This window comes from Episyrphus balteatus, chromosome 2 (genome assembly GCF_945859705.1).
Source record: "Episyrphus balteatus chromosome 2, idEpiBalt1.1, whole genome shotgun sequence".
Taxonomy (NCBI): domain Eukaryota; kingdom Metazoa; phylum Arthropoda; class Insecta; order Diptera; family Syrphidae; genus Episyrphus; species Episyrphus balteatus.
In genome coordinates, this window is record NC_079135.1 from 96,138,309 (window position 1) to 96,282,487 (window position 144,179).

Below are 144,179 nucleotides of genomic sequence, written 5' to 3' on the forward strand. Positions count from 1 at the left end.
CGGTGTGCACAGGACATTGGCCGATAGGGGAACATGCAGCAAAGTTGGGTATACCGCACAATACTTACTGTCGCAGCTGCTTGGACCAGCAAGAAAAAGAAACGGTCTTCCATTTCCTATGTCAATGTCCCGCCCTTGCTAGAAATAGAGCACTCTCTCTGGGGAGTGAATTCTTTAATGTCATAGATAACATCTCAGAATCAAAGACTTGATCTCGTTCCTAAATGCAACAAAGTGGATTTAGGACTGCCTAACACTTGTTTTTCCCTTTTTTAAAACCAATTAAAAAATGTATTTCAAATAAATCCAATTATTACTCACAGGTTTCATAAGTTTTGGTATCAAAACGGCGAATCCTGCGCTAATTGGGTCAATCAAACATGGTTTGTTTTGACCGCCATCTCTACCTACCTACCTTGAAAATTTGCAATAATATCGCCCATGTTCTGCATTTCACTTAAATATTTCATATGTCTCGCAAAATGTGACTTCTTATTTTTTCTTTTAAATTCTGCTTTTTTCCAATAAAGTTGCCAATAAAACTGCATCCATGTTCAAATTAGCAGTAATTTAACTTTAGAAACAAAATAAAAATGGATGATCCTTCAGTTTTGACAGTTCGAAGCATTTTCGAAATCGATCGAAGATCAATTTCACGTGAAATTGAAAAGTGATGCCAGTTCACTTTCGGTCGAATTGCGGAAATATGGGCATTTATACCGAAAAAAATGATGAGTATAGCTCAAAAACTAGACGTGATAGGAATAAATCTGTAAACAGTTTTGAATTCAGCACATGAAAAAGTTCGAACGAAAAAGTGTTTTTTTTTTTAAAGATTACTAAACACCTTGCTGTTTGTGTAAAATGTTTGGGATACAAGAACAGTAAAATGCTACTATACGACTTTCAGTACCGCAGCACAGCGCTTTTCTCTCGATCAAAGATGAATAAAAAAAGAGACAAATTTGTAGTACATTTACCTTGTCAAAAATTTTTGAAAAATTTTTCAGCCCCCCCCACAAATTTTGTTCTGGATACGCCACTGGCCCAGTCCAATTAAGGTTCAACCTCGTAATGAATGCCTACTATCACAATTTTGATTTCTTGATAAACCGCGGCGTTTCGAAGTTATTAAGATATAAATTTTAATTTGTTCTCATTTTTTTCCAATTTTTGGACGAAATTATTACGTTTTTTCGATTTTTTTTGTATTTTTAGTTTTTTTTTTTTGGTTTCACAGATCATTTTATTTAACTGTTGAATTCCTAATATTATCGTATTAGAATTTTTCAGCAAATTCAAGTTATTTTTTTCAACTTTTTTTTTTTATTTTATAAAGAGCAAAATTAAATGCATATAAGCAAGTCTTACAAATTTTTTCATAAAAAAGAAATCATATTGCATATAAAAATATTATAAAAATGTTTTGCATTTAAAATAAAATGTAATATTGCCGAAAATAAATATTTTGAATTTAAAATGAAATTTCAATGCAAAATTTATCCATTGAATATTTTTTCCTTATTATTCGAATTTTTTTCGAATTTGACAATTTTACTTTCAATCATTTAACCTACAAAAATATTTTTGGATTAAACAAAAAAACATTTTTTTTTTGAAAACGGATTTTTCGTTTAAACATGTTTTTTTTTATATATCGATTAGTATTTCGTTTTCAGTGGTAACCCAAATTTTTATATACACAAACACACGTATATACATATGTATATATTTTTTTTTTTTAAGAAAACTGCTCCAAAATTAAAATTCTAAAAATTCTTTGTTATACAAGAAATATTCGGCCTTATCATGAATTCCATTCGTATAGGAAATTTTCTACGATTCTCGAAAAAAAAAAAAACAATCACAAAATCCGTTCGTAGTGACAATTTGTAAAAAAAAAAAATTCAATACGAATGGATTCCGTGATTGTTTTTTCGGGAAAACTATATTATGCGAATTATGGCTTACATCGTTTGGTCAAAACTACTAATACCAAAAATTTTATGATATAAAAATATTTTTTTAGTATTTTTAAAATTTTTTACAAGTTTCATATAAAATTAAATTCAAAATATTTTTTTTTTATGAATTTTTAAAAACTTAAATATTTAAAGCAACTTCTAATAATCCATTGTCTCTTAATAAGTAAAAAATAAACCAATAAACCATTTTGTGGGGAGGAACAAAGCCTTAAAATATTTTCCAACTCTTTCTCATAAATAACACACCGTTTAAGATTTATAATCGAAACAACGCCACATATGAATATTTTTTTTTAGCATCTATCGGTCGATAAGAAAATTTTAATTTTGAATAATAAATTAGTTTCTGTCTTAGTTGGAATACCTTTATGTTGTTCTTTTTTGAAGTGAAAACTTCTTTAGTATCGTAGTGATTTGAAACAAGATGAAACGAAAAAGCGACACGAAAAATCAATTGATTATAACTTTTTTTTTACAATAAACTATAATTGGACAAAATTTCAATTAACTTCATATTCAAAGTTCTGACGTTATATCTTTTGATCTAGAGCACATATAAACTTGATTTAACGTCGATACACATGCCGATAATACTACCTTTCATTTGATATATCACACATAACGTTACGTGTTCTACAAGTTACACAATCTTAAATTGAAAAACTTGAAAAGTTCATCAATACACCTGTGGAGATCTGTTGCCGATGACCAGTCACCAGTGTAGGAAGTAGGTACCGTAATCTCAATTTGAAAATTTCGACATGGTTGACTTTAAAAAATTCTTCCTTTTTTTGTATGCATCATAGAAATATGATTAAAGCGTCATTTAAAAGATGAAATAATAAAATTGATGGTATAAAATTTATTATATTTTGTCATTTAAAAAAATGGATTTATTGGTGTTAGAAGAGAAAAAAGAATGATTTTTTTTTTTGCTTTTTTTGAGAAAAAAACTGATTGGGTTCAAAAAATTCTAGCTCTTTTTATAGAAGCTGTATACAGACATGGTCAGTATAAATATTTCGTTCCGAAACAATAAGCCTTCGGATGATATAAAATTTATTGTAAAAAATGAATTTAAAGGTGATAAAAAAAAGTCAAATATTTTCAGTTTTTTTTTCAAGAAAAATGAGTTTTTAAGGTTTCACTTCTACCGCGTGTGAATTGCACACATGTTTTTTTTTTTTTTATTTTAACTAGACAGTGCATTTCAAAATATGAAAACTCCAGTTCAACTAAGGGGGTACCTACCTAATTTATTTTTTTCACACGTTTTTTTTGTTTTTAAAAATTCATGAGAATAAAACAATAATCATATTAAATATTTCAATTGCCAATAAGACAACAACAAAACATCTAATTTCACCATAATTTTTTTCTCAGTAAACAATAATTTTCAGTTATAAACACTAGTAATTTGATAATTTATTGCTTAACAGCTGGCAATTGGCAATATGAAAACCTATATTTTTGTCTATGATCGATAAACTGAATGACCTTTTGATAAAGCGCTATAATGTATTCAACTTAAAGAGTGTCTTTATAGAACCTATTTATAATAAGACTGATTTAGCAAACAAGAAACGATATGTGCGGGCAAAATATGTATCAGTTCCAGTCTTTAAACAAAGAACCTAATTGTTTCTTGTTTCTAATGTGTGTATCAGAGGAAAAGGCAAAGATCAAGAGAGATAGGTTTATCCCCTCATCAATCCATTAACGGTCTTTTATAGAACACATTATTTGTTCTTCAAACAGCCTTTCTCGGTTTTTGTTCCTATATAAGCAGACTTGAAATCTGATCTAATCATAATAATAAAAATAGGGTATATCAGCCTCCTTAAACACACAAACACATACAAACGTATATGAACATCCTTTTCATTTCTCATTGCCTTCGCCTGTATTTTATACGTTTTATCCTATTTTCATCTTTTGCACAAGGTGACGACAAAGCAGACGAACAAACAGTTCCCGAATGTTGTTCTATTGTCTTGGGAAAAACTTCCTTCAGAGCGCGCACCGATTGTTCCAGACCGGGCCCATTGTATTTCCGCTTGTCTAACCTGGCAATTCACACCTGCTGACATTTTTGTGATAACCGAAGCGAGAGCGAAAATGGATAGAAACAAAAGGAAATGAACACAAGAAGAAGAAGGTGAATATATGGAGCGGAAGATTTGTTTTGTTGGAGATGGTTCCGTTAAATGGGAAAACATCTTGAATTACCTTTACCTTCTTATACCTTATAGCTCTATAAGCTTCAGCTGCTGGTTGGTCTTAGTGTGATTGTGCTCTTTTACTGCTGCTTAGTCACTTTCCTTCAAACGGTATATTTCACTATAGGAAGTGAGAAAGTAAAATTAAGTGACGACAACAAAACCAACTGCTTTACCTTTCCTACCTATAGGCCAGTCATTATATACATTTGGAAATGCAAAATGACCGAGAAAGCTAAATTTTGGATATGTTGTAGAGGATGCTTAAAAAAGCTTAACTTGAAGTTTTCGACCAAGATTTCCTATGAGCTTTTTCCGCCATTTTGAAAAAAAGGGTAAAATTGGTTTTTTGACAATAACTCGGCTATCTGACGAGATGCGAAAATTTTACAAGGAGCTTTTTTGTAGCTTTTTACGACTTCTATAATTCATGCATACACATTTTTTGTGTATAATGAACCGTTTTCGAGATATCGATTAAAAAAGTCAAAAATTTAGGACATGCCATTTGTTTTTTGACATAATCTATTTTTGGGTGATGAATATCGAAAAAATTATTAACATAAAATTTGTAGACCACATTCAGACCTACAATGTCGTATTTTTATATTTTTTCTTGGACAAAAATTACGACTTCCAGCCGGCAGCAAAGTCGTTTAGTCCGCTCCAACCGCCAAGCAAGCCGCCCGTTCGGTTGTAAAAAAAAACAATTATTCATGTTTTTTTTTTAATGTTTATATTATTATATCAGTAACACATACATACAAATGTATGTATTTATTTAATAAATAATGAGAAGAAGATGGCAATGGGTTTTTTTGTTACCCCAATTTTATTAACCCAAATTTTGTAAATACAGTATACCGGCTTTTTGTGTTGATTGTGCATTTTGTAATTAGCTTCAATCTCTATATTATTTAGTTCATCAAAATTGCAATTAGATCAGTGCCAATAATTTTTGAAAATAAAAAAATTATTAGCAGCATATGGGTGGTTGGAAAATTTAGGATAAATGGTATATGAAAGCGGAAAAATAAATTAAAACTAATTGGTGGAAAAGGGTGGGTGGGAGAAAAAGTGTTGGTGTCGAAAATCTTGTTTTTTACGATTTCTGTCAAAAGTAGACCTCCTATCAAAAAAAGTTAAATGCAAATGTTGTGGGTAATAAAAGTGTCATAACTTTTACTAAAACCATTTTATTTATATAATCTCAAAAATATTGAAAAAATGCAAAAAATACGATTTTTTTATTTTTTATTTTTATCTTTTACCAAAATGGTTTGATTTTAACAAATCTTGGTTAAAAATTACTTTGTTATGTTTTCTATGTATTTTAAATGTTTTTTGAGCAAAAAGTTAATTTTTGGATTTTTGACGAATTTAATTTGATAAAATAGCCTATTTGTCAATCCAAAAAGTTTTTGATTTTTGAAAAGCTTGGAATGCAGTTACTCAGATTAAAACCTTTTATTTAAGATTGTATGGAAAAACTATACTTTTGATTTAGAAAATATTGAGAAAAATTGAAAAAAAAAAAACAAAAAAACGATTTTTAAGATCGATTTTTTCGTAACTGACATAATATTATTGGCGAGAAATAATTTTCCATAGAAACCAAATTATACTTTTCTAATGGCCTTTGACCTTCTTAAATTCAATCTAGCATTAGAATAGCTCTAACGTGCAAAGTTTTTGAGATATTGAATTTTGAACGTTCGAAACACTATTTTTGTGATGTATTGGCATGGTTATATCTCAACGTGATAGAATTTTTCTGACTAAAGATTCGAGCTCAGCATACAAAAAATCATTAGAAAAATATACTTTGATTTCTATAAAAAAAAAACTTTTTGACTAGTGAAATCGAACAAGGCATTCACCCGCCCCCTTTCCACCAATTACTTTGTGGGCAATTTATTTTTCCGCTTTCATATACCATTTATCCTAAATGCTGCTAATAATTTTTTTATTTTCAAAAATTATTGGCACTGATCTAATTGCAATTTTGATGAACTAAATAATATTGAGATTGAAGCTAATTACAAAATGCACAATCAACACAAAAAGCCGGTATACTGTATTTACAAAATTTGGGTTAATAAAATTGGGGTAGCAAAAAAACCCATTACCATCTTCTTCTCATTATTTATTAAATAAATACATACATTTGTATGTATGTGTTACTGATATAATGATATAAACATTTAAAAAAAACATGAATTATTGTTTTTTTTTTTACAACCGAACGGGCGGCTTGCTTGGCGGTGGGAGCGGACTAAACGACTTTGCGGCCGGCTGGAAGTCGTAATTTTTGTCCAAAAAAAAATATAAAAATATGCTAATAATTTTTTCGATATTCATCACTCAAAAATAGATTATGTCAAAAAACAAATGGCATGTCCTAAATTTTTGACTTTCTTAATCGATATCTCGAAAACGGTTCATGATACACAAAAAATGTGCATGCATGAATTGTAGAACTCGTAAAAAGCTACAAAAAAGCTCCTTGTAAAATGTTCGCATCTCGTCAGATAGCCGAGTTATTGTCAAAAAACCCTTTTTTTCAAAATGGCGGAAAAAGCTCATAGGAAATCTTGGTCGAAAACTTCAAGTTAAGCTTTTTTAAGCATCCTCTACAACATATCCAAAATTTAGCTTTCTCGGTCATTTTGCATTTCTAAGCCGTTTTTTCCGACATAATGACTGGCCTACTACTTTGACTGCTCGCAAGGTTATTACGTTTTTGTTGTTGTTGTTGTTGTTGGTTTTGCTCTCTCTCATTGTTGCCTTTGCTGGCTGATGCCTAAAGGCCTTTAATGGAATTGAAGTGGATTTTCTTTTATTACTTCTGAACTGTTTTGCATATATGCAAGTTATTTTGATTGCTTTACTCTTTAATCTCCATTTTCTCCACTTCACTCTGCACTTTTCCTTAAGCGTGCGCGTTCGTTCGAGTGGCGCCCGACGGAAGTATATTGTTTTAAATTAAAAGTCGAGGTCGTATACTATATACAATGGGAAAAAATGGTGATGGCAGCAATGGCTGCGATGCTTGAAAATATAAAGAAAAATATTTAAATAAGATTTTAATGTAATTGTCGACCCGAGGCTCGTAAAATTTAAGGATTAAGTAAAGTAAATGATATAGCTATACGTTTTTTTATACATAAAAAAGAGAACCTGAAGCATTTTCTCATTTTCATTCTCATTTTCATTATGGGCGTTAAAATCTGATAATTTGAAATTCAAAAGAGTGTAAAGAAGAACTATTTCTTATCACACTTCGTGTGGCATAAGGACATTGAGATTGAGATGAATAATTTAACGAAATTTTAAGAAAAATAAATAGATATTTGTGGAAAATTGATATGTAAACTAGAATATAAAAATGTTTATATTTAAGAAAATAAAATGATAAATTTTGGATAAAAAATATTTTTTAAGACCGTTATTACGGTAAGGTACCTGCCATAGAACCATTTTTTAATTTCTAAATTTCTCGTAAATAATATAGCCGATTTCAACAAAAATAGGCATTTTAGTAATTCGTAAAATCAAAACTCAAATCAAATGTCCACTTTCATAAACAAACACTAAAAGCACTTTTATCAAAAATCTTTTTTTAATTTTATCAGACTCATAAATCTTTTTGCACTGAACCAAATCCTTACGTAAATACAACAAAAAAAAAATCATGTGTGCAATGCACACGTGGTAGAAGTGAAACCTTAAAAAATCATTTTTCTTGAAAAAAAAATAGACCATTAAAAAGCTTACAATGTTTTCTAAAGAATTAAGCCATACTTAAATGTTTACAATGCAAAAAGAGTATGAAAATAATTTATTGAAAACAATCATTTTTATCAAAAAAAGCGAAAAAACACGTAATTTTATCTTCTCACGCTATTAAATGCATTTTTTCCCTAACAACCTATAAAAATGTTACACCATCTGAAAGCTTATTGTCTTAGCTCAAAATATATATATCGATCAGGTCTATGAGACATCTACAAAAAGAACTAGAATTTTTTGAACTCGATCAATTTCCATAAAAAAAAGCGAAAAAACACGTATTTTTATCTTCTCACACTATTAAATCCATTTTTTTCCCTAACAACCTATACAAATTTTTACACCATCTGAAAGATTATTGTCTTAGCTCAAAATATATATATCGATAAGGTGTATGAGACATCTACAAAAAGAGCTAGAATTATTTGAACTCGATGAAATGTCATCAAAAAAAGCAAAAAAACATTTATTTTTATGTTCTCATGCTATTAAATGAATTTTTTCCCTAACAACCTATAAAAAATTTTATACCATGTGAAAGCTTATTGTTTCACCTTTCAAATGACGTATCAATCTCATTTCAAAGTTGCCTACACGAGCAGTTAGAATTTAAAGTTATAACCTGTTGAATTCTAAAATTTTATTTTACCGTTATATCAAAATTGTGTTTACAAAATGATTGAAATTTCGCACACATATAGTCGTGGTCATGGTCTATCATTACTCCATATATATTATTACTCTATCTATTAAAGAAAAATAGATAAAAATAAAAAACAATGAAAATTGGTTAAAAACGGCAAAAAAAACCTGTTTTTTTAAAACTTATTTTTCTCCGTATTCAGTCAAAACTCTTTTAACGATTCCAATTTTTTGCACATGTATGCGCATTGATCAGCCCTACATATCCTATATAATTTGAGATTTTTCAAAAATTCATATTTCGAAACTCAGAGTGTTGGAAAAAAAATCCGTATCAGACGCCTAATTTTTTTTTCCTTCATCTTTCACCTGGCATCTTTAGAACTGTCAAAAAAAATTTCCCCTTCCCATAATCAACATTTTGTCATACCCACAACACCTGATCAACGTTCAAACAAAACGTAATAGCGGAGTTCCAAAATTTTTTAAAATTTTTTCTTAAATCCTTAAATCAGTCTCCCCTATCTATGGAAAAAAGAATCAACTCTCTACGACCACGCGTTTAGATTTTAGCCCTAATTTCATCTTTCCGTTTTACCCCTGTTTACCCTATTAAATGACGGAATTTTTAAAAATCCTTCATTTAGATTAAGCTATAGGTTATTATCTTTCAAGTAAGCTAAAGAAGATTTTTGTATCTCTAATAGTTTATTTTTAATTTTGAATTTAAATTTTTTGCCGCACTGCGAAAGTGCGAGAGTGGGACGTTAGAAAATGGCGCCACTTTTTTGTGGTAGCTGCCATGGTTCATCGATTTATAAGACGTTATCACCTCAAAAAAAAAAAATTAATAAAGTTGGTTTTTCTTTTCTTTAATGTAAAAATGAATGCTGAAAACAAAAAAAAAAAAAATAGAAATGACGACCTAACAAAAACTCAACAAATGATCCACTGATGCTTTTGGAAAGTCAACATAATTTTTAGTAGCAATATCATCACAATAGCTGAATTTATTCCTGTGAACCCGGAATACACTTTCACCGCAAATTACTTTATATTTTACATATATTTTGCTAAAAAGCAAACCATTGAAATATAAGGTATTAAAAATATGTGATGCAAAGAAATTTGTTTGTTTTATTTTGTATATCAAAAAATTAAATTGTTTCAAAACGAAAATAAATATAATAAAAATAATAATAATATTCAATTCTTTAGTGCATCTGACATTTTAATGACACTTTTAAGATTTAATGAGCCAAAAATGGGCATTTAGTTTACAAGGGTGTTTAAAACCTTGTTAATTTTAAAGTGCTATTTGAAACCAAAAAATCCCATTTAAAGGTTTAAAAGCCTGTTAAATGTTGAGAAGTCCTTTGTGAAACCGGCCATAAATAATTAAAAAAAATATTTTTGACTTTTAAAAATAAGTTTACTTTTTTGAAAAAAATCATTGTATTGAAAACGGGCAATTCTTGGAAATGTCATACCATTTTTTTTTGAAACTTTATTAAAAATTATATAAAAAATTATTTTTATGAAAAACCGCTCTAAAAATTTTGATTTTTCTTTCTAAAAAATGGCTTTTCATACAAAAAATCAAATGGCATACTCGTTTTGTGGTGAGTATCATTCAGAACGGTGTTTAAGTAAATAAAAAAAAAAAAAAAAAACATTTTTTTTTACCTCTTTACATTTCCTATTAAATTCTTTAAAAAATAAAATTAAATTTGTCCTTAACTTTTTTCAACAAAAATCTTTAGCAATCGAGTTACTTTAACGATTAGAGAAAATAAGTGCGAAATAGTCTTGCATTAAATTTCTTAAATTTAACCACGTTATTTGTAAAAATAAACATGTAGAAAGTATATATGTACGTGATTTAAAGAAACCATTAGGATTTTGAATAGAACGATTTTTTTCGTTAAGTTTACAATAATTTTATAATGTCTTACTTATTTTATTTTACGTTAAATTTTTGAAATTTTTTACATTATGGTTAACACCAAAATTTGTTTAAGAAATTGTTTTGTAGCGATTTTTCGAAATTGTTTTCTCAGCACAAAGGATACAAAAATAAATAAATACAAACAAAATTAGCTATTCCCTTGTTTTTTCTATTACCTGTAAGATGGTCTTATAGACTAGATAAGAAGAAGGGTTTCGGTTTGAAATCAATGAGAGTCGTTTTTAAGGTAACTTCGCTGATAAAAGTCTCATGTAAAATTTTACTTATGGTTAATATCTTCTACAATTTGTGTGTCACGTAGGTATGTTGGATATCATCAAGTCCCAATTATATTAAGGTTTTTTTTCCTTGAACACTTGTTTAATATTCATAACCAGATACATACATATATGAGCTTTGTTCATCGAAATGTGTTAAATTAACCCTTTAATTTAATTCCCAATAGTTGAAATGGTCATACTTAAAAAATAATTTGTTAATGGCTTTATGCCTTCAAAAGGCTGCCATAAACAATTAAACGTGACAACACATAAACCATAGCCAGCTGACAATAAAAAAGCTTTTAGGATATCAATTTTCTTCAAATTACAACAATTAGTAAACAAAAATTATGAGGAAACAGGTGAACATAATATATATTTAGTATATCTCACTTTCTTATCTTTCATTCATGAAGGCTTCAATGAGTACTTTAGGGCATAAAAATCAAAACGAAAAATCTAACAACACAAAAATTATTATTTTTTTTCAAAACTAACGCAGATATTCGATGCCTGTTTTTAATTATTTCACATTTTCTTAATTACTCTTAATTAATCCCTACATAAACCAAAAACAATTATTTAATCAAGCGTGAAAAAATATCATTAAATCGTTCATTGACCAAGCTTCAATTCACAATTTGAATTTAAATCACAAATCACGATCCATTCCAAAACCATAATACACGAGTAGGAATATCCCAAACAAAATCCATTAACAAATTTTGATAGCTGACTCCACTATTTTGACTTATTCCATCTAATTGCCACTAATTGATCACATATATAGAAAAAACAGTTATTAAACTATAATTAAATTTCACATATTTGAAACTAATTGACGACATCGCATGACAAAACAGATAAATGAAAAAATATGAATAAAACAGAAACAAAAATAATGCGTCACAAAGTTTTTTTCTTAGAATTCATTATAACAAAAAAAAAAAAAAAAAACATTAAACCACCAGAAGTGAAAAGTAAATACAAAAAAAAAAAATGGATATGTTTTTATATAATATAGCTTCATACCCATTTTATCAATATTTTTCACTTTCAAATCTTCTTTTGGAGAAAAATTATATAATTTAGAAAGTAATAAAACGTTTTATGGTATGAAAACAGAAATTTAATTAATTTTGTATTTTTTTTTCTTCATTCTTTCCTTTATAATTCACACTTTTATATGCAAATCAAAATAACCCACTTAGATGCGCTATTTCCTCTGTCTGTTAGTTATTAAATATTTCCTTCATCAATTATCTAGAATTAACAACTTTATGGGTCAAAAACCTTTATAGTTTATTTGTATCATTAAAAAAAAAAAAAACAAGTATACGCCACAGTGTCCGTCGGTGTTTAAAATAACCGTCCATTGAAATAACCAACACAAAACTAATTAGTTAGACAAAGCTCACACCTACCATCTAATTAAACACTGTTAGTGCAGAACCTTACCCCCTTTATTACCCCTCAGCCTAACTTTACGGTTCACCGAGAGCCAGGCAAACAAACAAATATCTCTCCCAATAGATTGCATTTACAGTTTATTTACCCTAAACACCGTTATCAAAAGATCCAATCAAGCGGGCGTGCAATAAAAATCAACTGCTATCTGTCAACAATGTCATGATGATGGGCAACCGGTATGCGAGTTGCGTGTTTTGTGTTCAAGAGTGTAGTTGTGTGTGTTGCTATAAGTTGCAGATAGACATAAATAACGGTTTCATAGATGATTCACTTTATGTGTTTAATGCTGTTTCAATGTTCATGTCCATTGAGTTTGAGTACCTTATAGTACCTCTGCGCACACCTTTATATTGTCTGTCTGTCTGTCATGCTGGTAGAGTGCAGCAGTTGTTATAGTTTCTAAACTTCTCTCTGTCCGTTCTGTTTGATTGCTCATTCTGTTTATTTAGTGGTTTTGTTGTCTGCCGGTATTTGGTGGACATAACTAGCTACTAGCTGAGTTGTTTTTGTTGTTATTGTTGTCGTCGTCGTCGGCGTTGATGTTGGCGTCGGGCAATGACCTAACACATATAGCATTTGTGTGATATTAATCAATAAATCGATAGTTGCTATATTGTGTTTGTGCTTGAATACATCAATAACATTGGTTTCCGGAGCTGTGTCGGGCTAGGCTTAATGGCTTATTGTAGATAGTGTGACCATGTAATGGTTTTTCTTATTAATTCATATTATCATACAATACAGAAATAAAAGTCGGAACAACGGGGTGCCAGGTATCTTCAAAAGAAAAAATTAAATACAATAATTAGGGAAAACCCCGATTATACTTACTGAATATTTGTTAAATTAGAGCATTTGTTAATTTTAACACGATGACGAATTAGTAAAAACAGAGGTACCTGCAAAAATAAGAAAAAATAAAAAAAAAATGAATACAAAAAATTAAGAAAGCCATTGGTTGAAACTTTAACATTTACGAGATATGTGGATCTTTTGAGCTTTCGCTTGTTTTTTCCTTTTATTTTTGTTTTCCTTTTAAAAACTAAAAAAAAATGTTTTAAACTCAATTTTTCTTTTCTTTCAGGTACCTAAATAAATTTTTTCTTTGATTTAATTGCTTATAAAATTATTTGGAAGCTGTAAAAAGTAAGTTTGTTCATTTGTTCATTTTTAAACGAAAAAAAAAACAAATCAATAAAGGCCCATTTGCTGAAACGAAACTTAAATAGTTAAGTAAAACCTAAAGAGCTAAGTTTCACATAACGGTTTGCTCGAATTTCAAACTATGTCATAAACGATCCTAAGTTTAACATAACTTAGGGGGAAGAAATTGTAGAACATAAGCAGTTAATGTTCTACTTAAGCATTTTTATTAAACAAAAAAGAAAAGAATGCGGCTTAAGAAATGGATGTATGTAGTCAAAAATTACATCAATTATCAATTTAAAAGAAATTTACTCACTTTTATTAGCATTTACTTTCAACACAAATTTTTGAAACACTGTTTACTTTTTGTTATCATAATTTTCATTCTTAGTTTTGTCAAACGCACACATTTAAAAATTAAATTCTTTCAAATGAATATTTTTCAAAATTAAATTTAACATATATTTTTGGTCACTTTCACTATTGAATCTTTTTTTTTTTCTATAATAAAAAGACACAAACTTTTCTTAACAACAAATTTGTTGCATTCTAACTGCTTAATTTTCTCAAAAACAATTCGAATTTTTTGACTTTTCTATCGATTTGACATTTAGATTTGAAGTTCTCAGCGATTTATATCATGAAAGTAAATCATTGCTGAGTTCTATATAAATATTTTTTAGCAACGTAGAATAAAATGAGAAGAACTTTAGAACTATATTTGACCTAGTTAGGATTCAAATTTATGACCCGTATGAGCAAATGGGCCTAAGTCAAATTCAAAAAAATAAATTTCCTAGTAAAATAATTGATAAAACACTTAGGCCCATTTGCTGAAACGAGTCTTAAATATTTATGTGAAACATAAATCCTTAAGTTCTACATAGTGGTTTGCACGAACTTCAAATTGTGTCATAAATTCCTCTAAGTTCAACATAACTTAGGGGGAAGAAATAGTAGATCTTAAGGATTTTATGTTTTTTGCGAAATGGTAACGGAGTTACGAATAACAGAGTTACGCGCGACAGAGTTACGGCTGTCAAAGTTACGCGAAACCGAAGTTACGAAAAACTAGAGTTACGAATTCTAAAGTTATGTTAAGCTATGACATGTGATTTTTGGGTTGGCAACAATTGCAACAACAGTTCACCACACCAAAATAACGTCTGTAAAAAAAGGGGTAGTTTGGTTATTATTTTAATATAAATAATAACAAAGTGGGTATTACAAAATACGCTATGAATAATTATATTAATTAATAGAAAAAAAAATACGTATTTGCAATATTAGTTGGACAAATAAGAAGTTTTTTTTTTTTTTTTTTTTTTAGTTTTAGTTCTGACCAATGAGAAAAATGTTAATCCCTTGTTTGTATTTCCATAATTGCATGTCGTTCCTCGCAATTGTTGCCAACCCAAAAATCACATGTCATAGCTTAACATAACTTTAGAATTCGTAACTCTAGTTTTTCGTAACTTCGGTTTCGCGTAACTTTGACGCTCGTAACTCTGTCGCCCGTAACTCTGATATTCGTAACTTCGTCGGTTTCCCGTTTTTTGCTTAAAGTATTTTATTGACCAAAACAGAATGAACCCGGCTTCAAAAATTGATGTATGTGGTAAAAAAGGAAATAAATTATCAATTTAATTTATAATTTGCTCACTTTCATTAGCATTAACCATCTATACCGATGGTAAAATTCACAACACACATTTTTGGAACACTGTTCATTTTTTGTTTTTATATTGGTCACATTAATTTTTGACAAACAAAAATTTTAACAAAACAAATTCTGTCAAATGAATATTTTTTTTTTATTAAATTTAACACACTTTTATAGCCACTTTCACTATTTTACACTTTTTTTCTGCAATTAAAATTGCCAAAATAATAAATTTGTTAAATTCGGTAAATTGCTCAAAAAAAGTTCAAATTAACTGACGTTTGTGTCGTTTGACATTTTAATTTGAAGTTCTCAGCGATTTATCGCATGAAAGTACATAAATCGTTGCTAGGTTGAATATAAATATTTTTTAGAAACTTAGAATAAACTAAGTTAAACATAGGACTTATGTTCGACCTATCTAAGATTAGAATTTATGACTAGTATGAGCAAATTTGCCTTAGAGCCTAGAAATTTAAAATAAATTTGTAAGTCGTAAAAAAAATTAACGGTAAATATTTTTTTTTTTTTTTTTTTCAAAAATTAAACTTCTTAAATTTCTTTTAAAAAAATATCTACACAAATCGGTTGTAGGTTGGTTAAAAAAAGATCTTTGGAAAATAGAAAGGATTTCAAATTTTTGAATTTGATAATTTAATCAATAATTTTTGATTTGAAATCTATTTGTTTAAACATTTATAAATTCCGGTCTATACTTTTTGAAATAGAGTCTTTTACAAAAGCAACAAACTAGCCGATCTGATGTATAGCGTTGGAAATTACGACAGATTTTCTGTTTTAAAAACATTTAATTTTTTGCTCAAAAGTGCAAAAAAAACATCAGAAGTTTTAGTTTTTTTCCCTTTAAGAAAAGTTTGCAGTTTTTTCCTAGGAAAAAAGCCAGAATTTCATATGAAAAAAAAGACCGTAAAGTAGGTCTTTTTTTTTTCAAAATAAAAAAAATTTGTCGTATTTTCATTCAGCTTAGTTTCCAGAAGGCCTGAGATATTTTCTTGAACCTGAAACAAACAAAAAAAAAAAAAATGAAATAAAATTAGCCCTCGAGGTAATCTGTTATAAAAAAAATACCGATCTTTGTAAATGTGTGGGAAAATGATTTCTGTTTAAATTTCCTTGTTTTAAAAGTTGACGAATTCAGCTTATTTTCTACAAATTAATATTGCTACTCAAATACCTACATACATGTATCTATAAATTATTCTGCTAATTTGATTTAAAGCTAGCAGAGCAACTACCAAAATCATGTTCAGCTAAAATTTAGGAGCTGTTTTAATCCAATTAAAATAAAATCCACGACTGAGTAGCACGAACTTGCTCTTATAGTTCAAGTTGCCCAAATTTTTAAGACTTTTTATATAGAAATTTGGGAAATGTATGGATGTTCCTATTATAAAAACAAACTAAAATTTTAAAAAAATATTAAATTCGTTTTTCAAAGCAATAAAACAACATCTAAAATGAAATTACCCTCTAAAATAAGTATGCAGTTTTATTTGCTGTAATAAAATGCATTTTTAGAAAAATAAAAATTCAAAATGGTTAGGTAGAGTCATTCTTTAAAAAACTAATTTTGGAAACAAAACCAAAATCAAAAAAATTCAATGCAACGTTTTCAAAAACTTGATTTTTCGTAAAAAAAAAATTTAAATCCAAAAATTATGTTATTCAAAATTTTATTTTTGATTTATAATGAAATTATATAAATGCTTTTTATAAAAAATTTCTTTGAAATACAATTAGCAGTTTGGCAAAAAATCGGATTTGAAAAAATCGGTTTTATGGCAGGTACCCTTAATAATGATTTTCAAAAACAAAAAAAAAAAAAAATCGTCAAAAAAATAATTCCAAAAGCCCCTCTGGAGAGCCGCAAAAAAATACTACATACCTACCAAGTTTGAAGCCAAACGGTCCATCCGTTTGGGCTGTAGCTCCTTACACGGACAAACAGACAGACTTTCGGAACCCACTTTTTTTGGCATTCTCTATCATCGTAATATCATGGAAAATTGTTATCTCAACTTTTTTCTTTTTGTACGAATGCATAACTTCTATATCGCAAGTAAAAATCCAAGAAAACATTTTTTTCTTAAAAAAAAAAAAGAAATTGTTAATATTCGATTTTTTTTGTACAACTACCTTGAATAAATTAAATGGTCGACTTATTTAGATAAGTACCTACTCTATTTTTTAAACGTTTTTCTAAAATTCCCTAAAAAATCATTTTTTATATATTTCATAAGAATCCATCTTCTCATAACATGGGTTTTGCTTTTCTCAGAAATTTCAACTTAAAAAAAAAAAAAAAAAGAATTTTAAAGAAGCGGAAAATTGTCATAGGTACAACGTTATTTTTTAAGTAGTGAAGCACTCAATTTAGTTTTGGGAGCCCTAAATTAGATATAAAAGATTCAAACAGAACTTATGTTCAGCTAACTTTGGTTTGCTAAGTTGAAAGAAAAAGTATTATACTTTTGATAAGAAACAAATTTTGAAATTAATCATATCGCCGTTAATTTTGAACCATTTTTATTTTAGTTGATGATATGTATTTTGAAAAGCAAATCATCATATTTTTACGATAGAGATAAAATATAGTGCTGGCTAAGTTGTAAAAACGTGTAATTGATTTTAATTCATATCGTTAACAACAAATTATTCAAAAACAACAAAAAAAAACTCACTTGAATAACAATTTGTTATTAGCAATTTAAAATATCAAACAAGTGCATATAAAATATAATGCTTTGGCAATTTGACAGGTTATTTATAACTCATGTATCTTTTGAAATAAAACAAAACTTTTCTGTAATAATGCAACAAAAGCAAATTGAAAGCTGTTAAAAGCATGTAAATATTGTCAATGAAATGCCACCCACCACTTTGGACAAAAAACAAAAAAAACTATATCGACAAAATACATAAGTGCAAAAATTAGGATGTCAATTTTAAACAAAACTAAGCCATTTACCTATATAAAACATGAGACGAATAGTATCAGTTCTTCATAATATTGCAGAATCCATGGTCACACTGGTCTGTCGAGCGTGTTGATACAGGACTGATGAGTTACTCATAGAATAAATATTTCTGTGGTGCATTTTTTAATCGATTCCTTTGAATTTAGAATGACATTTTTTTTTTTTTTGTGATGTCAAACGAGTATTTGTGAAGGTGGTTAGGGTAAGGGAGTAGACTTCAATAAGTTCAGCTATAGCATATTGAAGTTTTGAATTGAATTAATCCCCGAGGAGGTGAGCTTACTCGTTTGTATTTTTGTTTCAAAAACAATATACGAGTAGGAAACTAAACATTATTTGAGTTTTATTTTTTTTTATCTTTGACTTTTTTGTTTGTGTTGATTTGTGTCATCATATTTGTTCAGAATTTTTTTTAAAAGGCCAGGCACGTATCTATATGGCAGAGCATACAAATAAAAAAAAAAATCAAATAAAATTGCTTTTTTTTACATCTTTCATTTTGTTTTTTTTTTTTTTGTTCTACTCCTTCTGACGTGTTCAGCCAATGCCACTCATGGAGTGGAATTTCAATACCTTGGCAATATAGATTTAGATATGGGCTTGTAAAAACTATAGCTTTGCTAGCAGCACCTATATAAATAAGCGGATTTAGGTTGACAACTTGCAAACTTGCTTCGGGTGACAAAAAACCCATGAAAACAAAAATATATTTAACGAAAATTTTTTTGTTTGCCTTGTCTAAATGCCACGTACATATTTATGTAGGGTTAGGATTTTGGGAAGTCTTCTATCTACATAAACACTCTAAATCAATATAATAGAGACATCTTCTTTTTCTTGGAAATTTGTCTAGCAACTGTTAAGGAAAATTGCCAATACATATTTTTGTCTTTGAATATTTAAAAACCTAAATTTTTCTCATAATCTTTTGCCTTTTATTTTTCAATTTAGATAAGATTTTATAGAAACTTAAATTAAAGTACCTAATCAATTGACCATGAATGTTTTGCAAATTCTATGAGTGGGAATATTAAAAAAAAAAAACCAAACAAATTCATTTGTTTTGGGAACGTCATCAACGTCGTCGTTGTTATTTGGGAAGAACTAGCGATTTAGTACGAAACCAGCAATTTTTTTTTTCTTGCCTAACTCGGTTATCTCTGATTGGATTAATTTTTTTTTTGTGCTGCTACCTATTTTTTTTTTATTTAATGGAATAATTATACCTACTTGAAAATATGGTGTCAGCGATAAGAGATATTATATTAACAGTGTTATTGGTCAGGGTTAATCATAACTATCTTCTCTTATAACATTGAGTAAAATCTCACAAAATATTGCAGACAAAAAAAAAAAAAAAAATCTGACAGCTTTTATCACTTGGGTGAGTTTTTGGCTAAATTGATTTTTTTTTTTTTTGTATTAATTATATATTATGTCTTTTTTCGGTTTTTACTGTGGGAAAAGAAAATTTCATTGAATTTTTATGAATTCAATTATTTCATAGTTACTCTGTGGGTTTTCCGTCTCATAATTTTTAACTTGAAACAATAGTTAATTGGGTTAGGGAAAAGTACATAGAAATTGATATTTCACCATTTTTAGCACCTTGTAATAATGTTTTTAACAAAAGAGAAAAAAAAGTTTTATCATGGTTAAAGCTTAATTATTCAGTTTATAAATAATAAAATTTATTGTCATGGTGACTGAACATTTTACCGAATATAGGGACGGAGTTATGTAGGTACACGTGTGAAATTTTTCTTCATTTATCCAATATTTTAACTCATTATCAAGACCTAAATAAATGTTAAATGTAATGCGGGAAAAATAACTTAAAATCAACGAAAACCACGTTGATTTGATTTTTGGGAACGAAATCAAAGTAGAACAGCGTTAGTTTAAAGTGGTTTGCAGTTATGTACCTACTTAAATTAAAGTCGAGTCGTTTCAACTTTGAAAAAAAATCGTCAATTCAAATAAAAAATAAAATAAAAAATTGGCAGCCCCTGGGTATTAATCCTCATTGTTACCGCAGCCAAAATTTTTTTTGAGTCCCCCAGGGCAAAAAAAAGAGTCCTTTTGAAAATAAATGTGTCCCTTTCAAAAAGTCCGCTTGTTAAAGTTAAGCCTTAACTAGATTGGCCACTTTTTGCAAAAGTACAAAAGAATTTTTTTTCGCTAGCGCAGTTAGGTTGCAAAAAAGAGGCCACTTTTAGCAAAAAGTCGAAAAGTAAAAATTTTCAAACTAATTTTTTGACAGTTTCTCCGACCACAAAATTAAAAATAATGATGCAGAAAGCTTTGTTAAAAACAATTTTTTTTGTAGTTTTTCCAAAAACAAATTGTAAATTTCCCACTTTTTCACTTTTTCAGTCATTGTAGTTAAGGCTTTTATCAATTATTTAATTTCATTAAACAAAAACATTAGTAGTTCACACGATATTATGTCCGACTAAATACCTACTTGTTTATTTGAACCAAATAAATATTTCAAGAAATTTTTTAGTGAGTATAATAAATTATACGAAATCAAATTCAATTACATATTTCATTTTCGTTTAATGTTCTTTAAAAAAAACTCATCATTCTTTGAGTTAAAATGATTGTGGAAAAAAAGGATCCCTTTTCAAAAATATGTATCCCCGAATCCCATTGGGAAAAAATAATCCGAGGGGACATTGTATTCTCTGTGAATCCTACAACTTCTGGGTTACAAGGCGAATGCTTCAATAATAACATATTATGTCACTGGTGGAAATTAAGGTGATAAAATGCAACAAAAGCTAAAGTCGCACAAAAATTTAACGTACGACTGGGTCATTCTTGTAGTAAAATATATATAAAGCTAAACAGTGGCGTATCCAGAAAAAAATTTGGGGGGGGGGGGGGGGGCTGAAAAATTTTTCAAAAATTTTTGATAAAGTAAATGTACTACAAATTTGTTTTTTTTTTTTTTATTCATCTTTGATCGAGAGAAAAGCGCTGTGCTGCGATACTGAAAGTCGTATAGTAGCATTTTACTCCTCCCGACAACTTCGTACTTTTTTTATCCTTTCACATTCAAAGTAGCTATTTTTCCAAGTTCTTGTGTTTAGTAATCTTAAAAAAAAAAAAAACACTTTTTCGTTCGAACTTTTTCATGTGCTGAATTCAATACTGTTTACAGATTTATTCCTATCACGTCTAGTTTTTGAGCTTGACTCATCACTTTTTTCGGTATAAATGCCCATATTTCCGCAATTCGACCGAAAGTGAACTGGCATCACTTTTCAATTTCACGTGAATTTGATCTTCGATCGATTTCGAAAACATCGAAAATGCTTGGAACTGTCAAAACTGAAGGATCATCCATTTTTATTTTGTTTCCAATGTTGAATTACGGCTACTTTGAACATGGATGCAATTTTATTGGCAACTTTATTGGAAAAAAGCAGAATTTACAAGATCCCCCTGAGCCCCTCCCCTCAATACGCCACTGAAGCTAAAGTTAAACGAATTGAAGCATGCCATTGTAGGTATCGTGATATATTGTAGGTATCAAAACGATAATTGAAAATCGTAAGACCCGTTTTTCAAAAATATTTTTTTTTTATGTACTTATAAATTTTTTTTTAAATAATTGGTATGCTTTATAGGCTATTGATTATGTCGAAAAACATGGCAATAAGGAACTAAGATGTTCACGGGTAAACTTAATTAATATTAAGTTTATAATTCTAGCTTTTGAAAAAAGTTTCAATCAAAACTGTAAGTGTTGCCGTTGTTTTTTAATAATTTTTTCTTATTTTAAGTATTTTTTTTAGAAAATTGTCCCTCCCGCCAAAACGGGGGGAACTAGAACCCCCTCTCATAGTAAGCAATGATTGTATTTAAACCCTCTACAATATCTCATTATCAGTTCTTGGTGCTTAAGTTATCGTACTTTCCCCTCAAATGTTTCTGTTTTACTGAGTAAAACTAGAAATGCGAAAAAAGATAGATTAAAATGGCCATACTTCATTTAATTTTCAATGAAAAAATTTGGTGAGTACAGCATTTTGAAGGAAATTTAATCTTATTTTTTTCCTTGGAGCAATGTTTATGTCTATCTCAACCCACAAAAAATGTACAGCTAAAAAAGCAAAAAAACTCAAAAAATCGATTTTTTTGATATATTTTTTTTATGATTTTTAAAAAAACATTATTCCAATAGGAAATTCAATTCTCTACAAAAAGTTGTATGTGCAATATATAAAAATTTTGCTTGGTTTACGAGGTATATTGAAAAAACCAAAAAGGGGGCTTTTGCAACCCTATCTTCAGTTTCCACCCTCTCATTTAATAGCACTCCGCGGTTTTATCTTCTCTTATAACCCATTCAACGATTCCTGCAATAAAAACCCGTGAACGTCTTAGTTCCTTTCTAAACTACATAATCAATAGCCTAATAGGCGAAATTTCGTGAAAACTCAAAATAACGATTTAAAAAAAATTGTTGTGAGGAATTTTTTTAATACCTAATCAAAAATTTTTTTTTTTTAAATTTTGAAACTTCAGCGTGAAGCTGTATGAAAAATTTCGTCGTCTGCGAGAAATTCTGATTTTTTCATAATTCTTTCCTATGAATGTGACCATTTTTGACCATCTATTTACCTACTTCTTTTTACCAATCACATTTTGAAAAAAAAAAAATTTAATTTGGAATCTAAAGCGCTTAGTGTTTTTTTTTTTAATTTTATTGCTGTGTTTAAATGGTCCTATTTGTACATCATTTGACTTTTTTTGTTTCAATTTCTGTTGGTAGTAATGCGAAGGTGTCTAGGCAAAAATAAATATTTTATATCTCAAGTTCGACTCTATAAAGTGACTACCAACAAAGATAGAGGCAAAAAATGTTTCCAGTAGTCAATTTTGCATGCTTTAACTTTGTTGACATTCATCTATTTTGTTATTCACTTAATGGATTCAGACATAAAATATTTAAAACAAACATTTAAAAATTTAAAGAGCATAACTTGAAATCATTTTTAAAAGGGTAAGATGGGTTTTCTAATGCAGAGGGGAATAAAAATTATTAAATTTTGTCATCTTTACAACATTTTAGTTAAAGTTTAATGTTTTGATTATGATTAGATTACATCTTTAATCTTAAAAAATGAAATTTCAGGAGCTTTGGCACCTTCTACTTTTTTAGTTTTTTTTTTTTTTTTAACTACCTCAGAAAATTATGGATGCGGTGATTGTCACTTTGTTTGAAAGTTTTATCGTGTGAGCCGTTTGAGTGAAAACTCAACTAACTAAAAATCATTAATTTGGACGTTTCCATAATTTAAAAGATTTTAAAAATTATAAAAAAACACCAAACACTTCCGTATCAAGCTTTGAAATTCAAGCAAATTTAATTTCTTATCTAGGTTGCATGGAAAAAATAGTATGGAAAAAATTATTCAATTCCTTTGAAAATGAAAATTCATTGAGCTATAAACACCTTTGTCGAAAATCAGAACTACTTTATTAGACACGCATGGTCTTCTTCTACAAAATCGACAAGTTTACCAGACTATTTATCGAATGAGTATTTATAATGTGATTTCTTCCTTTCAAAATTCATTTCACACAAAAAACTCATTTCACTTAAAAAAACACCAATAACCAAAAGATTTATTCATATCTTCTCGGAAAAAAAAATTCAATCTTCATTTTCATTATTATCTTCCTCTATAGAATCTAATTATCCAACTACACGACATCGGGTAACGTATAATGTTACAAATAAAATTAAGAAAAAAACAAACTCACACTAAACCTCCTCCTCCTACACACATAATGCCACACCATCAATTTTCACATTTAAGTGGCATGAAAAAAAGAAGAAAAAAAAAAATCTACCCACTTAACCCGTACACACATCAGTTTATCTTAATTATATGAGTGCGGGAAGAAAAAAAAAAATAAAGTGGGAGGGTATATAATCTTGACACCCCATTATCGGTTTCTTATCAGAATTCATAGCTCATAGCACTTTTTTACAAAACAATCAATCTCCCCTCTAGTATGTGTTTTTCTCGAGATATTTAAATAGAAAACTAAAACAAAAATATGCATATAAATATTCTGGTTATACGGAAAAGAATTATGGAAGCAAACTTAACCCCTATAAAAAGCCACCTAGAGGTAAGGTATCATCATCATCATCTATCTACAAAAAAAACTTTAACCATCAACCTAACCAAACCAACCAACAAACAGTAGCACAATCTTGAAACCGGAAAAGTTATACCTATTCACATCGATTCTCCATATAACCGCAGCGCAGTGCAATTCATCTTCACCAAAAGACCACATAAAGTCGATTCTGTGTGCTGTGACTGCGAGCGTCTCTGTGACACGGTTGAACCATCGCAGCTCATCTCATCTCTTTAATTTCAACTTCAGAGCTAAATATATGTAAGGCAAAGGCAAAAAAAAAATAGATAAAAAACACAAGATACAAAACAAATGCTTTAGGAATTAGAGGATGTTGCACACTTAATGGGGGATGCCAACGAGTAGTCACAGAAGCGGAGCAAAAGGTCAACAATCTTCCACCAACATCAACATCACCATCATCAGCAATAGATCACGTTTGCACTTTTAATTTTTTTTTCTTTTTCTCTATTTTGTTCCATACAGAGTAGCCAGATGAGAGTTGAAAAATTATTAACCCTTAACTATAGTGGTGGGTCCAGGGGACCCACATCTACTTTTAAAAAGTTAATAAAAACCGTTGAAAATTAATTTTCTCTTTTTTTTTTTTTTTTGTTTCTTCTTCTAAAATTGTTATCTTTTAATGCTTAAAAAAAAAATTTATAAAAAAATTCAATTTTGTATTTTATTTTATCATTTCAAAACACTACAAATTTTCACCACTATAGTTAAGGGTTAAAAGTATTTGTTTGGGTTTAAAAAATTGGAGAATTATAAATAATACACATTAGGGTGATGCGTTTTAGTGGTTTAAGCGACAAAACCAATGCACATTTGCTACAAAATGTTCGAGCTATCTCAATAAAATCAACAAAGTGTTTCGGAAAAATCTGCGGATCACTCAAAAACAACAACTGATTGGTCTGGTAAAATCAATAATTTATTCAGGTAAAATCAACCAGTTGATATGGTGAAGTTAACCAGTAGATATGGTTAAATCAACAAGAAGCTTAAGACTTTATGTTTGATGTTCACAGCACCAACAACAACAACTGGTTGTCCTGGTAATCAATAATTTTATCAGGTAAAATCAACCAGTTGATATGGTAAATGTAACGAGTATATATGGTTAAATCAACAAGTGGCTCTTTGTTTAAGACCTTATGGTTGGTGATCAATTTTACCTGAAGTGAAAATATTCATTCACTAGTTTTCGAAATATTGATTTAACAATTAAAAAAAATCCCATGTTTTTTTATGTTTCCAAAATTTTAACTATTTTAAACCCACAAAAATGGTTGTATATACAAAAGATTTCCTTCATTCGGTTTGAATCACATACAAAACTGACGGACCAACTCTGTTCATACTCTCTATCATCTTAACGCCAATGCTATGAATATCTCAAATTCGATAAGGATATTATTTGCAGTTGGAGAAACAACAAACTTTTTCAATAAAAAATACGAACTGCTTTAAGAAAATCAAAAAGATTTTTTTTCCGAAAGTTTGAAGATCACTCGGATATATCAACTGGTTGTCTTGGTAAAATCAACAATGTCATCAGGTAAAATTAACCAGTTGATATGGTAAAGTTAACCAGTAGGCATGGTTAAATCAACAAATAGCTTTTGGTATAAGACGTTATAAATGGCTGTTGATTACTATTCTTTTTTTAAGACAAAATATCTTCCCATCTGCTGTTTTATTATTTCCTCAACTTAAAACTGATTTTTCAAAAAACTCTGTTTTACTCTGGCAATACTTTTGTGGCACTCCAAGGAATTTGTGAGCGTTATTATCTTCAGCAAAGCGAATGATTTCAGAGTTTTTCCAAAGAATCCATTTTATTTTTCTTTTGCTCAAAGGGAAATAAAGTTTTTGCATGGTCGCTGGACCTGGACAGCTTGCTGCTGGTTCTGGTACTTATTGCTGTTCAGCGCAATAGTCATCGTCTTCGTCGTGGTCGTCGTATATTTTGTGGGTACACTTTTCTGTATAGTTCAAAAATGTCATATGTATGGTTCTTTTGTTGACACCATAAGAGCACTGTATACTACCGGGCACACTAGGGTACAATTCATCATGGCGATGGTGCTGGAATCTTGACATTTCCCAGCGCACAACACAGCAACATAGCACCAACAAAGAAAATACAACCATGCAAAAGGTTGTATACGAGTTTATTTGCGAATTTTCTGCTGCTTTCGTTTCGTTTCTGCAGTTGTTTATGGCAAAAAGAACTGATACCTTGATGCTGGGGCTGGATCTACACCATTTTAAGTATAAGTCAACTTTAGCCACGAAGTTGGAACTGGGGACTTTCAGTTCTTTTTTTTTTTTTTGCTGTAAATGTAAATCGTCTGTGCGCTATAATGTGCCATGACCACCCGTTGTAATGGATTAATAGTAGATTTTTCATTTCAATCCTGTATTTTTGTTTTGTATTTTTTTTTGGGTGTGTTTTCATAAAATTCAAATCAATCTTTTAGCTCTAATGCAAACGGATTTCCTGTTTTGTCATATTGTAATGTCAATGAGATATTAAGCAAAAGCCGTATTGAATAATAAATATCCACGTGGGGAGATTGTAATCTCTTTGTTCGGCGCTCAAAATTAAAATTGAATGGAGAATGATTACTGCAGAGTATCTATGACATTTTAGCTTTTAGAAGAGACCTTTCAACGATATTGTTTTTTTTTTTTCGAATGATGTAAATTTATAGGAACTGAAATACTAATACAAAATTTTATCGCTGTGTACCTATTTCTTCAAAATAGATTTCACGTAACACAAAAGGATTTATTAACTTTTAACATTCTAGTGCTTTATATTTTTTATGATTTTGTCGTCAAAAGTTCACTTTTTAAATTAACAGAAAACAAAACAATGAAAAGGGTTCGAAAAATGTTAAAAAGCGTGTGATTTATAACATTATCCCAAACCCTTTATTAATTTTTTGTAGAATTTTGTGAAACAGAATAATGAAAAGCAGAATTTTGTAAACCACTATTTTTAAAAAAAGTTTTGACCCCAACCCTTTTGTTGACAGGATTTTGGAATACAGAATTTTGAATTTAAAGAATTTTTAAAGAAATAATTTTTGGATTCCGAATTTTGGCACATACAAAATTTCGACCACAATAACCCAATTTTAATTAATATTAATATTAAGATTACAGACACTTCCTAACCCTCTGTAGACACACCTTTTTTTTTGCGAATTTGGTTTATACTTTTTCATGTCGCTAGAACTTTTTTCGGTCTCCTTATATTATAGAGAATCATATACGAAATTGATGTAGAATATTCCTAGGAATTCGAATATTGTATTCGCAATTCAAGAAAATGTATTTTCATCCTTATAAAGACACTTTTTTGTGACCACTTTTAATTTTTGTCCTGCCAAATTCGCACCCGTGTGCCGACAGAGGGCTAATACTAATTCACAAAAGTTTTCATTGATATCGGTTAAGGTCTTTTACGAAAAAGTCAAAAATAAAAAAAAAATGACGTTCTATGGCAGTAAATGTTAATAACGCCTCAAAAATGTTTGTTTTTATAAAAAAAGCAAAATTACACAGCCATACAAAAAAAAAATCTGACCTGGGGTTGCGACCATGTTTTTCATATAGTTTTTTGGATCGCTGAAACCGAATCTAAAGTCCGTTTTGCCGCCATCACGTCTGATCTGGGTGTGCGAATATGTTAATCATAAAGTTTTTGAGCCGGTTAATCCAGATTCGAAGTCACTTTTCTATATCACGTCAGGTTTTCGAGATATCCTCAAAAAATGTCAAAAACAAAAAAAAAAAAAAATCGTTCTTATCTGGTGGTGCAAACATGTTAGCGGTATGTTTTTTGGGTCGCTTAAACCGAATTCGAAGTCTATTTTGCCGTATCACTTCAGGTTTTTGAGATATTCTCAAAAAATGTCAAAACTCAAGATAAGAACTTTTTTTTTGTTTTTACATTTTTTGAGGATATCTCAAAAACCTGACGTGATACGGCAACCCCAGGTCAGACCTTTTTTTTTGTGTGGCTGTGTTATATTTATGTACTCGTATTTCCTACAGAATTGTCAATTTAACCAAAATCGTTTGAGTGTTTTTTCAAAAAAATAAATATATACCTAATTGATTATGGTTTTTAGGATAAAATTTCAATTTCCTTTTTACAAAATCTCCCAAAACATAGAACACCCTTTAGTACACTGTTAAAATTTTATAATAATGGTGATACCTATAATAACATCTTTTATTTTTTTTTTCACAAAGTAGGTATGTGAAATAAAATCTGATTGCCGAACAAATTTTGTCAGAAATTCATACCTTTTACTTCGAAAAAACACAAAGCGCCTTCAAAAATGAGTGCAAATTCAGATTTTTATTATTTAATTTTTTCAAAAAAGGTTAGCAAATGTAGACACAAAAAAATTGTATTTCTATTTTAAAATGGCTTCCATTTTCGTTTAGGTTTTTAGTACAGTTTGATTAAAAAATCTAAAAAACTTTAGTTAGTTCCTTTTGTATGTTTTGAAAAAAGAAAGAAAATACTTAAAATAATAAAAAAGAAAAAGAAAAAAATAGGTTTCATTATAATACACTAAAACGTAAAATCTAGTCAACATTAATATTTTAATTGTCAAAGTGAAATTTTCACTATCCACTTAAACTTAAAAAAATGTCAAAATGATTTTTTAACTGTCAAAGTGAAATTTTTACTATCGACCTAAATTTAAAAAATTTAAAAATGATATGATAAAATATCAAAATTAATATTTTAATTGTTGGACGACTTTTGTCACTGAAAAATGTTAATTTGATAGCTGTTATTATCAAATTTTTTTCTCGGTGTATAATAAGTAACTATCTGGTTACGAGTTAGTGCTCAACTTTTTAACGAACTAAAATTCAGAAGGATTGCTGGAGGAATCCCAAAATTAAAAAGAGTGATGCTTGCTATTTATCATGATAAAGGCGTTCGTGTTTTTGTTTTCGAGAAGGCTAATGAATCTTTGTTTGGAGACATCACCCACAATTATTTTAAAGTTAAAAACTTGTTTTTATCATTTTCTGACCTCCAGCACACTTCCGAACGATTGGATTCTATCCATGCATCGGGTTGTCATTTCCCATTGTTATCACATCGCAATTCTCATATCTGCCTCACATTGTCTATAATCTCAGCGAGGGCCGTTTTGCTTTATGCGTTACAATTTACCAACACAAATTGCACGTGCATACATTAAATCCATTGTGGTTAAAAACACGAGTCCTTTTGTCCCCGAGGCTTGTGTTTCATCATTTTTTTATATTTGTTGAATTTTTTTTGTATTTTAAATTTATATCCTTCGGAAGGATGGTAGAATCCTGCCATCACACACATTTGCAACAGTCTTTTCATGTGCACCAAGTGTTATCCTATTAGAAAATGTCCTTTTCCATTGTCCTCCCAAATCTTTTTGGCTCTTAGTTTTACTCCCTCATATTGGCCTAGTATTGTGTCGGCGAAAGTCCAAAGTAATTTTTGGGATTGTTGATGACATAAATATCCAAAATAGATATACACAAACAACAAAAGTAAGAAAGAGACGAAAGATACAAAATCTGATTTTCCACATATAGACTAGGTTAGGTACGGAGTTGTAGTTATAACCCCTATAGCGATTTGTGTAGAGAAAGAGATTTTTGCGGTACGATGTACACCGAGAGGCCCTTATTCGTCTCTCTTTCATGGTGCTCTGGACATAAATTTAACGTCCTTTCAAATGGCGACCGTTTTCGAAATTCGATTTCTGGTCAAAGTGGGTGGGCAATAATTTGAAGATTTATCTACAGCAAATGGCACGTCCTCGCATGTTGGAAATTGTTGGTCGTTGGTGCGGTGAATGAGTGTGTTTTACAAACTACATTGCTTCAAAATGGCTATTTTAAGAATTAAGTGGGCGGACTACGACTATACACCAGCTACAGCAACTAGCAGTAGTTGGTGTATAGCTGGAAAACGCCACCGAAGCTGAACCAAAGGGACAAACGAAGAGTTTTTGGGAAAATTTATTACAGTAAAATGTTAAGGGCGGCCGCATCACTAAGAGTGTGTTTGTGTGTTTTTTTTGGGTTTTTGTTTGATGGCATTTGGTTTATCCGGCCGCTTAAAATTGACCCATAAAACGAATAGAGGCATTTTAGACTGAAAGGGTTTTGTTTATAACACCAGTTTTGTGAGTTTAACTCGCCATCCCTTTGGATTTAAAATTTATGATCTTCTCTCTCTTCGAAGAACGAAAAGTTGTGTATTTTTTGTGTCTTGTTGTTGTTTTTTAAATTTTATGCTGACAAGCATATTGAAGTATTCTCTTATTTGACAGATTGAGTTCGACGCATAGAAACAACTCAATATTGAGAGCAATTAGTAGTCAATGATTAACGAGCGTTTTGAGGAAATAATAATAAAAAAATGCTTTTTCCATTTCTTTCTTTAGAAAACGAAAACAATTCGAGTGGAAATGAATAAAATCTATAGAAAAGAGATGGGGTGATTTTTTTTTTAATTTTTAATTCTATGGCTTCTTCTATGAAGAAAAATTAATTGATTGGCATGAAGCTACTTCAGTTTTTTTCCCTTGATGTGGTAATTAAGTGAAAATTATAATTATCTTCTATAAGGGGTTTCCTTTCTTTAAGAAAATTGAAATAAAAATATCTAATAACTTAAATCAGAGTTGAGTAGATTCTGTACTGGTAAATGTTTCCAAATATTAGAATGATGACGTAGAGAGTGGTCCACGCTTGAATGGGAAAAATAAAATTTTCAAATAAACGTTTGGCCACCCCTATTTTGGCTCCACATACTATTGATATCATACTGTTGAATTTTCAGTCTCATATCTTATATAGAAGGGGTGCTCATCGATATTGAAAAAATTTATTTTGTTGGAAAAAAGTAAAACATTTTTTTTTTTAGTTAAAAATTGCTTGAAAGTTGTGGTTGTTGTACTTATTCTGAAAAAAAATATCGAAATAATTATTTTTTGGGGGCACTTCCAAGTAAATTTCGTCAACAGGTAGTATACAGACCTTTTTTTTTTGCACATTTTGCTTATTATTTAATATTTTTAATTATTTCTCAATTTTTTTTTTTCGAAAAAATATTTTACATGTTTTATAAAGACAAGTAAAACATAAATAAAATATTTAAAAAAAAAATGAAAAAGAAATCAAGATTACCTACAAAAACTAAAAAATTGAACTGTTACTAGCACCCTCTTGCGCTTAAGATAGCGAAGAGAATTGAAATTTCTCAACGTTAATGTTTTTTTGGACCAAACTAATGATGAGTTTCTAATTTATTAAATATTTTTAGAAGTAAACGATCGGGTCACATGTAGATTTGCTTTAAGGTTAAAAATGCTTAGAATATTTTATGTGAAAATTCATAAAGAATTCCTTTAAATATAATTTGAAGATGAATTGCCAAAAATTGTATAAAGTTTGTCTTCAAAATACAAAAAAAAAAAATTATTTAAATAGTTTCGGCGAAGTAGGTTTTGCAAATAAATTTATTTAACGTCAAAGATACAAATTTAAAAATGGTTACACTGATTTTTTTAAACAATATTTTTGTATTTTTAAAAATTTTCAAAAAAAAAAGTTTGGGAGGTATACAATAGTAATTATTCGACAAATAGTAGGAGGAGTTTTAAAAATATTGACCCCTTTCAAATAGTTGGATTTTTTTTTACAAAATCCGAAAATGTGATTTTCGAGTATTGTAATAATTTTTAATTTGACGGTAACATATGTAATGTAGGTACCTATGTTTGTTATAATATGTGTTTGTATAATGGAAATACTTACTGTTTAAGCCTGGTACGCTGTTCGCGCTAAATTTTAGCCGAGATAAAATTCCCATACAAGTTATCGATAATTTGTATGGGACTCATTTTGTCTCGGCTTAAAATTTTCGATAATTTGTATGGGAGCTAAAATTTAGGGCGAGCAGCGTACCAGGCTTTAAATAAAACGTTTTTCTGTATTGTGAAACTACGACAGTAAAAACAAAAATTTTAATCAAAATTGATAGAGCATTTTGGCAAAATATGTTTTTCATTTTGGTCAAAACAAAATATCAAAAATACAAAATTAAAATTAATAACAATTTTTTTTAAACTTGGTACCTCTGAGTTTTGGTAGGTAACCTACCTGTCATTTAACGAAAATAGAAAAGTAACTTTTTTTCAAATGGATCTAAAAATTTTGATTAAAAATGTTGTGTTTAATGCAACAAATAATGCAGTATATTTGTGATAAAAAATTAGGGATCGGGTCAAAATTCTGGCTTCAAAATTCTGCTTTTCAAAATTCTGCTTTTTCAGCGAAAATTCTGTTTTTCAAAATTCTGCTTTTTTTCTATTCTGTTTTTCAAAATTCTGCTTTTTAAAATTCTGCTTTTCAAAATTCTGCCAGCATTATATTTGAACAAAAAAATTCTGCTAATTCTGTTTTTTTTTTATAGCATATGCGCTGGCTAAAGAAAAATACACCTCATTAATGTAATTCAACGTTGGTACTTTAAGTGTTAAGTGTCGCAAATATTTTTTGAAATGCATAGGTATACTGACTTTCTTTCAAATAAAATATGTATACTAATTGGAACCGATGTTGTATATTCCTTTTCTTATTCAAATTTTTGAATATTCATCTTTATTTGATAAATTAATAAATTTTTAGTTATTTTCGGAAATGTTTAATATTAAAAACCTTTTCTTAATATTTTCAAATTTATTCATTTATAAAACAAAAATTAATTCGCATTTAAAAAATGACAAATTATGTAGGTAAGTAATCAAATAAGCAGATAATTTTTCAAAAAGATGATTTTACAGAATTCTGCAAAAAATTAAAAAAGGGTTTGGAAAATGTTAAAAAGCGCGCGCTTTTTAACATTTTCCAAACCCTTTTTTAATTTTTTGCAGAATTTTGAAAAGCAGAATAATGAAAAGCAGAATTTTGAAAAACAGAATTTTGAAAAACAGAATTTTGAAAAGCAGAATTTTGAAAGCAGAATTTTGTAAAGCAGAATTTTGAAAGCAGAATTTTGACAAAAGAATTTTGACCCCGGCAGAATTTTGACCCCAACCCAAAAAATTAACTATTTTTAACGGTACCTGCGATTAAAAAAAAGGTTCAATTCATTTTCTGAAAAATCAGAAAAAGGGGTGATGAAATATTTGTTTTTATGTGTTGACTTTTTTGACAAATGTTTTAAAGTGTTTTTATACAAAAATTTAAAAAATGTTTTAGAAATCATAAAAATAAATATTATATTTGATTAAAATTCTTTTGAAATTATTCCATTTGATTCATAAACAATTTTGAAAAAAAAACTAAAAAAAAACATTTTATTAAAAAAAACCGCTCTCACGAGTCACGATTTTAAAAAAGACAAACAAAACAAAATACTTCAAAACTGTTTAACAATTGTTTGTATGTATGGAATTCTAAGCTTTCGTTAAATTAATTTGTTTTAGAAAAGCAGATTATTTTTTTTTTCATTACATATACATAATTTCTTATAATAACTTTTCTTTTTCTGCACAAAATAAAAAAAAAATTTCTGAACTGAAAAAATTCTGTATTTCAAAATTTTGTAAAGAAAAGCAAATATTTTTTTGATTTTTGAACAGGCCATTATTTTGTATTTAAAAGTTCTGCATGCACAAAACAATTTTTGGAATGGATTCACAGAATTTTGAAGGATTTACAGAATTTTAAAATAAAACAGAATTATGAATTTATCCCGACTTATAGTAGAGTGAGCCTTAAATCAAATCTTCGAATAATACTTAATTCTGCTCTTTGAACTAAATAAAATTTCGTGTGTAATTTTACTCGCTTTTGACACGTTCTAAGAATCGCTAAAGGTTTTTGATTTTTTACACTTTTTTGCACAATGGAAATGGACACCGGGCTTACTTTCTAACGTAAAAATGACATCAAAATTTGTTATGAAATATTCCATGACTATGAACAATATAGTGATGTCCAGAATTATTAGTCAAGCTATTTCAATTTTGCGTTTTTTTGTTTCTTCAATATTATTTGTTATGATTTCGTTTCTGAAAAATGAAAAAAAAAAAAAAAAATATAAAAATTGAAAAATCTAATGCACTTATTTACCAAAGCACCAATCCATTTGATCCAAACCTTGTTGATCCAAATTTGTGTCCCGATAAAAAGTTCCTTCAAAGAGTTGGTACTTATTTTTTTCCCTGAAATTATTTCTTTAACCTCAACTTAAATAAATGAACTATATATAATAGAAAAAATGTACAATTACAAAAACAAAATTACTTGAATTAAATACCTTAAATCAGTACCTCTCAAGTAGCACAAAAGTCTAAGATACACCAAAATATTTGGTGTATTTTTTGCACTTTCGTGATATGCATTTTGAACATAAAAAATACACCATTTTCTCGTATAAAATAAACTCCGGTGGTTAAAAAAATAAACCGATTTTGGTGTATAAATGGCACTAGTGGTATATTAAATGATCTGTTTTTGGTGAAAATTATCCCTTTGAAATTGAAAAATACACAATAAATCTATTGATAAAATACACCATTTAAATTATTCTGATTTAAAATTTGAACCAAAGTTTATTTTTTATCTCAAACAGTTTGATGAATTGTAATTCACACCATTTCTTTATTTCTTATGAAATAAATGAAAATGAATTTTTATTCACTTTCATAATATTGCCATAAGAAACCAATGGTTAAATATGATTTTGTTTGCCAAATTTTAAAACGAAACACATTCTATCTACTAATTTTAGATGCTACCCCCTCTAAAAATCGAGCGCCTCAAAAATGTCAGTGAATTAATGATTTTTTTTTCGATTTTAAGAATCCATTTTTCAAAAATTATAATTTTTATGTTGTTTTACATTTTTTTAAGAAAAGTTATTTTATAATGAATCGAAAAAACTAAGAATGCGGGACTATTAGGTCGATAAATATACTATTTTAATAAAATAATTAATCGCTGTCTTCTATTTTTAAATGGCGTCCATTGAAAAATATGGCGTCTCCCACATATGCATTTTGGTGAATTTTATGTCCACAGGGTGTGCTTCCTACACCAAACAGAGTGTACAAAATAAACCGTTTTGGTTGATTTCAGAATCAAATAATTTTATGCACCATTAATGGTATATTATAAAAACAACTGAATATCGGTGTATTTTTTGCACGGAATCTTAAAAAAATGTTGAAATTTTGTACAGAAAAGACAGTGGTATAATTTTTATACCACTAATTTTGAGAAATACACCATATTTTTTCAATTTTCTCAATTTTACACCAAAATTAATGAATTTACACCAATTTATACACAAGTGTGCTATTACACAAAAATAATTAGATAATTAATTTTAAAAGCTTTTAAAATTAATTATCTAATTATTTTTGTTTTCCTTTTCATTTCAGGTAACAACGGTAAGAGATATTTAATTAAAAAAATTAAAGTATCTTCCGACTGTGTTACCCCCTACAACCATGTTGTCTTAAGAGGTTTGTCTACCTATATTGACTTTTTTTAATACAATCCAGTTAAAATCTAACTGACTAAAGTTTTTTTTCTTAATCGCTTTAAGTTTTTAACGAAAAGTTAATGAAACTATTATGTCTTTTTTAACTTTCGTAAGTAGAAAGGTGAGTGAGGTTAAACTTTTCCAAAACTTTACACATTAATGAACTTTAGATTAGATAAGGATGAATTTGGGTATATGATTAGAGTCAACATCAATATTTAATCTGTTAACTCAATAAATCCATTAAGACTAAAGAAGAAGAGTATTAAAAGGAAATTGGAAAGGGTAATTTAGAAGTTTAAGTTCTGTGGATAAAGGATTCAAGAGTACATAAGAAGTTGTAAATTACATCTCCTTATTTTCTATTGAATTTCGAACAAAAATTATCCAATCCCAATGAAGTTTTGGGTATATTATATTTTTATAAAATATTTATGTATTTATAAAAGAGTAGTGCCAGCTGTTTTGAGTGCTCCGGAAGATGAAAGGTTTTTGAGTTAAAATTAGAAAAAAAAAAAAAAAATAAGCACAGCCTCCCTAGTGAAGAAATAGAGAATATTTTTATCTCAAAGATATTTTCAAAAACTCATCAGAAAAGAATGGTATGAAGAAATAAAATAAATATTTTTGAAAAATTACTTTTAAATATCTACAAAAATTGAACTATCTAGGTAATTGTTAAAACTGGAGCTGCAGAGATAAATGACAGCAGTTTACATTTAATATTACTTACTTATACTGGCGTACCACAAGGTTGCGTTGTCGTGCCTGCTCTTTTTACCTATTTTAAATGATTAGACAGTTACCAAAATTTTTAGCTAAAATTAAAAGCGCTTTTATGCTAAGTATATGGAATGCACGACTGGGGTCACACGTCCTTAGTCTTATAGTACAAATTCTATAATATTAAACCTTTTTATTAAACAAAATTACGGAAAATTTGATACTTTCAAAAGTAGTGATAAAAAAAAATAAAATCTGTTTTTATAATTGATTAAACATCGTTTTAAAATCGTTAGAGCCGTTTTATTTTTAATAGTTTTTTATATAGGTACCTATAAAAACTTTCTAACATTTTTCGAAAAAAAAGTTGCTACCTATGCCATTTTAAAGAAATAATTAATTTACAGACAAAAACGAAAATTCAAAATGTTTCACCAACCATAGTATTCAAAAAATTGATTTTTCAAAAAAAAAAATTTGAAATATTTTTCAAAAATCCAAAAATGTGTTTTTTGAAAAATTTCTAAAATTTTAATTTTACCTTTACCTTAACGCTTTTTTATAAAAATTTTCCTTGAAATCGGGTTTATCTTGTACGAGATATTCAGAAACCAAAAAAAAAAAACCTTCTATGGCAGGTACCGTTAATAATAATGGTACATAAAAAAAAAATTTTATTTTAAAAATTGGATCTAATGTTTAATACTACTCACAAAAATTCTAACCAAAATCGTTTTAGCTGTTTTTGAAAAAAAAAAACTTTTCTATTTCCGTTATATGGCAGTACCTATAGATATCGCAAGTAAAAATGAGAACCAAACCATGTCTCGTAAGCTTTGCGTCAAAAAGTCCAACTAACTCGAAACCTAAGGCAAGAGCATTTCAATAAACTTATTTATCTTCTAATATTTGTTCTCACACTGATAAGCAGTTGAAATTTCCTCTAAAACTCAAAAATATAATTCAAGCTATTCTGTGTTTTTTTGGAAATTATGCATTCACAAAAGCTCATCACGCATAGTTTCATATACATTTGCATACCTTTTTCAGGGATTTATTACGAGCTGAAATGCAATTTCCTTCAATTAATTTGCATAAACCCTCCATTTATGTGAACTTAACCCAAAAATAAATTCCACGCCGAAAATTATTATCTTGGGCCTTACGTCAGCTTAACTTCAACTTCAACTCGCAGATATGTACGTCGCTATTCGCGACGTTAGTTATTGGTACCTACACACGTTACCATACCAACAGTTATCCGCCGCCAAATGATGGCTAGCAAAATTTCTCATTAAAACAAAAATGTGCACCAACATGCCATTTTGCCAAAACAAACTGAACTTCATACGTTACGTACATATGTATGTAAACGTACACATAACGTTCCGGTTCCGGTTCCTACGAATTTATATCTCTTGTTGGCCATGCTTGAAGGCAAACTTCAAAGTGCAATTAATCTTCAACCCTCAGCTTCATTCAGGCGTTAAAATCACACCTGTTTACTCCTTCTCTGTGCTCAAGCTCATTGCTAGCTAGCTGCCTGCCTGCAACTATAATTGTATGTATATGCGCTGGTGCTGTCATGTTGCACGCCAGTGAACACAATCTTTCTGCAGGGCGGAAGCGCAGCTCCAAGCCCCAGACTCTCTCACTGTTTCGAAACATCACAGCATGCAGAAGCCTACTTATAACTTGATTTTTGCATCGCATCTATTATGCCAGACATGCGAACATACAAACCCACTACTTTGAGCGGACATAACTACGGAATGCGTTCCATTTCATGCCCCTCTGGATTCTGGGTGGTGTATAATAGTGGGTGTGCGATGGCGCTGGCAGTGGTTGGAGCCTCTAGCAAGCATACCAGAAGTAGCAAAAGCAGCAGCAGCAGCTTCTGATGTTGATTGAGACGTGAAGCAAATACGAATCGCATGATGACCGCAATGGCCATGAAATGGCAACTTTACACACTCCAACCGTTATATATAGGTACCGAGGTGCATTATTGCATCTAGGAAAACTATATACATTCATCAGAAAGCTTGAGCTCCAATCAAGCTGAAAGTACATATATTCACAATGGACGTCACCATTAAATGCGGACGGAATACAGTTTACCAGTTTTGAATGTGAGTTATTTAATGAAACTCACTTTGGTGACAACTTGGTGATATATTGTGGTTTACAATTGACAGTAGTTGGTATTATAATAGTTGTGATAGTCGGGAACTCGGGATATTATAATATTCACAAGACTGTCCAGGAATACCTAGAACGCATTTATCTTGTACGGAAACGGAACTTTCATTATGTCAGTGGACTAAACATTTGACAGATGGTGATTAATTCAACAAATTGTTTTGGGATTTATATACAATGCTTTCAAGCCGTTCGTCGTATTGTTGAGAAGAACAATTTTCAGGACTTTGTGTTTTGTGTTGTTCTATAGTGTCATCTGTCATATGGATGTCATTAAATACAAAAGCGACACTTGGCAGATGTCTCATCCCTTGAATTAAGTTTTGGGGCAGTTATTAATTACATTTTGATCAGTTAGATGTTTTTGAAATATGACACCTAATTTCCCTTTGAGGAAAAGCATCCATCACATTCATTTAAATGATTTCAACATAATCTTCTGTTTGTGAAAAAAAGTAAAGTATTGTTCAAGTGTCATAAAAGTTTTTTTGAAATCAAAAATGACAAAGCGAGTAAGACCGTTATGTAAACCGGGTTAAGGTTATGTTCCACCCATGAATACTTTACCAATTTCAATGGAACGCAAATTTAATCAATCATCAATCAAATGTTATTCCGCATCTAATAGAGTAACAGAGCATTGTGCAGAAGGAAACTCTGCACTATCTCCAACAAAGATATTTTTTAAAAGTTATCTCTGCTCAAAAAACTTATGTGGCTTGGCTTGTGACACTGAAAAATATTGTTTGTTTGAAAAATAATAACTCCTCCTGAATTTTTTTAAGATATCGTATGCCTGGCTTTGATACTATGATATGCAATTTTATCACTCGTTATAAGGAATGCCAAATGCGAACAGACAAAACAATTTTAGCTATAGAAGAAGATGCTTTTACATATACAAATTCAAGCGTTTCGAACATACAAATTTTACTGCCCAAAAAGGCACCAGACAATCACTTCTTAAAATTATTCTGGGAAGAATTTTGAAATTTGTTTTCTTCTAAAGTTTATCACAAGCGAATTGAATCTCACAAATTTATGAATTTGCTTAAATATTTTCAGAAACACATTCAAATGGTGGACGAGGTCAAAACTATGCTCAACAACATTTAATGTTAGATAAGGTACATCAAGTTCCTTGCATTTAGGGCGTGTAACATACTCTCTGCGATACATTGGACTTAACCGAAAAATTTTCGTATCATTACTTGACAACACAAATTCTTCCGAAATGCATTTCCGCGGTAGTAAAACATGGTGTTGGGTCAATTTATGTTTTTGGGATGATTTTCTTGTAATGGAGTTGGACTAATTCATAGTGTTGAGAGTTACCTGAACCAAGAAAAATATACGTTCGCATTTTGAAAATCATTGTGGTCATTTCAACAATAAATGACCCAAAGCATACCCCGCGAAACTTTGAAAAGCATTCTATGCAATTAATGGCCTTCATCAAGTCCTGATCTTAATTTCGTCAAACATCTATTGAATGACGTAAAAATTAATATCATCTTGCAAAAAATTTCAAGTTTCGATATTTGGTTCGAAAACAAAAAGAAAGTTTGGTGTTTGGTTCCTGTGAAGATATACCAAGATTGATCAAGTATATGCAAAACCGATGTGGGCAGCATTGAAGCAGCAAAGATTGCCAACCAAATTAAGGAATGTAAAACCTGAGTTTGAATATTTTTTGTACTTTTTTCTTGATTTCTAATTACTTACCTCAATGAAACACTATTTTAATAGGTTAAGAAAATAATTTAAAAAAAAAAAGATTAATTAATCTTTTATTAGTACACAACGTCGCACACTGGGGCAGCTCCATAAAGATCAGTGCGCAAAAGGTCACTTTGAAATGTTGTCGAAAGAAGAAAAAACTTTTTCTTTCCTGAAAGTATACGCTATTTTTAATATGAAAAATGCATTTTTTTTTATTTTCATGCCTTGCACTATGTTAGACACGCGATCAAATTTGACAAGTTCGTTGTGAAATTTGCAATTGGGAAATAGTACAGAAACAAGTTCCTTTTGTTGTTTTTTAATAACTTTGTTATTTATTGTGCCATTTAAAATATAAAATACACTCCTCGCCACTTGAATAGGACACCCTTTTTGTTTTTAATAAAGTGGATATAACTCCAGTCTCTTAATAGTTAGCTGTTCAATATTTTACTATTTTGTGTGTCCCCTTATGCACTCTCTCTGTGAGCAAGATCATTCATTTTCAATGCCCCGTTAGTTAAATTTTGAAATTTTTTGCGGAACAACTGTGAAAAAATTGCCCCTATTTTTGTTCACTTGAATAGGACACCCCCTTTTTAATTGGTTTTCGGGTGCAAATCAAAGAAGGTGGAAATGCAAAAATGTTTTCCAATGTCTTTTAGTAATTTTTAGCTAATTTCAATTTAAATGGGTCGCGCGAAGTTATTGGCAGAGGAAGAAATAGCGAAAATCTAGAGTGTCACCCGATTTTTAACCAAAAAGGTAAAAAAAACGCATCAAAGCCGAAAAATTTTTTCATTTTTTTTTACGAAACGAGTCCAACTGTCGAAAAAATATGAAAGGCTTAACAATGAGTGCCGTTACTGCAGCTGACAGAAGAGCGATTCAACGACTCGCATAAAATTTACATGACTTTGCCGCCGAAAAGAACGAAAAAGTGGTTAAAAAGCAAGTGCATCCGTAGTGAAGCGAGTGATTTCGAAGGCCAAAGACTTGAGGCGATTGCAGCTTAAGAAAAAAAGATGGGTTAACACCTGCAGTAAAGAACAACGCCTTAGTTTCGGTCTGCTTTATGACATAAAGTAAAGCATGTTTTCTCCAATGCGAAAAAAAATTAATTTAGAGGGCCCCGTTGGCCTCAAATATTATTTTTATGAAATAATGGATAGTCCTTCCTTCGCAAAATATGAAAGAAAAAATTTAAAGCCAACGGGACCCCCAAATTAATTTTTTTTCTCATTGGAGAAAACATGCTTTACTTCATGTCATAAAGCAGACCGAAACTAAGGCGTTGTTCTTTACTGCAGGTGTTAACCCATGGTTTTTTCTTAAGCTGCAATCGCCTCAAGTCTTTGGCCTTCGAAATCACTCGCTTCACTACGGATGCACTTGCTTTTTAACCACTTTTTCGTTCTTTTCGGCGGCAAAGTCATGTAAATTTTATGCGAGTCGTTGAATCGCTCTTCTGTCAGCTGCAGTAACGGCACTCATTGTTAAGCCTTTCATATTTTTTCGACAGTTGGACTCGTTTCGTAAAAAAAAATGAAAAAATTTTTCGGCTTTGATGCGTTTTTTTACCTTTTTGGTTAAAAATCGGGTGACACTCTAGATTTTCGCTATTTCTTCCTCTGCCAATAATTTCGCGCGACCCATTTAAATTGAAATTAGCTAAAAATTACTAAAAGACATTGGAAAACATTTTTGCATTTCCACCTTCTTTGATTTGCACCCGAAAACCAATTAAAAAGGGGGTGTCCTATTCAAGTGAACAAAAATAGGGGCAATTTTTTCACAGTTGTTCCGCAAAAAATTTCAAAATTTAACTAACGGGGCATTGAAAATGAATGATCTTGCTCATAGAGAGAGTGCATAAGGGGACACACAAAATAGTAAAATATTGAACAGCTAACTATTAAGAGACTGGAGTTATATCCACTTTATTAAAAACAAAAAGGGTGTCCTATTCAAGTGGCGAGGAGTGTATGTCCATAGAAGGTAAAGATGTGAAGATTTATTTTTTTATTTTAAAAATGAAAAAAAAAAAATTTTTAGAAAAATAGTGTTCGCGATGGAGAAAATTGAAAATTAAAAAACTACCTTTTTATCAGATTTGTATTTTATAGCTGTTTTCGTGTTTACATAAACATAATGTTTGCAAGCAATATGCCATCCAGCAACCCCCCTACTTAGGCTCACTATTATAGTATTTCGGGTGGGTGCGATTTTGGGTGTAGGCAAATTTTCTTTAAAATTTAAGTTTTTCGAATCCAAAAGAAACTTCGTACGTGTACCCTACCTTGCCCCCACCCCAAATCATATATTGTGCCCAAGCAGGGGGGTTGCAGGGGGATAGCATGCGGGACAAAAAGGGTCCCAAAAAGTGAGTTAAGTCAAAAAGGTGTTAATTTAGCGAAAATAGCCAAGAAAATGAAAATCTGATACAAAGGTAATTTTCTTATTTTCAATTTTCTCGGAAACTAGAAGGCATTGAAGCATATGGTTTTCAGTATTCGATAAAAAATTAGTTGAGGGAGTTTATTCCATCGATTTATTTCATATTTAAAGTCACAGTCTTGATAAAAACATTATTCAATTTGTTTTTTTAATTTTTTTTTATCACAATTTTTGACTTTGAAATCGATTATTTCAAAAAGAATTGATTGAAATAACTTGATTTTAAAACTCAAATTAAGTGTACAGTTCCTGCTTTTAAAAAAGGTATCATTTATACCTGTAAGTGTTGCCGTTGTTTTTTAATATTTTTTTTTTATTTTTCGTCATATTTTAGAAAATTTTGCCCCTCCCGCCTAAACGGGGGGAGATAGACCCCCCCCTCCATCCCATAGTAAAAAATAATTGTATTGAACTCTTCTATTAAATACTGTTATCAATTCTTTTCCCCTAAGTTATCGTACTCGAGCCCATTTTTCCTGTGTAAACACGGAAGTTTATGTTTAAGCAACTTTGTCTTTTCTTAGTAAAAATTAAATTTGAGCTCATATTTACTATTTTACATAACTATTAAACACAAAAAGTCACTTTAGACTCCTCAAAATAATTTGTCGCACAAAACCACTACTTTTGCCCCACTGTGCGTCGGTTCTAATTAGCTGTCAATGGCTGTTCATAACATTGCGGTCCATTGCATAGACCCTTTATAAGGAACAAATTCGTTCAAGAGTTTTTATTGTTGAATAATGATTCCTATTAACATATAATTTTAAAATGGTTCGAAGATACTCTTTTCGTAAAATATTCAATTCCTAAAAAAATTAATTTTGGGAAACGAAAAAGCGACATTAAAAATCAATTGACTATAACTTTTTTGTTTTAATAGATAGATGAATGAAATTAGTACTGTTGATAGATTTTTTGATTGATTGATTTTTTTGCTTTTTTGATGAAAAGTGATTGGGTTCAAAAAATTCTAGATCTTTTTGTAGATGTTGTATAGACATGGTCGATATAAATATTTTGAGCTGAAACAATAAGCTTTTAGATGGTATAAAATTTTTTAAAGGTTGTCATATAAAAAACATGAATTTAAAGGTGATAGAATAAAAAGAAGGTAGAAATAAAATACCAGAAACAGCAGCATTAAGGTAATGTATTTAATTGTTTTAACACAAAAATAAAAAAAAAAAAAGAAATTATGCAAACACCAATCTCGAAAAAGCCACACTAAATACGTATATTCCTACATTTACATTCTAATATCTACTCCAATCACAACCGATCACACAATATTGCCAATTTCTAGATCAATTTGATGCCTGACCTTGATTGAAACAAGTAAATTTTGTTATAAAACGTTCATTTAAATGCAAATTGCGTATAGAAATATCCACAAATGCCAGTGTCATACCCATAAAGACCCCTGAGTCACATATGATTTACATGTGACTTTGTCAATTAACTTTACATATCATGGAATTTGCACTAGTATCATGTTTTTTTGTATGGCACAATTCTTAAACATAAGAGAATGGCCATTTGCCAAAGAGAAAATAAAATGTAAAAAAAATATAGGTATAGCGTATAGGTAGTTTTGAAAGTAAAAGTCATCTCTGCGTAGATTTAAAGGGCCGAGTCCCCTGTATAATGGAATGATATCAAGACAAGAAAATCCAATTTCTTTAATGTAATACTTTCAAGGTCTTTAATTTTGGTCAATAAAAAAAATTTATAAGAGTATGTTAGTAAATATCAAAATGATTTTTACTGTCTTAAGTTTTTATTGTTTTATTCACTTCGAAGAAAAAAAAAAAAAAAAACATTCCGTCTTATAATTGCTTGCTATAGAGACCAAAACAAATGTGATAGTAAATTTTTATTTATATGACGTAAATTGTTAAAAAAAAAGAAAAAAACATTATAAATAAAGTTAAATGTATACTTGGCAACCTTTTTCTTCAAAAAAGAGGTCAATAGGGGAATTCTATGTAATACATTCTGACAAGTCAATGTCATAATTCAAAAACAAAATAATAAGGGTAGAAATGTTTTTTTTTTTTTCTTGTTCATATTTGTAGGTTTTTTTTCGTAATCGATACAGTTACCTTTTAAGAAAACCCTTGTTTTCTATACATGATATATGGTTTATATATAGAATTAGTACAAGGATAACCCAGGACCAAGGCATTTATTGAATACCAATATGGAAAGGAATTGAGAAATTTATATATGATAAACTAAAATAAGGGAAGTTATCAAGGGTAGGTTCGTTTTTTTGCAATTAATTTTGACATTCTCGATTCTAAGATCAGTTTTTGGTGTTCTTAAAAGTCTAACAACAAAATATGGTACTTGATTTTTTAAAAGAAAAACTTTACTCACAGAAAAGTAAAAATTGAATTTAAATTAAAACACCTAATTAAACAATAATAAAGTCATAATATTCAGCTTATGAATATAAAATTTATTTATATCGCTGTTAGAATATTCAAATTAATATCTTCTTACGTTCAACTTCTGTTAAAAAATATTAAATTCCATTGTTTTCCTTTTCTAAAAATATCATCTCTTTATTGACATTGTTTGAAAAGTACCTACGTACCTACTTTATTTATTTTCTAAACAAACCGAAAAATTCAATTCAAAATTCAAAAATTCATTTTGTATTATATTTCTCTTAAAATGCTTACATAATTAAATGTATTGGTCGATTTAACTTGCACGGTCACGGTCGTAAGTGCTGATGTCAATGAAATTTCATACAAAAAAACATAAACAATAAAACATTGCTTAGTAAATGAGAATTTTCTTGTAAATTAGACAATGTTGTTGTCATTAATTTTAAATTTCCAACTAAAATATCGAAACTCTAATTTCGTAGAACTACTATACAAATCCCAATAAAGTGTCACATTAATAAGTGTTTTTTTTTTTTTGTTTTTGTTGTTTTTGTTGTCTTTTCTAATTTTGTGTATTTATTAGGTTTGTCATCTGCTATTTGTTTGCTTGGCTAGGTATTATCGCGTCGTTTGATATTAAAATTTATTTATTTTTGGATTTTATTTGTCAGGGATTTCATCGTGATAGTTTATAGAAAAAAAAATAGATTAGCTGAATTCCGATAGTAATAATGTGCTTCGATGAATGTAATTCGATTTGGAGGTGGAACTTTGCATTTTTTTTTAGTTCTTCGATGTTTAAAGCAAAAAATATTTAAAATTGGCGAATTCGTCAATCGATAAATTATCTTATCCCTTTTTTGAAATACTCTACATTTAAGACCATCAAGTTTGACTTTAGTAGTAAGAAGTCAAAAATAAACAAGAAACAGCATGATATAAAAAATATTATTGCGCTGACACTTTATTTTAAGCGAAAAGAGATATTATCTTGGGTAAAAGAACTTTGAGAGTCTACTATTAGTTGTTAGTTGAACTTAACACATAAACTAAGAAAAAACATCCTTTTCATATTTATTTTTGCAAAATAAAGACATTTTTGACATATTCGACTTTTTCCTTTGAATTAACCATTTTTGATTTATTTTCTGCTAAAACGGTTAAAGGTTGACCTTTACCATTTATTTTTTTTTTTTTTTTTTGTAAAAATCTCAACCTTTGAGATATATTTTTAAAAATAACAAACAAATCTCAACCGATAACCTTTATTTTTGTATTTTAAAACGATAGTTTTGTCATTTGTCATTTTTTTATACTATAGTTTTGTCATTAAAATAGTTTTTTTTATTTGATAGTATTTTCTTTTGAACATTATTCTTATTCGATAGTTTTTTCATTTGAATAGTCTCTTTATACGATAGTTTTTATTCGATAGTTAATTCGATAGTTTGTTCGATAGTTTATTCGATAGTTTTTATTCAATAGTTTTATTCGATAGTTTTTATTGGAATGAATAAATGAATGAAGTATTCGATAGTTCATATCATTCAGTTACTAACTATCGATAGTTCAAATCATTCGATAGTTCCCATCACTACTTCATAGATAGTATACAAGCTTTAACTTATCCTCTGCATAATAATATAGTAAATCATTTTTCTTACGGAAAATATTATTTTACATATAATGCAAAATTTATAAGTTCATACAAATAATTTTTTGTACTGGTACATTTTTTTTTCAATTAAACGGAATAAAAGTAGTAGAAATAAGTTTAAAACTTATGTCGTTTTCGATTGGCTCTCCGCGGAAGCCTCCGGAATAATTCAGAAGCCTTCTGAAAGCGTTTTATTCGCACGAATATGACAGGCAGAACGCTTCTCAGAAGAGAAATTCTCTTCTCGATTTAAAATCGGAATTCACTCGAGAAGCACTAATACACGAATATTTAAAAGTCAAATTAATCACTCAATCAATATTTTCTTTATTTTTTGAAATATATTAATTTTTTTCCGAAATAAATTTTTTAATTAATTTTCAAACTTGCTTAAAATATTTTGGAAACCAATTTCACTGTTAATTTCTTGAACATTACCAATTTTAAAAAATTTAGAACATTTCATTTGAAAGAAAAATAAATTAATATAAATATTTGACATTTGAAATTTAAAAGAAAATACACAAACACAGAAAAAAACAGAATTGAGTGGAAGCGATTTGACCTGTTCCATTCGATTTCAGAATAAGTGAATCCTTGAGTGAAACCAATCGAAAACGACATTAATAAAATGTTTCTCGAAATATAATTTTCCAAAAAAACGGTAGGGTAAGGCGAGGAGGTCTCGACATGTAGGAGGTTTCATCAAACTCAAATTTCTCCCTTCCTTTACATTTGATTGAAACGATTACTACCTATATTTAACGCTTCGAAGTATACCATTTTATTTTCCTTTATTCTGTTCAATTACTGTAATTGCGGAACAAATTATTTCGTATTTTGTTTTTTGTGAAGTGCAGATGTAATTTTTCTTGGTGAGTTCTTAAGCGATACTTTTTTTTGTTTTAAGTTTTTGAATGCGATTTGTTGATAAATAAATTAGGTAAATAATAGTGTTCTAATAATTGTAATCATTTAACGTGAATATCAATGTGTAAATTTTCTAAATAAATTTATTAATTGTCTTGTGTTGAAGGAGGTTTCGGCATGTTTTGCGTAGTTTGATGAACCATTAAAAAGATACAAAATTCTAAACACAAATACACAATCTTTCCCATACAAATCGTATGGGAAATAGAAAATTGCGATGCGGCGGTACTAAATGTTAACATTAAGGGCTGAAACTTTTACAGTATTTTTTTTTCGTCATTTCCAACAATATTTTCAACAATGCTTTGAACAAAAGAAAAAAAAATTTTTTTGAATCAGTCTACTGTATAACCTTTCAGTGAAAATAACACAAAAATAAAAAAGTAGGTATCCTTATCCTGAGAAGACATTTGATAAGTTAGCCATGCTAGAAGCAGAGGCTACGTTTAGCTGCTGGGGTCCCGGAGCAAAACTAAATTTGGGCCCCTTTGCTCTTTATTTTTCTTTGTAAGAAAATGTAAGTTTCCTTTCATTTTTGTTTACCTTAGGTATTCAACATTTTGTACCTTGTTTCGGCCAGTTTTTATTTCAATTTAAAGTTTAATAAGTGCACTTCTGGTTCGATTTACCAATGAAGAAAGATTTAAAACTGACTTTGTGGAGCGTTTTTTTCACCGGAGCCCCTTTTTTTACTTGAATATTTTAAAAAACGTTCAAATGACAAAGCAAATTAGAAAAAGATATTTTTTTTTAATTTCTCAATTGGCTTAAGCAAACTTAAAGAGCACTTTTTTAATTTAAAATTGGAACAAAAATTTACTCGTAGGAGTAAAAAATTAATTTTTGCACAGCAAATGAGCATAACTAGCTAGAGTTCTTGAGATTGAATTTTTCAGACTCCTCATTCATTTTTTTTAGAACCCAATAAAGGTTACGAGTTCCCACCTATTGTATGGTTAGCCAAAGAGACCCCTAATTTTAATTTCTTATGTTCCTGGTGATTCGTCGATAAGTAATTTTTCGAACTGACGGAACCTCGTATGGCATGATGAAACCTCCTACTTAAAAGTCGGAACCTCCTACAAGGTAGGATGTTTCGTCACTTTTTCTTTATTTACTAATTTACAATAAACTTTGATATGGGTAGTAATTTACTTACTAAAACTTGTTTTTGAATGAGCTTAAAGCTTAATAAAAAGCATTTTATGTAAAAAGATGGCTATTTATAAAAGGAAGTTCTTAATTTTTAACAATATCCGTTAACGTGTCAAAACCTCCTCGCCCTACCCTACTAATAATTTTCTTGTGGGTGTTCTAGTTCCAAAGATATCTCTAGAAAACAGTTCACACTTTTATTTCACACCAACTTCCTATACAAATGAAAACAAAAATTTTGTTTTGCCCAAAATGCACAAGGTTTGTTGAAAAATTTTTTTTAAAGAAAGTGATTTTTAATTTTTGTTTCAAAAACGGGACATTGAATATTTCTAGAATTTCGGTTAAAGGTGTTGATTAATACTAAGTCTTTTTCTAAAATTGTTAATCTTTTGCACGTAAGGTATGCCTTGTGGTCGAAAATCTTATTTTACTTGCGATAAGTGTACTACAAGGCAGTTTTAAAATTTGTAATAAAATTAGTGAAAAAATGTTGGTCCCGAAATTCTACATGTCTGTGTATTTTTTTGTTAAAAATTTCGGAGTTAAATTTTACGAAAAATAAAAAAAAATATATTTGGAATAGAATTAATAAATGTTTTTTTTTTCATTTGAATAAAAATAGTTTGAATTTGCCGGGATTTATTACAGCACACTGATTTAATATTGTTGTAAGGTACTGTATATGAGCTCTGTCAATTCAATAGTTAAGGAATGGGGATGCTCCTTGATTTTATTTTTGCTAAAAATGCCTAAACTCTAATGTTTGGAAATTGTCCAATACCAACAAAGTTCATGCATAATAGGTTAGAAATAGATAATCCTTCTGTTCAAGGCAGGACTTCTCGGTAAATAAAGTAACTACCTACCTGAAAAATCAATGACTAAGCTTCATGCAAAGAAAAACATCTTCGGTGATTTTCTAATATTTTTTTAATAATCGAGTAGATAATACTTAGAATATTGCATTCAAAATTTTAAATTAAAATTAATTACCTAAATATTTAAAAATATTTTAAATCTTAAATGTACTATGCTGGTTATGAATAGTTAAGAAGATAACATTACTCAATAAGACAAGCTTAATAGTTATGGTTTTATTTTTTGTTCTGAACTTCCTTGTACTTAAATCTTTTAGAAATTAAAGTCTTTTTTAGCTATCTAAGCTTAAAAACGTTGAAATATCTCATACAATTTTTAAAGCCTTTAAGGTAAAATTATTTCATTATATACAGGGTGTCCCAAAATATTGAACCCAAATGGAATTTGGTGAAAGACTATTGTATGGGCTCTTAGAATTTGTCTATCCTGGTTCCTTGCGGTTTTCAACTACAAAAAAATATGGACAGATTAAGGAAATTTCACAAGATGCATACAAAATGATAAAACTCTGATAGTCCTTAATTTGGTCTGTCTAAATATTCCGTTTTGACCGTTATTTTTGTGACTACTTGTATAACTGGACAGAGATTTAAAAAAATTAATACCTAGTCAAAATTTTTTAAGATTAATTTAAATTTTTGAATATACTCAAGAAAATAAATTATGTATTTTTACGACAGATAAAGAGGGGTATGCATTCAAAACCCAAAAACCATTGCTACTAATTAAACAGTAAAATTATCTTCACTAAGCTCCATCTGGCTTATATGTTAAGAAACCTATAAATCAAATTTCTAATTAAATACTCACCCAACCCACTAATAAAGACTTCTTCTTCTCTTCCCTAGTTTTATCTTTTGCAAACAAAATCTCACTAAGAAAACATAAAACCTTTTTTAAACCTTAGAGCTTAACCATTTCTCATAAATCCATTAAATCCATGTCGATTATTTTGCCAACAAAAACAAAAACCAAAAAAAAAAACACAAATACCTACCTAAAATGAACTTTAAAACTAAATTGCATCACTTTCTAAACCGCACATTTAATTTCAATAGCCCCCAATTAAATGGAAAATTCCCTTTTCTCATTATTAACCATTTCTTCCGGTTCTGTTTCTTTGATTGCAGATGACAAGATAACCCAAACACCAAAGCTATAAAAAAAAAAGGAACCACACCATCACCATCATCGCAAACACCACTAATACCAATCATAAAAACGGGCGAATCCTCCACCAGACAAAAAAAAAAAGGACGAAGACGACGAAGACCAACTAAGACGTCCGATAGACCAAAATACAACGATAACGTTGAAATAAAGAAGAACAAGACTTTGGAGTTAACCCGCCAATTTTGCTAAAAAAAAAAGAAAGACATTTCATCCCAAAGTAAACAAAGGACGAAAAATCAATAAACTCAAGAAAAAAAAAAAAAAACTAAATCTATCCAGACGGACAAAAGAAAACCTTCCCCGCCACCTTCTCTCTGGAGGCCTCAACTGGAATTACAAACAAAACGAAGAAGAAGAAGGAAGAAAAAAAAATGAATAAACTACTCGCACAATCAAGAAATTGGTTCTTCCTGGCTGAATAAAAAAATCATTAAAACCGTTATCCCTGTGTCCGTCCATCAGCACAAATATTTACGAAGAATCAACTTCAGCAAAAATTCCCTGTGCTTTTCCATCCATCCAGCTTATATTTTTTTTTTCTTCTGTTTGTCCGAACAAGGATCATCCGAAGAATCCTTTTTTTTTGGCCGAACTACAACGACAACACCAAAAGAAAAAAAAATTACCCCAACCCGAATTAAATTGGACTTGATAGAGATTGCGAAACAGGAAGAGTTCATCTTCTGCTTGACCTGCGACAATAAAGTTGTTTTAACAAAAAGGACATATTTCATTCACCTTTCTTATCTCATCTTAGAGAGAGAAAACTAAAAAAAGGATTACAGGAACCAAGGCATTATTATAATAATATAAAAAAAAAGAGAAAGAAAGAGTGTGAAAGAGTGTGAAAGAGAGAGAGATAAAATGAGACTTCCGTATCGAAATAAGAAGGCAACCCTATGGGTTATGTTCGGGATAGTTGTTGTCACAATGTTTGTGTTCAAATTTACGGAGCTGCGTCCGACGTGTTTGTTCAAGGATGACCAAGAGTCTGTCATGGTCAGAGAAGAGGTGAGTAAATTTCCATTTTCATTTTCATTTTGAATTTTTGCATTTTGAAGTTTTCTCTATCTTCTTTTTTTTTCATAGTCATCCTTGTCGTCGTCGTCCTTGTCAGGATGATAATAATTTTTTTATCCTCTCTTGCTGCTGTTTGTCTCTTTTCTTTTGTAGGTGTATACAGCTATTCCCTTTGCTTGTTTCAATGTTATTTTTCGGAGGAGAGTTTTCTTCATTTCCTTGTTTGCAAAATGGTAATTGAAAATGTGTCAAGTTGAGGGAATTTTTTTTTTGTATCTTTCCTTGTTTGTTGTTGTTTTTCGTTTTCATTTCTTTTCACCTTCGGTAAGTGTTTCTGTCGGATTGAGTATTTTTGGAGAAAAAAAAAGAAGAAACTCCTGACAGTTTTATTCCTTTAGAAAAGAAAACAAAGGAAACCAAGCGTGCAAATTTGATAGACAGCAAATTTTGTGATCAAATCTTTTCGTTTTCGTGTACCTCAGATAACTGAGTAACTTAAATTGCCAATTTAAGAGATTATTATAAGGATTTTTGTCCTTATATTTATTTTAAGTGATATCTTTTCTAATAAATAATTTAATTCCAATTAAAATTGTTAGCTTCGAAGAAAAAAATCATCATCATCAGGACTTTGAAAGATTTATAGAAAAACTTTTTGTCGATTTTTTTTTTTGTTGGAGAACAGCTGTCATGTTAAATATAGGACAGGAGGTTTTTTTCCTCTGACCAAAATTTTTTTTTATCTCTGAACAAATATCAAAAAAGAAATGGGTAGATATAATTGATTTTTATTGTCTCTTGTGGTCAAGGAAGAGGTCGTTTTGGTAAGCTAACCTTTCTCATTGCGGTTTAAAAATAAAATACTGATTTTGGGTTAAGCTTTTTTCAAGGAAATTAACCTTTTTTTGAAAAAAGTCTATTTTTTAGTTGTTCTCTAGAGTGTTTAGTTAATTGACAGAAATATTTCTTGTATAGTTTTTAACTTTGAACACAGGTGTTTTTACTTTTGGTTGTTTGGGTCGAATAGATTATTTTGGCAGTTAGTGCTTTAATATTCTCTCTGTCACCTCAATTTTGTTACCTGGATGAATGCCTTGATGAAAAATATGGTCACTGTGGCGTATGCGTGTTGTTTTTATTAATGAATATTTTTAAGTTGCAAATTATGAGACAAGATAAGGAAATGAAAAAAAAATTAAAAAAAAAAAAATTAACAACTGTAATACCTAAGCAAATATTAAAAATAAAATAAATTAAAATTAAAAATTTAGTAATTATTTTATAAACAATTTAAAAATATTTCTTATAATCGTTTTCCAACATTAAAAGTGAAGACTTGATTGTGTCAAAAAATCTCATCTTTAAAGTGGTCTTAAGGTCATACCTTTTGCTTTGTGAAGACCTTATTCGTCAAAAAGACTTTTACCTTTTATAAATTCGCATCCTTAAAAGAGGTTCTAAGGTAAAAAATTTTGCTTCATGGAGTACTGTTTCGACATGAAGACTTTTTTCATTCATAAATTCGAACTATACGTCTTGAAGACTATTTTCTTTTATAAATTCGCATCTTAAAAGAGGTTTAAAGGTCTTAATTTTTGGTTTGGTAACTCCTAATTCGTCATGAAGATATTTATATCACAACAAAAACATTACTGTTAAAAAAAGAGCCAAGTTATCCTATGTTGAAATTATGCTGGCACAAAAAGTATTGAGATATAAAAGGGTACCAAGTTCGAACGCTTGGGTTCAAATTCGTATCAATAAAATTTTGATTGCTTACTTGACAATTTTTGTTTTAAATACCGATTTTTAAAGTTATTTCAAAAATTTGCCAAGTAAACAATCAAAATTTTATTGATACGAATTTGAACCCAAGCTTTAGAACTTGGTACACTTTTATATCTCAATACTTTTTGTGCCAGCATAATTTCAACATAGGATAACTTGGCTCTTTTTTTAACAGTAATGTTTTTGTTGTGATTTCACTACTTTTTGCAAATTATGGCTGTTAATTGAAAATCTCTATATTTGATGAAAATTCAGTGAAAATGGGCGGTTGCCACGCCCCCTGGCTGAAATTCTCAAATTTTAATTTTTTTCCTTTGTATAAACTGCCATCTCTACCATTCTACCAAATTTCAAGATACTCTGATAATCAGAAGGGCTCTAAAATATTTAATGAAAATTCAGCGAAAATGGGCGGTTGCCACGCCCCCTGGCTAAAATTCTCAAAGTTTAAATTTTTTCCTTTGTATAAATTACCAGCTCTACCATTCTACCAAATTTCAAGATTCTACGATAATCAGAAGTGCTGAAAATTCTCAGTGTGGTTAAAATTCTCAAATTCTAAATTTTTTCCTTTGTATAAGCTACTTGCTCTACCATTCTACCAAATTTCAAGATTCTACGATAATCAGAAGTGCTCTATAATATTTGATGAAAATTCAGTGAAAATGGGCGGTTGCCACGCCCCCTGGCTAAAATTCTCAAATTTTAAATTTTTTCCTTTGTATAAACTATCAGCTCTACCATTCTACCAAATTTCAAGATTCTACGATAATCAGAAGTGCTCTATAATAATTGATGAAAATTCGGCGAAAATGGGCGGTTACCACGCCCCCTGAATTGAAAATCTCAAATTTTCGATTTTTTCCTTTGTATACACCACAAGTCCTATCACCATGTAAAATTTCAAGTTTCTACGATAGCGGGAAGATCTCCATAATTTTGATGATCTGTCAGTGAGTCAGTGAGTCAGTTACGGTTTTCGCGATTTTTGAAGTCCTTTATCTCAGAAACTACTCATCGTAAGAAGCTGAAATTTTGTGAGGAATTTGGGTTCGGCGAACTCAACAAATGTAGCGAGTTTGAAATTTCTGGCATCTTTGGTGTGGAAGTTAGAGGGGGGTCGAAAATGGCCTGAGCTGTTTCCTGTAAATAAGGGTGTAGTGCCAAAGTTGCTAGAGAACTTGGCTGGGCACTACCGTGCCCCTTGATTTCACAAATTCGCATCTTTAAAGAGGTTTTAAAATCTTAAGTTTCGGTCCGTGAACTATTAATTCGTCATGAAGACTTTTTTCTTTCGTTAATTTGCATCTTTTAAAAAATTGTAAGGTCTTAATTTTTGGTCTGTGAACTCCTAACTCGGCATGAAGACTTTATTCTTTTATAAATTCCCATCTTAAAAGAGGTTTTAAGTTCTTACGTTTTGGATCGTGAACTCATAATTTGTCATGAAGACTTAAATATTTCATAAATTCGCATGTTAAAAGAGGTTTTAAGGTCTAAGGTTTTGGATCGTGAAGACTTTTTTCTTTCACAAATTCGCATCTTTAAAGAGGTAACGTTCTGGTTCGTGAACTATTAATTAGTCATGAAGACTTTTTTCTTTCATAAATTCGCTTACTTTATGAAGCCTTAAAGTCTTCCTTTTTACTTCATGAAGTCCCGATTCCACACAAAGACTTTTTTCTTTTATAAATTCGCATCTTAAAAGTGGTCTTAAGGTCATACTCTTTTTTTCGTGAAGTAAAACAGGCTTTGAGTCCTTAATTTTTGGTTTGCTAGCTCCTTATTTTTCATGAAGATTTTTTTCATTCCTAAATTGGCATCTATAAATAAGTTTTAAGGTCATACTTTTTGCTTTATGAATCCTGATTCGACATGAAGACTTTTTTCTTTCATTAATTCTTTCATAAATACGCATCTGTGAAGTTCTAATTCGTCATGAAGACTTTTCTCTTTCATAAATTAACATCTTAAAAGTGATCTTAAGGTCATAAATTTTTGTACGTTAAGTATTTATGCGTAATGAAGACTTTTTCTTTCATATATTCATTCCTAATTCATCATGAAGACTGTTTTCTTTCATAAGTTCGCATAATTAGATCTATTTTCATACTTTTTGGAATCTTACATAATCCTTAACTACAAAGTTTGAAGCAAATCGCATCAGTAGTTTTGACTTAGGTGTAGCTTGAGGTAGAGACCCTCCTTTTTCATATTTTCCACCACCGTTATGTCCTGTCTTACTGTTATCTCATGTTGCATATTTTTAACAAGTCCTTAATTATTGCTTAGTAAAATATTTTCCGTAACTTAATATAGCTTTAAGTTATCTTTAATTAATAAACCATCTCAAAAGACTAATAGAAAAAAAGTTGGTCACTATGGTGTATACGTATTTTTTTTGTACCTAATACATTTTTATTTTATTTACATTTTGGTTTTCGTAAAAAGTGCAATACTTAAGCAATTCTAAAGTAAATAAAAAAGGTAAAAACTTATTGCACCCTACCCCTATTCATGAGTTACTTCTGCCTGAAAAATGCTTACAATATTAAAAATTAAATTCTTGCATTTTTTAAAATTTTGTATGTTGTTTATTTAGAAACAATATTGTACAAATAAAATTCAGTATAATCTAAGTTAAATTTCTTTCTCGATATAAATTTACTGAACTCATACAAAAAAAGTTCTCCAAATCTACAACTGGTCATCAATTAATTTTCAAGTAGCTCTATAACACTCAGTAACCAAAAATATACAAACGAAACTAACATACCTAAAGCAAATCTTTATTTGAACTTTTCCTTAATAAGATTTCACACTGATTGTGGCACAATCTTTATTTGTTTGTATGTAAACTTGTTTTGGTGTCAATATACAAAATCTTAACAATTGTTATCTTTGGAAAATCGATTTGCTTTCATAAACATTCATTATTTGTCTTCAACTTCAATTCTGTGTAGCCTACATATATAATTTCTATTTCCAATCTTTCTATTTTGTCTGTAGCAATAAGAAATGATTACAAAACCACAAAGGACATGACAATTTAACTGCTTGAGTGTTATTTCTCCAATAGAATTTTCTGCTTCTGATTCTACTTCTTGTTATTGTTATTGCTTCCTTCCTGTCTGTTACCATATCCTCTCTTGATGGTCAAAATCCACTTGAACTTTCTTCTTAACACAATTGCCTTTTTCCTTCAAAGACCTTTCAAAGTCACATTTGCTTATGTGAGGAAGAAAAAAACTTTCATATATTTATAGATCGCCCCCACACAGAATAACTTTTTCTTCCTCTTATATCCTACTTTTACCCTCAAGATCTCTACACTTTGCACTAATTTCTTAATCAAATTTTCCACACTTGGCCAAGTTTTCTCTTCATGTCTGTCCTGTCACATACATTCTTTTTCCAGAACAGATTAACAGGAGAATAGGAAGTGAGGAAGTGCGAGGGGAGAAAAAAAAATTGAGGAAATCCTATCAAACAATTACTGTAATTGCCAATACCTGACAATGGTTACAGTCTTTATACGCAACAGAAAACTCTCTGCGTGTTATTTTCTCCCTCTCTTTCTCCAACTCTGTAAGTCTTAAACGAAAAGTGACTTTGAAGAGATTGTGTGTGTTTTTTTTTGGGTTTTAGTTTCAGAACAATGAAATGTCCACCAAGAACTTTTCTTCCATGCCAAAAATAAAAGGACTTTTTCACTGTCCAGATCCCACTTGAAAAGTTCAGTAAATCTTCTGTGTTAGTATAACTTTCACAGAGTAACCTGAAGTTGGCTTCCCTGACTCTGACTGAACTCAATCTGTGCTAAAAACATTCATCTTCCCGAGTTTCACACAAAACCAACCACACTGGAAATTAAAGGATGGGTGAAAGGATAGGAATGTTTTGCGGTACGTATAGGTACCTCAGCTACCTACAACTTTTTGTGGTCAGTTTGAGATGTGATGTTGCAGATTTATTACATTTTTCCATTTTTTGGACAAGTTTACTTTGAACTTAGAAAAAGAAAGAGAGAGAAACGAAGATGTAATTTATTTCATAAATACCTTGGCATGATGACTTTGAATATGCTCATACCTCCAAGAGGTCCTTTTTCTGCTTTTACACGTTTTCTGGAAGCTTATAGGTATTGTATGACCAGGGTTGTTAAAATATCAATAAAATAAAAACGCATTTGAAATTTTACAAAATATATATTTATTGCAAATAAACAAAATTACATTAACCCATTTCTGGCTAACGTTGCGTTTTCGCAACGTCATGTTTGAAGACTTCTGGAACATAACTGATTATATTTTTAAATAAACTAAAAAATTATTTGGAAAGATAGTCAAATTATCTAATCGACCTGTTTTTGGATTTTTTTGTAAAAAAGTTTTTTCGAGCTTTTTTGGGGCTATGAAAATTCGAGTTTTTCAAAATTTTGAGGTAAAATTTTTGAACTTTTGAAAAATATAGTCAAAATTATAATTTTTCTAAATAGCCTCAACTACAGGTAAATAAGAGTTCAAATTATATTCTAAAATAGTGCTGAAGTAATTTATTTGAGTTGCCTGCTTGTCAGGTAAGATGAAAGCATTACGTTGCGTTTTCGCAACGTTAGCCGAAAGGGGTGTCAAAATTTTTGAAATAATTTTTTTTTACATTGAGTATGAATTAATTTTATTTGAGTATTTTTATGAAGAAATTAACCAAATAAAGATACACTGGGTAATGAAAGATTGTTGAAAATAAAATAACAAAATTTGTTATAAGTTATACATTACAATTTGGTAATTTTATGCTTTCAAAGAATGGGATTTTGTGCGGTATTCATGGAAGTATTTTTGATGAATCGGGATATAACATTTCTTGGAGGAAAAGCAGTTTGGCTAGAACACTTACAACGTCGCAATGGAGCACTTCATTGGGATTTCCTTCCCTTTTGATGTCTGGGTTATTGTTTGTTTCTGATCGCAACAGGGAATCTACAACAAATATTCTAAATTCTAGTTTTGGCATTGGTGTTTCCTTACCAAACTTTTTGCAAATGCCATATATTTTCAATACTTTTAGGAACGCTTCATCCAGCGCATTTGATAGTCAAATATAATTGATCAGTTCGAATCCGATAATTTGCTTGTAGCGTTATCATATAAATCAATTCCATCCATCGTTATGATGTTTTCACGAATTGAATTTGGCATTGGAATGTTGACAAGTTTTCCCTTTATTCGATCAAACTGTTTTGCCTAATATATTGGTGGATCCTTAAAAAATGATTTGATAAGACTGTTACAATTGTTGTTCCAGCGAACAGGTGCAATTTCAGTATCGTTATCGAATGCAAAATCAATGAAACCATTACTTATTCTCATTTGTTTGAGTTCGGTCAGCTCTGATTTACCACTTCTATTCTCACGAACTATGAATGTAAATACAACACAAGAGTTGGTTTTTTGCTCTGCATTGAGAATAAATCAAATTACCTGTAAAAAGACGGTATTCTAGTTTGTGAGACTTAAAAAAAATTGTCGATTGTTGGCGGGTGCTGATTTGGTTTATCGATTTTTGAAAGGAATCAATTCAGAGAAGTTATCACTAAGTAATTGCACTACGATAAGAATTGAATGAAGTAGTAACTTTTATCATTTTTTTGACAACATCAAACATACTGTCACCAAAACGATGTCGCAAGTGTTTCAGACAATACGTTTTTTTCTGCAAGAAATGTAATATCTTGATTCATATCCAAAATGCATCGATGAGTACCTCACAAAAAACCTTTCTTAGTAAGCATAAAATATCAAAATATAATGTTTAACTTATTAGAAATTTTGTTATTTTATTTTCAACAACCATTTATTACCCAGTATACCTTTATTTGGTTAATTTATTCATAAAAATACTCAAATAAAATTGATTCATACTCCATGTAAAAATAAATTATTTCAAAAATGTTGATACCCCTTTCGGCTAACGTTGCGAAAACGCAACGTGAATTTTCTGGAAAACCAAAAGCTTTTCCAAAAATTTTTTTTCAGATTTCCTCTAATTGGGCCAAAAACAGATAGTGTGTAAAATTTCAAGTTTCTAAGTCAACTGGAACTGGTAGCCGCCGGAAATGGGTTAAGAAAATATTTATTATTATTACACTGTGTTCGAAAATGGAACTTTTTTTTCCGACAGAGGGCTCTCATATCTACTAAAGATAATTAGAGTATGCTGAACACGATGGCGTTCTTAGTTTTTCTGGATTAGGTCAAATAAGAAAGATTTTTGCTTTTGAAATTTTGCACATGCCAAACCTGAGGGTATAAAACACCATATATTTTCAAATTTTTGATTTTTTATCGGTGAAAAATGATGGGAAATCTATTTTTTTTGAAGTATTATTCGTAAAAGAAGTTATTTGAAAAAAAAAAATCTGTCGAATAACTATTTAAATCATTATTTTATGGCAAAAAACGTCGACTTTTCTTTCACTTTTTGTTACATTTTTTAATTATAAAGGTACAAATGTATGCGAAAAATCAACATTGTTTTATACACACCTTTTATGTGTTAGTACTCTGGAATATTATACATTATGTAGATGTAGATATTAATTTAAAAAATCAGGCATGGTATCAATATTTTTATTTAATTTTTTTTAAGTTCAAAAAATCATTTTTCTTCCAATTTGTTTTAAAATTAAAACATATTTACTATTACTTCCATCTGCATTATATGAGCTTACATACACAACACATAATATATTTGTCACAGTCCATCTTTAACTTAAGGGGGTTTTCACTTAAACGAACCCCGTTTAACTGAAGAAAATATTCAAAGATCAGAAAAGTGTTTCAGATAAGCGGGTTTTTCTCTTAAGAGGGTTTCTCTTAAGCGGGTTTTTATGCTACTTGAGCCTATGGGCGTTTTGCCCCCTTCCAATCTTACCTGATATTCTAGAATATGTTTTTTCTTAAGGTTCAAACCTTTAAAATTCATTCTTTCACAAGAAAATACTCTTGAATATCCAACTTTCATTATAAAGAATAAGTTAAAAACTTTAACTATCTCACGGTTAAATGTGCAACTTACTTTTAACATAAACGGTTACTATTTGTTGAAAAATCACAAAAGTTTCGGCGTTTCAACCAAACATGCTCATACTTTCAGACATGGTCGATCATACCAAAAGCCACTTTTTCATATTGCAAGTTTTGCCAGTTTTATTATTTTTTTTTTTTTTCATACAGCATAGTAAGAAAACGATTTTGCCCCCACTTCCCCTACATATGTATTGCATTTAAACTTTTTGTAATTTTTTTATTTTATAAGCTAAAAAATTAAAAAAAAAAAAAAAACAGTGTTTTACTGCTACTTTTTCACTCTTAAGCTTAACCAATATTGTAGATAGGTAGGTAGGTACTGCCTATTCGTATTTGTCAACAAAGCCATCTTCTATCCTGAAATACAAGATCAAATCGTTGCCACCGAGTGCTGCATTTTAATTTAAATAATACGAAAAATATTAGAAAAATTGAAGAAAAATCGACGTTTTTGCCATAAAATAATGATTTAAAATGTCATTCGACAGATTTTTTTTCAAATAACTTCTTGTACGAATAAAACTTGAGAAAAATAGATTTTCCATCATTTTTCATCGATAAAAAATCAAAAATTGGAAAATATATGGTGTTTTACACCCTCAGTTTTGGCATGTGCAGACAAAATATCAAACGCAAAAATCTTTCTTATTTGACCTAATCCAGAAAAACTAAGAACGCCATCGTGTTCAGCATACTCGAATTATCTTTAGTAGACATAAGAGCCCTCTGTCGGTTTTTTGAACTATCACAGTGTTATTATTATAAATTTTTATTGCAACAGAAAAATATTTGTATTGAAAATAAAATTTTATAGCAAATAAAAATATTTTGCTTTAAAAAAAAATTATTGCAAATAATGAATTTTCTGCATTAAAAAAATTCAATTCAAAATGTGTGCATTAAATATTTAATTGTGCATTGATTTTTTTTTCCAATGCAGAAAATTTATTATTTACAATAAAATTTTTTTTATTTGCAATACAAAATTTGCTTAAAATTTACTTTAAATTTATTTTAAATTTATTTTTATATTTTTCAGTTGCAATAAAATAATATTTTTAATGCAATTTTTTTCAGTTAATAAATATTTTTTTTTATGTAGGTACCTACCTAATTTTTTTTTATTTGCAGTAAATATTTTTTTATTTGTAATAGAAAACAAATTATAAAAATTATTTTCTGACAACCTTGTGTATGTCCTACCTTAAGCAAATGCGCTTTGTTCTAGATTCTTAAAGGTTTCAGGTTTTCATTTTAAATCATTTTCACTAAAATTCCTAAAATCCTTTTTTAATTGTTTCTATTTTTTTCTAATTTTCAAATTTTCAAATTTCCTCTTTTAAAAAATTTATTTTTCCTTTTCAGAAATATGTGATGAGCGAAGACCAAAAAGTCTACTCCTATAACAGAGAAATGCCATTAATTTTCATTGGTGGTGTGCCCAGATCAGGAACAACATTAATGCGGGCCATGCTCGATGCACATCCAGATGTTAGGTAAGTAGTAGAGTAGAGTTCTACACACAAGTCCTCCTCCATACAAATAACATATTATTGGCTACCTTCCCATTTCTAAACCATAATTGCAATATTTGTTCTCAATTCAAGTGGAATCATCAGTTTTTTTTTTTTTCGGAGAACATGCAGTGATTTTGGAAAATATAGTAGTTTTCCTCTTTAACATTAGTTCAAGTTAGGGTATCGGTATACTATATCGGTAGATTCGGTGGTTATATACAAAAGTCGTGTTATAGTTTTGGTCAATGACGATGCTTTTTCGTGTGTTCATTGTTTAAAATAAGGATTGAAGTTGCATGTCCGCTTCGGAGATTTTTCCTAAAGGGGTTTTTGAAAAAGTTTAGAGAAAAACGTATTGTCATTAAAAATTACACATGTCTTGAAACATGTCAATTTATTACTGTAACAACAGTTTTTCGAAGTTTTAATTTTTTTTAATTTGAGGTTTGTTGAGTCTGACAATACTTAATGAAGAGTTTTTATTTTAATTTTTGTTTTTTTTTTTTTTTAATTTTTAATATAAAAATTTGTATGATTTTGGAAACCCTTAATATTCATAACTTTTCAAATATTTACAAGTACCTACTTTATGGGTGCTAATTTTATACTTGAGCTTCAATACTTCATTAGGTTTATTTGCTTATTTTTTTTTTACTATAAATTGAATAATTGTGGCAACCCTGTAATTTTGTTGATTTTTTCTTTCAAAAATGGAATAAAACCGATTATGATACGTATTTACAGTCTTGCTCTTTCCACTGTGTCACACCCGCAGTTACATAATTTTTTGTTCCTGAGTTGTGTACTCCTCAATAAATAAAGTATTTAATAATAAATTGTTAATAGATGTTTAAAATAACATTTTTTTAACTTTTCTTTAAACGTCACAAGTCTTTAACATTAGATGTAACAGGTCGGTGTGACGTTAGAAAATCGATTCAGCAAACTTCGGTGACCTTAAGATACATATATTGTAGATTTTTGAATGTAAATTCGTGGATATCGTATTCAATATGAAAGGATATTTAATTATCTACGTTTCCAGTTAGCATATATTTTAATGAAGTTAATAAAAGTTATGTGTTTTTATAGCAATTACAAAATGTAACAGGTGTGACATATTTTTGTAACGGGTGTGACACGGTAAAATTTTTTTTAAATTTATATAAAATTAAAAAAAAAAATTAATTGCTTCAATTTCAAATATTTAAGCACTATTTACACAGTAAATAAGTTATTAGGGTTAGAATCTCAGTATATGTACATCAGAATAATTGACTTGAAATTTTTTTGAGCAAATTGTTTCAATTCTGTATAAAAATGCGCGTTTTCCATCAATAAGTCTATTCTAGGGTTATGTTAATTTTTCCTATCTTTTTTTACAAAATTTCAAATTTTTTTTATATTGAGGTAGGTATGTAAAAAAATTAAATTAATGTGAAATTATTAAAGTTAAATGTATAAGTATTTAATAGTAGATATCATTAAGATTTTTATATTTCCACTTTCATTTTTTGCCTATTTTTACTTTGATGACAGCAGGCAGCTGTTGTGAGGTTAAATAGTCAACATTTTTTTTAAGGAAGTTGACGAATATTTGATAGACACAATTTGATTTAAATTTTAATTTTAAATTTGCAATAACGATTTTCTTAATGCAAAACATTTTTAACCTTAATTGCATGATTTTATTTTTTGTATTTTGCACTAAGAAAATGTTATGTAAATAAAAAAAAAATCTAAATAAGAAAAACTCAGTACTTTTTAGATCATTTATTTATTTACTACTTTATCTCAAAGGACTTAACCTTTTTTCAATGGTTTTTTTTAATCAAAAACCAATAGTAATTAATACTTTTTTTTTTGTATGTGTTTCACGTTTCACCACGTTTTCAATAACTTTTTTCCAAAGTGCCAAATAGCTAATTGCTTTCAAAGTTTTGAAAAAAAAAATAAAAAAAAAACAATTTTGTTCAACATCAATAAATTTGACATAATAAACCTATCTCTCTATTTTTTATTTCAAATAAATAAAACCAAAAATAATCTAACATGCAATTCAGTTGTGAATAATAATGATTTTTATTTTCAAGCGGAAATACCCAACCCATATTTTTCTATGTGGTATAGCCGCACCTGATTTGAAGATAAATATAGAAAATTCAGGAAAAGCACCCATATACACTGTTGGCATTCACAAATAATTGTTTGGTTTTCGTTAAGGCCAAAATGCACGGACATGGTAGTGGGTTATATAGATAGTTTATATGCCAGGATGCACCAACCCAGAACCAGCATAGGTAGTCATGATGATGATCTAACAAATAACCACATTTTTGTGAACTCGGAGGAATATATTGCGTTGTTGGCAAAAATTCAAAGCTTGTTCAGGATTTATTTGATAACCTGCTTTTTGGAAATATTTCTCAACCGGAAATATCAACTATTTGTTTAAAAATTAGTTTTTCGAATAAAGTTTTTTTTTTGTGGTTTAGTTTTGGGTTTTTGTTTTGATTTGATTTGTGTTTTCTAAATAAATGTGTGCATGATGTCATGCCAAAAAACTAAAATAGTAGTGTGTTCAATAGGCACGTTCCATAAGGACTTTTATGTTGAATAAAATATTGTTTGTTTGATAAGGGTCGACAAAAAAAACTATACCTACCTTTGATTGGTTATTGAAAAGTAGTTTCTGTTTACTTTTTTTTTAAACAATTTAGGTTGTATGAAAAGAGGGAACATTTTTACAAAATGTTTTTAATTTTTCGTACTCAATTGGGTCAAATTTTTTTAGTTTTAATAGTTAGTTTTTTGACAGTTTTATCGGGAAATTTAAAGAAGAGTTTTGAAATTGTCAGTATTCATAGAATTTGAAGTGTTTTTTTTTTCGATAGTTTACTTTATCATATGTTTTCTGTTTTTTAACTGTATATAAATTCCTATCGATTGTAAAACAAAAGTATATCGATGAATGAATGTTTATTTTTTGGGATAATTGATGGTTGGTGGTGGTATGGTGTATCTTATAGAAAAATTGAAAAATATAGGTAAGGAAAGTGTAGGCAAGACCGCCCAGTAAAAATCACGTTTTTTGAGTTTTATAACGACAATATTTCAAAAACTAAGGCCAATACACTTTTCTGACTTCGGATTCAAAATCAGCACCCCAAAAATAGTCAGAAAAGTATATTTTGGTTCTTCTGCCAAAAAAAGTTGAATTTTTTTGAGCAGTGTATTATCATTGTAGCCAACCAAAATATTGAATTCGTCACGTTATAACTGAAATAATTTTGGACTTATTTATCTTTATAGGCTTAATATACCTACCAAAATGTAGGAAATTTAGAGTTGTATCAATGTTATAATTAGAACTTTTTCGATCAGATGAACCTAAACTGAAAAAAAAAAAAAATTAAAAACTTACGATCATCTCCAAAAATTTTACATGTTTTTGTCTATAACTTTTTGTAGGGCAACATTAAAAAAAAAATCATTTAATAAAAAAATTTTAGAATACGTTTTTCTACAAAACAAGGCAAACAAATCCGTTCAACAGGAGCCGAGAAAATCACAAAAACGCATTTTTCAAAATGGTGGCCAAACCACATGTTTTTGGGACAAAAAAAATATTTTTTTATGTTCGTCTCAATGCACCTCTTTATATGAAATATCAAATTCAAATCCTTTCCAAAAATTCTCAGATAATTCCCTAATGCCTGTAGTATAAGCTTTTTGAAAAAGTTAGGTAAAGGTGACCTTCTATTTTTTAGCTAACAGAGATTCCATTTTTATATCTGATGTTCTGCATTATTTTTTTTTTTTTTTAATTTATCTTTATGACTCCCTCTTTCACAGAAAATACTTTTGAATATTCACTTTCTATTGTTAAAAAAGGAAAACTTAAAAATTTTAATTTTTTAAGTACCTATATTAAAAATATAACTGACTTTTCACATGAACGATAACAATTTGAAGAAAAATCACAAAATTTACCGTTACTCTTCGATGACTCACCTGAACTTGATAAAACTTACAGACGTGATCGATCATTTCAAAAGGCACCTTTTTTAAATTGCAAGTGCTGCCAATTTTACTTCTATTCATACAACATAGTAGAAAAATGGTCTTGCTCCCATAGGCGGTCTTGGCCCCACTTTCCCTATATATATTTTTTTTTATATATTAACACTTGCTTTATAAGTCTTTCAAATGCGAAAATGGTTTTTATTTTTAAGATCTTTAAGCTTTTTGAAGGTTTTGAATGAACAACAACAACTTGTGTGTTTTACCACCAAGCTTTCAAATATACAGTTGAAACTCGATTAACCGGGATGGTCGGGACCGAGCCCATTACGGATAATCGAAAATCCCGGATAATAGAATTTTTTTCAAGAAAAAATTTATATGTTTTTAAGTTTTTATTAAAAAATTTATTAAAAAAAAAAAAGAAAACAATTAAAAAATTATTCCATAAACCTAAAAATTCATATTTTTGTTTGAACATACATTACAATATCACGAGATTAATTACGAGTGTTATGAACTTTAAGGAAAATTAAAAAATTGTTGCATGTTTAGGTTTTTTTTTATTGCCACCGGGCTTAACTGGACAAAAAAAGCGCAGTCAGGGCTAAGCAATTTACATGTTAAATGCAGCAACACCTTAGCTCCTTGGGTCTAGTTGTTAAGCCCGATGATATCCCTGGGCTTAAAGGTAGAACTATAATTGACTGAAGCGTCCGATTCAACGGAGGGGAACAGCGCTTCCAACCGCACTCGACGGATGAAAACTTAAAATTCAAAGAAAACAACAACAAAAACGTAGGATTTGACATAAGCTTCCGACTGCTTCCTCCAATTATAATTCTGGGTTAACTTTTTAAACAGTTTTAAGTTTGTGGTACTAAACTAATTTTTTCATAAATTGTTTAGAATTGGTTTACAAACGGGAAAACTGACGTTTGAAATGACGAAATTTATTTAACTAGTTTTGCTAGCATACATTTTTGTGGGAAACCGACGAAGTTACGAATACCAGAGTTACGGGCGACAGAGTTACGAGCGTCAAAGTTACGCGAAACCGAAGTTACGAAAAACTAGAGTTACGAATTCTAAAGTTATGTTAAGCTATGACATGTGATTTTTGGGTTGGCAACAATTGCGAGGAACGATATGGAATTATGGAAATACAAACAAGAGATTAACATTTTTCTCATTGGTCAGAACTAAATGAGTAAATCGAAAATGGGTGTTATTTATTCTTGTAAAATGTTGATTGGATAGGTATAGATATACATATATGGTTTTGTTTTTGTGAGAAGATCGCAAAAACGTTGAAATAGAAAAAAAACATAAGTATACTTATGTAAGTTTGGGGGACATAATTGAAATTAACTTCTTATTTGTCCAACTAATATTGCACCTACGTATCAATGTTCTCTTATTTATGTTTCCATAATTCCATATCGTTCCTCGTAATTGTTGCCAACCCAAAAATCACATGTCATAGCTTAACATAACTTTAGAATTCGTAAATCTAGTTTTTCGTAACTTCGGTTTCGCGTAACTTTGACGCTCGTAACTCTGTCGCCCGTAACTCTGTTATTCGTAACTCCGTTACCATTTCCATTTTTCTATCTCTTTGTAAAACATACAAGAAAAATACAAGAAAACCCGAAAGCGATAAATATGAAAACTCTAAATTTTCTTTGTGTCTGCTGATTTCGGAACATTCAATAAGCAGTGCTGCCAAGATTTCCGGTTAAGCCCCGAGGCGTTTGTTTTCGTCCAGCTAAGCCCGGTGGTAATAAAAAACACACCTATTGTGTGACAGGGGATTTTACCCGTTGCTTTTCTTCAATTGAATTAATGTGAATGCGGTCAACTAGCAGTAAATCCTGATATGATGTCCAGAATAATTCTACTTTTCAAAAAAAAAAAAAAAAAAAAAATAAGAAAATAAGACTCTCTACAAAAAAAATTTAAAATATTTTCTTTATTTTTGAGTTCTGATTTTGTATTTTTTAGTTAAATTTTCTTCTTTCCTGTTCTCATATTACGGATAGTAGAGGTAGAGTTTATTACGGATAATAGAGTTTAAATAAATAAATTTTGTTTATTGTCGAGAAAGAATTTCAAATATTTTCATCACGGATAATAGAGCGTCCCGCTTAATCGAATCCCGGATAATCGAGTTTCAACTGTATTTGACGCACAACACTTACATGTACAGCAAAAAAAATTTTCTCTTTCAACTTCAAGTTAAGGAAGAAATAAGAACATGAAATTGAAAAAAATCGATATAAATTGTATTTCAGTGATGGTATTTTTTTTTTATTTATCGGTTTTGTATAAGTACTTAAAAGTGTTGATTTATGATTTTATATAAGTTAAGCAGCTATTAGTTTTAAATTTTTTTTTTTTTTATTAACTTCTCATAAAACCTTTTTTTAATGTGATTTTCTCAAAAATAATTGAAACGATTTACTTTATTTTAACAACATTTTGTAAACAAAACCATTTATAGGTATAGTTTTTATAAAAATCTAAAATAAAATTTTGAAAAACCTAATTTTCGAATTTAAAAAAAAAATTGATATTTTATTTTGAAAAAATCAAATTGAATTAAATTGTTTTTGTGTTTTGAAATTTTGATTTATTAATAGCTACAAAATAGCATACCAACTTTATTTAACAAATTTTTTACCAAAACAAAAATTAGTTTTTTTAAAAAAACATCTCAAACGATTTTGAATTTTTTTTTTCTAATAAAAGGAGTCAAATTGTAAATTTCTTTTTCGACCTCAAATTCATAAACACCAAATTTTTTTTATTTATTTTTTTTTTTTTTAATTCATATACAATTACCAGATTGGTATAAAAAGGTAACTTGAACTCTTAGAAGGATAGTGACTTTCATGTAAATTATACTTTTTTCTACATCGAATTTGATCTCGAAACACTATTTTGTATTAAAAATCCTTTTCAACAAAGATATCCATTCAATTCTAAAAAAAAGAGATCACACTCAGACAGAACTTGTCAGGTAACATTTTAATATAGGTATGTATAAACCTCCGATTTTCATATTCGCCTTTGCACAAAAATTTCTCTCCGCCTATAAAGATAAATAAACTCCAATTAAATTTATACCCCATTTTATTCTGTTAATAAAAGTTATTACCACTAAGAGAATCTGATCAAAAAATATCATAAAATATTTCTGATGGTTGGCTACTGAAAACCACCATTCACTTAAAGGTACATATGTAATTAAAAAATAAAATTGCCCTAACTACAGGATATTGCAGCTTAAGTAGCTAAAGTGGTGTAATTTAAAATTCATATATACCAATTTAAAAAAATACCTCATTATTTATTAAGTTTTTCAAAAAAAAAAAAAACAGTTTGCGGTTAACATTTTACAACGAAAAACCATTAAAATTGTATAATTTTCTACAAGTGAATCAACAAAAATTAAAAAAAAAGAGGTTATTTAATTTTATATATATTTTGAACATCCGATTGCTTACATCCTCATAACTCATTGTTTGACAGTCCGTAAAAACATTGCTAAAACGAAGCAAAAAAAAAAAAAACATCCTTCATAAATGATAGATAGGTACATCTTTATCTATACTAAATCTATATCTATATATACTATTTAATTATAACGTAGTGGAAATTTCATTTCCTGTACAAACTATACACCGGATCCAGATTAATGAAATAACTTTTTACATCCGGCAGCCGAATTGAACAAAAATAAACAACTTTCCACCTTCTCTCGCACCCTGTATCAATCTCCAACATTATTTTGGTACACGAAAAAAACCTTTATAGGTAAAGGACATTGGTACCTATATCACAAAAATAAAAATACAATACCTACATATCATTCCCAATACACAATCTCACACCAGTCCGAATATACTAGCATCCCTAACTATAACCACTGAAAGTCATCATAGCCAGAGCATCAAAATAAATATATGGTCCTTTTCATCGAAATGTCCTGACAAAGTTGGATAACAATCGGTCACGCCAGGTGGGCGAGCATCATAAATTTATATGTTTTGTTGTTTTGTGTATGATGACAAAGGACCTCCCTTTCGTCCATCCACTCACACCCACATCCACAATAGGCTGTCAATCGAGATCACATACTCTTCGGTACACCTATGTATATATAAGGTATCAGCAGGCCAAAACCAATGCCACCGCACACGCAGTTTATACCCACAAAGCTAACGCAAGCGGCCACAGGACATCAGAGGCCACCAAAAATGAAATATCAGCGCACTCACAAGTCACAACCACATCATTATTCTCTGGAAAAATTGCAAATAATTTTTTCATGTTTTTTTTTTTTTTTTTGAAAAAAAAAAACAAAATTTTGAAATGTAGCTTTGTCATTCAGGGGCCAGTGAGAGAGTAGATAGAAATTATTATCCTTGCTATATGAAATGGAATTTGGTATAATTTTCTATGAAAAAACCACCTTCATATCGAAATAAAAAAAAATTAGATTAGTTTTTTTGTGTGTTTGATATATTTCGAAACAATGAAGAGTTGTTGAAAAGGTGGTAGTGGTGTAGTTGTTGATTGCTTTTTGTGCATTTGAATTTTTCGATTTGATTTTTTGGCTTTGGTCAAAAATATGTCAGTCAAATGTTTCAGAGTGACCGCAATTGAAAATTGAAATATTTTTATCGTGGTTGCATGTGTGGAATTGATATCAAACGTTTCATCCATCTGATGCAACTTAATTAATACAAGAATTTAAGAAATTTAATATTGAATATAATGCAGGACCTAAGGAATTTTTATTGGAAAAAAGTATACCTAGGTATATCAATATTCTTCGAAAATACAGAAAACTTTTTATTTTGCTTAAAATATATATTTTTTATTAAAAATTGAGCAATAAATATTAATTAAGAAAAAAATCAGTTGTTCATTTAAAAGTCAATATGTAAGTGAAGTTGAAAATCAATCATAATTGAAAATAAAAAAAAATATAAAATAATATTTTAAATTGATCTTCTTAAATTCACATTATCAAATGCAAATTTAAATTTTAATATATTTTATTTTGGGTTTTAAATATGGGTACTGCCAAGTTCTCAAACTACATTGCCACTACACCTTTATTTACATGAATTACTTCAGGCCATTTTCGACCCCTCTTTTTATAATAATAACGACATCGATTTTTCAATGAAATACATAAATCAATTTGTAGGTATACTGTTTTTGGGCATCAATTTAATTTGAGAAGTTGTTTTTCTAAAAAAAATATACAAAAGTATCCTTTTAAAGTAGAAAATAAAGTTTAGAAAACTTGTATGAAAAATAAAGCTTTTGTTTTAAAATTACATCTTTAGATCTCCAAACGCATCAGTATGTCATTTAATTAGTTGTACCTTTACCAAAGAGTTTTTAGATTTTTTTTCAATTGTTACAGTCGTTTTTTTAAATAACAGCATTTAAAAAAAAAATATATATATACAAATACACTTTACCGGCACATAATAATATAAAATGCACGACTGGGTCGCACGAACTTGCTCTTAGAGTTAAAGTTGCTTAAATTTTTAAGACTTTTTATATAGAAATTTGAAAAATGTACTATATAGGTAAAAAAAATTAAATTTAATTCGTTTTTTTTAAAAATAAAATAAACTCTGAAAAGAAATTGCCATCCAAAACAATTATGCAGTTTTGATTGACATATTAAGATGCATTTTTAGAAAAAAAATTTTCAAAATCGTTAGAGCCGTTTTTTAAAAAACTAATTTTTTATAAATAAATTTTTTGGAAAAAAAGTTTTAAGATAAAATTGGTACGCCATTTTGTAGAAATCACTAATCAACATCTAAACACAAAATTTCAAAAACTTGACTTTTCAAAAAAAAAAAAAAAAAAAAATTTTAAATTTAATTTTGGGCTTATATTGAAATTATATTAATGCTTCTTCACAAAAAGTTTCGTTGAAATCGAATAAGCAGTTTCGGAGATAATCGGATTTGAAAAAAAAGGTTCTATGGCAGGTACCGTTAATAATGATTTTCAAAAAAAAATTTGTTTATTAGAAGTTAGACCTTGTCTTTAAACTTATATTTGAATTTTTTAAACAAAATCGTTGGAGCCGTTTTTGAGCAATTTCAATTTTACTAAAATCGGTATATGACAAGTACCATTATTTTTGGTCCAAAAAAATTAATTCCAAAAACCCCTCTGTAGAGTCGCCAAATAATGCTACATACCAAGTTTGACATCAATCGGTTCATCCGTTTAGGCTGTAGCTTTGTTTACAGACAGACAGACGGACAGACTGACAGACGGACTTCCGGGACCCACTTTTTTGGCATTCTCTACCATATTGTAATGTCATGGAAAAATGCTATTTCAAATTTTTTTTTTTGTACGTTTCAAATAAAAATTCATGGACCTGTTTTCAAAAAATTAATTTTTCAAAAATAAAAAGTTGAAATAATTTAAAAAAATTTAAAAAATTTTAACACATACTTAAACGCTTCTGTATAAAAATTATCGTTGAAATTAGTTTTGTCATTTTGCTGAAAGTTAGAAATCAAGAGAAAAGTTTTCTGACAGGTACTTAATAATGGTAAAATAATATAATTTAGATAATATTTTCCCATACAAATGTTTAGTTTGTAAAGGGATTTAAGTACTTAGAAAATCCAAAATGACGTTTGAAAAATTTTAAGTTTTGTAAAATCGGGGTAGACTCCTCAAATAAATTAAAAATCAGTTATACCAAGACCATTTTTATAGCGTATTTAATATACCTACTTTCTGTGCTGCAAAAATGCGTCGATTGTGATCCAAGAAAGTATGAAAGTATAAAGTATGAAAGTAAACTTTTTCATTGTTCTGTCACATTCTTTTCGCGGTTTTCATAATTTGCTTCGAAAGCAAAGAACCGAGTTTTAACTAACTCGATTTTTTTTATATAACACTGATGGAAAAAATGCCTTAAAATTAAAAATTTTTCAAAGAAATAAAAACTTTAATTCATTTTGAATTTATCTACTGAATTTTTTTTTGTAAAATACCTACCTAGTTAGAGCTTTTTTTTATTTAGGTAACATAAAAATGTTCAAATATATTTCTAAAAAAATTTTGACATTTATGTTAAGAAAAATAAAATTCCAGAATTCATTTTGGAAAATGTTGCCGAATTTTGGTACAACGATTACTATATAACGCTTTTAAATTAAGAAATCGGTTATATAAGAGGTACCGTTCCTTTCAGCTCAAAAATATATTTTGGTTCAAAGATATGACAATATTGGCAGAATTATCGTAGGTAAATATCTTTATCGAAATGTTAGTTTTTCCAACCTAAAAAAAAATCAAATTCCGATCTAAGGAATCACCAAAAACCCAAAGCTACCAATTCAAAGTTGTTGTCAAAAACAAATGTTCCTGAACTAAAATCTCTATTACCAACTTATTATTAGTCCATATAAAAATTTAATTCCCAGAAAAAAAAAACTATACGAACTTTTTTCTATTTCTTCAGAACCTGTTGAAAATTTCCCAACAATTTTACAAACTCCTAATTTAAAATCCACAAACTTCGAAAAAAGTTTAAAGAAAACTTGCAAAAAAAAAACAACAAATCCACAACACAACTAATGTCTGTTTCTGAAAGTTTATATATTTTTGTTTCTCCATAAAAATTTTTCCTTCGTCCGAAATGCGTTCATATCCAATTTATTTATCCAAAAAATCTTGTTTAATTATCCTTTGGATAAGGAACCCATTGAGCAATTGGTTCAGTGTAAGCTCCTTGACCGCCATAACCTGAAGATGATGGAGAGCATGGAACTGGAGCTAATTGAGGTTGGCAACTAAACAAATAGCTCTTTGGGCATGGAGGAAGATGTACTGGAGCTGCAGCTGGTGCACCACCTCCATACGACCTGGCTGCCTTTCGAATTCTCAATGAATCCAAATTGTCAGCAGCTGCTGATGCTTCACCAGCAACTTGTTGCTCAACATTTTGTGGTTCTAATTCACTTACAGCTGCACTGACAACAACTCCTGCTGAACAAACAGCAACGACCAGAACTAATCCAACAAAGAATTTCATATTTTTTTTGTTTTTGTTTTTATGAAGAAACGTGAACGTTGGCTAATAGCAAACTGATGTTGACCAACTGTTCTAGTGGCATATTTATTTGTGTTGCAAAAGTGCATTATCAACATTTCTCAGTAAAAAAAATATAAAAAAAAAATAATTCTTGTTTCAGCAAAATTTCAAAAACACCCGGAAAGTTCTTAATCAAATCGGTGTCAGTGGGTCTAGGCATGTAACCTTTGTCAACACAAAAAAATGATTATTGTTTTCGTTTTGGGAATTGGAATTCCAATTTGGGGCCGGGTAATAGTCATCCGGTCAGTAAGAATGTGTGAAACAAATGACCCCAATTAGTAGGCAATGGACTTTTCTTGTACGTTTTAACTTAATTCTCTCGGACCAATATGCTTCCACTTCCGACTATACCCACACAATTAATTGCAAAGATTAGTTAGAACTGCATTATTAATTCAATTATGTTCACTTTGGGCTGAGGGGGGGGGGGGGGGGGGGGGGGATTTATATAATTTAAGGGATACCATTAAGGGTTGTTAATAGGAGCTGTCAGTGTCAGTTGCTGAGGATTAACTATTCTCATGTCTTAATCATAGTTAAGTTCCAGACAAATTGAATTAATTAATATTGAAACTTGTGCCTGCTGGGGCATAAACATACAAATACAAAAATATACTCCCACTAGCAAGGAATGCGGAAGGGATGAAAAAGCTTAAAGGGTTTAAGTTTTTTTTTTTTTTTTCTATCAAAATAATGGCGGTGGTTGTGTTTTTGTTTGTTGTTTTGTTTATTGGAAATCAAAAAATCTATAATCAAGCAAATATTAACTCAAAAATACTGCAAATTTAATTTTGTTTGAGTTATTATAACTTTGGAATCTCATTTGCATTTCAATGACAGAGACTTTTTCATTTGCATTTGTTTTTCTCTTTTTGTTTTTTTGTTTTTTTTTTTGTTTCATTTTGAATTGATTTGTGTTATTAAGTGGGAGCTGGGAGGACAACAGGAATAAAAAGTATTTTTTTTTTTTGGTTGATGGGAAGAAGCAAATTAGTCCTTGTTTTGTTTGGTTACTTGTTTTTTATTTATGAATTTGTGTGGGAGGTTTTGAATAATTTATTCATTTTAAACAAGTTTAATAAATTATAGAATTTTGTCATTGTTTTTTGGTCTTAAATTTATTTTGTTAGACTCGTCTAAGGATTCTTAGAGGTCAATAAGTTGTTTATGTCTGTAGGCAGCACAATTGTCAATTTCGTTTTTTTTTTTTTTTGTCATCCGAGGAAATTCTGCCCACCCACACAATTTGTATGTTTGGTTATGGCTTAAAAATATTATCTATGTAGTAGATTTAATTATCGGGAAAAAATAGCTGCGGGGGTAAGATTATCCATTTTTTTTATGGAATTTTATGCGCTAGTTAAATTATAAAAGCTTTAAATATTGTGAAGGAGTAAGGATTGCGTCAGACCAACAAATATTTAATGAGGATAATCTAATATGGAAATATCTTTCAGCGTTTAAAATATTGGAATTTCTATTTTAGAGCATCAAGCCATACCTACCAATACATTTTTTCAACACATTTTTTTTTTTAATAAATCTTATTTTCGGCTATTTTTTTAAGTCGAGCGAGTCGACCGTATTTGGTATGCCATCTTGAAGGAATTATTTTTCCACATATTCAAACTAAATTTCAAGTAAATTCATTGATCCGTTTTAAAATACGTAATTTTTTTTTAATTTTTTTTTTTTTAATTTTTAAAATACTGAAACGTTTTCGTACAAAAATTTTCATTTCAATATCCTCAGTGATTTGCGAGAGAGTCAGAAATCAAGCAAACGGTTCTATTGCAGGTAACTAGGTATCGTTTAAAACGGTCTAAAAAATATTTTTTTTTATCAAAAGTGGCACCTTTTATACCACACCGTACGTAGGTACCTACATTAAGGTGAGTCGTTTTTGGGTTTTTTTCGAATTTCAAATCGTAATAGAGCGGAAAAGTTGTGAATGGTGGAGACTAAGAAGGGGTTAGAAAAAAATCAAAATCGGTTAATATCTTCAATCCGCGCTTTAAAGCTTGAAAAAATATTAAAAAAATGGTATTTTTACAAAGAAAATTTTAACACCCTAACATCTTTTTTTTTATAAAATAGCTTTAGACAACCTTTATATTAGCTAAATATTAAGTAGAAAAAAAAATTGTTCAAATTGGGTAAGAACTTCCGGTCGCAAATGCGGTTTTGAAATATGTCGAAATATGGCAAAATTCCTATTCGTACCAAAGCACAGTGGTACCGGTTTCTAAGAAGGGCGGCCATAGTTGATTATGGTTAGGAAAGCAACAAAATATACTTGAATATGTGTGAGAATATATTTTTTTAGCAATAAAAAATGAATTAATTTAAAAACAATTGTTTTATAAAGAAATCTTGTATATATTTAATAACAAAATGTAAAAAGAAGCCTTGAATCTACATACAAACAAATCATAAGTTATTTTTTAAAATTATTTATTTGGTTTTTTTTTTTTTCAATTTCAGTCATAATTTTTATGTTACATTTCAGATTTAAAGCTTGCTTGATATCATATATTTTTATAAAAATATGTGCAAAAACTTAAGGAAAACATAAAAACTTAAAAAAAAAAAAAATTTTTTTGAAAAAGTTTTAAATATGAGAAATATGGGTAAAATTGAAACAATGAGTGTGAAAGAGTCAGTCGTAGCCCGTCGCACTTATTCGCAGACAGATTAAATTGTTTAAGAAACTACACGTGCTAGAGAAAATTTATGTATATGAATCATGTATTTATATTGATGACAACATAGTTAAAAGTTTCAGTAAAGTGAGAAGAAAAACAAAAGTATGGAATTTGAACCTGTCTTTTTATAGTCTGTTTTTTATTGAAAATTTTAAATAAAATAGAATTGTAAACTCTTTAAATAAAGTACATACCTTCAACTTTAAGTTCCATAACAAAAAAAAAAACTTTAAAAATAATTTTAACCGAAAAATACACTTAAAAGTTTAAGTTGATTCGGGACCAAAAATGAAGCATTGAAATCAGACTTTTTTCGACAACTTTTCATGGTCGATATGAAAAGTTCCGTTATTTTCTCAAAATGTCTGTTATGCTATCTTAAAGAATAGGCTTTTTATAACAAATATAACTAAAAATGACGTCATTATATTGACATCGATATTTCGGCCTATGGCCTACTACGGAACCACTGTGCAAAGTAGTAAAAAACACTATTATACCCTTCTTATGCTATTTCTTGGATTTTTTGATTAAATTAGCACATTTTGTACATATTTCATATTTATTTTTACATAAAGTTGATTATTTTGGCGTTTATATTTGGCAATTATGTTTTTATGAAAATAAATATGAAATATGTAAAATATGTGCTAATTTAATCAAAAAATCCAAGAAATAGCATAAAAATTGTATAAAAGTGTTTTTTACTACTTTGCTACATTTTGGTCTTTGTTTTAATTTTGTTTTTCATTGAATATGTACAGTTCTAAATAAATCCAAGAGCGTACATCTTTTTGACACCAATTTAGCTAAATTTCTAGCTTATATTCAGTTTTGTAAAAGAAAATTCTATAAACGCTTATTCTGTCCGCCATTTTGGAACCACCATTTTGAAAAAATAAAAGTTGGAAGATTTTTCGTATTTCTCATACTAATATGCTTCAGTGTCCCAAATTTCATGACTTTTCGTCAATAAATGGCTGTGTAAATGATTTTTGACGCCATAAAGCACCACTGTGCGACGAGGAGAATGAAACATAGTCAAATCCCTCTTGACCAACAGATTTTCAAATCTTTAACGAATTCATAGCATTCACTGATTGTGTCAACTTCATTTTTATTTCAAATTTGGTAAAAATAATAATTTACCAAATATTCTAAAATATTAAAAAAAATCGTAAAAATAGGAATTTTGGCATATTTCGACATATTTCATAACCGCATTTGCGACCGGAAGTCCTTACCCAATTTGAACAATTTTTTTTCCTACTTAATATTTAGCTAATATAAAGGTTGTCCAAAGCTATTTTATAAAAAAAAGATGTTAGGGTGTTTAAATTTTTTTTGTAAAAATACCATTTTTTTAAATATTTTTTCAAGCTTTAGAGCCGATGCGCGGATTGAAGATATTAACCGATTTTGATTATATTTTAACCCCTTCTTAGTATTCACCATTCACAACTTTTTCGCGCTATTACGATTTGAAATTCGAAAAAAACCCAAAAACGACCCACCTTAACCTACATGTATTTTTTTAATCAAAATCTCTAGAGCCGTTTCCATTTTGTCACATGACAACTACAGTTATTTTGGTCCTAAAAATAAAATTTCAGTTTCAACTCTATTGAATAGATAGTATAGGCTAGGCTGTAAACCAATATATACAGACAGACAGAATTGCGGAACTCACTTTTCTCAAATTCTCTTGTCAGACTGTTATCTCGAGTTCGATTTTTCTTACGCATCCTAAACTAGTCCTATTGTATTTATACCGCAAGTAAAAAATAATAATATTCTATAAAACTAAAAATTTATTTTTTCGATAAACCAAATTATACTTTTTTAGTAGATTTTAATATTTTAAATTCGAATCCGAAGTCATATAAAATCTATGATTTGTCATTTAGCCCAGGGAAATTAGTAATTTAAATCGCATTTTTCGCGGGACAAAATTTTTTTCATGGAATGTGTTCGGGTGGTTGTCCTTATCATAAAAGTCAATTTGTTGGGAAAATTGGAGGTTGGGAACAGCCGCCATCTTGGAAAAGAGATTGGTAGCGTTTTTATTGAATAGCTCCATTGTTATTCATTTTAACAGAAAATGACAAAGGTAGGACTTATTAACAATAAAATTATCTAAACAATGATATACAAAACAATTCCGTGAGTTGATTAAATAAAATTTTATAGTTGGTCAAAGTGCGGGTTTGTATCGCAAGGTTGGGACAAAATGACATTTTTTCATATATCTGACGAACTTTTGATTTGTTTGGATAATTCTTCAAGAATGAATTATAGTACTTATAATTACCTATAAAATGAGCCCACAATCGTTATTGTCACCATCGTATTGTAGAAGTAATCTAACTCCGAAACTCTCCATGTACTAGTCAAAAGTGAGAAAAAAGCTAGTTTTTTGCTAGTAGGCCGAGAAAATTTTGGGAGTAGAGGTATAACCAAAATATAAGTACGCAGTTTTGCTGCCATACTCGTGTTAATGTCGATTTCAAAGGTCTGACAACTCTAATTTTGGGCTTTATACGGTTTTTGGGGGGTTAAATAACGTAAGTTTTCCAGCTAACGTGAATGGGCTAAATTTATACTATTTGAAATTATAAATATAAAAGCTGATGCTCTATTATTTTTCCTAAATCTGGACACCTTAATCTCGGCTATGGGGTTAATAGAACTCACGATATAAGCTTTTTTAACTAACCATATCAGGCTTTTCAATTCAAATAAACAAACAAAAATCGAAACAAAAAAGCCTCTAAAACATAATCGTATAAACGGCTTATATCTTGAGTTCTATTGGTCACATCCTCAAGATTGGGGTGTCTAGATTTAGGAAAAATAATAGGGAATCAGCTTGTATATTTATAATTTCAAATAGTATAAATTTAGCCCATTCACGTTAACTGGAAAACTTACGTTATTTAACCCCCCAAAACCCGTATAAAGCCCAAAATTAGAGTTGTCAGACCTTTGAAATCGACATTAACACGAGTATGGCAGCAAAACTGCGTACTTATATTTTGGTTATACCTCTACTCCCAAAATTTTCTCGGCCTACTAGCAAAAAACTAGCTTTTTTCTCACTTTTGACTAGTACATGGAGAGTTTCGGAGTTAGATTACTTCTACAATACGATGGTGACAATAACGATTGTGGGCTCATTTTATAGGTAATTATAAGTACTATAATTCATTCTTGAAGAATTATCCAAACAAATCAAAAGTTCGTCAGATATATGAAAAAATGTCATTTTGTCCCAACCTTGCGATACAAACCCGCACTTTGACCAACTATAAAATTTTATTTAATCAACTCACGGAATTGTTTTGTATATCATTGTTTAGATAATTTTATTGTTAATAAGTCCTACCTTTGTCATTTTCTGTTAAAATAAATAACAATGGAGCTATTCAATAAAAACGCTACCAATCTCTTTTCCAAGATGGCGGCTGTTCCCAACCTCCAATTTTCCCAACAAATTGACTTTTATGATAAGGACAACCACCCGAACACATTCCATGAAAAAAATTTTGTCCCGCGAAAAATGCGATTTCATGCCCATATTTTGACTAATTGCCCTGAGCTAATTAAGCATATTAGTAGAGTAACTAAAGCAAATTATTCGGGAACCCGGCCGAACAGCTCTGATTTTGAAGATTTTTTTTTCAAACGTTGGTAATTAAAAATACTTTAAAGTCTATAGATTAAAAATTGCCGGTGTTGCCGTATTGTTTTTTTTTAAATTAAAATTAATTTTTTTTTAACAAAACCATTTTTTTTTGCTTAAATTTCATAAAACAAATTATAGCAAAAGATTCTCTAGGTAATTTAATTAAAATATATAAAAGGCAGTAAGGGACAATCTTCCATCGTTTAAGCTTTATATGCAATTTTATCACAATCTGACTTCAAACACAAAAAAAATATCTTGAAAACAACAGCAACACCTACAATATTTTAAAATACATTTTTAAAAAGCCAGAAGCTCATTCTTAACTCTTAAATTTAAATCCACTAAATTTAATCAAGACTTTTTGAAAAAATGGTCCTCAAACTCAGAATTAAAAAAATATGTTATTAGAAAAATTTAAAATGACTTTTTTCCAAACTTTTTCTAATAAAATATGAATTTATTTAAAAAAAATTTTTGGCCATAAATATTATCAGTTGAATTTCGAAGCAAAAAAGGTAAAATATATCACACTTTTCACAAAAAAATGAAAAATTACTTCAATTTCAATGGTTTTTTTTATTAAAACTGAATTTTTGCATTGAATAATTAATTTTCTCAAAGCCTGTGGTAAATAGGAACTTTAAATTTTTGCTATATAACTTTCAACAGTAAGGGTTATTATTAAATGAATAAAAAATAATTTTATGTTTAGATGTTGAACTTTAAAAAAAAAATAAGTTACATTTTTTTTCAAAACTTTTATTAAAAAAAGTTCTTCGAAAATGAAATACTTTTTAATTTTTTTCATAAAATTTAATACATATTGACAATTCCTTTTATAATTTGAAATCATAATAAATGCGGCCAAAAACAAATATTACGACCAAGTTTAAAAAACGACATGTTAAAATTTTTTCAATAATTTTTTTTTCAAAAATCTGAGTTCAATTACCATTCTTTTAAAAGCCGTTCATTCAATTAACTTAATTTTAATTTTACATATATGACTAAGCTTCTAGCTTTTAAAAAATGTATATTTGAATATTGTAGGTGTTGCCGTTGTGTTCAAATATTTTTTTTTGTGTTTGAAGTCAATTAATAAGAAAATTGCATCTATCGCTTGAACTATGGAAGATTGTTCCTCACTCCCATATATTTTTTTTCCTTGAATTTTCCAGACAATCTTTTGGCATCAATTAATTTATGAAATTTAAGAAAAATTTTTGAAAAAAATTTGTTTTTGTTCACAAAAATCTTCAATTAAATTTAAAAAATCAAAACGGCAACACCGGCAATTTTTAATCTATAGACTTTAAAGTATTTTTAATTACCGACGTTTGAAAAAAAAGATCATCAAAATCTAAGCTGTTCGGCCGGGTTCCCTAATATTGCCAATTTTTGAGCTTTAGTTACTCCACTATATATAATGTACATATAAAAATGTTTTAGTTATACCAAATCTGGTTATTTGTATCAAAGGCACGAGGCTCAGAAATGAATTAAAAAAAATATGTAACGTTTAATTCCTCACTAACAATAAATAGTTAAGTCAAATCGAATTTTTTGTCTTAAACATATAATAACTCTTACTCGGCCAGAGGCGTACGCTGAGCTGCCAGGACCCCGTGGCAAGTATTTAATTTCGGGCCCTTTTGGAGACTCTCGAAAAGTACTTGTTTTTCTATCAACATATTGTATTTATAGCCCAGTCATTTTAGTCATTTTTAAGCCCAATCTGCGGAATAATTCCTACTGGGCTGAATTTTGGTATACAGCTTAATGACGGCTTTGTTATGAAGATGTGAAAAATCGACATTGATATCGTGTCCGCGTTAAGAGTTATAGGGGTCAAAAGGTCACAAAAACTGGTTTTCCACGATTTTCAGCAAAACGGTAAGTCTTATCAAAAGTTTTCAATGCAAGAATTGTAGACCAGATTATTATATATAAAAAGTGTCATGACACTTTTTTTCCTAAGACCCACCGTTTCTTAGGTATAACGATTCAAAAAGTTGAAGTTTAGTTATAATCGTCATAATCCTATTCGTGAAAAAAACTCCTAACTGAAAAGTTCCTGAAATTTCATTAATTTTTTTAACTTGAATTTCGTTCCTCAACTGTTAAGAATATGGGGAAACCAAAAAAAATGGAAATTTTCGCCATTTTTCCGATTGGGGCCCTTCTCCCGAAACCATTTCCCTGGGAATTTTTGTTTAGAGTATGTCTGAAAATATACAGGGTGTGCAATAGAGAATAGACAACCCTAAAACGGCTTATAGCTACACTTATGATTGTTCTAAAAACAGATAGAAAAAAGTTCTATCGCAACCAATTCATAAGATATGGACTTTTTTTCGTTCAGTGTATTTTAAATTTTATCATCTTATGTTTTCGTTCACTACAACCACGAATGAATGAATTTTATTTATTTCTTTTTTTTATAATTTTCTACAATAATTGGATGAGTTCATAAACACTTTGAAAATTTCATAGCTATTGCACATTTTCGTAAAAAAAAATTTGAAATCTGTTTTTTGATGCAAAATGTAAAAAAAGTATTTTATGAAAAATTTTAAACACCTGTGGTATAAAATAAATCTATAGAAACCTAATTGGCCAACTTTCTTAAAAATATTCTCGTCTAAGGAGAATATTTTTAAGAAAGATGGCCACCTAGGTTTCTATAGATTTATTTTATACCACAGGTGTTTAAAAATTTTCATAAAATACTTTTTTTACATTTTGCATCAAAAAACAGATTTCAAATTTTTTTTTACGAAAATGTGCAATAGCTATGAAATTTTCAAAGTGTTTATGAACTCATCCAATTATTGTAGAAAATTATAAAAAAAAGAAATAAATAAAATTCATTCATTCGTGGTTGTAGTGAACGAAAACATAAGATGATAAAATTTAAAATACACTGAACGAAAAAAAGTCCATATCTTATGAATTGGTTGCGATAGAACTTTTTTCTATCTGTTTTTAGAACAATCATAAGTGTAGCTATAAGCCGTTTTAGGGTTGTCTATTCTCTATTGCACACCCTGTATATTTTCAGACATACTCTAAACAAAAATTCCCAGGGAAATGGTTTCGGGAGAAGGGCCCCAATCGGAAAAATGGCGAAAATTTCCATTTTTTTTGGTTTCCCCATATTCTTAACAGTTGAGGAACGAAATTCAAGTTAAAAAAATTAATGAAATTTCAGGAACTTTTCAGTTAGGAGTTTTTTTCACGAATAGGATTATGACGATTATAACTAAACTTCAACTTTTTGAATCGTTATACCTAAGAAACGGTGGGTCTTAGGAAAAAAAGTGTCATGACACTTTTTATATATAATAATCTGGTCTACAATTCTTGCATTGAAAACTTTTGATAAGACTTACCGTTTTGCTGAAAATCGTGGAAAACCAGTTTTTGTGACCTTTTGACCCCTATAACTCTTAACGCGGACACGATATCAATGTCGATTTTTCACATCTTCATAACAAAGCCGTCATTAAGCTGTATACCAAAATTCAGCCCAGTAGGAATTTTTCCGCAGATAAAACCTAAAATTACTGGACTATTATTTTTTTAACTCCTAAACAAAAAAAATCTGTTTGTCTAAAAAAATTTATTTATTTTTTTGGGACCCCTATTTGTTTGGTTTTGAAAATGATTTAAGGTTCATAATTCTACTTTATATTTCGCATTTAAGAAATTCATTTAAATTTTCTGTGGCAAAAATTAATTTTTATTCAGGGGTCTTATAATGGTATGAGGCTCCCAGTAATTAAACTTTTAAAGTAGATCATATGGCAAAGATCTTTAAGAGGATATTCATCCCATGGTATCATTTATTCATTTATGCTGACCCTGGGTGAGCTCGTTGTTAGAGCTTTTACTAATGGTAAAACATTTTTTCCCAGAAAGTTAGATTAGGTATTTAGAAGAACTAAGATGAACGTCATTGAAATATAGGTATAGAAGTGAAGACAAAGAAATTATTTTTATTTTTTATAAAGTTTGTTTTAAGTTTTACATCAGATTCTCACCTAAATAACCTCGTTCTAACTGGAGTCAAACAATAATTTTTTTTAATTCCGCAGAGAAATATTTGTTAACATTTTTACACTTTTTTTCACAAGAGCTCAAGACCCCATAAAAGACTCCATATAAATACTTACATAAAGTAGAAATATGATAAGATTTCGACTAAACACTAAAGAAATAAATTTTCATCAAAACATCTGTTGTTAACCTTTGAAAAGTTAAAAATTCAAGGAATTTTTGTTCTTACTTTATGTTTTACTGCCATATTTTCGTATAGCAAAAGCATACCAATTTATCATCACAAAAAAGAGAATTCCAAATCTTTTGAATTGGAAAACATTTAAAGGAACCAAGTCAAAAAAAATTCCACAAAATAACTTAATCGCACAGAAAACACAAACACACACTACTCATTGTCTGCAATTCGGTTCATGACCTTAATCGATTGATATCATTTCAAAAATATTACTGCCACAACTTCATTTGTTCTCACTTTCCTCTGTCATATAGCTTTTCTTTTGCCTCTTGTCTCTTATTTAAAAAAAAAAAAAAGTTTAAAAAAAACTCCAGAGACAACACCAAAAGAATTGCATTCAATCCACCAGAGTGTATTCAGAAAAAGGAAAATGACAGAAGTATTCAATACAATCAGACAACCAGCAACATGAGCATAAGGAAAGGACGAGCGAGGACGAGAAAGGATTTCAAGCTATGTGCTATGACACAGCGAGAGAAACGTCGGATAAGTCGAACAAAGGAATGAAAATCGTAGTTTTATATCGTTTTTTGTTCCGTGTTTTCCGTTTTTATGGCTGTTTTTTTTTTTTACTCTGGAGTGTCGAACAATGAAACAACCAAAATCAGAACTCCAGCCGGACTATCGTCTCCATGACTTTGATGTATTTTTTTTTTATTTTGTTTCTTCTAAAAAAACTCGCCAACATAGTGGACATATGTTCACATGCATCCTTTACATTGAAACCACCATCCGTCGGCCATCGCCGCCGACAGCCACCATTGTCCTATTGTGAAAGTTCCGTTTCCAGACATGGCAGGATTTTCAAAGTGATTTTGAATTTGAAAATTGAAGAAAAACCAGTTCGCCAAAATGCTTTATTCCGCTGCTTGTTTCTTTTTTCCGCTTCTCTTACTTTGCCATTTTTATAGATAGAAAAAGAAAAGGTGGAAACGAATGTTTTTTCTTTTTCGACAAAAAAATAGAAAAGAAAAGTAGGATAACGATGATTTGGAAGTTTTTTTTTTGCTTCTATTTTCACACTATAGACCATGACACAGAGTTCTAGAAATAGCAAAAAAAACTGGACAAAAAAAAAAACAACAGAAATACATTGAATGAAAGAAAAGGACTGTCCTTTTGTAAATAGCCCCCGGAGGTTGACACGACACAAAAAAAAATGTATATTAAAGATCCAAAATAAACTACGGTTGTATAAATGACCGAAGAAGGTTTTCTAGTTGATCATCCAAAAGGGACGTTAATTTTTTGTTTCTTTCCTTTTTTTGTTGTGGATCCAAATAGATAGTCACCCTAATGACTTGGTATTGTCCTTTTGGTGTTTGATAAACGGCTAAGGCTTTCGCATTTTGCTACAAGAAAAATTAAGGCGAATATAAGGAAAAGAATGTTTATGCTTTTTTCTTTGATTGTCCGGATATCATTAGGGAACGTGTGTGCGATTTGAGATTTTGTTTGTGACCTTTTATAGTGACATGTATGTAAGTTGTTTGTTGTTGTATATTTTGTTTGTTTCATAAAAAAAGGCATCTTAAGGTACCTTATATAACCGTTATTTTTTGTTCAGATGTTTTTTTTTTCCAAGAAACTGGGTATACTGGGGCTTTCACAATGTAAAACTTTGGTATCTATTTCTAAAAATATAACGTTTATGTTATCAATTAAGGATGAGATAGTTTCAAAGGTCAAAGTTCAAAGCATTATTGACATTTATATAGTAAAATTTAATAAAGTATACCAATTTAAAGTATCATACAGCAGTTTTAAATCTAACGCAATATGAATTATAAGAGATTCAATATCATCTACAGTGCTGATCGACTGAATTTAAATGTTGGCCGTGCTGGTCTTAGAAATAGGATACCAATTTTTATTTTGTTTAGTAGATCTATCTAAAGGTTAATTTTTACAAAACTTTTTTGTACACTCCTTAAAGAGCTGAAGATATTTGCAAAATTTCAAAATTTCAAAATTTGCTATCAACTTTTACAGTTTTACCGAATTTTTAAGTAAATCACTTCAAAAGTATCCGTAGTTTATCGATATTTTGTAGGGAAACATTAAAAATTAAGTTGCATCGGGTAAGCATAAAAATAGGGACTTGAAACTTGGAGAACATTTTTAGGTAGGTACTTTATAGGGCAAGTTTCCCTAGAAGAGAAATTGAAATTTAATTTTTAAGACCAAAACTAACGGTACCTACCTGTCATATAACAACGGAAATAGAAAAGTAACTTTTTTTTCGAAAACGGCTTTTACCATAAGAGTCAACTTTTCAAATACAAAAAATATGTTTTTATTACCCTTCTTATTAACGGTACCTGCGATAGAACGATTTTTTAGGTTTCTAAATACCTCGTAAATGATTTATCAAATTTCAACCAAAATTTGTATACAAAAGCTTTTAAATAACCGTAATATTAAAATTTTACATAATTTGTTTTTTTAGAAATTTTTATATACCTACAAAATTATTTTTTTTAAAACAGCTCTAACGATTTTCAAATTTTTTTTTCTTAAAATTCCTTTTCATACAAAAAATCAGATGACATACTTTATTTTGTGATTAAAATCATTAAAAACGGTGTTTTGTTAATTAAAAAAAAAAAAAACAGATTTTATAAATTTTTTACATTACTGGTGAAATTCCTTTATTAAATTAAAGTTTAATTTTTTCTCTTTTTTCCTAGAAAGCTTTAAAATAGGAGCTATTTTTAAAATAAGACCAAGTACGTTCAACCGAGTCGTGCATTTTATTTTGTATTTATTTTGCATTAAAACTCGTTAATATTTAAAATAAGGGACATTCTTATGTAAGAGTAGGAAATATTTTTTTAATAGAATACAAAGTATTTCGTTTTTCTAGAGTTTGCCCGATGCTTGCCTTTTTTAACCTTATTAAAAAAAATTTAAATCTTATAAAATAAGTAATATGCACTTTGATTCACTTATAACTTCAAAATGAATCAATTAAATAAAGTGGTTGATGGTTTATTTAATAGATAATATTATTTTCTCTTAATTTCAAATTGTTATTTCAAAAACTCGTATATAAATCATTAATTAAAAAGTCAATAAAAATTCCGAATTTTGATATCTTTAAATTTATCCTTCTACTTTTAATATGAATGATAGTAACAAAAAAAGTCCTACTATATTGCATTGTATGTATTAAATTATAAGAAAATATTAAATTAGACAATTTTTCTTACTTCCAGCTTAAAGGAAAAATGTTGTGATTTCTTTTTCTCATAAATAGAAAATTGCTGATTATCAAAAAAAAAACATGATTTTCATTCACAAAATAATAATCCAGATCAAAATTGATACCCCTACACTAAAAATTCAAATAAAACGTGTTCAAAAGAAATATTTCGATAAAGTTAACCAACAAAGAATAAAATTTATTATTAAACTTCACAACACGATGACAGGAAGGACATTTTCCAAAGTCCTTTTTTATTTTCCATTATAGGTTTCTATTTTGTTTTTTTTTCTATTTTCTCCTCGATATAATGTAGGTAGAAAATGTTGATCGAAATTCTTTAAAATAAAAAAAAATCATTATTGTTGGATGCTTCTGATTCACCAAGTCTATGATGTTGTCTATCTCCACAGATTCAAGGACTTTGAGTAAAAAATTTCATCATAAACTGATAACTTGATAACTTTTCTGTTTCATGATGATTTTTTTTTTTTTTTTTTCGTTTTTTGCATCATCAAATAGCATCGTTCTATTTTTGTATAAATGCTTCCGGGGGGATGGATTTTCACCACACTTTTAACATCTAATCGAATTGACCTCAAACATCGAATATTTGTCCTCGACGGTTGATGGCACGGAAGAAGAAAGATAATAACGAAAAATAAAAAAAATAAAAAACGACTTGGACTAACGAAGGCGGAACTCTGCAGGATGAGAAGGAGTCACAAGGACTATATAGTCAATGGAATATTATTACCCAGGAATATTGAAATATACATACAAATATTCGTTGTATATGTCTTATTTTCTTATTCCAAAGATAGAACTCTGCTGATTTCATATTCGCGTATCTTTCTTCGTTATGAAACAAAAATAAAATCTCAAAGGTTCAAACAAGAAACACAGACAAAAAAAGAAAATATAAGGATTCTATAAATTTTCATCTCGCTGAACTCAACTGGAACTGCATCCTCACCAGAAGACGCGAAGAGTGGAAATCGCCCCAAAACCAAAAAATAGAGGGATACAATTTTCTTCTAGGACATCGATTGCTTCCTGATCTAATAAAATGATGTCGTGATGTCTCGTTTTTATGTATTTAAGCTATTTACACTCATATTCCGAGGGAGAAATATTATTTTCAGAAATTTTTGTTGGAGCTATATAAATGGAGGGTCTTTAGCAAAAATGCTACTACTACCGACTTCAAGAGGAATTCTTAATTAATTTTTTTTTTTTTTTTTCTTTTATATTTGTTTTCTGTTTAAACAGAAGGAATTTCTATTTGAAAGGATATGATTGAAGGAAATGTTTTCAAGTGGCAGTTTGAGTTAAGTTTATAGTTGGATGAGTTATTATTGATTTTATTGCATTATAGTACTCTGTTTGCATGGAAATGGGGGAAAAATTGAAATTTTTAAAATTTTATGTCGTTTTCAGTTTAGTTCAAAATGATAATTTTATGATTAAACTTTCTAAAGGAGTAGGAGGAGGATTGAGAGGGATAATTTTTAAATGAGGACGAAATTATTTGCTTTTTTTTCTTATTATGGGAACAGATTTATGAAACATTTGCATTTTACGGTTTTTTAAATAAGTGGGGTAATTTTATTTGTGTTATATACCTACAAATATTTCAATAAATATTAAATCGAAAAATTCATTTTGAAAAGATAAATAAGAAAAAAAAAACAACTGAAAGTTTTGGTTCCTTGATATAATTATGTTTTAATTTAAAACAACAAGTGTTTGAAGACTTTAAAAATAAAATATAATGAAAATAGGATTTTGTGCAATTTTTTCACTTTCTGTTTTTCTCAACTTTTAAATCTGCATTGTAATCCTTAATAAGATAGAGAGCAACACAATTCAGTTACTTGAAAAATTTAAATGTAGTTTTATGATATGCATCAAAAAATTTAAATTTTCTAACATACCAGCAACTAACCATTTTCATTATACATACTATTTTTTACGTCTTTGAAACTATTGTTCAAGTTCCTTAAAATTTGGTACGTACATAAATCAAAATATAATAAATTCATTTTCAAAGAAAAACAAAAAAAAAAAAAATTGAAAAAAGGTCTCACGATGATATGCATAGTTCTATACAGGGTGTCCTAAAAGTAATGGCCCAAAAGAAATGTGTTAAAATACCAAGGGTCATAACAATTTGGTGACAAGTTCATTTTAATATTTCATTACAAATTTTTACGGTTTTCGATTAAATGCAGTTCTTGTAAAATTTGAACTAGGCTTGTATTGAACACCTCTATAAAACATGTTTTCTAGTTTTTGAGAAAATTGAAAAATAGGAAAATTGCTTTTTTATCAAATTTTTATTTTTTTGGCTGTTTTGCTTACCATTATCCAAAATTAAAAACCAAACTCTACTGTGCATAGCCTGCTTCGACTCCAAGAATGGGCTTTATTTCCATTTAAAATTGTATCTTAAAAATAAAAAATAAAAATGATATTTAGAAATTGATTATTTCAAAAACTATTGCTTGAAATAACTTTATTTAAAAATTAAAATTAAGTGCACAATTTTTGCTTTTGAAAAAGGTATCATTGATAACTGTAAGTGTTGCAGTTGTTTTTTAATAATTTTTTTTATAATTTTAAGTAATTTTTTTTTAAATTACGCATACACCACAGTGACCCGAAAATATTTTAAATTTAAAGTTAAAGAGATACCATCGCAGAAATGATATAATTTGGAGATAACTCTACTTAAAATGTGTAAAATTCTTTAACAAATATGTACAGTGCTGTGAAAAACATTCCGGATTTTTTGTCATTTTCATCACATGAAATTTTATAACACAAAACTGAAACAAAATATTGTTTTAATATTTTTTCTAGACTGTTAATAAGGAATTTGAACACAAAAAAATGTTCTTTAGTAGGTACATTCAAAAATTTTAAAAATTGAAAAATGAAGGAAAGTCAGAATTTCGTCTGTGCAAAACTAACCGGATTTTTCAAGGATTTCGATTCTCGGTGTTGAGGTAACGGTTTTAAGCGTCATTTCTGTAAATTTTTTTTATTGTGGTGACAAACAAAGTTGTTAGCTTTGTGAATTGTATAAATTATTTAATGGAATAACGGAAAAAAACGAATTATAGTCTAAAATTCGTTACTAAATCGTAGAACACATTCAAAACGAAATAAATTAAATGTTATCCCTTTGGGATCAAAAGTAGAAAACAGAAAAATCAGTTGAAGCAGATCACTTGGGTGAATGCCATAAAAAAATATCCCTTAAAACTGATAGGCAAATAAAGAGTTCTTTGATAAAAGATCCGTTTGCTTAATCTGCCTTCAACATAAAGTACAATAAGGAAGGCTTTGAGAGATTTGGTCTTAATCTCTTACCGCTCGTCATTCCTTAATACTAAGCATTGTCTAAAAAGGTAGGCAATGAAAGGATCTTAAGAAACACATTAAATTTAAAAATAAAAATACTTCATCATGGTTGTATTTAGAAAAAATCATCTGAATTGGTCGATACAAAAACGGAAAAATATGTTTTTCAGTGATAAAAACAATTTTAACTTGTTCTGTTCCGATTGTAAAGTGTCAGCCAGACGCTCAAACATGGACATGTTTGAAACCAAAACAATATATGCTCCCTACCGTGGAGCACAGCAGGGGATCATTGATAGTTTGGGGTTTTTTTTTAGCTGCAGGCTCTACCCCGTTACACCAAATCAACGGAATTATGGCTCATTTCCAGAATGGAGAGATGTTGGAATCGATAATGACTCCATAAAAGGAGAAAGAAATGCCTTTACATTGGCTCTTCCTGCAAGTTATGAAGCCAAAAATTCTTAAAAGCTCGTAAAACAGTAGTTCCGGGAAGACAATACTCTTGGCTTGGACCCGATTGAAAATTTTTGGGCCATCTTTAAGTGGCAGGTAGAGAAGAAAAGCACACCTCAGCAACTAACGTACTTGGAGCTTTGAAAAATGACCAGGAGCATATTCCTAGTTCTATTTTATTTAATTTGGCCGAGTGCAAGCCTCGTTGGTGCCGAGCAGTTATCGAAAACAAAGGTTTCTGAACAAAATATTAACTTTGAACATAAACATAAAAAAAAATCCGTTTAGTTTTTCACAGCCGAAATTCCGGCTTTACTTCATTTTTCAATAATTAATTTGTTTGTATGTGTTAAAGATTATTTTTTCTGTTGAAATTGCTTAACTGATATATTAACGACCTAGAAAAAATACCAAAACATTATTTTGTTTCAGTTTTGTGTTTTAAAATTTTATTTGATGAAAATGACAAAAAAAATCCGGAATGTTTTTAGTAGCACTGTATACTCGTTATAATTTTTCAAAATGTCTATTAATTTTTCTGAATAAATCAAAATCTAGAAAATATGATTGCATTTTGGCTATGGATATGCATCTATAAATTTGTTTTTAAGAAATGGTCAGTAAAAAAGTTTAAATTCTAAGGATTTTAAAATGCTTGTTTTCTAAAAATGAACAAAGAGCCCAGTAATAATAGACAAAAAAAAAGAGAAAAAAAGAAAAAAAATTGTAACAGGCTGGTTTTTGGTATACTGGTTGGTATTGGGGTGAGTAACAATCTGTTAAAAGTGCTTTTGAATTAAAAAAATCTGCTATTGACGTTTCCCAAAATACAAACATTTTCTTGATTTCTGACGTACTTGTAAACGACTTAACAGAATTAAACAAATATTTTCTGATTCTTATACAATTATGAAAGTTTTTTTTATTTTTTATTTAAAAAAAGTTATATGTACATATGTAATAATAAAAACGATCAAAATATTCTTTTTCTAAAAATGCATCAAATAAAAGAAATCAAGATGGGTACCTACTGCTATGGCAGCTCAAATTCACATTTTTCTTCTTTTGATATAACTAACACGCTTAAGCCTTTTTTTCGTATCTTATGGCTCAGTTATAGCTATCAGTGAAATCCATCGGTAGAAATTTTGATGAAATAAATTGAAAACATATCTTCACTAATTTTTTCTAAAAGAATCAATTCATTTTGTATTAATTTTTTTACACAAATTCTTTTTTTAAATTTTACTGATGAAGTTGCATATTACTGAACTGACTATCAAATGCGAAAAAAGTTCCATTTCGTTTTACCGATGAAATTCCATTTTTTTTACTGTTCCGGTGCCATCATTAAAAAGTAACTGATGAAATGAACAGTAAAAATAAGGAAACAAAATTGTTTGAATTCAAAAAAATTTTAAGACGAAATATAATTTTAATTATATTATTTTAATTATATATTTATATACCTATGTAGAAAGAAAACGTCTACTATTTTAATTTCACTCAAAAATATAAAATCACAAAAAGTTGCGGGTGTAAAAGAAATAAATTGCACGACTGGGGTCGCACGTACTTGCTCTTATGCTTAAAGTAACTATAATGTTAAAGCTTTTTATTCAAGAAATTTAAAATTTGATATTTTGAAGAAATTTCATAAGTAGTATAAAAAAATTAAATCTGTTTTTATAATTAATTAAACTCCGTTTTAAATTATCTTAAAAAAAAAAAAACAAATATGCCATTTTATTTCTTGTATAAAAAGGTATTTTTAGAAAAAAATTTTCGAAAATTGTAGGAGCCGTTTTTTAAAAAAATAATTTTTTATGTATACAAATTTTTTAACATTTTTCAAAAAAAAAGTTGGTATGCCATTTTGAAGAAATAATTAATTTACACTTAAAAACTAAATTTCGAAATTTTTCGTTCATTAGTTTTCAAAAAATTGATTTTTCAAAAAAAAAATTTTGAAATATTTTTTAAAAAACCAAAAATGCGTTTTTTGAAAATTTTCTAAAATTTTAATATTATCTTTACTTACATACTTTTGTATAAAAATTTTCATTTAAATCGGGTTAATGTTGTACGAGATATTCAGAAACGAAAAAAACCGTTTTATGACAGGTACCGTTAATAACGGTACAAAAAATATTTTTTTTATTTAAAAAGTTGGCTATTATGTGTAGTACTACACACAAAAATTTTAATCAAAATCGTTAGAGCCGTTTTTGAAAAAAAATTACTTTTCTATTTCCGTTATATGGCAGGTACCGTTAGTTTTGGTCATAAAAAAAAAATTTCAATTTCCCCTCTAGGGAATCACCAAAAACTGCTAACTACCAAGTTTGAAGAAAATCACTTCACTCATTTAGGCTGCAGCTCTAGATAGAGACAGACACACAGACAGACAGACAGACAGACAGAATTGCCGGACCCACTTTTTTGGCATTCTCCATCATCGTAATGTCATGTAAAATTGTTATCTCGAGTTCGATTTTTTTTACGAATCCTAAACTTGCCCTATAGTACCTATATCGCAAGTAAAAATGATGAATATAGGCTAAAAGCACTCATGATGCAAATGAATAAACATAAAGTCAATGCAATTTATTTAAATGTCAGTTTTCGAAATAATAAATCAGATGTCAAGTTTTGTAATAATTTTACTTTTACTTAATACGAAAGAAAAAATTGAACACAAAAAAAAGAGCCAACTGAATTATGATGAAAACATAGAAAAGAGGTCAAATTAACTCGAGTTTTTTAAATTGCTGAACAAAGTTAAGAAAAAAAAATTAATACCGATATTTCATCATGACCTGGTTTATCTGAGACTTTTAGTAAAAAATGTCAAAATTTAAAAAAGCTTATTTGTTCTACAGTACAATCCCCTTAACAAAAATGGCAACTTTATAGTTATTTGAAATTCGTTTCTTATTCATTTATAAAAGAAAATATTAAGGTTAAAACCACCTTCTTAATTATTTCTTGAACTTTAATCTTTAAGGACAAATCCATTTATCAAATCCGACTTTCAAAATAGACCTTCGATGTACATATCTAAACTTCAACAAATAAAAAGAATTAATTGAACTTCAAACCAATTAATTTAATCCAAAAGTAAGAAAAAAAAAAAGAAACTAAAATTTTCAATTTGTCTCCATTATAGCTTTGGTAATGGGGTTCACATGAAAAATCCTTCTACATCCTTAAACGATCCTTAATGCAACCATTAATCAAACCCTAAGACGCCATGGAAGAAATTTTTCTATTCGACTCAACACGACTTGACAAAAATAAAAAATAAAAAAAAAAAGTATTACGTCAACATTGACACTTAAAATCCGTCCTCGTTTAAGTGCAAATCACCTTCATTATTTGAGATGTTTTTTTTTTCGTTGTCGTCCTTATATTCATGCTTGTAAAGTAAACAATTTCGCATAGGTCCTTCGTTTTTTATGGAAGTTGTTAAATTATATAGAACATGCACTATAAATTTTACTTGAAATAAGTGTATATATAGTTTGGCACCAGCCAGAAGCAGCAGCAGCATCAGCTTGAAGCTTCTCCAGCAGAGCCACCATTCCGCCACTTATACACTCTATACTATACACACAGAGTTGCAAATTGTATAATTTTATTATGCGGATACTTGTTTTGATCAACTTCTATCGTATAACGAGGGTTTTGTTGCGCAAAATTTACAAGGACTCCTTCTCCTTTTTCAGAATATAGATGCGAGGATGCGAGTGATATATATGTAAAAAAAAAAAAATAGTAAAAAGGGAATTTCTCACATCGTCATAAGAAAAGTAATTTTAATTTAACGCCATTTTGTTCTAATAAACACACAGAGCAGAGAGAGAGAGTAAAAGATAAAAAGGACCTTTTACTAAAATTGTCGTTAAGGATATTACACACAAAAGGAAAGATGACTTTCTACAGGGAGTACTTTCAACAAACATAACTAACAACAATAATGAGCGGTGGGTGATGTTGTGTTGAATATAATAAAGAGCCTGCCATTTGGATTTGGAGATTGGACCAACGCAACACCAAACCGGAGGGTATACCAAGACATGACAGTTCCGTTTAAGTGAACGGCACTCAAATTATTTTTATTATCTACGCCCCCAAGTGGAATGTGCGGGCATAATTTGTATCTCACTACAACATGTCCTTTCTAACTTACACATCATATACCTTCTACTATGTTATTTTTTTTTTGTTTTGTAGCTAGTAGCTATTTGAGTTAAGGGACAATTTATTTATGGGGCGTTACTTTGATGATGTTTTTTTTTTTGTTTTTTTTTTTTTGGGTTGTGAGGGATTTTTAACAGACATGTTGGGACCTTAGGTTGATTACTATAATGGATGTGAATAGGTAACTAGCTACTTGGGGAAATATGTATATTAGTTTTATTATGCTAGAAATTATTAGGATAATAAAGTCACTCTCTCAAGGGTTTAAAATAAATTTGTAAAAACAAGCATTGTGAATTTAGTGATGGGTATTATTTTTTAATGTTTATAATGTTTGACCTATAGAAGTCCAGTGAGTTGGAAGTTTAAGGAGAAAAGTTTTAATGTAGTTTTTTAAGTACCTACACTTTATGAATTTTAAGCAATTGCATAGATTTTATAGCGGGCTTTGAGCGCGGGGACCGAATCAAGTAGTTTCGTAATGAAAAAACCTAACTCCACCACCTACGTACTGTACAAAGCGAGCGAGAACAAAACACTTGTGGGAGATCGTTTGCCGACACCAGCCACCAGTAAGGGAAGTACAGTAATCTCAGTTTAAATTTTGACATGGTTGTTTTTAAAAAATTGTAATTTTTTTTAGGTGTCGTACAACAGTAGTTCAGATATGCTTTTAAAGGTGAAATGATAAGCTTTCCAATGATATAAAGTTTATTAAAAGTTGTTAAATAAAAAAATTAGCCAAATCGAAATGAAAAAAGAAAAGTTTGTTTTTTTTCGATTTTTTTGATGAAAATTGATTGCATTGAAAAAATTCCAGCTTTTTTCTAGATTTCGTTTAAACATGATTAAGATGATATAAAATTTATTATAGATTGTCATGTAAGAAAATTAACAGTATGATGTGTAAATAAATAAAATGCACGACTGGGTCGCACGAACTTGCTCTTAGAGTTCAAGTTGCTTAAGTTTTTAAAACTTTTTATAAAGAAACTTGGTAAATTTAGGTATATAAAAACAAAAAAAAAAAAAACAAATAAAAAAAAATAAAATTCATTTTTCAAAAAAATAAAACAATATCTGAAATCAAATCGCCCCACAAAACAAGTACGCAGTTTTATTTGATATATTAAGGTGCATTTTTAGAAAAAAAATTTCAAAATCGTAGAGCCGTTTTTTAAAAAAATAATTTTTTATAAATATTTTTTTTTTTTTTAATCCAAAAATTATTTTTTTCAAAATTTTATTTTTGGCTTATATGTAAAGTATATAGGTAAATGCTTTTGTACAAAAAATTTTGTTGAAATACAATAAGCAGTTTTTTTCTTCAAAAGATAGACCTCGTTTAAAAACTAACATTTGAATTTTTTTAACAAAATCGTTGGAGCCGTTTTCGTGAAATTAAACTTTTCCGAAATTTTTTTTATGACAGGTACCGTTATTTTTGGACCAAAAAAATTAATTCCAAAAACCCCTCTGGAGAGCCTCCAAAAAATGCTACATACCAAGTTTGAAGTCAATCGGTCCATCCGTTCAGGTTGTAGCTCCTTATACAGACAGACTGACAGACAGACGGACAGACGGACTTCCGGGACCCACTTTTTTGGCATTCTCTACCATCGTAATGTCATGGAAAAATGTTATCTCAACTTTTTTTTTGTACGAATGCATAACTTGATATATAGTACCTATATCGCAAGTAAAAAAGTTACTTTTGATTAGCTTTTTTTTCTGGAAAAATGTGTGATTTCAAGAATTCATTTTTATACTTCTTACAAGAAATATACCCTTTAGTTATGGTTTAATTCTTTAGAAGAAAAAATATAAAACTTATTAAAGGTATATGACTTTTTTTGTTTGAGTACTTTTGCATATACAAAAAAATTGACATAATGAGAAATACTTATTTTTAATTAAATTAATTTTAATTAATTTTTTTCGCTTTTTTTAAATGTAGTATGTAATGAGTTTCAAAAATTATAAATTTTCAAATTGTGCCTTGATTGGGCTTGAGCTTGATTTTTCCGAAAAACTAGATTTAGGCTCCCACCCAGTGCCTCCCTCTACCGTCCTATGAGAAAAATTTCACGATTAATTTTATTCATTTGAACTGCTACCTCTTTTTTGCATTTTTAACCCATTTTTATAGACACAGAAAAAAAAAAGTTTCCTTGGATTTGACTTACATGTAAAAAACACGAAAGCAGTGGTGTAGTTCAATACTTCCATAATTAATTGATTTTTTTGACATTATTTTTAATAGATTACTTTCCTTTTGTTATTTTTAAAAATCTTTATGGTCAACAAAATCTCGTTTACCCTACTTATTACTATCGAATTATGCCGAAAATTAACTTGTTTTAAGAATGTGGTTAATTGTTAGAAAAAAAAAATATAGTAATAACATAACCTCGTAAAATTTTAAATTACAAACAAAAAAATATATAGATTTTCTTAGGATTTCCTAAATTCTTTTTTTTTTAAACAAAGGCGTTTTTATGACAAACGGGGTCTGTTTTAGGCGACTTGACCATTTTGTATTTATACGAAAAACTTTATAAAGATACCTCATTTATTCATTTAAAGTTGTGATTTCTAAATCCCACCAAAATCAGATTTCTAAAGTAGTTCTTGGTTTGGTTTTATTCTACGTTAGAAAAAAAAGTAATTTCCCTAAAGTATTTCTATCGGATTACGAAGCCTTAATAGACGTAAGGCCTTTTTGAGAGCAAAAATATACTCTCCCAGAAACACACCTCCCTTAATGGAGAAACACCAAATTAAAAACACCTTCACCGTTACCCGCAGTAGGTTGGAAAATTCATAGCTATTGAATGAAGGTCTACCATTCTATGGTCGCTTCTTAATTATATTTTCAAAAAAATTTTACCCAAAACTTCCTTATATATATATACAAATCATGTCTATAACCTAATTAACACTCCCCTTAGCACCTTCCAAAAAACAAGCAATTTTCATATATTTTTTTCCCACGTTTAACATTTTTTTTTTACTTTTTTATGAAACAGTATCAATTTCCTTTTATGTTTCCTTCTTCTTCTAAATCTCTTTGGAAAAAATTTAATAAAGAATTCATTTTGAGAGCAGCACACAAAGTAACCATTTCTTCGGTTTTTTTTTTTTTTTTTAATCTTCAAAGTTTTTGTCAAATATTTAAGGTAATTTACTTGAAATAAATGGACATTCTTCTAGAAAAAAAAAACAACCCTCAAGTCTCTCTCTACTCTATACAACTTGCTGAAAAAAAAAAACATTAGCCTATGCCTCCTCAACTGAAATGAAACGCACATTCACCTTTTAGGTCACAGTTCATAACTTCTCATTATCACAAAATATTAGAAGTGAAACTGCTCGGAAACTTTTCTCAAGAACCTCCAATACCACCGTTGTTACTGCCATAAAGCCTTTGCAAAAGAATTTAATGTGAAAACTTCTTTCTCGCGAATGAAAAGTTTCCTTGAGTAAAAATTATATACATTTTTTGAATGAAAATAAAAGAAAAGAAAAATGAGAAAAAAAAGGAATGATAATGGCTTTCGGAAAGAAGCACACAATCATCCTTCTTCTGCCTATAAGAAATACAATGCTACTACCATGACAACGACCCCCAACGACTACTAACTGAACTGACTACGTGATTCGAACATCTAGACTCGCATTAAGTTTATAGTAATGAAAATGATGGCCTCATCTTTCCGCAGAAAACAGTGCTTCGTGCTTCATAACGGAACTCAATAGAAAATCCATTGTGGACAGAGAGTCTTTAAGTAATTCTAGAAACCTGAGAGAGGTTTATTCAATTTAAAATATGACACAGACACAAATAAAAAAAAAAAATAAGTTTTCACTTTTAAAATTTTCCTTAAACCCTCCATTCTCATCCCACCCGTTATCATAACCATTTTTTTTATTCTATAACCATTTTCTATTATTTGCAGATGTGGCCAAGAGACACGTGTTATACCACGAATCCTTCAGCTTCGATCGCACTGGCTGAAATCGGAGAAGGAAAGTTTACGGCTCCAAGAAGCCGGTATCACGAAGGAAGTCATGAATAGTGCCATTGCACAATTCTGCTTGGAGATTATCGCTAAGCACGGGGAGCCAGCGCCACGGTTGTGCAATAAAGATCCACTTACTCTTAAGATGGGTACCTATGTGATAGAACTGTTTCCAAATGTAAGTTCAAATTTAATACGGCTATGGCCTCGGCCTTCATTTAAAAGGTGGAGGATGGTGTAACGCTCACAAAAGTTAACTGGGTCGATATAACCATGAATTTGGTTTTTATTTTTTTCATTTTTATATTTCTTTAGGCAAAATTCCTTTTTATGGTTCGTGATGGTCGGGCGACAGTGCATTCAATTATTTCACGGAAAGTCACGATTACTGGATTCGATTTGACGAATTATCGCCAGTGCATGGCAAAATGGAATCATGCGATTGAGGTGATGCACAACCAGTGCAAGGAAATAGGGAAGGAGCGTTGCATGATGGTGAGTCATATAAATGTGTGTGTGTGTGTGAAAAAGATCGATATTAATAAATTTAAAGTTTTTTTAGTAGTTCGAATGAGATTTAAGTAGAATGATTGTTTTTATTGCATGAAAGTTGATACGAATGAAAAGAAGCAAAACCATGGTGACATTGATTTTGGCCTGATATTTTGAACGTAGTTCATGAAGTTTACTGAATAGAAGCACTAAAAGCAATTTGATAAGAATGATGTGATTATGTAATTGTCGATTTAAAAAAAAAAAATATTGAAGTCAAAGACGATTAAACATGACTTTAATCACCACAACACTTCCCAAAAATGCTGAAAATATAAATTTGGGCACATGTAAATATTTTTGTGTGAAAAATTTTGTGTAAAAAGAGTTTATCTAACTGCCAACTCATAAATTAGGACAGAATAATTAACAAAACAATTACTTGATGTATAGGTAGAAAACAAATCAAAAAGACTGTCTCATTTTTTGCCGAATATAACTGGTGTGCCCCAGGGCTGCGTTCTTAAGGTCTTTTGTTTTAAATTCATGTAATGAATCCTAGTATTACCCCAAAGTGCCCGATCGGGCCTTTTGACTTACAATTTTCTATTTTAGACATTAGCCTGGGGCTATTTAAATGGCATACCAATCTTAATTTAGCAGATGTTACGAATCATATCGCCCCTAAGTAGTTTGGTTTTTAATTTTTTACATCTTATAATAGCCCAGTTTTCAAGAAAAAAAAAATCACAACAAAAACATTACTGTTAAAAAAAGAGCCAAGTTATCCTATGTTGAAATTATGCTGGCACAAAAAGTATTGAGATATAAAAGTGTACCAAGTTCTAAAGTTTGGGTTCAAATTCGTATCAATAAAATTTTGATTGCTTACTTGACAATTTTTGTTTTAAATACCGATTTTTAAAGTTATTTCAAAAATTTGCCAAGTAAACAATCAAAATTTTATTGATACGAATTTGAACCCAAGCTTTAGAACTTGGTACACTTTTATATCTCAATACTTTTTGTGCCAGCATAATTTCAACATAGGATAACTTGGCTCTTTTTTTAACAGTAATGTTTTTGTTGTGATTTCACTACTTTTTGCAAGGTATGGCTGAAGAATTGAAAATCTCCATATTTGATGAAAATTCAGTGAAAATGGGCGGTTGCCACGCCCCCTGGCTGAAATTCTCAAACTTTAATTTTTTTCCTTTGTATAAACTACCATCTCTACCATTCTACCAAATTTCAAAATTCTAAGAAAATCAGAAGTGCTCTATAATATTTGATGAAAATTCAGTGAAAATGGGCGGCTGCCACGCCCCCTGGCTAAAATTCTCAAATTTTAAATTTTTTCCTTTGTATAAACTATCAGATTCTACGATAATCAGAAGTGCTCTATAATAATTGATGAAAATTCGGCGAAAATGGGCGGTTACCACGCCCCCTGAATTGAAAATCTCAAATTTTCGATTTATTCCTTTGTATACACCACAAGTCCTATCACCGTGTAAAATTTCAAGTTTCTACGATAGCGGGAGGGTCTCCATAATTTTGATGATCTGTCAGTGAGTCAGTGAGTCAATGAGTCAGTTACGGTTTTCGCGATTTTTGAAGTTCTTTATCTCAGAAACTACTCATCGTAAGAAGCTGAAATTTTGTGAGGAATTTGGGTTCGGTGAGCTCAACAAATGTAGCGAGTTTGAAATTTCTGGCATCTTTGGTGTGGAAGTTAGAGGGGGGTCGAAAATGGCCTGAGTTGTTTCCTGTAAATAAGGGTGTAGTGCCAAAGTTGCTAGAGAACTTGGCTGGGCACTACCGTGCCCCTTGATTTAACAGGCTGATTACACTGGTCATCAATGAATATAGAACTTTAACCAAATCGTACTTTTTCTAAGGAATTTTTTTAAGAATTCCCAATCCGAAGTCAAAATTTCATTTATTATTTACTTATTTTACTCAATATAGTCCATTGAAGTTGTCTTGTATCATTCAATTTCAGAACTTTTCGTAGATTGTAAAACACTCTAATACCAACGAGGATTAAATATACATAAAAAACTACAAGCTTTTAAAATTAGTGACAGTACCAAATATTTGTTCAATTTTTGAAGAAAAAAATTGAAAATATTTAAGTAACTCACGTTATATTAATTTAGTAACTCATTTTACCTCCAATTTGGTCTTGCAGAAGTAAAGAATAGATGCATTTTCACTGAAGTAATTTTAAAATTGAAAATTTTGTAGGTAAACGAAGCTTGCTTAAATGTCAATTTATTTTAGCAATTTCAAGGAGATATTCAAGGAAATTCTTTTCTAGTTGGCATTTGGCAAGCTCATGCTTTAAAAATGCTTTTAGATTATATATACTTCCTGAATTTAATTTTTAGCCATAAGGGAATATAACAAAGAATCTTTTCTTGCAACTTGCATAAAGATTTGCCGTTTGTAAGTAGTAATATGCTATTGGGAAATTAAAAAAGTTTGCATAATTTGTTCAAAATTCGTGTCCACTTTTTCATGGAATTACCCCTAGGTTAAGTTTAAATTTACTATGTTGGGTGATATTGGGTTGCAAAAAAGTACTTAAATCCTTATATAAAAATTTTACGAAACGTCCAAAAGTTATAAAAACCAACAATTTTTGTACTATTATATTTTTTGTAAAATTTTCAAGATAATGGTTCCTCGAAAACATCTCTTTACGAGATTGATATAACAAAAATTTGATCGGCAATAAGATTTTACTTCACATAGTTTGGGAGAAAATACTCAAAATTTTGAAAAAATTTTTTTTTCAATTTTTTTCAATTTTTTTTTTTTTTTTGTAATTAAGTATTTAGTTTTTAAAAATCAAAGTTTTTGGTTGTTTTAAAACAAAAAAACCGTATGAAAAAATGTTTTGTCATTTTTGAGAAATAAAAAAAAACTGGATAGCGACTATCGAAGTACATGTCCTAATGTAAATATAAAATTAAACAATATAGTGAATTAATAGATAACTCCTGAAAATTTGCCATAGTCAATTCTAGAATTTATTTTACCAAAAATTAGTATTTAAGAGTTAAATTCAATAAAGACTGAGTAATTCAGATATTTTTTTATAATTTTTTTTTCATTTTTGACAGTGTTTTGTTTGACACTCAAGTTCAAAAGAATAGAGTGTCAGAAAAAAAAATATATTATTGTAACAAAATATTGCGGACAACTGTCAAAATTGCCTGAACTCATGAGCCTACAATTATTATTTTTTTTTTTTTTTTTGGATAAAGGGCTAATATTTTTTTACGGCAAGAGTCTTTTTCCTTATGCCCATTTTAAATACATAAATAGGTCGGTATAAAAAAAAATCTGTTTTAATTTTCGCTACGAATTGAATTCTTTACCAAAATTGATTTTCTCATTGATTTAAAAACGGTGTTCTTAATTCTGTAAGAATTTGCCTTTAAGTACCAACATTCAAACCTTATTATTGTTTAAATTTAACTGTCAGTAACAGTGAAAAATGACTTGATGACAAATTTAATTTAAAAAATAATATCTACTACTCTTATTTTGCTTACAATTTTGTAATTAAATTTTTGACCTGTATGAATAAAAACTGTTTATGTCTGTTTATTTGTTTACAATAGTTTTTTTTTTGTAGCTTTTCGTCATTTGAAAACATCATACCTAATTATAAAGTTAGAGCAACCATTAAAACCGTTATAGTAACCATTAAAAGATTTTTAGAAGAAATAGCCATAGAATATAAAAAATGTTAAGGCGCAATAAGCATTCATATGTATATTGAATTTTAAATTTAACGGTCACTGTGGTGTATGTGTAACATTTTTTGTCAACACTTTTTATTGATTACTGATCTTTTTATTAAACAAACAACGAAATCAGTTCCCTCTTGAAAGTCTTCTTTTAAGCTATTAAAATGTAAATAGAGATCAGTCCCAATGCCTGCTCCAATGGACTTTATATGATTTGTACCGTAAGAATTTAACAAATTTTGTTGAATAACATTAGACATAAAATAAGCCTTCAATATTTTTTACAATAGAAGTTTCCACCTCTTAATGAGTCTGATTTCAATTTATAAGAAAAATCACAACACAATTGAAATGAATAACGTCCGAGTTCTCAATTCCCCTCCCGAATAGCACAAAATACGATTTGCAACAAGATTTTTGTTGCATTTGTATCATACTGAGGTTATCTGAAACGAATGCCGTTGTAACTCAGTTTTATTTTTGTACCCAAAAAATTGTTTGAAACTTTTTTATTCGAAATGCTGTTTATAGGTTTTAATTAAGTTCAAACTTGTTTCTTTAAAAAATCAGATGTTGTTTAGATATTATAAACAAGTCTCCAAGTTAAAAGTTGGTAAAAAGTTATATTTACTCTTATTCAATTTCGATTTTGGTTTCTTTCAACTAAAATGTTGATAAAACCTTTATGCAGCATTCTCTTATAACAAGTGAGTAACTCAATTAAAATCTTTAGTTTTGAATAATTTTAAATACATAAAAAACGATTTAACAACATCACTCAAACTATGATACTAATTAGAATATTTAAGGATGGAACAAAATATTTAAATAACATTGGAATGGTTCAAGTAGTTGGTAAAAGACAAATTAAAATCATTTTTTGTACCAACAATACAATTTTTAAGAACGCACTAACTTTTATTTCCCTTTACAATCTACATTTTATTCGATGTCTTTATTAAACAAATATACTTGAACTTCCTTATTGAGCGTTAGGGTGGGTCGATTTAACTTAAGTTTTTTTTTTTTTTTTGACTTCCGTCATTTATAAAAAGTTGTCACTGAGTGTAAAATATGAAAGAAAAGTTATATTTGACTTTTAATTCTCACTCTAGGAAAAATCTGAACAAATGCGTTATGAATTAAATAACATGAATTGTTTAGCTCTCCATTTCCATAATTAGTTAAGGTATTTGTTAACAAAAAAGTATTTTAAAGTTGATTGTTTTTTTTTTTTATTTTTCACTCAGTTAGACATACCTTTTTGATAACATTCTATCAATGGTTTATATAAAAACATTAAAAACAAAATCGTTCCACCCTAGTATACAGGCATATCCCTTCTTAAGTGGTGTTTTTGTTTTATTTTAGTTATTGTTCCACAGTTTAATGAAACAAAACAACCAACATACAACAAATAAACGGTCATAGAATTAAGCACTTAATCGTTGTTATAACATAATATGTAGTGTATACAATTTCATGTTTAAATGTATTTATTTTGTTTTTGTTTACCAATAGTTTGATTAAACATGTGCCAAATCAAGAACTGATTCAAATATAACATTCAAACATCAATGTAACTTAATAGTAAATATGATTTTGTATCATTGTCATTCAGGGATGTTTCTGTTTTATGCTGGTTTTTCAATAGTTTTGCTTAGCAAATGTCAAACTAAGAAAAGTTTTCAGATACAAGAATCAAACATCAAAGTAACTCAGTCGATTCTATGATTCGTTGTCTTCTTTTTTACCCAGTGTTTTTTGTTTTATTCTGGTTTATTAACAGTTTGGTGAAACCAAACTGTCAAGGAACCATTTTTTTTTTCATCTACAACATTAAGATATACAGTCAGCGTCTAATGAAAGTTTCACATTAATTGGTTTTCAAAGAAAAAAAAAAACCTTCCTAGCTATTTCAATTATTATTGGTACGTATATGAATTTATTTTATCATATTTGTTCAAAACATAAAAAAAAAACATATTGCAGAGCAATTCCTCTCAAATCTAAGACTATTATAATAATAATTATTATCATGCGAAATCATTTAGCACGTTTTCATACAAATATTTAACCGGTTTAATGTTAAAAAAATCATTAAGTAGGAACACATGAATAAAACTTCCAAACTATTAAAATAAAATTAATGGACAAATCTAGACAAAAAAGAATTTTAAATGTAAGTTGTTAACTTTTTACTGACACTGACTGTAGCTCAACTGTTTTGTTTTTCGTTCACGAGTTTTTATTACACTTAAGTTTTTGAAAGTTTGGTTTAACAAATATAGAACTAGAATTACAACATTTTTTTATGTATTGAAGTTGAAACAACAACGAGTTCCAAATGATATTATAGTTATGTTTCTGGAGCTCCGAATTATAGTTTTTGTTAATTCCATTTTGACAGATGATGCTAGTTGTAGTACTTAGTTGTAAATCCATGGAAGCAAAACGAAATGTTATTATATGCCAGAGTTGCCTAAGACAATAAAACAAATTTATAGGCCAGAAAACAAAAATTGTAGATTTCTGGATGGAAAAACAAAAATATTTTAATATTATTACAAATACTAACATAATAAAAAATTAAATTTTCACATATAAAAGTCATATCTAATTTTGATATTTTTTTAACAATTCGTTCCATATTTCAATAGATGCCTAGAAAGTAAGATGTTTTTTTAATCGAAAGTGATTGCAGCCATTTTGTTTTTTATTAATTTCATATTTATTGTGTTTTTAAAAAAGATGGCAATTAGCATTTGAAGTTTTAATGTGACTTAAAATAAAAACACACTTAAAGTGGAAAATAGGAAAAATGTAAACAAAAAATACCCATGGCAAGCCTGACAAAGTATAAACTATAAACTAGCATATTTCTCTGTTGCACCAAAATTGTTAAATGGTTGAAAGGGATTGTTTTACAACATTAAGTTTCTATTTTGTTCAAGTTATATGTTTAATAACATGAAAGTTTTAATTTGAAATTCTCTTGTTTTAGTTTGGTTTCCTGCAACAAGCGCCATTTTGACTTCCATCAAAATTCGAAATGATTTAACGTGATGAATTTTAAAATGATTTTTCATATTCTTGTTGCTGTTTCATATTAAATTTCAGTTAAAAGGGATGTATATTCCATTTTCTAACATTACCCAGTTTTTTTCCGTCTTTTGTACCTAAATACAAAAAATTATTGTTTTTTAATTTTCAATTTATTTCTCTAATTTCAATATTTTATGTGGCGCGTGAATTTTATAAAGGCAAAACATTAATCTTTATGATAAAAATAGTAATTGCATTACAATTTCCGTTCATAAACACCTAAAACCTTCATTTTCAATCATAATTATTATACGTATTATATTGATTTAGTACTTTGGGCTTTTATCTTTTTTATAACATCGTAAGACATAAACATTTTATGAGAATTAGAATTATAACTTTTGTTAAACTTTTTAGATGTTTTCGAAAACAAACACTTCATTTAATTATAACAAATCCTAACAAAAATAATAAAAGTCACTACTTTCTTTAACATTTCTACAACATAAGTAAAGCTGATGTTCGACTTCATTCTTAGTTGCACACTTATTAGGTTAACTTTCATGAAACAGTTTTTAGTTCAGAAAACACAAATAAGACCAAGAAATAACAAAATTTAACCTTTATAAAACAGAATTGCCACAAATTTGTTGCAAATCAAGAGGGGAAATGCGGCTGTTCGGGTTACAATATTGTATAAGAATATGTTTCTGAAATTAATGGAAAACAATTAGATTGTTTAACTGGAGTTACATCTGCTAAATTAAAACCCATCTGTGCTATTCGGGCTACCATCATTTTTAATTAACTTCTATTAGAGCTTAAATTTGTGTACATTTCGATTTTCTTTTTAAATCAGAAATAACAAAAAATCTTTATAATTTAAATACCTACTAAGTTTATTTCAAAACAAAACATTAATTAAATACAAAATTTCCCTTAATTGAAAGCAAGATTTACTCCTTGTATGCCCCACGGGAGGGCTTCAAAAACCATCTGGCTTGATAGCCTTCGGCCTCTTTTAAGCTATTTGTTTTTCTTCCTACGCTCGTCTGGTATAGTATTTTATAAATTTATTTTTTTGTTTTGATTTCTCAAAGGAAAGAAAGAAATGCCCTTTTTACATTATTTTCAAACAAAGGAGATGGGGCGTTTTTGGGCCATGAGCGTACATTAATGAGACTAGTCTCAAAATGAAGCTGGAGGTTAGTATATTCAATCTATGAATTTTTTTTCAAATCGTAAGTCAGGTTCTTGAGATACAAGGCTCCAAAGTTCGTTCTTGAAACCCTTATTTGACACTTTTATATGCAAATATCATGAGAACTACAAGAGGTATATGGATGTTTTTGATGTCAAATGAAAGGTGGTTTTAGTGCCTTTTTAACAATATAAAATACATATTACACAAAACAAAGAAACGGCGAACAAATAAAAAAATTAAAATATTATTTTAAAAAATCGATTTTTGTTGCGGTATAGCACTGGTTCAACCTTGTACCTTGAACCACATATGTAAAAATACGTAAAAATAGCCACATCCATGCATGAACCGAAACTGACCCGTAGCTAATCCGCCAAAATCGGTGGGTTAAATTACTGATCCGAGGCTGAACCACGTTTGTACAACTGGTCCTTTTTTGTCCAAATTATGTTAGAGAGACACAAAAACTGTAATTTCTTGTGATGAACTCTGGGCTACACTTTGTTTACATAAACTAGATTACAAAATACGTACTAAAGAAGATTTCCGATAAATCCACTTTTATCTCTGTTTTAGTTTAAAATATAGTTCTTGGAGCTTTTTGAAACTATAATAAACTGATAAGTTCTTTGAAATTAATGAAAATGGAATTAAATACAATAAACCAATGCTCTAATAAAATTGTTCTTTAAAATAACAACATCTTATCCGTTCCTTTTCTATAAGTGATCTCCCAAGTTTTTTTTTGAAAAGTGTATTAAACAATTGGTTTTCCCCACATAACATAACACAAATAAACAAGCTTCTAAACCGGTTTTAACCGCATTCTAAAAAATTAAAACAATTTTATAACTACACATGCGTACAAGCATATTTAATTTGAAAATAAATGCCATTAATGTCGACATGAATCGATTTTTTCAAATTAATATTCTACTTTTATTTATTTTTTCGCCGTTTCTTTGTTTTGTGTTATATGTATTTTATATTGTTTAAAAGGTTAGTACCTTTACTAGTACTTAACAACCTTTCATTTGACATCAAAAACATCAATATACCTCTTGTAGTTCTCATGATATTTGCATATAAAAGGGACAAATAAGGGTTATCAGAACGAACTTTGGAGCCTTGTATCTCAAGAACCTGACTTACGATTTGAAAAAAAAATTCATAGATTGAATATACTAACCTCCAGCTTCATTTTGAGACTAGTCTCATTAATGTACGCTCATGGCCCAAGTCCCATATAATTTTGCCCCATCTCCTTTATCTGCGAGGAAAGACAGCAATTTAAAGTTTGTCATCATATCAAAAACATTTTTTCCTCATTTCTCGTTTTGAGGGGCATCTCCCTAAATTGTTTGTAAATTGTGTGTGAGTGAATAAATATAAATTTCAAAACCACAAAGGATATAACAAGGCTACCCTTATCATGAGTTTTATAGCTTCTAGCTGCTGCTGCTACCATTATAACTTAGTAAAAATGCTACTCATTTATAGCGGCGTACATTTTTTTCTGTATTTCTGGTGACGACGCGTCGATGTCGACGGAAGTGATTAATGTTGGTTATATTTTTTTTTTAAACTCAAATGAGCCTTTTTTTTGTTTAAATTATATTATCAGCATTTGCCGCTTTTCATTAGAGATATCCTTTTTAATTATGCCAATGAAGTGGAAACTTCGAAACAGTAAATAGCCATAATGCTTTTGGTTTAGAGTGAAGTGTAGGTATAAAAGTGTGGGATGGGATGTAGAGTAGAGGTGATATATTTTTATTCACCCTTGCTGCAGGGTGATTTATTTTTTGATGTTTAATTAATTATAATGGGGAAATTTTGTGAAATTAATTGTCTGGGAATTGTGATGATAGTAATTATTTTTTTAAATTATTATAATGAATGAGCAACTTGATTTATAGCTATCGATGAGGGTTTGAAGTGATAATTTGTTCAAAGTACATATAAAAGTATAAAATGATTCCATCCAATTACAATAATTAGGCAAAGTAGATAAATGAAATCTGTGATAACCTTTTTTTTATAAGTTGGTATGATTTTCATTAATGGTTTTTTCGAACCCAAATCAAGGATAGAATCTTCATTATATTAAGGGAACTTAAAAACAGCACAGAATCTCGAAAATTAGGAGTGTGCTGAATTCAGAACTCTAAACACTTGGCAGCAAAAATATGAAATCACCAATGCAATATTGGTTTTGCGTTCATTGGTTTGCTGTATGAAGAAATTCCTAACATATTTTGAATTACTATGTCTATTGAAATAACGTCTTATTTATCTTCTTTTTTATCGACTTCCAATAAGGAGGACGTATTCAATTCGTCTATTTTTTTTTTTTGTTACCTCACAACTTTGGGCTGAGTGAACCATTTTTGATAATTCGTTTAGTATTGGCAAGGTGGTTCCTGCAGTGTTGTCCCATTTTAATTTAGTCCAGTTATTGCTATAGAAACTATTAGAAAAACCATAAAACCCAGTTTTGATCCATGGAAGTCGGTTTTTTTTTTTTTTTTATATATATATGAATGATTAAGTCTTATGTTTATTCCACCAAAAAATTCATCAAAAAAAAATATACTTACGCGATTAAGTTCGTACTAAAACTAGTATAATAGGTCATTGACTGAATTACGTCTTTCACTTGAAAAGTAAGTTTTAACAATCAGCTGAATGTGTTTTTCTATACATGAACACGAGCGTCGTATCGTACAGCATGTCATGGTGCAACTTTCATTGATATTTTCGTGTATAGATATATTAAATCAATAAACGATATATTAAAAGATGAGTATTCTTGAAATGATAAAAATGTGCACTTTTTTACAACTTAAAGCCTCTAACTTAAGGGTACAAGAATGTAAGACGGGCACTTTTCTAACAACAATCGGACCTCAATTTTTCTATGACCAAAACTTTAGCCTTGTTGAAATTAGGTGAGTAAATGGGTCACTAGCTCATGGTCTAGCTTATGACTTTAAGTCGAGTACAAAAAATGTAGCTTTTGTAGTGAGAAGAAATATTCGAATACATTGAAGAAGGATTGTATTTTTATATGGAGGTATTTTTGCTGCATAATTTTAAGCCGGTTGGATATCAACTTGTGTGATTTATTGTACTGATGTTGCATTGTTACTAGATTTCAAGCAGCTATAATTTCTCAAACTGTTTTTTGGGATATAACTTTTATATTATCCTTACGTTAAAAACACACCATTTGACCCAAATTCTCATTAGGTTTATGTATATTTGATTCCAATTAAAAATTTAACGTATTGCAACAATCATAACGGTACCTACATACTTGTACATACAACCTAAATTTAAAAAAATTCTTTTTTTCAAAATTGGCTCTCACAATTTTGTTTACCTAAATAAAAACACATGCTCTGTGACTAATAAAGTCCTAAATTTTGATACAAAAAAAATTGTTTGAACCGTTGTTAATGGTTTGCCATAGAACCGTTTTCTTGATGTCTAATTTCCACCTAAGTGACAGTGATCTCAATTAAATTTTTTGTACAAAATCATTTAAGTCTTCATTCGTCATAAAGACTTTTTTCTTTCATAAATTTGCATGTTTAAAGAGGTCTTAAAATCATACTTTTTGCTTGATGAAGTTCTTATTCGTCATAAAGACTTTTTTCTTTCATAAATTCGCATCTTTAAAGAGGTCTCAAGGTCATACTTTTTGCTTCGTTAAGTCCTAATTCTTCATGTAGACTTTTTTCGTTCATAAATTTGCATCTTAAAAGAGGTCTTAAAGTCATACTCTTTGCTTGGTGAAGATCTTATTCGTCATGAAGACTTTTTTCTTTCATAAATTCTCATCTTTTAAGAGGTCTTAAAGTCATACTTTTTGCTTGATGAAGTTCTTATTCGTCATGAAGACTTTTTTCTTTCATCAATTCTCATACTTTTTCCTTGATTAAGTTCTTATTCGTCATGAAGACTTTTTTCTTTCATAAATTCGCATCTTTAAAGAGGTCTTAAAGTCATACTTTTTGGTTGATGAAGTTCTTATTCGTCATGAAGACTTTTTTCTTTCATCAATTCTCATCTTTTAAGAGGTCTTAAAGTCATACTTTTTCCTTGATTAAGTTCTTATTCGTCATGAAGACTTTTTTCATTCATAAATTCGCATCTTAAAAGAGGTCTTAAAGTCATACTTTTTGCTTGATGAAGTTCTTATTCGTCATGAAGACTTTTTTCTTTCATCAATTCTCATACTTTTTCCTTGATTAAGTTCTTATTCGTCATGAAGACTTTTTTCTTTCATAAATTCGCATCTTTAAAGAGGTCTTAAAGTCATACTTTTTGGTTGATGAAGTTCTTATTCGTCATGAAGACTTTTTTCTTTCATCAATTCTCATCTTTTAAGAGGTCTTAAAGTCATACTTTTTCCTTGATTAAGTTCTTATTCGTCATGAAGACTTTTTTCATTCATAAATTCGCATCTTAAAAGAGGTCTTAAAGTCATACTTTTTGCTTGATGAAGTTCTTATTCGTCATGAAGACTTTTTTCTTTCATAAATTCGCACCTTAAAAGAGGTCTTAAGGTCATACTTTTTGCTTGATGAAGTTCTTATTCGTCATAAAGACTTTTTTCTTTCATCAATTCTCAGCTTTTAAGAGGTCTTAAAGTCATACTTTTTCCTTGATAAAGTTCTTATTCGTCATGAAGACTTTTTTCTTTCATCAATTCTCATCTTTTAAGAGGTCTTAAATTCATAATTTTAGCTTGATGAAGTTCTTATTCGTCATGAAGACTTTTTTCTTTCATAAATTCGCATCTTAAAAGAGGTCTTAAATTCATAATTTTTGCTTGATAAAGTTCTTATTCGTCATGAAGACTTTTTTCTTTCATAAATTCGCATCTTAAAAGAGGTCTTAAAGTCATACTTTTTCCTTGATAAAGTTCTTATTCGTCATGAAGACTTTTTTCTTTCATAAATTCGCATCTTAAAAGAGGTCTGAAGGTCATACTTTTTGCTTCGAAGCAAAATTTCCAAAAAATTATTTTTTAAATTTCGGATTTTAAAACAAAAAGGTCCATTTTTTTTTTTTGAAAAATCAATCTATTGAAAACGTATGAATGAAAACTTTTCACTAAGAAAACAAGCTAAATTCACCAAAAACTGATATTTTTGATACCCAAACTTATTTAAAATGCAATATATTCCAAAAAACAACATAATTTAGAAATCGTGTTGAAAATATATTGGAATTTAACATATTTTTTCTAGATTAAGGTCCGATAACCTATATTTGTAATATTTGACTTTAACAAAATTTTGATAAAAATATTTTTGTAAAAAGATGGCTCAAAAAGAAAAAAATTAAATGCCATTTTATGATAGATATCTGCAATCTTCGCTCAACCATTTTTCGATAGCACCTACAGTAATTCGATAAACCGTCACTTTTGACAGTTTACAATTTTAATTTAAAAAGAAATATTTTCAAAATGATTGCTCGTCGGAAAAAAAAAGTGAACAGAATAACTTATCATATAAAAGCCTCTTGAACTACTTTTTGATAGCCTTCATTGCTTAAAAGTTATGTACGAGTACCTCGTTTAATCTTCAATAACTTTTGTCTCAATAAAAGGATAGATGAGGACTTTCGCAATCAATTTTCAATAATTAATTTGAGTCAAATGTCAAATTGTCTGATTGTCTGGTTTTAATTTTTTCCTGCAAAGGATTTTGACTGAGATATTGTCAAAAAAAAAAAAAAAAAACAAAAAAAAATGTGCTTCGAAGATTTTTTAAAGCATTTTGCTATAATAAACTTTTTCTGAATTCACACTCTTTGCCAAAACAAAATTAAAAATTAAAGAATTGTGTGTTTATTTTCTTTATCTCTTCAAGTATTTTTGCTGATTTCCTCTTTCAACAGAATTCTTTTATATTCTCATTCTTGCTATTTCCGGGATGCAATCTATCATGTGGATTAATTCTTACTCCTAACTCCATTTTAATGGAGAATTCCTTCTACATAGCTCTTTTCTCCACGGATTTTATCAGTCTTTTACAGGGTGTTTGTGTTTGTGTCCGTGTGTTTGATGTATTTATTTTTCCTTTTGAATGTGTGTGTGTGTGTGTGTTTTTTTTTTTCTTTCTTTCTTTTTTGAATTATATATTTTTCTGACTTGGATGTGCTTTTTTTATAATTAATTGCAGGTCTATTACGAACAACTGGTGCTTCATCCCGAAGAATGGATGAGGAAGATTTTGAATTTCCTAGATGTGCCATGGAATGACTCAGTGCTGCATCATGAGGAATTCATAAACAAACCTAATGGGGTGCCACTGTCTAAGTGAGTTTCATATTAAATTTTTTGTTTGTTTGTTGTTGTTTGGTTTTATTTATAGTTTTAGCACAAGGATGCGTAATAAATCACTGTGGAAACAGTTGTATCCTTGTGATTCATTCAATAGCACAGTGATGGTGCTGGTTGTTACAGTTGATGGAATACTCTCTGTTAACTTTGTTAATTTGATTTTAATATTTTGCATTTTTCCATATTTTTTATTTTAGAGTGGAAAGATCTTCAGACCAAGTAATCAAACCGGTCAATTTAGAAGCAATGTCTAAATGGGTGGGTCAAATACCAGAAGATGTTGTACACGATATGGCTGATATAGCGCCAATGCTGTCGGTATTGGGCTATGACCCGTATTCAAATCCACCGGATTATGGTAAGCCAGATGCTTGGGTGCAGGATAATACTTTTAAGGTATGTGGCTTTGGTGTGCGTTTTAACTGCGCTTGCGTGGTGGTATTAACTTTCATTTATTTCTTATAATTTATTAAAAGTTTCATTTAATTTCGGTTATTTTCAGCTTTATGTATTTAGTTAAGTTGTTTTATTTTTGTTTTTCTTTATTACGATTTTATTGTTATTTATTTCGAAAATTTACCTATCACTTAACTATAGTTGATTTGTTTCTTAGTGTAATTGATCTTAAAAAATGCCCGCTTTTGCTATTTAACATTTCGTAACTCTCTTAAGTATTAAAGTATTTAATGCTTTTTCTCTTGTATTTTATTGTTATTTAAACTTGTAACTTTTCCACTAGAAAATTCCTTGAAATAACTCAGAAATTTCATTCTGAACTAGTGCAATGCAAGCTGTTATACTACAGTTTTTCAATACTAAAGCCTATACATATATCCTAAAAAATTTTTTTTCTTAAATTTAGGTTAACTTTTTATCTTCACCATAAGTACCTAATAGTTTAAAAACAATCTGGGTGTCTGTGTCAATTTTACTGATGTAAAAGAAGTAATTTATAGTTTAATTCAAAAAATTGGTGATAGTCATATTCCCTTGAAAATAATTTATTTTTTTAAAGGTAAGTTTGAGAAAATCGTTGGTATAGGAATATAATACAGAAATATTGAATTCGCTATTCAAAATGAGTTCATAAAATATACTAAAAGATTGATTAAGAGTACCTAGGATTTTTCTTGAACATAGAGTTTGGTAACAGTTTTTTTACTATTTCTAGCAAAAGTAGACCTCTAATCTATAAAAAACCTATATAATTTAAAACTGAAAATAATATTTATAAAACTTCAAATTTTATTATTTTGTGTAATGTAATTCAAAAATGTTTAAAATAAAATGAGCGAGTGAATATTTTTTAATTTAATTTAACACATACATAAGAAATTTAAAAACAATAAATATGTGTAATAAGTTGATTTTAAAATTACAGAAACTTATCTATACCACCAAAAATTCATTTAATTTTTGTTTACTAAATTGGTCTACCAGTTTAAACAAAACATCAAATGAAAAATATCATTGGTCCGTTTAAAAAAAAAATATTTTGAAAAAAAAAATGATTTGTTGGATTTGAAGGAAATTTGTTAAAAAAAATGTGTTTTTATAACAATTCAAAAATGTTACAGGTGTGACATTGTATAAAAAAAAAAAACATATTTTAATAATATGATAAACATTAAAGAAAAATCAATAACTTATGTTAAACAATTTATTTAAAATTTTTTTTTTATAATTTTAAAACAAATGTTAACAAAAAAAATTTTATGAAAAAATTTTGGTGAAATCGATTAAGTCGTTAAGGACTAAGTCAAAAATCAAGAAAATGGTTCTATAGCAAGTAGGTACTGTTAATAACGGTTACAAAATATTTCGCTGTCAAAATCCACTTTTATTATGTAAAAATTTTATTCTTAATCTTATTTTTGAGCTATTTTTTTTTTCGAATTTTGATGAAATTTGGCGAAAATGTCTTATTTGTGTATCCGTTCTATAAACCTACAATTTTTTTTTTGTAAAACATTTATTTTTGAATTTTATTTTCGAAAATTATTTGAAAATATGGAAACATCTACCTTTTCAATAAAAAAAGTTCATAGAACGTCAAAACCTCGAAACTACATTTTACTTTTGAGCAACTTCTTTTCTTTTTATTAATTCTAGCACAAAATGATTGTTGAGGAAGATTAGGGTTGATTGTAAGAGGGGAAAAAAGATGTGAGAGATTGTATACGATTTCTGCCATTTCCGTCTTTTCGAAGAAATGTTATTGAATGTTATTGAATAGGTATAAACATTTTTAGAAATTATACAATTTTCAACTTTTATCTCCATTTTTTTTTACCGTTCCTCAAAAATATTGATAAAAATCGCATTTTTTTCAGTTGTGTGTTTTTTTTTTTTTAATCTGTTATTAAGGTATTTTTATTGAGTTTTCTAATTTTTCAACAAAATGTAAACTTTTAGGAGAAATCGTAAAAAATCGGCCTTCCTTATAGACAAAAATTCATTCTAAAAAACTAGATTGCACATAAAACAACACATCAAAGAAATCATTTTTGTTTCCTAACAAAACTTTAACTCTAATTGTCATAAATTTATTACCAGCTTAAAAAAAAAATATTTATTACTATTCAACATTGAATAATCAATGAAGAATAAATTAAATTAAAGAAATCAAAATCGAAAAATTTCTTCAAAAATACCTAATTTGCGTTTAGTTTACACTGAATAAAATATGTTGATGACTTATAAAACATTTTTTTGTGTCTTTTTTTTTATTTTGATGTATCAATTGATATAACCCTTTGCTCCCGGCAAAAAATACAAATATTTTGAAAAAAAGTTTTGATATTTTCTAATTACACACTAAAATGAAAAAATAATGATTGTACTAGTAATAACATTGTATAAGGAATGTTTTGAGCTGAGAGTACAAAAGAAGAAGTCCATTTTTTAGTAAAAAAAAAAACTATCAAAGTAATTAATAGTAGGTGGTTTCATGCTGAAACCACTAGGAAGCAAAGGGATAAATGATAGGTAGGTACTTGGATATAAATACAATAGCAAAAGTTATAATAATTTTTGTACGTCCTTTACTTTGGCGGACCACTGTCGTGCAAACAAAAACTTTAATCTCAGAAACTGTAGCTCGTCAAATGTTAGTCTGTGCACAAACCAATTTTCGTTTTTTAACTTGTATTATTTTCGAGTTATTGAATTTTCCGCTGAAATAAGTCCGTATGTTGGCTGACCAAATTTTTAATAATTAGAAAAATATTTTCGGTAGGCAAGGCATACGAACTTTGTGGCTTTTTAAACGCCAAATACTGTTAGGGGAATTTTTTTAAATTAAATTTATAGTTTAAATGTTCATTTTCGATTCGCTTAACTTAATTAAATTTTTTCAAATGTGAAAATGCAAAATTCTAAATTCATTTTGCAAAAATTTGAACTCACCTCTTTCCTTCTCTTCGGTATTTTTTTTTTTTTATTTTTCAATAAAACCAAGATTATGCTTCATGGTGCGGCGCTGCGCCGAAATTTTTCGCCAAACGGCGGCGGTGTTGCAGCTGTGGTGCGGTGGTTAAGATTTTTTTTTATTATTTTTCTTTAAAAATTCAATATCTATTTTTACTCGGGTAAAACACTGTAAAAATCACATTAAATCACGCAAAAATATTTTCGTATCTTAAAATCCATAGGTATCTTGCTATTTTTAAGTAATAATTTAATTCATTTTCACCTCTCTTGCATCTATTTTATTTGTAATCACTACTGCTGTAGAATTTACATGTATGCCAAGTAAGTGGTGCATATGGCACTATAACTATGCTCAACGAATGTTCATCTTCATATCATAGCCTATTTTATGCAATGTGTGTATTCGCTTTCGCCTATAATATTAACCCTCTGTCGGCACACACGGGTGCAAATTTGGCAGGACAAAAATCAAAAAAAAAAAAAAATACGATTTTTCAAAAAAGTGGTCACAAAAAAGTCTCTTTATAAGGGTGAAAATATTTTTTTTCGGAATTGTGAAAACAATATTCGAATTCTATGGAATATTCTACATCAATTTCATACTTGATTCTCTATAAAATATTGTGACCGAAAAAAGTTCTAGCGACATGAAAAAGTATAAACCAAATTCGCACCCGTGTGCCTATCATGTCACAAAAAAGAGGTGTGCATACAGAGGGTTAAAAAAAGATGTCAAAACATTAAAATGTCAAAAAAAGAAAAACAAATTTCTTTCAAGACAAGAGAAGTTAAATTTCTGTTTTGAATGGATTAAGAAATTAAGAAAAAAAATGTAGAAAAAAATCACCACAAAACCATTTACTTTGACCGGATGAAGTGTAGTGAATTAAGTGGGCAGGAAGGAAACATTTTAAATTACAAAAATTCAAACGAAGCTTACGAACAACAGAATTGGATTAATATTAAATCCGAAAATAAATTAGATTATCTATGAATCAAATAATGAAATTTACTTTCCAATTTCCAGGAAAATCAATAACAAGTCATAAAACTGTAGATTATGAAAAACAATGCTTTAGTATTTCATATTCGTTTGCAATTTCATAGAATTTATATTTAGTTAAAAATTGATTTTTTCCATACAAAATCTAATAGAATTTTATTTGCTTCCACATTTTTTTCAATTTTTTTTTTTTTTTATATTCAAATATAATAATTTTATTATATATTTGATTTGATTTTTATCGAAAATTGATTTTTATTTTCAATACAAAAAATGATGACAATTTTATTCTCAATTTCAATTTCTTATCTATTCGATTTACTCTTACAGCTAAAAGCCAACAAAAAGCTATGGGATAATCGTGCCAAAGAAGTACTTCAACTCCTTCCGGTCGATAAAGATACAAAATCAGACGAGGATAGTTTAAACGATTTGTTCTCAGATATTCGTTTAGATAAGAAACTGCAACAACAACAATTGCAGCACCAAGCACAACATGAAGACGAAGATGAATTACAACAAGCCGATACCAAACCAAAGGACTCACAATCAAAATCGAAAAAACTCACCATCGGGAAAACATGATACCGAATTCCTATTCGCATAAATCATAATAAACAATTTATTTAAATTATTATTAATTTTTGTTAATTTTAAATAATATAATATAATTAAATAACTTTTTTTTTTCATTAACAAATATAACATTAATTGTTTAAGTTTTAATCTTAAAATTTTATACAAAAAAATAATATTTTAGTCATTAAATCAAATCATGTTGCAATTTTTTTTTTAACTTTTTTTTATTAAATATATATTTTAGTTTTAGCAATATAACATTTTTTAATAAATAAGGTAGGTATATATAATTAATATATTTAAACAAATGTGGTTGATGCCATTTATTTGGGGGGGAAGAGCTTTTTTTCTACAGATTTTATGATGTTGTGAGTATCGAATGCATTTAATTGATTTATTTTATAATTAACAAGTGAAAATATTATAAATATATGTCAATGTTTTTTTTTTTATTAATAATTAATTTAGCCAAGAAAAACCATAACAAATAATTGTAAAAACAAAAATTATAAAGGTAAGATATTGTTATGAGCTTTTATATTATATAATAAAAAAATAAAATAGATGTATATGAATAAATTATATATAAAAACAAATATATATAATGAAAAAAAAAAAAAAATTGTGTGTGTATAGACAATGATAACAAATTTATTAAAATGTATAATTTTAAATAAATAAAATAAAACTTAGGTAATAAATTAAATTTAGCAGAAAAATAAAAAAAAATATATTATTATTTGTTTTTTTTATCTCTAAAGTGACTGAATATATTTTTAATATTTTTTTCGTTATAATTTAACAACAAAAAATTAAAATTCAAAACTTACCTACTAAAGTTTAATTTCTAAAAATCTTTTGATGATACTTTCTTTTCAAATAAAAGAATATTTTCCTCAGTAACTGGAAGACAATAAAAATCGTTATAATTTTTTTGTTGTCCCTTTTTCTATATAAAAAAAAATCCTTTTGTAACTTTATTTATGGCAAGTTAGTTGGATTTCCTCTGTCAATATTAACGCTTCATTTTTTTTATTTGTAACTATTCGATTATTTCTATACATATTATCATAAAATATTGCAGCTGTAAAATTGTCACTATAGACGTGATTGTATGCTTTCTCGAGGAATTTAAGCCAATTTTTTAATTTTTTTTTACGAACCTAGCATTAATTTCTCGTTTGCATGGTTCAAATTACGGTTAATGAACTTATGTTGTTACTTTAAAAAAATAGGAAGATTTATACACGCTTTTTCAAAATAATATACAAAAATACACGAATTCAGTACTTATTCGTGTAAATAATGTTTTTCATTTACTCAATCCTTTAAATTCTACCAAAAAGACATTCGTCAGGATTGTATCTTTAAATGGTTAATAAAAAAGGGATATAATTTAACATTTTACGAAAAAAAATGCACTTATTTTGGATTATGAAAACGAATATGTACATATGTAATGTACTCATCAAAATGTCCTGATTTATGTTTAAACAATGAAATAAATGATTAATAAAGACATATCTGTGTTGAGCACATATGAATTTACAGTGTACACTATACAGTACATTAGTGTACATTGTGCACTAATGTACTTTATAGTGACTTTTGTGTACGAATTTGACATACTAATAATAATAAATCAATACGTAAGATTGTTGTATGAACTCAGTACAGGAAAAATGTACTCTTTTCATCTGTAATGGTCCAAATAGAGATAGTGTTTTGGTTTATGTGCATGAATTTATAGTACAATATTTCAATGTCCCGGTTATAAATTACTATGGTGAAATGCATACAGAATAAAGACTTTTATGTTCTGAGTACATATTTTTGTACGTGAACGTACTATTAATTGATTTTTATGTACGGCTTTAACGTGCTTAGTATAGGTTTATAAACTTATGTATTGAGTACTGGTGTATTTGACTTTTTTTGTAATTTCAAATGTTTGCCGTACAAAAATAACTGGAAATGTAATACAATATATTTTTGAACAGTTCAAAATGCTAGTAATCAATTTACGGAATAGGGGCATGGATAAAAATTCAATCAGTACACTTTAGCTGACTAAGTACATATAAGTTTGTTTTCAGTACCTTACTATACAAATCTGTATTCAGAATATAAAATCTGTATTAAGTTCCATAAAATTTGTCATAAGGGCAAAACTGCAAACATAATAGTTTTGATCAGTACAGCAGTGTGGAGCTTTTCTACATAACATGAATATTCGATTCATTCGACGTTCATAATGTTCTTTGTACTGTTTCTACATGCACATGTACTATATAACTATATGAAGAGGAATAAGCATTTCATACTCATGAAAATTGTAAAGAATAGGAACAAAATCTTGAATGAAACGATTGCAATAAACAATAAAATTAATTTCGATATGTTATCCGTTTTTTTTTTTATATTGAGCTTAAAAAAATAAAGAAAATTCGAATGTTAAAGAAATTTCAAACTGTTTTTTTTTTTACGACTCTGTATGATCTTTTTTGCAAGGATACTATTGTTTGGAAATAGCTAGATTATTTGGAAATCGCTAAATTATTTGGAAATCGCTAGATTACCTCCTTTAATTTTTCTCAGAACTTAAACTTCAGTGAAGGAGTGGTTTTTTGATGGTAAATCAGTTTTTATTTCATTTTGTACCCTTCGTTTTAAATCACTCTTTTATACAAAAAAATCCGCTCATTTAATTCGCTGTAGTCCTTTATATTAGACTTTTTAATTTAATTAAAAAAAATATATAGTTTAAATCTTTAAAAATACCAAGGCAACTAATATCTGTCACTATACATCTTTTGTTTATTTTTTTTACTGTCTTTTTCTTTCCAATTATATTAATGTATTTTAAATATTATAAGTGTTTTTTTATACATAACAATAACAACTCTCTAATTTTTGTTTAAAATGAATTTGAAAAGAAATTTATTTAATTCAATGTTAACCAGAATAATAAATAAAAACAAACAAACAAAAAAAACAAGAAAACTGAACTGACAATGTGAATTGTTAAAACAAAAAGTCAAAAATAAAAAAAATCTCTTATCAAAAAATACAAATAAATTAAAACTTTTTTATTTAATTTTATTAAAATACCAAATTTTCTGTTTTTGTACTTATACACAAAACTAAATGTTGTTATATCAGTCTAATAAATAAATTATATTTAAAAATCAGAAGCCATTGTTGTGAAGTTGTTGTTTATTTTTCTTTTTTTATACTTTAATATTTTATATTTGGACTCAAATTTACAAGTCAAATTTTTTTAAAATACAATAGAATGAATGTTTTTTGTTTTTAATTTTAATTATTTAAAAACAACACAAAAAAAAAAAACATATTTTTTTACAACAAAAACAAGACAAAAAATTAAAAAATAAAATTGTAAAAATCTTTTTTAAAAATGTATATTTATAAACAGAATTTTAAAATTATAAATATATTTATTAAAAATACAAAAATATAATATTACTTAAATAAAATAAAATAAAAAGAATCATTATAAATAAAACTACAAGAAAACAAAAACTGTATAGATAAATTAAAATTAAAAATAAAATAAAGAAGGAAAAAAAGTCTCACTGAGGATTTTTATAATAAAAGATATAAAAAAAAAAAAATAAATAAAATTGTGTTTATTTTTTATTTGATACATATTTTTTTCACAAATAATTTGCTTTTAGAATTTTCTAAAAATCTATTTGCAAAAAAAAGTTTCTTTCTACCATTCAAAAAGTATCTTTTACAACACTTTGAGATTTATCTATACAACATGTTCTATTTGCAAAACTTTGAATAAGTGTTTACCGCTCGAAGCCATTATGTATGTTGTGTATGGAAAGGAAAATCCTTTGAAATTTTCACACACTCACACTTTCTGATGAAACTCTTACCATATCAAGCGGATCCTTTGAATATATATGGCTTTTGATGGTGATTATGCTTTGGTAAAGCGGAAGTAAAACGTGATGTGTCTGTCTATTCATATTCATATCCATCAGGGCGATATTTCGGAAATTCGAAATAACTAAAAAGAAAGATAGAGGGAGGAAGAGAACAAAGTTACACTTGTGTATCCATATAACAAGTAATATTGATTTTAAAGGTAAGCTGATGAAGCAATGAATTTTAATTGAATAGAAAAAGAATATTTGCTAAGAGTTGTACAGAAATTCGTTCGTTTTAACAATCAAGTAATACGTAATACTTCAAAAGGATATTGGTTTTGGTGTAGGTACCTGAGTCGTAATCAATTTTCCTTGGAGCTATAAAATAATTTGACTTGTTACAACTATTTCTTTACTTCAAAGAACTTTTGTAAAGTACACCTAAGGCAGACACATACATATGGAACCAATTTAGTAACGAAGGATATTCTAGAGTTGAATATTTTTCGTTTGGGTATTTATTGATTAGCAGAAAAAAACTTCAACTAGAAAATCCGTACTCGCGTTGCTTCGACAGTTAATAAAAAAATTAAACTAATGAACTTTAGCTGTCGATATAGTTATAATTCTTTTTTTAAATAATTATAATAAGCCTGTGAGTATGCAATAAAAATTATACATATATCTACATCGAATTATTATGAATGTATTTTAGGGTGGGTCAAAAAAATCGAAATTTTTTTTTTGATTTGGTACTCCGAAAAATCGATTGCTAGACACCTCTAGAATATATACACCAAATATGAGCTCTTTATATTAAGGGGAAGGTCCTCCGCTTTGCAATTTTCCACTTTTACATCAAGCTTCTACTAAAAAAAAATAATTTTTTTATTAATTGACTTTTTAGCAAATTTCTTTTCAGATTCTTGTAGGAAATTGAACGCTCTACAAAAAAGGCCTTATAAACTTTTTTCGTTTATCTAACCGTTGAATAGATATGTGAGGTCCAAAAATCGAAAAAATCTTTAAAAATTCGTTTTTTGTTCTTAATTTTGTAACAAATTGAAAAATTATAAAAATCAAACGAGCAAGACATATTCTTGTTGGAAATTGATTGTTCCACAAAAAAGGTCTTGTTAACTTTTTTCATTAATCTAACCATTCTAAAGATATTCGAGGTCAAAGTTAAAAAAAAATATAAAAACATTTTATATTTTAAAAAAATTTCCAGTTCACTGAAACTTCATTATTTTCAAATTAGCAAGATATATTCTTGTAGGGGCTTAAACGTTCTACAAAATTTTTTTTGAATTAAATTGATTGCTTTAACGGTTTAGAAGATATTCGTATGCAAACCAATGCCCACTGATTTCAATAGTTTTCTTATGACCCGTATGCATTGCGATTTGGATACGAATATCTTCTAAACGGTTAAAGCAATCAATTTGATGCCAAGGAATTGTTTGTAGAACGTTTAAACCCCTACAAGAATCCGTGTTGCTAAATTGAAAATAATGAATTTTCAGTGAACTGGAAAATTTTTAAAAATATAAAATGTTTTCATATTTTTTTTAAATTTGACCTCGAATATCTTTAGAATGGTTAGATTAATGAAAAAAGTTAACAAGACCTTTTTTGTGGAACAATCAATTTCCAACAAGAATATGTCTTGCGCGTTTGATTTTTATAATTTTTCAATTTGTTACAAAATTAAGAACAAAAAACGAATTTTTAAAGATTTTTTCGATTTTTGGACCTCACATATCTATTCAACGGTTAGATAAACGAAAAAAGTTTATAAGGCCTTTTTTGTAGAGCGTTCAATTTCCTACAAGAATCTGAAAAGAAATTTGCTAAAAAGTCAATGAATAAAAAAATTATTTTTTTTTAGTAGAAGCTTGATGTAAAAATAGAAAATTGCAAAGCGAAGGACCTTCCCCTTAATATAAAGAGCTCATATTTGGTGTGTATATTCTAGAGGTGTCTAGCAATCGATTTTTCGGAGTACCAAATCAAAAAAAAGAATTTCGATTTTTTTGACCCACCCTAATCTATTTGATAAATCTGTAGGGGACAGCCTGGGTATGTTGAATTTTAAATAGAATAATTCTAAGCCTTCAAAAATTAAAACAAACTACAATAGGAGACAAAATTATTGTTCCATGAAATGGTTGTATCTTTTTTGGTCGTATCCTTATTGAAAATTGTGGCATTGAAGGTAAAAAAAACAAACACAAACCCATACCTATCACGAACAAAAATTCATGTTTTGAAATTTTTTGTTGTAGGTATATCGATTTGAAAAACTCAACTATCTTATGAATCCGAAAATTTGTTTATCCAATTAAGTTAACTAAAATTGTTGCGTCTTTTATTTTTGAAATTCCGTAATAAAAATTGAACAATATCTGAGACAGTTTTTCTCGACATTCAATAGGATTGAACTTTGATAAAATTCATCTATACAGTCTTCAGATCAATGATACCTTAACTAAGGAGTTTTTTTCTTTTCCAAAACCTTCTTAGGTTAGAATTAGAATAAGTTCAAAATAAAAAGGTGATTAAAAGTTTTTTTTTTTCGCTTGAGATATGCAAGTTATTACAATGGAGTGAAATAAGTTGACCAAACTTTTGGGAAAACGCAAAAAACTAAATACCTACATAGTTTTATGTTTAGGTACCTACTTCCGATATAGGTCCTATAAACAGACATAGACCAAGTTAAGGATTCGTCAAAAAAAATTTAGCTCGAGATAACAATCGGATCAAGTTAATATAAAAGTTTTGAAAAAAAAAAAATGATAAAAATATTTTTGCATTTTTTACAAGAATTTTTTTTGAAAAATCATTTTTTGAACTCTCCTCTTATGTGTCGAATAGTAATTCCTAATGAATGTCATAAATGTTCGAAAATTTTTGTTTATACAAAACCATTAAAAAAAAAAATTTAAAACAATTTCCAAGAAAATTTCTAAAAATACTTTGCTTTACAATAAATAAAATAATATACTTTGTTTAAAGAACAAACCACTTAGAATGATGTAATTGTAATTTCAAAAACAGTTTTTTAAAATTTTGTTTGAATTAAAATTATTATTTTATGAATTTTTAAGACGTTTTCGAGAAAATGGAAATGACTCTAAAATCTTGTAGGTATAGAAGGAAGGTATTGTTCTAAGCAGGATATTATTAAAAAACAAAGCTTTCAAAAAAGTATTTTATTGACAGCTTATTTTGAAAGTTTGGTTTTCTTGAAAATATGTAGGTACACATGCCTACAAAAAAAAAAAAAAAGAAATTCAGAAAACATATTTTTTTCACTACTTAGTTAAAAGTCTTTTTTTTTTTTTGGGTTTTCGGAAAGTGTGTAAAAGAACATATTTAACTGTTTGTTGTTCGAATTTTCTCATTTTTGTACTTGAAAACAGCATTTTACACTTTTTATTTTGATTTCTAAATGTCGAAATACATAAATGACTAAAAAATAAAAATATTTAATCCTATGTGGGCTTGAGGTCTTTTACCAAATTTCACTGACGTAGATATTTTAGACACAGAAAAACATTATAGTAAGAGAATGTTAATAGAAATGTTACATATAGATACCGATAATACGGTAAATAGAAGATCTGATTGTGAAGGACTTAGTAATATTTATAGTCAGTTTGTTCAAAGGATTAATTTAGGTTAAATATTATTTAATGGTAAATTTAAATTTAGGTTTAGTTTTAAACTTAACTTGATTTTGTAGATTATATTTGATAAGAAATTTTGAATTTCTTATCAGATTGATTTAAAAATTTTTTATATTTTGAAATTTCAATGATTAAAAACGTCTTTTTCAAGACTTTTAATTTTTGAATTTTGAAATATTTAACAATAAACAAACCAAAAATCAAAAACAAAGATTTAGAAGATCTTAAGATTAATTTCTTTAGATTAAATAGAATGTAAGTATATTGGATTTTCGTTGTAATAAGCATCTTTTAATTGATTTAAAAAATTTTTAGCCCTGAAGAAGAGTGTAAACACACTCGAAACGTCGGATTTATAAATAAAAAAAAAGCTAAGTATAAGACCTCAAGCCCACATAGGATTAAATATTTAATTCAACAAAGGTCACGAAGTAAGGAATAATTTAAAAAATAAAAATATCGGTTTTTAAAAAATACGTGTTTCATAATTTTTCGAGGCGATTGCTTACAAGTTTTTAATTTTAAAATACAAAGGGTTAAGTTTTATTCTTTGAATAAAATGTTAAACTAGCTTTTTCTACATTTCGTCATTTACAAAATCCAGTTTTCGCTTTCTCGCAGCTTTGGAAAGTTTAATGTTACTGAATTATTTGTATTTCATTAAATCACTCGTACTTATGTAATTGTAATTTAAAATTTATTTTGTAAAATGATATTTAAATTGTCAACCACAAATAAAAACGATGTCCTTTATTTTATTTAATGGGTGAAAAACTGTCAAAACTCAAAACAATGATATCTAATATTAAAGAAAAATTTAAAATTTGTCCATAGACTCATTTTTATTTTTCACACCGCAGAGAAGCGATGTACAATCAAGGTTGTCCAATGCAAAAGCATTCAGCAAATTATATAAACACAAAAATTATACCTCATTTAATGCGCATATTATCCAGCATAAATCACTTCCGTCTCCGTCGTTGTCATCTTCTACGGAAGTGAATTTATAGAGAGTCAAGTTGTGTTGAAAGCTGATAAGATTTTTTCCTTCCCTTAAATTTCATTAATTCTCTCAAAAACAACAACAACAAAAAAAAAATCATTTTTATTTTGTTAGAAAATCCCAAAACGGAAATGAGAAAAATGTTTTTGATATGACGATGACGACAACAAAGACAAACTTTAAATTGTCATTCATCACAAAAAAAAAAAATAATTTTTTTTGTTGTTTAAAAATTTCACAAGAGAACAAATTTTGTTTTCTTGTTTTCTTTTGTTGAAGCAGAATTAAAACAAGAATATTTTATTCCACCCAAAAGAAAAGAAAAAAAATTAAGGCAAAATATAGGTACAAATATTCCCCCCAAAAGCAATGAAGGCAGATGTTTTTGTAAAATTTAATGACAAAGAATGGAATAAAGTGTCCTTTCAATCAAAGATAAGGCCGCATCGTCATCTCCTGGTAATAGAATGATTACATGTTTTATTAATGTTCGTTCTTTAGTGTAAACGAGAATGGCTTCTTATTTTGAATTTTATGTAAATCGGAATTTTATTTTGAATAAATCAAAAATTTAAATAGATACTTATTCTTGTAAATTAAATTTAATTTTGTTGATATAAAAAAAGGCTTGGTGTCCTTTGAGTTCTGAGAAAAATAGGAGAAGGTTTGTTGTGTTTACCAAAGAGTATAATTGCTTAAAGCATTGCCTTTTTTGTGGGTCCTTGAAGGGGAAGAGTGAATTATTTTTTATAATTCTCAGAAAAACAAAACATTTAAAAAGATAGAATACCTCCGAAACATATCCCAGAAAGTCATTTTTCACAAAACAAACTCAACCCAGCACAAATTAGTACACCGAACCAAAAATTCATGGAAAATGAGCCAAGGTAAAAATTCATTAAATTAAATTATATTTTCATGAACAAATTCATATCGCCTTATCTTTCATTAAAATAAAGAATCAATTCTTATTTAATGAATTCTGTTCATAAACGAATTAAAACATTTCTGAATATACATATTTTAAGAAAAGCTTCTCAGATTTTAAGAAATGTTCATACAATTTAACAATTATTTCTTAAGCTTTTCCTTGTTTCGTCTTCTAGAATTTAAGAACAAACTTTAAGCAAAGTTTCTTACATTTTAATATTATTTCTTAAATTTTATGATTTTTTTCAAAAATTACATATAAAATAAAATAAAATTTGTCTTAAATTTAATGAAATAAATCAATAAATGTATGAATTATTTCTTAGATTTTATGTTTTTTTTACCTTTCCCGATAATAAAGGGCTGAATGCTTTCGTGCTTGTTTAATACAAATTTGATGAGGATCGTCCAGATCTTGCGTGGTTTTTGCGTGATATAAAAACGCTTCCTGGGAGCTATTGACTGTGATTTTTAAAACTCTTAACACTTCTTATGGGTTGAGAAAAGGCACCACAATATTTTTATGGAAATTTCGTGGTTTAAAAATCGAAAAAGAAAATAAATCTAGATTTTTACGAGTTTATTTTGTGTTATTGAAAATCTAAATTTCGATGGTTTAAAAATGAATGAAATTAAGTTTTTTTTTTATGTTAATATTAGTTGTTTTTGTTTTTACCTTCAGTGATCGTACTTTTTTCTGTTATAGAAATGATATAAAAAAATTTCCATTTTATTTGTTTGTTTGGGCTATCTCATGAACACAACATCAACTCAAAATCCTTCTTCATCTAATGAAATATTATTTTTCATTTTGAAAATCCATTTTTTGCTAATAACACGGTGTTACAAAAATGAGGTTTTAATCACGTTTTGTAGAGCTAGTCAAACTGATTACGAAACTGTATTTAAAAAGTCCCTAACACCCCCAAAATCTGGAGTTAGGGGCAAAAAACGGTTTTTTTGACATTCACCCATTGAAAAAAATCTAGCTTCGTCAAATTTTTACCCATTTTCGATTTTTTTACAGTTTCTAATACCTAAAAGTTCGAATTACTGTATCTGGGTTGAAAACGAAAATTTTTTTTTCTAAGATAATTTTAAACTGATTTTCATAAAAAATACCTAGTTTGATTTGGAAATAAATATTATTTTAGAATATATTTTTTAAAACAGCATGCTGTTGTGAAAATATATACTTTAATTTGATGTCGAAGTTGGTTTTGAATTTAAATTGGAAACAAAAAACCTTTTCCTGAAAATCAAGGATTATTTCAAAGAAAATCCTTGATTAAAAGATAATCGAGTGTGAACAAACTAGGCCTAAATAATTCATTTCTTCGGTGATATTTCTTTTCCTCATCAGCAAGATGAAATTCTAAAGCACTATAGAAAAATTAATTTCGTTCATAGAAAGTTTGTACAGATTCAAAGCTTTAATGAAATATTCCATAAAATTTTGACCAAAAGTTTATGAATTTATTCATAAGCTTTTTGATTCGTTTTTAACAAAAAATCGTAAAAATATTGTCTACCTATAGTAATTTTTTTATGAAAACAATTCTTAGAATTTTTGAATTGTTCTTAAAATAATTTTTTTTTTAAGAATTCGTGCTTTATCTTAACGAATATTATGTATATTTTTATGATAACACATCTTAATTAATTCTTTATTTCGTCTTGAATTGGCTTTTTATTTTTCTTCCCTTTATTTAATCTTTCATTCTATTCGAACCTCCCCTCACTTCCACCTACCTAATATTAACTCAAAACCTTCTCCAAGAAGAATATTCGAATCTCTTTAGAATTATCAACTTATTCTATAAGTAATTCTGGGCTACTTGTGAACTATATTCTAGCAATTCTTTCCATCCTTGTGACAACTCTCGGACTGTATTTAAAAACACATGTTAGCAGTTGCTTAAGGACACTCTTATAACAGCATTCAACTTCAAATTCTAAGCAATAGAGTATGATTTTCTTAAATTTCTAGTCTTTGGCCAGCTTTTATCCCGCGGTGACACAACCAAACCAACATACAAGTGGTTTTCTTCCTCTACGCTTGGTTGGCTTCAAATTACGAAAAACCTTATACGTCTTCTATTTCTATTCATTCGATTTGCAGCAGAAAAGGAGCCAGATACGTATACAATTCCTACAAAAGCTCTCTCACTCTGGATAGCCTTCTATTAGAGCACACACAAGTTGTGTGTAATTGTACTTTCGACCGGAAGAGCATAGAAAATATTATTCCCCACATCCCCAATAGAATTGAAGATGATTTCACTTACCTGTGTCGTGTGTGTATGTTTGTATTATATTCGTACCTATTGCACAAGGACCTTTTGACCGAATTTCTGTCTTTTCTTCTCATTTAATTTCATTCCATATTGGTGCGGTAGTGTGTCCTTGTGAGGTTAAATAGAAACGTATGGATGGAATGCAGCATAAGTTTTAATCAATATTTTTTCAAATCGAGTGTAACCTTGCTTCCTTCTTCTACTTCTTTAAGCAACAACAAAAACTATTTTATATGACTTCAAAGATTAATTTAAGATTGAAATTGAAATTCTGTAACACATGAGTACGAGTAGGTACTCTATTTGAACACACAACAAGCGCAATATACTCCTTCTGATGATATAAATTTGATGTAGAATAACCATCAAAAGCCATTCAAAAATATTCCGCCTTTGAAGATTTTGTATAGTGAAATTTCAAAGAACTCACTTTACTGACAGCATTTATAGCTGCAGGCGGTATAAGAACTTTATACTCTACTCTAATTGAAAGTTTTCATGTAGCATAAAGATACGTTAAATCTTTTACGTCTTTATACAAGTGCACCGCCGCCGCGGCTGAAAATGTTGCATAAGACTGATATTGAATTATGGAAATGGTGGGTATAAGAAGATGTTCAAATTGAAGAGGATTTAATATCAGTGAGGGCAATTAGATATACAAGGATATTTTATTTATCTATTATATATATTAAAGTTTGGTTTTGTGTACGTTCGCTAACCGGCCACACCGGCTGACTTATTTTCTTAATTTTTTTTTTAAATCAAAGAGACATAAGAGGGGAAGGTTTAAGGCAAAAAATAATTTAAGATTTTATAGGGTAAATAGGGGTAACAAGACATTGAAAAAAGAGGCTATTTTCTAAACGGTAAGTCGTAAGGAGTTGACTTTTTTTTTTTAAATGTTAGACAAATTTATTCAATAGTTAAAAAAGGTATTGAAAAAATTCAAAAAAATTTCAAAACCAAGTTGTGAAGGTTTTTTTTGCAGTCATAGACCTTCGACAAAAGACTAAATACAGGTACGCAAAATTTTGCACAGAAATTTGAGTTACACCATGAGAAAGATATTTAAAAAAAAAAATTAGGGGTCAGAAACGGATTTTTTTCATAGGCTTTGTATTTTGAAATAAAAATTTTTGAAAAACAACCTAATTTTTTATTTTTTTTTGGAATTTTTAAAAGTCTGCAAAAAATCTCAAACTTATAGGAAATATATTTTTCAATCATGCGCATGCATGTACAAATTTTTAAATTTTAAAATGATTTTTGACCGAATAACGGGAAAAACAAGTTTTTTTGTTCCAAGTTTTTTGGCCGTTTTTAACATAGGCCATATTTTACATAGGCCACTTTCGCTAAAAGTTTAAAAGTGAATATTTTTAAACTCATTTTACGAACTTTTCAAGTGTTGATTCCTTTTTTCATTTAAAATTTCAACTAATTATAGAGTCAAAAATTAAAAATAAATACAAAAAATGGCGGAACGAAGTCCGCCGGGTCAGCTAGTATATTTATATAAAATTGCAAGCATATTCCCTATTCCTTATTGAAGATGGTGCTTACAATCCAGGATATATGTTTAAACAAAATTTCTTCTAGGCCACATCATTATAAGCTGGTTTTTATTGGGAATTTAGTACTAAGGTTAGTAGAATTTTACACGGTTAACAACAACAAACGCCAAGGATAAGCAAAAGTATTTATTTGGTGGGATTTACTGAATAAATTTTTGTATGCAGTCAGGCATATGTGTAGTGTATCCTGACTTTTTTGACATTCTTTATCATCGTAGTTTCATTTTTGTTTTTTATCTTAAATTTTATATTTTACGAATGAATACCTTGATAAATATAAAAAAAAAGTACGTATACGTCATAGTGAACATATTTGTAGTGGCTTTTAAAATTCATTTACACTTTATTTTGATTTTCTTCAAACTTGGTAATTCAGTTTTATAAAATTTCCTAGAAGAGAAATTGAAATTTTATTTTTAGGACCAAAATGAACGGTACTTTCCATACGATTTTGATTAAAAAATACTGCTACATAGAAGGTTCTACTTTTGATTAAAAAAAAAGTTAACGGTAACGGTAAGTACTTGCCATAGAACCCTTTTTTTGTTTTTTGACTTTCTCATGAGTCACTTAATCGATTTCACGGAAAATGTTTTTGCAAAAACGTTTAAATAGCCTTAATTTTAAAATTAGTAAAAATTCAAAAAAGTCAATTTAGGAACATTTAAAAAATATTTAAAATTTTGTTGTTTTTTTTTTTTTTTTGAAAAATCCATTTTTATATTTATATATGTGGAAAAATAAATTCTTCAAAATGGCAAAATTTTGGAAATTAAAAAAAAAATATTCTATGAAATTTATGGAGTTATATATCAGATAATAGGTGTCTTTAAGCTCAATTCATAACTGAAAACTGAAAAAAGTTATACATATTTTATTTTTATAAACATGCTTTTTCATTACATAATTTCTCAGGAGGCCCTGGAATTCATTGGGGGCTTCGGACCATAACAAACAATACTGTTTAAAAAATTATGAGAACTGGATGTTAATCCCTTTGTCATTGTCAAAAAGTCAAAATTCACTCTGTACTTCAGCACAAAGTATGAAGTTAAAACTACAAACCTTTGACATACATTTTTTTTTTCCAAAATTCTAAGTTGAATATTTTTTGCTCTCATGCGTTTTCCCTGTTTTTTTTTTTTATTACTTAAATAAACTGATTTCAAAAAATGAAGGTAGGGGAAATGAGTGGGAAAAGAAAATTTTTATTGATTGTTGCATACTTTTAGGTCTTGGCCTGACAGTTTAATTCGAATTAATAATTTTAATATCATAAACACTGGCATCATGAACAAATTTCGGTTAGATAATGGACCTGTGAAAAAATATTATTTGTTTAATAGGGTTGTATAGGTTGATAAAAATGGTTGTTTGTCACATATAGTTACTTTGGATATTCCTAAGATCTTTTACTTTTACACGACTTTTATAAATCGCCGCTTCGGTTTCCTTTAAATCATATCTGCGAAGTAAATTTAATTTATTAATGCCATAAGTTACTTTGATCAATTTCGACTGCTATTTTTGATTTTATTATAAATGCAAAAGTATGCTTCTATTTATTAAAACAACAATAACAATCAACCAACAGCTGAATGATACCAAATTAAAGGGTTACCTATTTTTAATATTCTTAACAATATCATCTTGTTAGGAAACAAGCTCAACCAATTAAGAAGGATTTAATAATATCCTTCCCTCATTCTGATGCTTGTCACTCTCAAATCATTTATCACAAAAGAAGCGATTTTTAACACTTCAAGCAGTCATCATCACCATAATTTAACATTTACACCCAACGCGTCTGCCATATACAATATACATATCAGAGTACAGCACAATAAAATCACATTACCCACATAACACACACTCCTTGTCACAACGAGTTTAATATTTTTTTCCGAGTAATATATCTCATACTTCACATCAAGCAAAAGCACTTTTAGGTGAATTTTCTTTTTTTATAAGAAATTTTAAACGAATCCACTGACTGCGGATTCTCACTTCACTGCCATATTCCCCCTGTTATAACAAAAATCAAATCAATCCTATTTCTGAACACTTTCTACAGACAACAACACAACACCCGAAAGAACTCTCTCTCTCTCTCTTCTGTGCCAGGCTTACAAAATCAGGATCTACAGACTTATACCATCAAATTTTAGGGATTTTCGTACACACTTGGTTTCCCTAATCGATGTTTATTCGTTTGAAAGTTTCCTCAAGGCATTTTTCCTGCCATCACAGTGCCATACTGCTGCTGGATGATACTCTTCTTCTACACAATCTACATTCACATCCTTTTACGAGACGAAAACGCGCGTACAGAAAATTTTTGTGTATTTTCAATTTTTCATTTTTCTTGGCTTTTCATTTCCTTGTGTTGAGTTTGAAGTTTGAGTTTTCCGTTCTTTTTTTTTTGTGTGTATTTCAACGCTTTGAGATTATTTGACAGCGATATAGTCAAATACACAAACAAACGAATGTTTTTCAAAACAGGAAACAAATGAAAAAGGAAATACCTTCTTCACAAAGAAACCGTTTTTCTATATAGAAATGCCAATATAACATACCGGAAGTTTGTACGTAATCGTATCGTTTTTATTTCGCATCACTTAACTTGAGATTTTCTCAACAATCGACCGACCCCATATAAAGACACCACATGGTTTTGTCTCACACTAACGAGTTTTTAAAATGAAAAAAAAAAAAAAAGAAAAAAATTATTTAAAGGATCTCCATCATAATAATATCCTTTTCGAATTTTCAAAATGAAAGATTTTTACAAGAGTATTTTCAACTTGATTGCTCTTCACACATTTCTATACTAGAAGAACATTTTAATTGAAGTTTGATTTGAGAGTGTGTGTGTGAGTGTGTATGAGAGTACTACTTGAAAGGATATAACATTCCAATTTGAAAATTCCTTAAAAACCAAACCAGAGAAGCAACAGCAGATGTTGTAAACGTCAGAAGTGATTCAAGTGGAATTAAGAAACACGAAGGAAAACATAAAAATGAATTTAATTAAAACTTTTTTGCTTGCAAAGGAGGATGGATATAGTATTGGTAAAGACTTTGAATGATTACTTATTCGTTTTAAGGAAGGAAAATACGTGCCACTCTGGGTGGTAATGCTGAAAAATGGTCAAAATATAAAGAGAAAGAAAATTTTATCTCTTATTTAGGGAATTAAATCATTTACAATTAAAAATAAAAATGTCATTTTACCACAACTGAAAAATGAAAATAGAAATTTTTTTGACGTGATAACGTCTTATAAATCGATGAACCATGGCAGCCACCACAAAAAAGTGACGCCATTTTCTAACGTTACACTCTCGCACTTTCGCATTGCGGCAAAAAATTTCAATTCAAAATTAAAAATAAACTATTAGAGATACAAAAATCTTCTATAGCTTATTCGAAAGCTTAATTAAAAATTCCGTCATTTAATAGGGTAAACAGGGGTAAAACGGAAAGATGAAATTTGGGCTAAAATCTAAACGCGAAGTCGTAGAGAATTGATTTTTTTTGTTATTGATAAATGAGATTAATTTTAGAATAACTGAATTTAAGAAAAAATCCTAAAAAAATTTTGAAACTAAGCTATAACGTTTTGTTTGAACGTTGTACACGTGTTGGTGCTATGACAAAATGATGATTTTGGGTAAAGGAAATTTTTTTTGACAATTCTAAAGATGCCAGGTGAAAGATAAGAGAAAAAAAAGTTAGGCGTCTGATACGGATTTTTTTCCAACACTCTGCGTTTCGAAATATGAATTTTTGAAAAACACCTTGTTTTTTAGGGGTATTTTTGGATAATTTTTGATTTTTAGTTTTTTCTCAAACTTATAGGACATGTAAGCTTTGGCCTTATGCATACATGTGCAAAAACTTGGAATCGTTTAGTGAGTTTTAACTGAATAACGGAAGGAAAAAATTTTTAAAAAACACGTTTTTTGACCGTTTTTAATCGATTTTCATCGTTTTTTATTTGTATCTCTTTTTTTTTAATAGATACAGGAATAAAGTATATAGAGTAATGATAGACCATGACTACGACTATATGTGTGCGAAGTTTTAATCATTTTCGTAAACACAACTTTCAGATAACGGTAAAATAAAATTTTAGAATTCAACTTATAACTTTTGACCAAGAGCAGATAGAAATTTTATTATACTTTTATGAGCATTCTGATACCATTTGATACCTTTCATTTGATATATCACACATAACGGTAGACTAACTACAAGCTACACAATGTTAAATCAAGAAACTTGCAAAAAACCTCAAAACACCAGTGGAGATCTGTTGCTCCATGAACAGTCACCAGTGTAGGAAGTACCGTAATCTCAGTCTGGAAATTCGATATGGTTGACTTTAAAAAATTTTTTTGTAGGCATCACAAAAATAAGATTGAACCGTCATGTGAAATAATAAGCTTTCACATGATATAAAATTTAATATAGGTTGTCATTTAAAATGAATTCTATATCATGAGAACATAAAAATAAATGTTTTTTATACTTTTTTTGATGAAAATACATGGAGTTCAAAAAATTCTAGCTCTTTTTGTAGATGTCTCATAGACCTGATATATATGTATATATATTTTGAGCTAAGACAATAAGCTTTCAGATGGTATAAAAATTTTTATAGTTTGTCATTGAAAAAAATTGATTCAATAGAGTGCGAAGATAAAAATATAGGTAGGTTTTCTTTGCTTTTTTTGATGAAAATGATTGTTTTCAATAAATTAATTTTATACTTTTTGCGCATTGTAAAAATTTAAAAATGGTTTTATTCTTAAGAAGAAATACTTGGCTTTTAAATTGCATAATTTTTTTGTAAGCTTTTAAAGTCAAAAAATTAACATAATGAGAAAATAAAAAAGGTATTTTTTTTAAGCTTTTTCTTGTTAGTTATGATTGTTTGAAATAAGTAAACGCTTCAATTGACTCATTTTAAACAAAAGCACACAACCTGTTTTCTTACGACCTTATCACGTAAAATTATCGTCCATAAACCGGCTTTACAGACAACCTCTTTTTATTGTTTGTATCAATTTCTGAACAGACGCATACAAAATTAGAAAACACATAATTATTGGTATTTACTGATAAATCAATATTAATAAGTGTTTTTTTTTATCATTTTTATTAGATTTTTAAAGACAACAAAAATTGACGAGAAAAAATGCATTTTGACATCCTGAGAAAGCATTCTTAAAGCTCCATTCATCAATTTAACCTTAGTTATTTGCAATCGATTTTTTTTCATACAGCCAGAAGCAGTTATGTACATTGGCGCGTTCGTTATCTAAGGGTTTTTCGAGAATTGAGTTTCTTAGTTTAAAAACTATTTCAAACAAAATCCCTGATATTTGCAGATTTTTTTGTACGCTAAATGTCGCCTACATTTTTTCATTTTGGAATATGTTAACCTAAGAAGTAATTTTTTTTTGATAAAGCTTTAAAGGAGAATGTTTGATAAGGATCTCTCTGGGACCAGGTGCTTAGTCAGCTATATCTAAAAAAAAAAAATGACGTCATAAGTCTACATCTATCAAATGAGAAAAAACATTAACTTTATTAAAAAATTTTGGAACATAAACGTCAATTCTATTATTTTTAGATTTTTGAGAAAAAATTCCAAGGGGTACCTACCCCTTATCGAAAAGAATTGCATTTTAATAAATTTGCACCAGTTCCATCAAATATCCTAAAGAAGATTCACTCAAAAAATTTGCATCCCTTAAATTTTGCTGTGGGGTCTTTAATTTTCAAAGTGAACCTCAATTCAAACTTGATTGTGAATCCTTTAAGTTAGTAAAATTTATTTTAAAGTCTTCACGGAACGGTTATTTTATCAATCTTTATTTATGCCTTATTTACGACATTTGAGGCAACAATTATAGTCCAGTAAATAAAGGAGTTTTACCCTACAAAAGGTCCGGTCCCGACAAACTATAGTTCTAAATAGTTGTAAATCGCAATAAGGTTGAATCTCCTTCGATTGCACTTGTCATCAACTCATGTTTAAATCTTCATAAAACTGAAAAAAATGCAGATTTTTTTCGTTGATTTTTGGAGTATGGTTAAATGGGCGTAGGGGCGTGGCTATGATTATTTTTTTTTTTCAATCAACCATTAAAACCTGATAAAATATCAAATAAGAATCACCCGAGCTTTTGTAGGATACAAATCCTTCATTAATGGATAAATCAAAAAGTGTCGAAAACTATAAAAATACTATTTTACTATTTTATCCCTAACTTGGTTATTTGATTTTGTCTATAAGATTGATTATGAAGACTTTTGCGTAAAAGTCAATTGTTAAAGAGTTATATAGAACTGTTAAGTCGCAAGAAACTGAAAATATTGCAAAATCCAAAATTTTACATGTTTTTGGAAGCTTCATAACTTTGTTGTTTTTGGTTGTAGGAAAATACTACCAAGGTCATTTTTGTAAGAAATTTTGTTTTCTACAAGTCTCCAAACAATTTGTTTCCAATAAAATGCACCAGTAGAAAGTTATGGCCATAAATCTAAAAAAAAGTGCCAGATTTCTTTGGTTTTTCGGTGATGCTGAAGGGGGCGGAGGGGGCGTGGTTGGGTAAATTTGGTTTTTCCATCTACCAACCATACCTAACAACATATCAAAAATTTAAAAGTACCGGACCTTTTGTAGGGTGGCCCCCTTTTTATAGCTTCATTTATTGGACTATGTATTTGAAAAAAACATTTATGTATAAGTTCTATTAATAATCTTTTGACAAAACGAAATCATTCCCCCGATTATGAATAATTGCCCAAACAAGACAAAAACATAATAACATTTCCCACACCATCTATTAAACATCCCATCCCTCGTATTTTTAATACAAAAATTCCTTTTGTATTTAACATTAAGTATAATAGTGATCCCTTGGGTATAATCTTTATCTTTAGTATTTAAATTGAAACAGTCGAATGACACATAAATTATTTATAGCTTCTGTTATTATTTTCTGTTTTAATATACAAAAAGAAGATAAAGATAAATAAAATAAATGAAATTCTTTTTGTTTCAAAGGGGAAAACTTTTCGAAAAATTTCATTGGAATAATTTTCTATGTTTATTGGTCAAAGCTGTATATTATTCTTAAAGGGACCACAAAATCATTTATTCAGTTGAAAATTTTTCTTCTTCATTATTCAACTGGAAAAAAATAAAATAAACAAAGAAAATAATAAAAATCTGAATTAGGTATGTTTTCAAAATTAACATAAATCCTTCTTGTTTTTGTTTGTGTCATTTTTGGTCCTGAATTTTAATGAGCAAATTAACACGATTATTGTTATGTAAAATTATTTTGATTTTTATACTGTGTTCAAAATTATTTTTGTACCTATACATTTTTAAAAACCGAAAAAACCCAAAATTTAAATTTTAAGAAATCTAAAATTTTCAAAAATCCATTAGTTTCTTAGTCCCACACTAAAACCCGAACCCCCCGAACAATTTTTATAAGGAATCCAAAAAAAATGCGAGAATCTATATTTTTTTGGCAAATTTAGGGCTTCTCTAGGCTCAAGTTAAAATTTGTTTTTTTTAAGGTTTCAGGATTTTTTTTTAAATTTTAGGGTATTATAGTCTAGAATCTCAGAAAAATTAAAAAGGCTATTCAACTTAGGGTTTTGAAAGTCCTGGACCTACATAACTTTAGTTTGTTTGAGGATTCTGAATATTTCGAACCCTTTTATTTAATTTTATATCAATAACACTAATGTCTAGACACTTTGCAAACAAGTTTTGAAAGTCATAGAATTTAAGTCCCTATTCTGAACATCTTATCACAGAAAACTCAAAACGATGGAATCATCTTTTCAACAAATCAGTTACATCTTTTCCTAAGAATCTTAAAAACTCTTTAGGCAAAGTGTTTTTTTAAATAAAAAATTACCCATATAAGTACTGTAATTGTTTGGAAAAATAACCCAACAACAACAACAACAAACTTTTACAGGTTAATTTTCTAATCTCTCACATTTTCTTCTTTATCTTTCAAAAAACACAGTTGGAAAAGTCCCTCGAGCAAGAGTGGGTTCATTTCACAAAATTAAACACAAACACAAACATAACAACCACCCACAAGGATATAGGATTGAATATTTTTATCAAAAAAAAACTAAAGAAAAACATAATAACGGTCTTTCGACTTTTGCCTGCTTTTTAGCCCCAGGCGTCCAATCTCAGGAGTCAGTCATCAAGGACAAACTACCATCCATCCATCTCCCAGTAGGATACACAAAGTAAATATCAGACATACAACGAAAACAAAAAATAAAAATCACAAATCATTTAGGGGTTTTTAACAATAAGAGAGAGAAAAAGTCTGGACTGGCAGGTCACAAAACAAAGACAGACAAGGCTGCCGACAGTTTTTAGGTAACTTCACATGAAAATTCACAAATTATTTAGATGTCAAAATAAAAAAAAAAAACAATCAAACCGGATGTATTTCAAAGCAAAACCTTTGAAGAAAGCTTCTTTTATGGTGTATTTCCGTTTTCTATATAGGTAGTCTGAATTTCTGATATTTGATTTTAATTCATTGAATAAGGATTAAAACATGTTCATCGTTCTGTTTGTATGTGTCTCTAGGGTGCTTCATGGTTAATATTATTTATTCAGTCAACCGTTCGTCCGTCCGTCGTCGTCGGTCGTTTTTAATGTTCATTAATGCAAATAGTTGGTTGTGAATATAAAAGATATATGTCACTACAGATATTTGCATAACAATATTGCCAACTCTGACTATGATAAAATTAATAAGTATCCAACATTTAAGACAACAGTTGTAGGTACCTAGATCTCAACTGAAACTGATTAATCACTGCTAAAGTTAGTGATTCATAGCTGAATAGCTAAATTTAGTGAATTTTAGCTGAACCTTAAATTATTTAATGTCTTCTAATACTGAGAAATCACTACTGAAACTGGTAAACTGCTGCTGAAATTGGCAAATCGTAGGTGAATAGCTGAATCTATTTGTGAACTTTTGCTGAATTTTACCTGGAATTGAAATAAGTAGATCACTCCTGAAACTGGGCAGTCTGTTCTAAAACTAGAAAATCACTGCTATCGTAGCTGAATGGCTAAACTTAAAAAGCTGAAACCAAAATTAGTGAATTATCTCTGAGACTTTGATACCCCTACTGATATTGAAACTGAAAATTGTAGCTGAATAGCTGAACTAAGGGCATTTCACCTGAATCTTATGTTAGTAAATCTCTTCTAAAACTTGGAAATATCTACCGCCGCTGAAATTAGTAAATCATAGTTGAATAGCTGAATCTAGTAAGTTTTAAATAAAACTGAAATAAGTAAATCTCTTCGGAAACTAAGAAATCTCTACTGAAACTCATAAACTGAATAGCTGAAACTAGTGAATTTCAGCTGAAACTGAAATTATTGAATGTCTTCTGAAATTGGAAATCTCTACTGTAACTGGGAACCCGCAGCTGAAATTGGTTAGTGACAGCTGAAAAGCTGAAACTGAGTAAATCTTTTCTGAAACTGTGACATCTCTGTCGATACTGGTAGTATGTGTAAGAAAGTAGGAAATCAGAGCTGAAAAGTTGTATCTAGTGAATTTTAGCCGAAAATGAAATTAATAAATATCCGCTGAAATTGGTAAATCACAACCGAATCTGGTTGATTTCAGCTGAAACTAAAATAAGTAACTCTCTTCTGAAACTAGAAAATCTATACCGAAACTGGGAACCTGCCAATGAAATTGGTTAGTCGTAGCTGAATAGCTGAATCTAGTGATTTCAAGCTGTTAATTTCACCTGAAACTGAAGTTAGTAAATCTTTTCTAAAATTGGAAAATCTGTACTAAAACTACTTATAAATCTCTGCTGAAATTGATAAGTAAATCGTTGCTGAATTTCTGACCAAGTGAATTTCAGCTAAAACTGAATTTTGTAAACTGACGCTGAAATTTGTTAAATCGAAGTGAAAATTTCGATCCCGAAAAAGAGTTATGCAAAATTATTTTATTTTTCTCTATAAAAACTAGTTGGCAACCATACAAAATTCCTAGGTATCTTTTTAACAATAAGGAAACTGTTTCCACAAAAT

At 28.8% G+C, this 144,179-nt stretch overlaps 1 protein-coding gene across 2 annotated transcripts; it reads left to right on the forward strand.

Annotated features, from left to right (window-relative positions):
- Positions 1-13,465: 13,465 nt before the first annotated feature.
- Positions 13,466-121,201, forward strand: LOC129912154 (protein-tyrosine sulfotransferase). Of its 2 annotated transcripts, XM_055990284.1 has the most exons (8): positions 13,466-13,483; positions 51,170-52,223; positions 62,477-62,607; positions 100,698-100,938; positions 101,076-101,255; positions 115,466-115,602; positions 115,824-115,984; positions 120,392-120,549. In XM_055990284.1, the coding sequence occupies exons 2-8, from the start codon at positions 52,077-52,079 to the stop codon at positions 120,418-120,420; spliced, it is 1,026 nt and encodes a 341-aa protein (XP_055846259.1). In that variant the 5' UTR covers positions 13,466-13,483; positions 51,170-52,076; the 3' UTR covers positions 120,421-120,549. The 2 variants fall into 2 exon arrangements, with proteins under 2 accessions (XP_055846259.1, XP_055846258.1); XM_055990283.1 differs by lacking the exon at positions 13,466-13,483 and having other exon boundaries at positions 115,824-116,022; positions 120,392-121,201.
- Positions 121,202-144,179: the final 22,978 nt, after the last annotated feature.

Bases quoted from the DNA above. Each gene is read 5' to 3' on its own strand.
- LOC129912154 (XM_055990283.1), top strand. From the start codon at position 52,077: ATGAGACTTCCGTATCGAAATAAGAAGGCAACCCTATGGGTTATGTTC. The intron at 115,603-115,823 runs GTGAGTTTCATA...TTTTTATTTTAG, and splicing joins AATGGGGTGCCACTGTCTAA to AGTGGAAAGATCTTCAGACC. The intron at 116,023-120,391 runs GTATGTGGCTTT...TTACTCTTACAG, and splicing joins TGCAGGATAATACTTTTAAG to CTAAAAGCCAACAAAAAGCT.